This window comes from Myodes glareolus, chromosome 6, assembly GCF_982192425.1.
Source record: "Myodes glareolus chromosome 6, mMyoGla1.1, whole genome shotgun sequence".
Classification (NCBI taxonomy): Eukaryota; Metazoa; Chordata; class Mammalia; order Rodentia; family Cricetidae; genus Myodes; species Myodes glareolus.
The window spans coordinates 109,559,250-109,684,283 of NC_142031.1; the positions used below are offsets into that span (position 1 = coordinate 109,559,250).

Consider the following 125,034-nt stretch of genomic DNA (forward strand, 5'->3'; position numbering starts at 1 on the left):
TCCATGCCTGCCTGTCTGCTGCATGCTTCCCACCAAACCGTGAACACCAATAAAGGTTCTCTCGAATAAGTTGCCTTAGTCATGGTGTTTGGTCAGGGCAATAGAAAAGTCATCAAGACAGAGGGATATTCCTTTTCATTCCTTATCTTTTTGAATCATTCAAATGTAATAGAGTATATTAAAAACATATACACAGACACAAACACTGAAGCTATGTTAGCTTAGAGACCTGAAAAACTCCACCTCCTTCCTCTTCAGGTCCCTGCTGAGCTGGGAATAAAATGGCATAAAAAATAATAACAGGGGCTGGAGAGATGGCTCAGCAGTTAGGAGCACAGGTTGCTTTTCCTGAGAACCTGGGTTCAATTCCCAGCACCCAGATGGCAGCTCACACCTGTCTGTAATTCCAGTTTTAGGGGACCTGACACTAATAGCAAAACCCCAATGCACATAAAAATAAAATATCATTTTAAAAAATATTAACAGCCGGGCCATGGTGGTGTACACCTTTAATCCCAGCACTCAGGAGGCAGAGGCAGGTGGATCTACTGTTACCTTTATCTGTTTACACACGTGACCACAGATAGACGGGTGAAGGTCAGAGATAGCTTTTTTTCACCCTGTTGGTTCCAGGGATTGAACTCAGGTCGTTAAACTTGCCAGAAAGCAGCTTTACCTGATAAGACATCCTGCCTAACCACACAAATGTAGGTCAAGCATGGTGGCCCACACCTGTATGCCCTTGGAGCATGATGGCCCGTTATGCCCAGATTGCAGGATGCCCCAAAAACCACCATGGAGTCCACACTCCTATGCTAAAGAGATGGAGCTCTGTGAGCCTAGTTGGGGTGGTTTTTATGTTTTGTTTTGTTTTTTTTTTTTATTTTGTTTTTGTTTTTGTTTTTTTGTCATAGCAGAGGTTGGGGTGAGGGATTTTTAAGGTTCAGGCTCCCTGACTGGCTGACATTTGTCTAGGGGTGTCCTGGTGAAGAGGGATGGGTGTGTGCTGGACTAAGGGAAATCAGGTGATCTTATCTACCATGTTAGGAATGTTAGGTATTTCCCCTTGGCTGGTCTGCTGCTGAGTGGTTCCTGAGTGGTCTCTATTGAGCCTGTCATGGCTGGGCCCTACAGCATATACCTACCTGTACTTCAGGATTCAGAAACTGGGAGCAGGAAGATCGAGTTCTAAGTCACCCTTGGCTACTAGCAAGTTTAAGTCCTTGCTAAGTTAAGTCCTTGGCTAGTGAGGTCCTGTATCAAAAACAAACAAGAAACAAGTTTGTAACTGCGCCAGAGTCCTTATACACTGAAGATCCAGAGACAGCTGGGATCAATTACTTATTTATTAAGTATAGTAAATTGCAAAAAAAGGTACTGACATATGTAGGAGTCCTAAAAGATAAGATTCTAGAAAGATCTGTACAGAATGTTCTTGATTTCAACTTCTGTTATATCTTGGTTTGGTTTTTTGAGACAAGAGTTTCTCTGTGTGATAGTCCTGGCCTTCCTAAAACTCACTCTCTATGTACTAGAATGGCCTCAAACTCAGAGATCCCCCTGCCTCTGCCTGCCAAGTGCTGGGATTAAAGATGTGTGCCACCACCACCCAACAGACTTCTGTTTTAAGATTTATTTATTTATTTATTTATTTTCAGATGGACAGCCAAATCTTCTTTATTGAGGGAATGGGTCTCTGGGGGAGGGGAGGGACTGGGACCCTCACTGCACAGCTCGTTCATTGGCACTGCCTCCAGAATCCTGTGGCCTCACCACATCTGGAAGCTCTGGAGGGCTGGAGAAGGGCTCAATGCGCCGTGCTTCAAAGGCATTATCTGCTCCAAAGGCCAAGCCCACTGTGGTTGGGGCCTGTGGCCGTGCTGTCTGGCTAGTGAAGCCACACTCGCCCACTCGCCCAGAGTTTTTCCGTCATCAAAGAGCTGGTCATCCTTGTACAGCCGCTGCTCATCCAGCGGTCACTTGAGGATGCCCTCAATGATGCGTTTCAGCTCGAACATGGTACTCAACTCCTTGGCGTCCGTGAAGATGGTGTTCTTGTGGCACTGAATCATGAGAAACACATCCATCCCGGGGGCTGCTTCCGGCTCGATGCACCGGTGCGTGCTCCGCCCCTTAAGATTTACTTTTATTTACATGTATTGTCTGTTTTGAGACAGGGTTGCCTATAGTCTGTGCTGGTTTTAATCCACTAAGTAGTCAAAAGCTGGCCTGGAACTTGAACTCCTGGTCCCCCTGTCTTAGCAAATGAAACAATGGGAGTTAATCACCCCTTTACCACTCCATCAAGCTTCAACTTCTCACCTTTGCTGATAATAGTCCCGTGACTGGTTGTGGGAGGCAGAGGCAGGCAGATCTCTGGGAGTTCAAGGCTAGCCTGATCCACAAAGAGAGTTCCGTTCCAGTACAGCCAGGACTGATACCCAGAGGACCAGAGGAATCCCGTCTTTAAAAAAAAAAAAAAAGGAAGTAAAAACAGTTAATAAATATTAAAAGCCTGGTATGGTGGTACATGCCTGCTGTCCTAATTAACGTCTCCTTTTGACTGGAACCTCCATCTCACTCTTGCTTGATCCAGAAAACCTCATTCCTCTCTCTCCAAGCTATGCCCTCACAGAGAATCTCCAACGAAGAAAGGCACCCAAAAGCCCACCTTGGCATTCTTGGTGGTTGCAGGAACTCCTCTTCTGTAGTTGCCAGAAGATCCTGCAGTCTAAGACCCTGCCTAAAGCATTCAGCTTTTGACCATTCTTGGGCAAAAACCCAGCTTGTGGAGGATGCATCATCACCCCTGGCCTACAGGGTATATAATAAGCTCCCTGCTGTAGTTCAGCTCTGTGACTTCACTGGCCCCATCTCTGGGGCTGGAGGCTCACCCGGGAGTTGCCTTGCTAAAATAAACCCGCTCTTTCACTTTTTCAATTTGGTTTGATCTGACTTACTGCATCCGCGGAAAAACTTATTATTGAGTTACAGAAAACCTATGACTCTCCGAGTCATCTGAGAGAAAAGCATCGACTGAGGAGGAATTGCCTTGATCAGAGGGTCCGTGGCTTGTCTGTGGGGAACTGTCTTGATTATTGACACAGAAGAGCCCCTTCCATTGTGGGCAGCGCCTAGGCAGGTACTTCTGAGCTGTATAAAAAGGACAGAAAGAGGGGCTAGATTGATACCTCAGTGGTTAAGAGCACTGACTGGGCTGGGCTATGGTGATGCACACCTTTAATCCTTCAATCACAGCACTCAGGCGGCAAAGGCAGGTGGATCTCTCTGCATCTGTGAGGTTGAGGCCAGCCTGGTCTACAGAACGAGTTCCAGGACAGCCAAGGCTGTTACACAGAGAAACCCTGTCTTGAAAAACAAAACAAAAAAACCAAAAAAACAAAAAAAAAGAGCACTGATTATTTTTCAAGAGGTCTCAGGTTTGGTTCCCGGTACACGTGTCTGTGTCTGTGTGTCTCTGTGTGTTGCACACATTGTTATGATTTTAGCCAAACCAACATTGCTGGCACTTCCAGGTTCCAGGGCCATGCATGTGCAGACAAGCCCTCAGGCAAAAATACCTAGTCACCCCGAGGATCTTAAAAGGCCCTGTGTGACCCACGTGCAGCGTGGCTGCGTCACCTATGCATAACACAGCTACATGAGCCCTTACGTGCATGCGTGAGCTCCATCATCACATCGTCCCCCTGTGCGCTTGTGCTAGGCAGCCTTTAAAAGCTGGACACGCCATCTTCAGCCTTCTCTTTCTGCACACCAACTTCACCAGGTCTGTACACGTCTCTTCTAATAAACTCCTACGCGTGTTTGCTGTGTGCTTCATGCTTCCTTCTCAGTCGTGCCAGGTGATTTCCCACATAAGTCCCTTTAGAGGCCAGAAGTTTTGGAGTCCCTAGAGCTGGAGTGTCCAGGCAGATGTTAGCCGTCTGACATGGATGCTAGGAACTGAACTCCAGCACTATGTGCTCTCAACCAAATACACATATGTTATCTCATTATTACACGTATAAATGCATACACATCATCTTATTACCATGGTGGTTTGCTTTTGTTGCTGTGATAAAACAATGACTAAGACCAACGAGGGGAGGAAAGGGTTCACTTGGTTTACACTTCCAAATCACAGTCTACCAGTAAGGAAAGTCAGGGCAGGAACTCAAGACCGGAACCAGGACACAGAGATTGAAACAGAGACCACAGAAAGGATGCTCCTTACTGGCTTGCTCCTTGGGCCCACAATCTAAAACCTTTGTTATCATGTAGGTCCAAGGGATCAAACCCAGGTGGTCGAGCTTAGTGACAAGTGCCTTTATCTGCTGAGCCTTCTCAAAATCCCCAGATACCTGGTTCCTACTGGTCTTGCAGTTGCCATTTTCCTTCTAAATGTTATCTCCATTTACCTGCTGAAGATGGAGCTCTGCCCATAGTTCTGTTCTATTTAAAACTTGCCAATGAAGGCTGGAGAGGCAGCTCAACAGGTAAGAGCACTTGCTCTTGCAGAGAACTTCAGTTCTCTTCCCAGGACCTATGTGGGAGACAGCAACCATCTGCAATTCCAGTTCCAGAAGATCTGGTGCCCTCTTCTGGCCCCCATGGGCCCTAGATTATCATGGTGCACAGACATACATGCAGGCAAAACACCCATACGCATAAAAAAATAGAATAAGACAAATCTTTAAAAAAATAAAATAAGCCAGGTAGTGGTAACACAAACCTTTAATCCCAGCACTCAGGAGGCAGAGACAGGAGGATCTCTGTGAGTTCGAGACCAGCCAGGTCTGCAGAGCAAGTTCCAGGACAGCCAGGGTTACAAAGAAACCCAATCCCCAAAAATCATAAATAAATAATATAAAATTTTCCATTGGTTCATGATAAACATGCATGACAGACGCCACACATATATACTACACAGCACATGTACACATATACCACATACGTACAATATATATGCCACACCACGCACCACGCAAACATTCAAATACAGGGTTTCTTTTTCTTTTCTTTTTTTTTTTAAACAGGGTTTCTGTGTAGCTTTGGAGTCTGTCCTGGAACTTGCTCTGTAGACCAGGCTGGCCTCAAACTCACAGAGATTCTCTGCCTCCCAAGTGCTGGGATTAAAGGCGTGAGCCACCACTGCCTGGATATTGTTATAGTAAGTGTTGTAGTAATATTGTATAGTAATAATAATAATGTTTCAAAATGAGCATCTGGCATACCCTTGCTAGAGGAGGTCTATTTTTTTTTTCTTTCTTATCAAGCACAACAAATGTCTGGCGACTGTACACCTCCCTTTTTGTTTTGTTTTTTCTGAAACAGGACCTTTCTAGATAACTGACCTGGAATTCACCAAGATTCATTTGTCTCTGCCTCCCAATAGCTATCAGGAGCACAAGTGTCTCTCTGGAATAGTTTGGGTCCTTATAACCTGACTGCCCTCAGAATGATTTCAGCGTGGGTGGAACAACGCCCTCTTCTGGAAGGATGTCCTGAGAAATCCCCATCAGCTCATAACTACAAAGAGTGAAAAGTTCAAATTAAGGAATAAAGAGAGTTCTGGAATTTGAAAAAAAACAAAAACAAAAACAAGCAAACAAACGAAAAACATAAAGTCCTAGGCCACATCCTATATGGACGGAACCCAGGAGCAGGCTCCCTTAAAGCTAAGTGTCTTAGGATTACTACTGTTGAAGCACCATGACCGAAGTAGCTCGAGGAGGAAAGGGTTGATTTGGTTTACACTTTTCATCATCGAAGGAAGTCAGGGCAGGAACCTGAAGGTGAGGGCTGATGCAGAAGCCACGTATGGGTGCTGCTTACTGGCTTGCCCCCCATGGCCTTGCTCAGCCTGCTTTCATACAGAGCCAAGACCAACAGCCCAGAGATAGCACCACCCACAATGGACTGACCCTTCCCCTCATCAATCACTAAGAAAATGCCCTGCAGACCTGCCTGATCTTATAGAAGTATTTTCTCCACTGAGGCTCTCTCCTCCCCCAATGAATTTGCTTGTGTCAAGTTGACATAAAACTAGCAGCACACAAAGGTTCTTTACTCCCAGGTTATCAGGAAACAAGTTCTTCAGGGGTGAGCTAGCCTGGAGCAAGCCAGAGGTGGCACTGTCCCCAGGGGAAAGGGCCTAAGACTGCTGGTAATTCACTTCACAGCCGCCTGCACACCGCCAGCCTTGCTTCATCGTTAGAAACCACATCGCCACTCCAGGCAATGTAGAAAGATTTTCTCCCCAGTTCTGACCAAAATTCTAAATAAAAACCAACATTCCTTGCCAAATCCTATTTCGTTTTTCAGCAAAGCAGCCAAGACTCCAATCTGGCTAGATCCAGAAAACAATGTCTCCAGGTAGTGCTGATTTCAGACTCCTGGGCTCCTCTCATCAATGCAGAACATAGCTCTCTCCAAAGGAAACAAGAATTTATGCTGGAACCAAATATGAGTGACCCTGGCCTGGGAACGGTCAGGTGACCAAAAATGTCCCATTCCAACATGGTGGCGGTTTTGCAGTTTTTTACAGTTACAGGAAGAAACAAAGTCATCAATTAGTGTGGTTAAAATTAGTGGGGACATCAGGCAAGCAGGTGATAAATACTAAAAGGAAAGTCTCTACCATGGCATTGAGTATAGCAAAGGGAGGATCTCTACTGTAGCTTAGAGATGTTATCTGTCGCTATTCTTGGCTTTGGGGTTGGTAGGTCTAAGTTAATCCATCTCCAAACATTTCAAGAGGTCACAGGTCACACACAGAAGTGGGCAATAAATAGCTATGAAGGGGATCAAAGATTGCTCAAGATAACTTGTCTCTGAATCTGCAGCCTTCCAACCGTCTACAATCATTAAGTTCTAATTGGTCAGCTCTGTAGAATCATTGACATTAACATAGGTGTGAATTTTTCCCCCTTTTCTTTTTCCTTTCTGAGAAACTCGGCTCATTCTTACCTGGGAGCCAGAGAAAGTGAAGCTAGATTCAATTTAACTGCGGGGGCTGGCCTCCACACTTAGCGCTAACCACGGTGAACCACTGAGGCAGGATAACATTTAAGGATATTTGCCTGGAAATGTAGCTCGGTTGGTAGAGGGCTTGACTCACATGCAGAATGCCCAGAATTTTGCCCCCAGCACTGGTGGCGTGCACGCCTCTAATCCCAGCAAAAGGCATAGTTTGAGGCCTGGTGTACATAGTGAGTTCTAAGCCAGCCAGGGCTGCATAGTGAGACTTGGTTTCAAAGAGAAAGAATAATTAAGATATTGATTGTCTCACTGCATCACCTAAAGAGGTCTATGAGTCTCCACTGCTCTGGATTAAACTGCAGTGGGGTAGGAGACTCCACTGTTTTATCTTCCTTCTGGGTAATTGAAGTAGACAGCCAGCATGAAAACCATCAATTTAGCTGGCTGCGGGGCTCTTGTCTATAATCCTGAGGAAGGATAGAAAGACTGGGGAAGTTAGGGGAACTCAGGAGGGGGAGGATGGAGTCTGGTTGAAGGCTCTCAGCGACCAAGAACCCAACACAGCTGTCAGCACTGGCTGCTGAGGCTGCCCGCATTAGATGTAGTACTTCTTCCAGTCTGGAAAGATTTTCAAATAACAACACTAGATTAACCATGAACCATGCTAGAAACTGTGTCAACTTGAAGAAAACCAAACTGCTTTCCAAGGCATTTTCTGGAAATCTCAAAAACAAGACTTTTTTTTACAGGGAAAAAAAAATCTGAATTTAACCCTTGTCATCAGAGCTTTGCCTTCTCCGATGAAATCCCACCCCTGCAAATCAGAAAATGGCAACTGTTTCCTACTGGGTTCTGCAGAAGCTCTTCCCTGTGGTGAAGAATCCCAGCTTCATCTCAGTAGAATGCCCTCAGGAAGAGGGGTGTACAAGGGGCTCTTGAGGCTGCTGTAGGAGACAGTGTGGAGCTGTAGTTCAGCCCTGCACCCCACAGGGAGCCTAACACTGGGGAGCCTGAGGCAGGATGCAGCTCACAGGAGGTGAGGCAAGAGAATTATTTCAACTTTGAGGCTAGCCTAGGCTAGAGAGAGATCCTGTCTCAAACAAACAAATAGGTCTGTGCTTTCCATGTAAGCATGAGGACCCGAGTTTGAACTCTAATACCCAAGTAAAAAACAAAACAAAAATTATTTTATTTTATTGGTATTTATTGAGCACTACATTTTCTCTGCTCCCCTCCTTGACTCTCCCCTTCCTCTTCAACCCTCCCCCAACGTCCCCATACTCCCAATTTACTCAGGAGATCTTGTCTTTTTATACTTTCTACTTCCCATGTAGATCAGATCTATGTAAGTCTCTCTTAGTGTCCTCATTGTTGTCTAAGTTCTCTGGGATTGTGGTTTCTAGACTGGTTTTCTTTGCTTTATGTTTAAAAACCACCTATGAGTGAGGACATGTGATAATTGTCTTTCTGTGTCTGGGTAACCTCACTCAAAATAATGTTTTCTAGCTCCATCCATTTTCCTGCAAAATTCGCTGGACAGTGGTGGCGCACGCTTTTAATCTCAGCACTCGGGAGGCAGAGGCAGGAGAATCACTGGTGAGTTCAAGGCCAGCCTGGTGTACAAGAGCTAGTTCCAGGACAGCTAGGACTGTTACACAGGGAAACTCTATCTCGAAAAACCAAACCAAACCAAACCAAACCAAAAAACTCAGTCTGACTGACCCTAGCAGATGGAACTGTGGTTTTAGAGTACACCGACAGGGTCAGCCTCTCTCCTGCCAGGAAGCTGAGGGGTGGTCTACCAAGGGAAAAGATGGCTTTGGTCTTTTACAGGGGTAAAAGCTTAGGAATGAGGAAATTGTTGCAGTCTTTCTTTCCTGAAATTGTTTACCCAAGGCAAGGGGAGAGCCACTGTCCCAACAGGCAGTCTTTTCCTGGATGACTGAACAGAGCCAAAGGTCATCTTTCAGGAATCCTGCCTTACCTAACCTGACCTGGGGGGGCGCTCAAGAGCAGCCTCAGTTGGTGCCGTTAGCCACTGAGCCATCCATCCAGCCTCTCTGTTTTCCTCTTTCATGTCCTGTGGAGGACATTGCCCCTAACATGCCATCATGTGCCTCCTGGCCCCAAACAAGGACCCAAACCCCCAAAACTCTGAGCTTTCTCTTTTTTATAGTTTGAGCTATGGTTGAGCTGTCAGATATTTGTAACAGTAACCGAAAAGCTGACTAATATATTCTGCTACTCACGGCTTCCAATCAACAAATTACTGCACAGTGCAGGACACTTCCCTAGATGGGAGGGACTGTTCTGCAAAACCCTCTTTGGTAGGCACTGTCTCATGTGGTATTCACAGCAGTCCTAGGAAGTAACCACTATTTTTGTTGCTGTTTATTTTTTATTTTTTATTTTTTTGTACCTGGAGGGACAGCCGTGGGTGCTGGGAACCGAACTCTTATATTTTTGGTTGTGAGCCTAGCCTTTAACGACTGAGCCATCCCTCCAGGCCTGTTTTTGTTTTTTTAAAGATTTATTTACTTATGTATTTGCGTGCTTTATTTGCCTGTGTGCCTGCATAACAGAAGAGGGCAGGCATCAGATCCCACTAGAGACGGTTGTGAGTCCCTATGTAGTGTCTGGGAGTTGAACTCAGGACTTCTGGAAGAGCAGCCAGTGCTCTTAACAGCTGAGTCATCTCTCCAATCCTGTTGGTTTTTTTTTTTTTTTTCAATACAGGGTCTCACTAGGTAGCTCTGACTGTCCTGGAACTCATTCCATAGATCAGGCTGGCCTCTGCCTGTCTCTGTCCCCAAAGTGCTGGTATTAAAGGTGTGCACCACTATGCCTGCTAATTGCTATTTTTTTTTCTTTCTTTCTATTTTATTGGTTTTTCAAGATTATGGTTTCCCTGTGTAACAGTCCTAGCTATCCTGGAACTAGCTCTTGTAGACCAGGCTGGTCTCAAACTCAGGATTCACCTGCCTCTGCCTCCCGAGTGCTGGGATTAAAGGCATGTGCCACAGTCTGACCATAACTGCTATTTTAATATCCGTCTTACAGATAAGGAAACTAAAATCAGTAATTTTCCAGTGGTCATACACCTGCTAAATGGCAGAGCGAAAGGCAATCTGACTTGAGAGTTTGTTTCTTTCTTTATTTATTCATTCATTTATTCTCTTATTTTTGTGATTAACGTCCTCAAATTCATGTAGAAGAGGAACCAACTTGGCAACTTGGATTTTTTTTCAATGATTTTTTTAAATATTTATTTATTTATTTATTTATTATGTATACAATATTCTGTCATTGTGTATGCCTGCAGACCAGAAGAGGGCACCAGACCCCATTACAGATGGTTGTGAGCCACCATGTGGTTGCTGGGAATTGAACTCAGGACCTTTGGAAGAGCAGGCAATGCTCTTAACCTCTGAGCCATCTCTCCAGCCCCCTCAATGATTTTTTTAAAAGTTTATTTATTGAGGTTAGAGTGAGTCTCGATAGTTAAGAGCATTTGCTGCTCTTATAGAGGACCTAAATTCAATTTTCAACACACATATGGCAACTCACAAATGTTGTGAGGTATTCATCAGAGAAGACTGTGTGGACATGGATTTAAGCCAATAGAAAATCTTTATTATTTCAGGATCCCACGATAGCCGTGAGCCTTTCTCAGGATGAACTTTTAAGCACCAAAACATTGTTCTGGGTTGACAGTACTTCAGTTAACATGAACAGTTAGCTGGAAATACAACTACAGAAGCCAAAAAGGACGGTTAGTACATGTAGAGACTTTCCTAGAACTATGGGCTTTCATGGGTTAGACCTTGGTTTAGTTTTGGCAGGTGGCGCTGTCTGTGCGCTGAGCTTGGCCTGAATGGTACTTCCACTATGAAGTCAGTTATGCTAAGGTCTGGAGCCTTGTTACAACAATCAGCCATTTTATTTATTCGTGTGGATGTGTGTTTGCCTACTCGCGTGTGTCTGTATCATGTGCTGTGTGTGTCTGGTATCCAGGGAGGCTATCAGAGTCATAGACGATCCTGCTAGTAACTGCTGAGCCATCTCTCCAGTCCTAGCCTTAGATTGCTAATCCTCCTCCCCACTTCCCAAGGGCTGAGATGATTGCAAGACATGGCCATGCTCTGTTGATGCAGCGTTGGAGACTGAGCTGAAGACAAGCACTCCCTGCCACCTTAGCTGTATGCCCAGACACAGAGCTTCCTCTCTTAAACTGTAGTTTTCAGGTAATAATATCTTTCCTAGGGTCAAGACTTTCTCTGCATCCATTTGGGTTTCCTTTAATCCCTTGCATATCTTTTTATTTTTCAGTTTACTCCTAGGTTTTCTACTCTGCTGTTATCAATGATATTTTAAGTGCCCAGACTGGTTTGAAAGAATATATTTTAAAGAGACATGCGCTATCAGACCATTGAAAGAAAGGACCCTTGGGAATTCGGCTTTCCCTAGTTTCCTTCCGCTAGGAAAAGAAAGGTTGAAGCCCCAGACACAGCCAGAGGCAGAGCTCGTCTCTGACAGAAATAGTTTACTATTTATCAGATGACCTTGCGGAAGGGAGAGGTACAGTAGTAGGCAAGGCCCCCACTCCTTGCTGGACAATCTAGCTATGCATATTTTTTACTTGCTATTTAAACCCTACCCTCACAACAAGACCATGCCCTGCCTCCACACTCCCCCATGTCCTCCCACACCCACACCCCACCACGTGCAGGTCTTGTGAAAGTAATTATAGCTCTCAGAAGTTGGTGAAGGCAGCAGCCATGTCATGGCCAGAGGACAGCATTGCCGAACACTCCACCCCTCCCTCAAGTCTGTGTTATTATTATTTTTAATTACGGATGGGGGGGTGTTTTTGAATGCAGGTGCCCTGAAACTAGAGTTGCAGGTGATTGTAAGCCACCTGATGTGGGTGCCGGAATGAACCCGGGTCCTTCTGAAGAGCAGCGAATGATTTTAACCGCTGAGTCAGCTGTTTTGCCCTCCTTCCTCAGCATTTCCGTTCTTTCCTAAGAGCCAGGCTGTAGTGGCGCACACCTTTAATCCCAGCACTCAGGAGGCAGAAGCAGGCTCAGTGATCTCTGTAAATTCAAGGCCAGCCTGTTTACAAGAGCTAGTTCCAGGACAGCTAGGGCAGTTACTCTTAGAAACCCTGTCTCGAAGCAAAACAAACAAACAAACAAACAAAATTATTTCCTAAGTCTCTGTGGCGGTTTGAATAAGGATGACCCCCATAGGCTAATATATTTGAATGCTTAGTCATTGGGAGGGGGCACCATTTGTGAAGGATTAGGAGGTGTGGTCTTGTTGGAGGAAGTGTGCCACTGGGCGGTTGACTCGGAGGTTTCAAAAGCCCAAGCCAGCCCCAGTTCTCTTTCTTTCCCTCTGCCTATGGATTAGGATATTTCTCAGCTACTGCTCCAGTGACTGCCTGCACACCACCATGCTCCCTGCCATGACGCGATGAGCAAACCTCTGAAACAGTAAGCAAGCCCCTAGTTAAATGCTTCCTTTTATGAGAGTTTGTGGGAATCCCTGTAGGCGGGCATCATAGCTTACCAGGAAAGGTAAGAAGGAAACTCGGTTTACCATAACTTAGTTAGCTGGTGTTGGCTCTAACTTCTGGAGTCTAGTACCAGTCTAGTTTATTTTAGACATATTTAAGTTCAGTACAATCTTGGGAAAAGGTTTCTCGTAACAATTATTCCAATACCATGTGCACGATAAGGCTTAAGGTGTGGCTACGTCAAAGTTCTTTTGCAAAGTACAAGGGATTTGTACTATGAAGATGGGCTCCACAGTTTAAGGGTCCTAGGATCTGGTGGGGTCTCTGAGATAGCATAGAGGTCTCCAGGCTATAAAGTGCAGGTGACATCTCCCCTAAGAATGGGTTCTATTGATTGAGAAATAGAGATAAAGATCTAGGGCTGGAGAGCCTGCGATAAACATTTTGGGGGATTTGGGTGTGGCCCAGCCCTACAGATAGCCAAGGTCCCCCGATCATTAACAGCGTCCCCTTCCAGCCTTCTGGGTGGAAACCAGGTATACATTTCCTCCATTTGCCAGACAACCCTGTGTGAGAACCATTCCTGGTTTCTCCAGTGCTTATATGTGAGCACTCTGCTCTCTTCCAGAGTTGCCTCCCTTGGTCATGGTGTCTCTTAACAGCAATAGGACATTGAATAAAGGCATCTATACAGCAAGTTATAGGATAGCTAGGGCTACAAAGAAACCTTTGAAAAACCAAAAAAAAAAACACCAAAAAACAAAACAAAACAAAACAAACAAACAAACAAACAAACAAAAAAACTTAGTGGTTTTGTGAGTTTGAGGCCAGCCTGGTCTACAATAGAACTAGTTCCACCCGGGTGGTGGTGGCGGCTCATGCCTTTAATCCCAGCACTTAGGAGGCAGAGGCTGGCGAATCTCTGTGAGTTTGAGGCCTGCCTGGTCTACAAGAGCTAGTTCCAGGACAGGCTCCAAAGCTACAGAGACACCATCTTGAAAAACAAAAAACCTAAATAAATAAATAAATAACCAAACCAAAACAAACAGAACTAGTTCCAGGACAGGCTTCAAAGCTACAGAGAAATCCTGTCTCAAAAAACAAAACAAGAACATTGAATAAAAACTTTCTTTGGTGATTGTGATAGACAGCTTTAATTGTCAATGCGGCACAACCCAGAATCACCTGGGAAAGGAGTCCACACTGAACTGATCTTTGGGAGTGTCTGGGAATCCACACTGGGAGTGTCTGGGAAAAAGGTTGTCTTTACTAATTGCTATGGGAATACCTACCCTAAATGTGGTAGCGTCCGGGTAAAAACACCTGGAAGAAGTGCTTTATCATATTTTCTCTCTCTCGGCCTTCACGCTTGCTGGTGAGTGCTCTGTTGCTGTCCCTGCCACTGATCCCCTGACTGATACAGACAACTTCTGGCTTCCAACTTGGACCAAAGACTGGTGACTCTCCAGGAATTCTCTAGGCCTTTGGTGTCAAACTGGGACTGTGGTGGCTTATAACTTGTTGCAGAGTGAGCGACTACTAGATTCTTGGTTTCTCCAGTCTGAAAGTGCTGAGAGGCCCTGCTGGTCAGAGTTTGCAGCCTACCTTGGCCTGGCAGCTCTCTCTGAGCTGGACAACATGGATGCTCTACCCCCTACCCTCACCCCTCCCCGCGGAAAGTGCCCTATTCTCGACTTGACCTTATTTGGAGACCATCTCTAGGCTTAGATGCCTGACTTATCTCCAGTGTGAGCCTAGACACAATCCCTGCTGAAGTTTTTCCCTTGCTGCCCACTTGGTAATTAGACATTGTTCTAGGAACGTTATGATAGCACCTTGCTTCTACAGATGACAGCTAAGATTTGTACTAGGAATTTCATGATAGGAGTGTGTTGTTTAATTCAGATTAGGTAACTCCCCAGCTACCATTCCCAATCTTATATATTCCCTGCACTCTGGAATAAAGCTGCAACTAACTCTGGTGGATAAATTTAGGGCTTATTAATAACTCTAGTCTGGATTAAAGGCTTGCATGCCTTTAACCCCAGCACTTGGGAAGCAGAGGCAGGAGGATCTCTGTGAATTCAAGGCCAGCCTGGTCTACAGAGCAAGTTCCAGGACAGTCAGAACTACACAGAGAAACCCTGTCTTGAAAAAAATAAAACAAAAAGAATAGCCCTCATAGGCTCATAGATTTGAGTGCTTGGTCATTAGGAAGTGGCAATACTTGACAGGGAGCTTTTGGGAGTGTGGTCTTGTTGGAGGAAGTGTGTCACTGGGGGTGGGCTTTGGGGTTTCAAATGTTCAAGCCAGGCACTCTGCTTGCTGCCTGTCAGTTTTTTGTTTTTCGAGACAGGGTTTCTCTGTAGCTTTGGAGCCTGTACTGGAACTAGCTCTTGTAGACCAGGCTGGCCTCGAACTCACAGAGATCCGCCTACCTCTGCCTCCTGAGTGCTGGGATTAAAGGTATGCGCCACCACTGCCCGTCTTAGCCTTAGCCAGCTTTTCTTAATTTAAATTAGACCATCTGTCTACCTTTTGCCTCCAAGCTTTTTGCTTTTTTTATTTCTGTGTATCTTACTTCCACTCTTACTCCATGACTGGCTGTGTGGCTGGGTGGTTGGTCCCTAGCGTGCCCCTTTCCTTGTTCTCTTGTCCTGCTTGTTCTCCCAGATTTCTCCTATTTATTCTCTCTGCCTGCCAGCCCTGCCTATTCTTTCTCATGCCTCACTATTAGCCATTCAGCTTTTAATTAGACCCTCAGGTGGCTTTTTGTTTGTTTGTTTGGTTGGTTTGGTTTTTTGAGACAAGGTTTCTCTGTAGCTTTGAAGCCTGTTCTGGAACTAGCTCTTGTAGACTAGGCTGGCCTCGAACTCACAGAGATCCGCCTGCTTCTGCCTCCTGAGTGCTGGGACTAAACGTGTGTGCCACCACCGCCTGTAGACCCTTGGGTGTTTTAGACAGGCAAAGAATCACAGCTTCACAGAGTTAAAAAGATGCAACATAAAGGAATACAACACATCTTTGCATCTTTAGACAAATATTCCATGGCATAAACAAATGTAACACATCTTAAAATAATATTACATATCAGTCGGTATATAAAATAAATGAAAAAAAATCTAATGAACAAAGGAGAAAATAGTATCCATGGATTCATAGGGAGTAGCATTATTGGAGGTGTGGCCTTGTTGGAGGAAGTGTGCAGAAGCTTAAACCAAGCCCAGGGTCACTTTATCTTCTTGCTTTCTTAGGATCCAGCTGTAGAACTCCCTGCTACTTCTCCATTCCTGTGTCTGCTGTATGCCGCCATAGTGACAGTGACTAAGTCTCTGAACTGAAAGTCCCCTAAAATGTTTTCTTTTATGAGTTGCCATGGCCTGTGTCTCTTCACAGCAATAGAAGCCCTAACTATGGTGGTTTATTCAAACGGAAGATAATCTAGAACACAGTCTGAGAGGTAACTGAGAGTGGCTGTCTCCTCCCCACCACACTTTGCAGTCTCTAATTTGACAGTTTGTGTGTGGTCTAACAGCCAAGTTCTTTCCCTGGGATTAAAGGCATGCACCACCACTTCCCGGCTAATCATTGGTGTTTTGCCTACATGTATGTCTGTGTGAGACTGTAGACCCTGGGAACTGGAGTTACAGACAGTTGTGAGGTGCCATGTAGGTGCTGGGAATTAAACCCCAGTCCTCTGGGAGAGCAGCCAGTGCTCTGAACCGCTGAGCCATCTCTCCAGGCCTAGTCAGAGTTACTATCGCTGTGATGAAACTACGTGAACAAAAACAGCTCGGGGAGGAAAGGGTTAATTTGGCTCACATATCCTGAATGACAGTCCACTGAGAGAAGCCAAGGCAGGAACTCAAACCAGGCAGAAACCTGGAGGCAACTGCTGAGGCAGAGGCCGTGGAGAGAGCTGCTTACTGCTTGTTACTCTCGGCTTGCTCAGACTGATCTCTTATAGCACCCATGATCACCAGGCCCAAAGTAGTGGCATCACCCACGATGGGCTAGACCCTCCCATATCCACCACTAAGTAGGGAAATGCTCCGCAGGCTTGCTGATTGCCACATCTTGTTGGGACCATTTGGAGTCCTGGCCTCCAGCTGCTCTTCCCCACTAGTGACCCCCTTTTTTTTTTTTTGCCCTTCTGATTTGAGCTTCTAAAAGCTGTGTCAAAGTTGTTTACCAACCCTGCTTCCTGAGGGTTGGTAAACAAGCCCTGGCCTTGATTGAGGATCAAGCGATGAGGTTTTCACCTTTTGGCCCGCCTGACTGTGTTAGGTATAAAAACCTCCGTGGTGCTGTTCAAAAAGGGGCTTCTTCTACCAGCAACTAGAGAGGTGTATGCATGTTTAATCCTGACATCCTTCGCTCGGTTTTGGTTCGGTTCCAGGCCGTGCAGGCGCGGCAACATCTGAGAGGAGTTCCCTCCTCTTAGATGATTCTAGTTTGTATGTAATCAGCTTTGCAACTGATAAACCATAACTTCATTACTTTAGTCTTAACCTGTACAGTCTTCCATGCCCCTCCCAGAATAATGCATGTGTGTATATCTATTGAGGTCATCCCCTGTTGAAAGCAGCTAAGAGGTTGAAAGTAACATTAAGATAAAAATTCACCATAAATATGGGGATCAGCCTGTGTATAGAGTTTGATAACATCTGTTTCCAGCTCTGGGTTAGTTAGGACAGTAGAGCAACTCCTTCCCTCGTAAAACTGTTAAAGATTTTTGTAGAATGTACTCCTCATTCCTTTCCCACAGCTTGTTTTCTGTGACCTTCAATGAACAGAGAGCAAAACCCTTTATTAGAGGCAGACAGATATGAGACACACACGGACCACAAACCACAGACAGATAGAAGTAACAGGATAGTAGCCAGGTAGTGGTGGCACACACCTTTAATCCCAGCACTCGGGAGGCAGAGACAGGTGGATCTCTGTGAGTTTGAGGCCAGCCTGGTCTACAAAGTGAGTTTCAGGACAGGCTCCAAAGCTACAGAGAAACCCTGTCTTGAAAAAAGAAAAAAAAAGTATCATTTATCAAGAGAGAAGTGAAAAACTCAAATTTGGGATCACGTATGTCGAGAGGAAAATGTTTTGTTTCCTTCCTTCCTTCTTTCCTTCCTTCCCTTTTTCCCTCTCTCTTATTTCTCTTTTCTTCTCCAAGACAGGCTTTCTCTGTGTAGCTCTGGGTGTCCTGGAACTCACACTCTAGATGAGGCTGGCCTTGAACTCAAAAATCCACCTTTCTGGGGGAGGAGTGTTAAGACAGAGTTTCTCTGTGTAGCTTTGGAGCCGTCCTGGAGTTCACTGAACTAGGCTGGCCTCAAACTCATAGAGATCCGCCCACCTCTGCCTCCTGAGTGGTGGGATCACAGGCTTCTGCCCCATCGTCCAGCTGCAAGAACCAACTCTTTGACATCCCCATCCATGCTGTGTTTCATGTATCTCTCCCCTAAGTAAATAACAAACAAACAATAAATGTAGCAAAAAGGTAAAAGTATTTTAAAAATTTGTTTAGAAAATTTGTATGTGTGTATTTGTGTGTGTTTGTGTGTGTGTGTGTGTGGAGGGCCGCAACCACATTCTCCATTACTTTAAGGGGCAGAGGTAGTTGACCTCTGTGACTTCAGGGTGTGGTAGTACACACCTTTAATCCCAACACAAGGGAGGCAGAGGTAGATTAACCTCTGACTTCAAGGGGCAGAGGCAGATTGACCTCTGTGACCTCAAGGTGTGGTAGTACATGCCTTTAATCCCTATGCCTGGGAGGCAGAGACAGATCTCTGTGAGTTCAAGGTGTTGTAGCACACGCCTTTAATAACTTTCCACTGCTGCTGTCCCTGCCTACTCCCGAGGTGTCATCTGGGTTGATGGGCAGCGGACCAATCCAAGAGTGACACGTCCGAAGCGAGGACTGTTTTCTATATAAGGGATGGGTTCCCCTCATTCTGGGTCTCCGCTTTGGAAGCTTATGCTCTCTCTCTCAAGACGCATTAAAGCTTTTCTGCAGAAGGATTCTAAGTGTGCCGCATCGTTCTTGCTGGCGAGACGGTAGCGCAGGACATGTGTGTGTGTGTGTGTGTGTGTGTGTGTGAGAGAGAGAGAGAGAGAGAGAGAGAGAGAGAGAGCACGCATGAGCATATGCACAAGAGTTCAGGTGACCGCAAAGTTCACTAAAGGGTACAGGATCCTCAGGTGCCAGAGTTAGAGTCAGATATGAGCTGCCAGGCATGGGAGCTGGAATATAACTTGGATCCTCTATAAGATCAGTATGTGCTCTTAAGCACTGAGTCATCTCTGCAGTGACAGAGTGTAGGCCCATATTTCTATATGGCATGGCAGCCAAGCCATCAAGCCATAGGCCACACCTGAGATGGGTCATGTATCCTGCCAGGCAGACTGTCTCTAACCTAACAAAAGGTCAGGATGTTTTGCTCCTTCCTTGGTAATTTGGAGGATGCTTTATTGAAATGCTAATTCAAACCTATGTGACAGCCAGCATACACAGCACACAGGTAGTTGTGGATGTGACTGAAAGCCACTCACCTGGTTACCTAGGAGATAGAATGCTAATGTAGTTCCCCTAAGTTAAGTTTTGGTATAAAGACTGTTTAGAGAATAAATGGAGAAATTCTTCAGGATGTGATGGGATCTCTGAAAATCTCCCTCCTGAGAAGACCATGTGAGCTGTGTCATTTATTCCCGCACCTCCACGCCGGTCCAGAGAGGGAGAGAGAGTTTATTTTGGGGTCTGATAGAGAAATAATTGAGAGTCCGGGCTAGAACCAGACCCCAACAACAAAGTGCCTTGGTTGTGAGTCAGAATTCCTGTGAGCTCACAGATGACCATACTCAGTTCTCAGTCATCCCAGAGAGAAATACCTGACAGCCTGTCTCACCCTGGACAAACACTTTCAGAAAGGAGAGACTGTAGTCCCCCACAGCTGCAACACCAACAATTTTCTCACTCCCAAGCCCCTCGCGTTGGCTCTATAAAGGCTCCCAGCCAGCTTCCCCACCCTCTCCTGGCTGACCCCAGCAACTTCCCAAGGGAGAGAGGCTGCCCCTTTACCGTGTGCACTAATAAACACAGTTCCATCTATTGAGGTTAGACTCTGGTTTCTTTCTGCTGCTTCAAAAATCTAACACTTAGCTCTCTTGCTTAAAAAAAAAAAGAACATCTATTTTAATTTTATGTGCATGAGTGTTTCACCTCATGTATGTGTGTACACTAATGTGTGCCTGGTGTCCCAAGAGGCCAGAAGAGCTTTCAGATCCTCTGGAACTGGAGCTATGGACAATTGGGAGGTGCTGTTTGGGTATTGAAAGCAAGTCTGGGTTCTCTGCAAGAACGGCAAGTTCTCTTAACCACTGAATTAACTCTCTAGTACCCTCCAAAAAAGAAGGTTTTTATAGACTAAAAACTGCTGGAAGGTAGCTGTGTCTGCAGAGACTGGCTGGCTGATTAGAATCTGCACAGACTGGAACAGTCAGTCCGGGGACTAAGGGCCTTATCTTGGGCTAAGTTCTGGCTCACAGAAACAGCTATAACTTGCCCTTTTCTGTGTCAGAACCAAAGTCTTGTGACAAGATAAAGCCTTTTTGGAATCTATTAATTTAGTAGACCACAGACTTCTGCCAAACCCCAAACTAAATGTTATCAGAGAGCATCTTAAGCCTACATATAGGATAGCTTCTCTCAGCTCATTGTGCCCATCTCTCTCATACCCCCCCAATGTGTTCTGAACTTGCTTTATTACTTTCCTTAAACTATAAAAACCATAAAAACTTTATTTAACTGCTTATATGTTGTCACATGGAATTTGGGGTAACCCAAACCTGTGCTCTAGGTCATAGTCACTGAATATGACTCCAGAATAAACTATCTCTTATTCCTTTAAAGATAATAGCTGTGGTTTTTGTGTTGACGATATGCAAGATTACACTTTTTTTATATTTATTCATTTATTATGCATACAATATCTGCCTACATGTGTGCCTGCAGGCCAGAGAGGGCACCAGACCTCATTACAGATGGTTGTGAGCTACCATATGGTTGCTGGGAATTGAACTCAAGACCTTTGGAAGAGCAGGCAATGCTCTTAACCACTGAGCCATCTCTCCAGCCTGCAAGATTACACTTTGATCTGATGTTTGTGCTATATAGTTGTGACTGTGACTGGGTGTCTGCTCCACATAGGAGATGGAGATGATACATAATCTTACAGGGACTAATTCCATCTGTGGTCTGATAGAATTGGCAAGGAGCTAGGCTTGCTTTTGGTTTTTCAAGATCGGGTTTTTCAGTAGCCATGGAGCTGGTCCTGGAACTTGCTCTGTAGACCAGGCTGGCCTTGAACTCACAGAGATCCCTCTGGCTTTTCCTCCTAGTACTGTGATTAAAGATATGTGCCACCACTGCCCCGGCAGGAGCTAGGCTTGTAACAGTGATATCACCTGGGTTGGGGGGGAGCATGAGAGGTTTTAAGTGTTATTAAATTTACTTTTTAATCTTTGATTACCATGAACATCAATACTGCCTGTGGGAATCTGAGGACTGCAAGTATTAGTGATTTACCACTAGTGTGGATACAGAATCAGTCAATCCAAAGAGTAATTGTAAGCACCTCACAGGCTCAGTTGCTGTCCTGATTCCTGCTGCTGGTGTTGGTGAATTTGAAGTTGGTATTTCCAAGAATGGGTGGACCCAAAAGCAAGCCTTCTGGTTTACACACTGGTTATAACAAAACTAATCGATGGTCCTCACACAGTAATTCTACTGATTGTCACTATAGTTGAAAAAGAGGAAATTGGGCCTGGCGATGGTGATGCACATCTTTAAGCCCAGCACTCCTCCGGTGGCAGAGGCTGCGGATCTCAGTGAGTTCGAGGTCAGCCTGGTCTACAAAGCAATTTCCAGGACAGACAGAACTGTTATACAGAGAAACCCAGTCTCAAAAAAACCAAAAAAGAAAAAGAAAAGGAGGAAATTGTTAAGGAAGTCAACACCTATAGTTAGAAAATTGGCTACTGTTCCAACCCAGAGTATTTCTGCCAGTTTCTAGTTGGATCAGTGATAATAGGTTGGAGCCAAGTGCTAGCGTGCTTTGTTTGCTTCAAGGGATGAAAAACTGCACATAGATTGTATGCTAGTGCAACATACTGCCCCACCATGCCAACCGCATTGCTTTGATTTATTTATTTGTTTGTTTGTTTGTTTGTTTTTGATAAAGAGTACCACTATCTAGCCTGAGCTGACCTCCAACTCACAGTAATCCCCTCGTTGTAGCTACCCAAATACTAGGATTGCAGGCATGTACCTGTTAGGAATTTTTCCTAACGCGAGCGAGCTCTCTGCCGACGCAAAAATCCCAATCAAGCCAAATCACAACAAATTAAAAATATTCAGGTTGTCAGTACTCAAATTATGACAGAAAAAAAAAAATCCAGGTTGAATGGGATTCCTGCGTTCTCGGAAGCCGCGAACCCTAACGGGGTGGGGGGGCGGGGGGGGCGACACCACGTGATCCATTTTTGGGCGTTCACTTAAATACCCTGTGGGAGTGGTCCTGACCCCTCTGAACCTGGCATGCTGGGATTTGGAGTCCAGACCAATACAACTCTCAGGCCTGGGGCCTGGGAGCTATGCTTCCAGCTTAACAGTATCCACTATGCCTAGCGGATGAACAAAATACTAAAACGTTCTCCTTTTGGAAGAAATGTTGAGAAAAAAGAGTTCTTGTGCTGTAGGAAGTATAAGCCATCATTCCAGTGGATAATCTAGGCACATGCAATAAACTTTTTTTGTGTTTGTCCTTCGTCTCAATATTTTCACCTTTAGGAATTGAAGAAAAAATAATTCTATATGCATAGATGGGTGTACAAATATTAAACAGTTCAAGTGATAATAGATGTCAGATGACTTATGTTAACTTATGATTATATATTATCTTAGTTAGGGTTTCTACTCCTGTGATGAAACATCATGTTGGGAAGGAAAGGATTAATTAAGTTTACACTCTCATATCGTTAATCATTGAAGGAAGCCAGGACAGAAATTCAAATAAAAGGAAAAAGAGGCCATGGAGGGGTGCTGCTTACCATGGCTTTGCTCAGCCTTGTTTTCTTTCTTTCTTTTTTTCTTTTCTTTCTGTTTTTTGATTTTTCCAGACAGGGTTTCTCTGTAGCTTTGGAGTCTGTCCTGAAACTAGCTCTTTTAGACCAGGCTGGCCTCGAACTCACAAGTTCGCAAGTGCTGGGATCAAAGGCGTGTGCCACCACCGCCTGACCTCAGCCTGCTTTCTTATAACTCAGGACCATCTGCCCAGGGATGGAACTACCACCATGGGTTGGGCCCACCCTCATCAATAACTATTTAAGAAAATGCCTTACAGGCCTGCCTACGACCTGATTTTATGGAGGCATTTTAATTGAGGTTCCCTTCTCTCAGATGACTTTAGATTATGTCAAGTTGACATAACACTATCCAGCATATATATTCATTGAAAATAATTGTGAGGGGCTGGAGAGATGGCTCAGAGGTTAAGAGCACTGACTATTCTTCCAAGGGACCTGGGTTCAATCCCAGCACCCGCATGGCAGCTCACAACTGTCTAATTCCAGCTCCAGAGGACCTGAGGACACCTTCACATAGACACACAATCAGGCAATACACCAATGTATATAAAAATAAGTAAACCTTTAAAAACAATGCTTTGCCAATTATTTAAAAAAGAAAAAGAAAATAATTGTGAGTTGGGCGTGGAGGTACGTGTCTTTAATCCTAGCACTCCAGAGACAGAGGCAGGTGGAAATATTTGTATTTTGGCCTGGAACTTACTATGTAGACCAGCCTAACTCTGAACTCCACCTGCCTCTGCCTCCTGAGTGATGGGACTAAAGGCATGCATTACCACATCTGGCTTTCTTTGTTTTCTTGATGGTAGCCAGTCTAACTGGGATGAGATGGAATCTCCATAATATTTTTAATTTGCATTTTACTAATAGTTAGGAATGTTTAACATTTTAAGAACTATATTGCCTGACTGATGTGGAATTTCTCTCTGTATACTATGAATATATTGTATTACCATTGGTTAATAAAGAAGCTGCTTTGGCCTATGGCAGGGACGGATATAGGTAGGCAGGAAAACTAAACTGAATGCTGGGAGAAAGAAGGCAGAGTCAAGCGGATGCCATGTAGCTGCTGAAGGAGAAAGACGCCACAACCTTACCAGTAAGCAACAGCCTTGTGGCGATACACAAATTAATTTAAGATGTAAGAGCTAGCTAGAAATATGCTCGAACTGTTGGCCAAACAGTATTGCTATTAATAATATAGTTTCTGTGATTATTTGGGTCTGGGAAGCCTGGAAATGAAAGTGCAGTCTCCGTTTTCACCTGACCATGGTGACATATACTTTTAACACTTTTAATTCCAGCACTCCAGAGGCAGAGGCGGGTGCATCTCTGTAAGCTAAAAGTCAAGTCAGCCTGGTCTACACAGTGATCCAGGACAGCCCAGGCTACATAGTGAGACCTTGTCTCAAAAAAAAAAAGAAAGAAAGAAAAAAGAAAAAAAAAAAAGAAAAAAAAAAACCAAACCAAACCAAAAACCCAACCAAACAACCCCAAAATATATTTCCTTTCTTTTTCCCTTTCTTTCATTTTCTTTCTTTCTTTTTCCCTCCCTCCCTCCCTCCCTCCCTCCCTCCCTCCCTCCCTCCCTTCCTCCCTCCCTCCCTTCCTCCCTCCCTCCCTCCCTCCTTCCTTCCTTTCTGTTTTGGTTTTTCAAGACAAGGTTTCTCTGTGTAGCCCTGGCTGACCTGGAACTTGGTATGTAGACCAGGCTGGCTTCAGAGATTTGTCTGCCTCTGCTTCCCATGTTCTGGTATTAAAGATGTGTGCCACCACCCCTGGCTGTATTTCTTCTTTTACAAACTGTTCATTTTTTTTATCCTTTTTTTTTTTTAAATTGGATTACTTGCTTACGGTTTGGTTTTCATATTCTAGACATTGACCCTCTGTCACATATAACTGGCAGACTTCCACTCTGAACTTTCTTTGAGAGGTTAATCGTCTCTTTTGCTAGGGAGCATTTTAATTCCTCTAGGTTCACCTCCTTTCCTCCAGTCCCTGCACCTTGAAGCATCTCTACTTCTAGGAGTTTCACAGGGTGCAGGGTTTTGTGCAGTACCAGATAAAGATACCATGTCATTCTTCTGCTGTACTTTGCATAAGCTCGAATGACCTAGAAGGAATTGCAATTGACTACTGCCTGGACCAGGTTGGCCTGCGGCCATGTCTGCAGGACTCTGGCATGATTGTGAGTAGTCCTATCACTAGGCAGGTGGTCTCAGCCTGTAGAAGAGCTCAAGGTAGCTTAAGCAGGAGCCAGTAAACAACATTCCCCCAGGGTTTCTGCTTCAGTTCCTGCTTGAATTCCTGTCCTGACTTTCCTATGTGGGTTATGACCTGCAAGCTAGGAAGAAATCCTTTCCTCCTCTAAGTGGCTTTGGGTCATAGTGTTTGTCACAGCAACAAAAACCAAACCAGAATGGCAACTGGTGTCCAGTGTTTCCAGAATCCTCTGTTAAAGAGGCTGTCTTTCCCCTGTTAGGTGTTTAAAAACTAGGGTTCTAGAGAAACATGAAGTTGGATTGTTCTTCAGGGAAATTTCAGATATAGTTGTGCATTCAGAAGCAAAAAGCTTCATCTTACCTAGGACAGAACCTGTTCTTTTAAGGTCCTTTGAGAGAAAGGGGGAGGGCAGGTATTGAGCCACAGAAAATGGGGCCAAGGTTGGGTGACATCATCTAATTAGGCTAAGACATTTTGTTTTCTGTATTTCTGGCTGAGGCAAGTGTATGAAGGTCTCAAGTACATTTCAGGATAAGGGACATCAGGAAGAACGACAGGCCTAGTTAGTGTGTGATGTGACAATTCACTTGTCCTGCCTGTAGCTCTTGTTTATGATTTTGCTATCTGAAAGGGGTCATTCCCAGGAATGGGGGTGGGGCAGTGAAGTACTTGGATATTTGTCGGGGCTGGGAGGGTAGACTGCATCTGGGCGTGGCCTTGTCTACAGTTTACAGCAGCTGAGGGGAGAGACTGCACCTGGAGTGTCTGGATTTTAACATTATCCAGGATTTTGGCATGTTTGTCAAACACCAGGGGGTTACATGGTGGATACAGCTACATGGACTGTATCTTGATCTTCTGTTCTGTTCTATTTACCCACATTTCTGGTTCTTACCATGCTGCATTTGTTATCATGCCTCTGTAATAGAACTTAAAATCATGTATGGTCATACTTGGAACTAAATTATTTTTCTTTTAAAAGTACATCATTGGGCTGGAGAGATGGCTCAGAGGTTAAGAGCAATGCCTGCTCTTCCAAAGGTCCTGAGTTCAATTCCCAGCAACCACATGGGGGCTCACAACCATCTGTAATGGGGTCTGGTGCCCTCTTCTGGCCTGCAGGCAGACACACAGACAGAACATTGTATACATAATAAATAAATAAATATTTAAAAAAAAAAAGTACATCATTTACTCAGACATGGTGATGCATGCAGTTAGGTCCAAAGAAAGCTTCTAATTCCCCCGACTCCAAAAAGCAGACCAAATAAATGTCCAGAAATGTGTTCAATCTGGACTATGGAGGATTCTTGGCAGTTAGATAAAAGCCAACATTCCTCAAGAACTTGTGAAGTCAGTTCCTTTCTACCAAACGGAGTCATTGCCCTTACCTTTGGCAGAAGGGACAAATGGCAACCTGTGGTGTCTACGGGCATATCGAAGTGCATGCTGGCCTCCATGCTCCTTAGGTATCTCAAGTACCTGTTACACATTTCAAAGTCCACTAGCATCCTAGTCCTCCCCCCCCCACCCCCCCCCCACCCCGGCTCACGGCTTCCCTCCCCGAGCTGCTATTCTCCTCTCTCATTGTTCCTGGCCAGGTCCAGTCTACTTCTCTTTCTTCTCTGGGTTCTTCCAGATGCCTCTGGATATTCTATCTTCCTCTTAACCATGGAGGAGTCATGTTTATACATACATTAATTCCAGGAAGCTAAAAACTATCTAAAAACCTAACATGTATACACAAATGGTATATAAGCATACAGCTACCCCCAATAATGCCTGTTTTTACTTTGATGACACAGAATAATTAAGTAAAATGCCTTCGCAAACTTTTTGGCTAGGGAACTGAGTGGTATATTTGGGACAAGTAAAACAAAACTGAGGTGTTGTCAGAAAGGGAAGAAAAATGACCATCAAAACCTACTGCCGGGGGCTAGAGAAATGGCTCAGTGGTTAAGAGCACTGACTGCTCTTCCAGATGACCCGGGTTCAATTCTCAGCAACCACATGGCAGCTCACAACTGTCTGAAAATCCAGTTCCAGGGGATCTGACACCTTCAAACCAATGCACATAAAATAAAGATAAATAAATCATAAAAAAGTTTAAAAAAAAAAACAAAAAACCTACTGCCCTGACAGTTCAAACAAGCTCAGCCTAGTTAAGACCCTGAAAAGAGGTGGATAGATATTTGTAAAAAGGGGTAAAAAGTCTTTAACCGATGGTAAAGACTCACCTTAGACTGGGCAGCCTTTGAATAGTGACCCAGACATAAAGTAGTCCAAGGCTGGCTGGAGAGATGGATTGGCAGTGAGCAACTTTCCTGTTCCTCCAGAGAACCTGACTTCAGTTGGCCAGCATCTACTCTAGGCAGCTCCCAACTGCCTTTAACTCCAGGGCATACAAGGTACTAGCACTCACCGTTCCCAGTTCCCATATTAAAAATATAATCTCAAAGACATCCAAGAAAAAAGCAGTATTGCTTCAGGCTGTTGGGCTATCCTTGTAGCTACCATCACACTCATGCTTCTTGGGCCTTAGAACATGTTTATACTAAAGTTAATCCCTTCAGCACATGGCTGGGATAGCTGAGCTGAGGCTTCTAGCTTCATGAAGCTAAAGAACTGTTAATCTTGGGCTGGTGAGATGGCTCAGAGGTTAAGAGCATTGCCTGCTCTTCCAAAGGTCCTCAGTTCAATTCCCAGCAACCACATGGTGGCTCACAACCATCTGTAATGGGGGTCTGGTGCCCTCTTCTGGCCTGCAGGCATATACACAGACAGAATATTGTATACATAATAAATAAACAAATATTTAAAAAAAAAAAAGAACTGTTAATCTCTCCATTATGCAGTCAATGTTGGGGCTACCCAGCTCATACTGACTGTAAAATCAATGTATATAAATGTGTGGTGATATATGTATTTGTGATCCCGGTACTCATGAAGTAGGAACAAGATATCAGAAGTTTAAGGCTAATCTGGGATATGTGAGGCTATTTCAAAATAACAAACCAGAATGTGCCTGGGAGGCTGACTGAGAATGACTATTCAAGGAGAGCTTGAATTACAAAGAAGCCCTGTCTCAAAACTAAAAAAGGATGAACTCTATGATTAGATGTTTCCACCCTCATTACAGAGCAAATCAGACAATGACAAAGAAGACATCACATAAAGGAATATAAAACTATTTATTGACCACTGTTCACCATTATTTACAATAAAGTAAATATACAGTTGGATGACATTCTGATACTACAAAGTTACTTTTCTGGCTCATTGAACCAGAACCCAAATACTGAAAAGATTGCTCCTACCAGTAAGGAATGAGACAGGGTAAAGAAAAAGCATGCAAGTCATTAGTTTATATTACCAAATTTTGTTCATTTATGTCAGTAGATCTGAAATTGCCAACATCATCTCTAACCATGATTCTATTTCCACAGCAAACAGATATTCCAAACTTCATAACCTTTTAGTAGATTTCAACTTTCTACAAAGGAATGGTTCACTAGAGGAACCCTACATGCTTAGTTGTCTTTTTGCTTAATTTTTAGAGACAGGGATTCTCTGCACAGCCCTGGCTGACCTGAAACTCAATAAACCTGGCTGATCTAGTCTAAATCAGAGACCCACCTGCCTCCAAAGTGCTGGGATTAAAGGCACATGCCACCTCACCCAGCATAAGTCTTGTTATTATTAAGTCATACTGCTACTTTGTCTAATTCCATTTTCTGAAGGGGTAGTTTGTAAGGACAAAATTTTGTAAACAAACTACTGTATGTGATAATAGATAAATTCTGATGTGGATGCTTTAAAACTATCCAGTGAATTACAGAACTGTCTACTTGATCTGAAAGGTTATGGTTTCAGGAAAATGTTCACAAGGGAGGAATCTCAACACATGTTTTCATCTACAGTTTTTGAGTATTAAAAACAAGACAAAATGAAAAACAGTTACATAAGGGTCTTATGCACACACAAGCTTACAAACAAAAAACCCAGAATGGTCCTTCTGTGTCCCAGTTAAAAATAAGTTCTGATTGAGTAATGACTGTAAAATCTCCCCAGCATTTAAGAAAAGCTGTTCTTCAAAGCTGAGGAAATACAACATGGTATTAAACATTCTACTGTTAAAAGAAGCAACTACAGAAAGCTTTTATTTGCTCAAAGGAATCAGTGCCTTTTGATGCAGAACAAAAACCAAAAATATCCCAACTACTGTCAATACTTTCAAAACCAGCATATCAAACTCGATTTTCATTAGAATGCTATCTTTTCCACACTAGTAATTCAAAACTCAAGATCCAGATTTTATATATATATAAATATATATAAAAATGCAAACAATTATTGCGCCTCGTCTTCTGGACAAGAATGCCAAGTCAGCCTTTCCTCATAAAAGGCGATGACAATCTGAGGACACTTCATATTTGCCTCCTTTGCCAGCACCAAGTCCGCCTCATCTGAGTCCTTCCTGTTGTGAGGGGGAAAGAAGGTTAACATTTAAACTGCATGTCATTTGAGCTCTATTCAATAAATACTAATTGAATAAAAATGAATGTAAATGCTACTAGATGGATGCATGGTAGTGTGGTTACATATCAATAAACTTCATTTCTCAAAAGAGGCTATACATTTCTCTTTAATCCCCCGCCAAGGGTTTTTCTGTGTAATGGTCCCGGCTGACCTTGAACTCACTGAGATCTGCCTGCCTCTGCCTCCCTAGTGCTGGGGGATTCTTATGAGTTTGAGGTCAGTCTGGACTACAGAGTAAATTTTAGGATAGCCAAGGCTGTTACACAGAGAAACCCTGTCTTGAAAAACCAAAAAAGGAAACCTTGTGTACAACTTCCAAACAATTAACACTCAAGCCAGGTGGTGGTGCACACCTTCAATACCAGCACTCAGAGAGGCAGTGGGGGGGGGGGGGAGAATCTCTTGAGTTCAAGGCCAGCCTGGTCTACAGAGTGAGTTCTAGGACGGCCAGAGATACACAGAGAAATCCTGTCTTGAAAAACCAACTCTAACTTCCCCCTCAAAAAAAAAAAACCCCAAAACCAAAAAACCTTCTCCCTTTCAGGCCTAATTGGCAGAACTCTGAGTTGAGGTCAGCTTGGTCTACAAGAGAATTGTACATCAGCCAGGGCTACATAGTGAGACCCTGCTCAACCACCTCCCTCTCAAAAAACCCAACTGATAGACTTTCCATCCTTTTATCTTTAAACTGTATGTAATGAGGGCCAGCAAGATGACTTAGCAGGTAAAGGTGCTTGGCACACATCCTGGCAATCTAAGTTTGAACTCACGAATCTACATCTAGGTGCAGAGAATGGACTTAAAGCTGTCCTCTAACATGTATTGTGATACACATACTGCTCTCACCATTATGCATGCACACACAGAGGGAGGAAACAACCCCTCCCCCCCAAAATCACCCTAAAACCATTGCCCCACACACTTACCATTTCATAAGAAACATTAATTCTCCACTGCTATCTGTGGCACCGATTATTCGTTCAGGATCAAGACCTCTGGCAAAACCCCTTGGTTTGTCAGCCTGTTTAGAGGGTGAGGTAATAGCCTGCATAAATATGTCTACACAACAAATAAAATTAAGAACTCTATGAAATACAACTTTTATCAGAACTTCAAGCAGTGAGACAGCAACAACTAGAAAAAAAAAACCCCCAATTTACAGGGCTATGAAGAGAAACCCTGTCAGAAAAAAACAAAAACATAACCCAAGTTAGATAGAGAAACATGTGTGGGGTTAGGAATGTAGCTGTAGTTCTATTGGCAGCGTATTTGCCTAGTATGCAAGAAATTCTGGGTTTAGTCTAACACTTGGTAGCTGGAGGCAGGAGAATGAGTTAAGGTAAGCCTGGGCTAGAAAAGACCTTTTCTTAAAAAGCTAGATACAATTTAAAAGTCTTATTATGTAGCAGAGATTAGCCCTAAACTTTCAATCCCCAGCTTCAATTTCTTGACCATTAGAACTACAAGTATGCAACAACATACTGAGAAGTTATACACTCTTGACATTAAATTTCAAGTGCCTGTACACCTAGAACTTTAAAGGCAGAGGTATAAGTTCAAGGCTGGGCCTGGGTAAAGTGAAACTTTACCAAGAACCATCCCCCCCAATGAAAAACAAAAACAAGTAAATATGCAGCCACTTACAGTAGCACAAGCCTATAATCTCAGTATTCAGGAAGTTTTCAGTGTACCCTGGGCTACATAATAAGACTGTGGCTTAAAATATATACATCTAAGAAAACCCCAGGCTGCTGGAGAGATGGCTCAGTGGTTAAGAGCACTTGATCTTGTAGAGAACCTGGGCTCAGTCCCCAACACCCACTTGATGGCTCACAGCTATCTGTAACTTCAGATCCAGGGAATACAACTCCTAACTTCTGCGGTGGCTGCACACATGTGGTGCACATATATATATACACTTGGATTTCCTACCAATAGTAGCATTTCTAATGTAACATTAGTTATTACTCCTGGGCATCGTGATGCAAGTCTTTAATCCCAGCACTTAGGAGGCAGAAGTAGGTGATCTCTGAGGTTGATGCCAGCCTGGTCTACAGAGTAAGTTCTAGGACAGCCAGGGATATGTAGAGACCATGCCTCAAAAAAATAAACCAAAACAAATGATTAGTGACAAGAAGCCCTGGGATTGATTCAGCACTTCAATGGAAGCGGGACGATCAGGGTTTAAAGGCCAGCCTGGGCTATGAAACTATCTTAAAAACACAACCACCTTTCTCTGAAGCCTGAATTAGCTTCAAAGTCTTGAAACAATTCTCCTTAGTCCCTCAGGCGGTAGGATTTTAGGGATGAACCATTGGGCTTAGCCCTATCTTCCTTAGACACTGAAGACGCCTTTTCTCCACAGCATGTTTAACACCTAATTAGGTTTTATTTATATGCATGCTTGTATGTAAATTTTTTTTTAAAAAAATTAAAGCTAGGGTCTTAAAGCAGGCAAGGTCTGTTCTGTACCTGATGACCTCGAATTTACCCCTCAAGTGTTGGAATTATAGGTGAATGCCACCCTGACCAGTTTCCAATCAGTTCTGGCCTTAACATTTATTCTTCTTTAGCTTTTTTTTGGTCTTGTTATTTTTAAAATTTATGTGTATTTTCCTGTGTATCCATAAGTATGGGTGCTCTTAAGAGGCCAGAAAGGGTGTTGGAGCCCATGGAGCTGGAGTCACAGGCAATTCAGAGTGCCCACATGTGTTAGGAGCTGAGCTGGGGTCTCTACTGGAGCAGTCTGTGCTCTCCAATTACTGGTACTCTAAAACTGTTATCCTAAAGAAACAAAACCAAACCCAAACAAACAAAAAAGAAAAACAGATTTATGCATTGAGTGTATTTTCTGCACATACCATGTGTGTGCCTGGTGCCATGGATGTCAGAAGTGGATGGTTAGCGCCACTGAATTGGAGTTATAGATTGTTATAAGCCACCAATTGGGTGCTGGAAACCCAATGTGTCCTTTGGAAGACCAGCAAGTGCTCTTAACTATTGAGCTTAGTTCTCCGACCTAAAATTGTCTGTCCCTGACCCCTCCTTTGTGTCTCACTATGCAGACCAGGTTAGGTTGGTCTGGGAACTCAAGAGAAATCTGCCTGCCTCTGCTTCACCAGTACTGGGAAACTGAAGTCATATCGCCACCTGGCTGTTTTTCAATTTCTAAAACAAACAGTTGGTAATTATAGCACATACAATTTGAGTATATCTGAGAACTAAAGATATCAGTAAGTTAAAATTACTTGAAGTTTCATATTAATGTAACTAGGCTCTGGATTCAGACTGGGTTAGATTGACAACTCTACCTCTTTAAAGGTCTGTGGGTTTGGGGAAGTTAATTATCCAAAGTTCCTATGTCATAGGTTTTTGAAGTGTGTGAATTAAGCTGTTTAGAACACTGCTGGCTCAATATAGCTTAGGCATTCCTACCAAAGTTCTGTTTCCCTTATGTATATGCTTTACTTTCAGCTCTCCATCTGTAATAATCATGTTTTCTCATCTATTCAATTGGGTCATTATCTAGCATTAACAGTGTTGGTATTAAGATTAATGATCTATATGCAAAATTCTTGATATTAGTTCAAATGATCATATTTGAAGCTCACAGTCCTTTACTAGTTTAAAGGCAAGGGTAGAGATTATCTTATTTGTGTCACCATGAGTGGCTCTATAAAGTTTCTTTCTTTTTTTCTCAATTGGAATTTAAAAAAGTATTCTAGGGCTGGAACAATTAGAAACATCTGCTACCCTATCAAAGATTTTTTAGTTCAATTGCTAGCAGCTACATGGTAGCTCACAACCGCCTGTAATTTCAGTCTCAAGGGGTTTGATACCCTCTTCAGGCTTCTGGGAACACCAAGATGCACGTGGTACACAGACACGCAAACACATATATATGCAGGCAAAATACCATACATGTGAAAAAAAAAGTATTCTAGTTTTAGCTGGGCATGGTGGTGCATGCCTTTAATTACAGCACACAGGAGGCAAAGGCAGGCAGATTTCTATGACTCTGAAGCCAGGCAGGGCTACATGGTGAAACCCTCTCTCTAAAACAACTAATCTATTCTAGTTTTAAGCAGGCACTGTGGTGAACACCTGTAATTCCAGTGTCAGGATGTCAGAGGTAACAGGATGAGTGATTCAAGGCCATTCTCCAATACATGAGACCTTGCCTCAAACACAACCCTCAACAGGAAATTAACTATAAAGGAGAAGGGAGAGGGAGGTGAATTAGAACAAAGTATAATGATAATTATGCATGAAAATATCACAACAAAACCCATCACTTTGGAAGAACAAAATATGAACTAAATAAAAAGTATTCTAGAAGGGGGGAAAAAGGTTCAAAGTAATAAAAATTCAAGCCATTAATTGTTGATAAGACCCAGTCTAATAGGCAGTACTTATACTTACAGCATCTCTTTTCTTCTTCGATTTGCTATCATCAGATTCACTGTCAGATAAAGATTTCCTTTTTGTACCATCTTTTTCTTTACCAGCTTTTTGAGAATTAAGAAATGCTTCAATTAATTCTGGACAATCTAAATTTTCTTCTGGTTCCCAAGTATTATCAGCACTGTGTTCAGTTAAAGAAAACAAAAAGTTGATTCAATTAAACATTGCCATTACCTGGACCTGTTTACAACTACCTGAAAAAAAAAAGTTCCCATAAAATAACACTGATACTGGTAGAATAATAACAAAGAAAGAAATGCCTTTTTATTCCCTGTATTATTTAAAAATGCTTAATCTCCTTTCATACCTCTAACTGAGCAATCAGGTATTTTAACCCCAAAGGCAGCTGACCTGACTCTGTACTGAACCAATACTAGTATTTTTCTGCAACTCACTTCACGGAACCCTAGCTGGCCTCCAATTTTATGTAATCCAGTCTTCATTCTCCTGTCCCCACCTCCCAAGTACTGGAATAAAAGGAATTTTCTATCACACTCTGTCTGGTGCTGGGATGAAATCCATGGCTTTGTGCATGCCAGTCAAAGCATGCTACCAACTGAGCTACATCCCAATCCCTTGAGTTTAAAAAAAATTTTTTTTTAAAAGGTGGGGGATAGGGACATATGTACCACAAGCTGGTTGTGAAAAATTCTCAATGCTGGGATTAAAGAAGAATTCTAAAAAACAGCGATTCCTAATTCCTTATATATTATGTCCAGGTTTGGGATCTCCAATGATGTTTGGAAATAAAGATTCTGACATATTCTTATACATGAGATGTTTTCAATTTGGAAAATGATATAAAGCAGGGGCCGAGGAAGAAAAAAACAATAAATCTAGCCAGTTGTATGCGCCCCCCTGCAAAGACACTCTATCACTATGTAGCCTAGGTTGTTCTCAAACTCCTAACCTTGCCTCAGCTGTCACAGTGCTGGGATTACAGTATTGTGCCACCATGCACAGTGCCAATTTTTTCCCTCAAATTTTTTTTAAGGTTGGGAGGAAATGAAAGGAATCAATTTCAGGCAGGGTCCATAAGCTGTCATTGAACAGGCATGCTCATTTTAAGGCATTAGCTACTGCTGCTTTTATGCTGCCCATGCAGAAAAATCAATGGCCCACAAAGCCTAAACAGTCACATATAGATGCTTTGGGGGAAGAGACTGCCAACTCCTGCCTTAGCACAAGGCTGAAGTAATCATTCCCATGTGTCTTTCAAAAGAGCGGTGAGGAAAATGAGAATCACCTCACAAATATAGAAGTATGGTCACCTTTTACCAAGGGACAGACTCTTTGTGCTCGGGCCACAAATATCTTTAGAGAATGAGATGGAATGAGTGATTTCAGTGACATCTAGCGCTATTAACATCTGGTACTTTTAATACTTGGTCTGTTAGTATCTTCAGACTGTAACATCGGCAAAGTTTAATTTTGGGAGGAGGGTTGATGTGTTATTTTCAGTTTTGTCTTCTATATTATAAACATACTACACAGTAAATGTTAGGCTCTTGACCATAGATATTCAAATAGGCATGTTTAATATGACATTAAATGCTTTAATGAAAGAACACATTAGGACATGAAAGATGCAGAGTAGGAGGTGGAGAGAATAAGAATCCATTACAAACGCTTTGTTTAAAAATGCTGTGACATTTATTCCTTTGCAGGCTAGTTTAAAAATTATGCTGCAGGGAACTTTAATTTTCTAAGTTTGACTCTATAGCCATAAACTAAGCTCTAATATGCTAGGTTTCAACTGTTGCTAAAGGTTTGATTTTTTTTTAAGTTAAACTTTTTTGTTTGTATGACTCTTTTTTTCCCTGCACATATGTATGCATGTGGATCATGTGTGTGCTTGGTACTTGAAAATATCAGAAGGTGGCACTGGAGACACTGAACTTGAGTTATGGATGATTACGAGCTACCATGTGGATGCTAGGAATTGAACCCTGGTCCTCTGTAAGAACAAGTGCTCTTAACCAGAGCCATCTCTTCAGACCCCAGAAGCCTTAAATAAACCAGAACAAGATAGTTCTGGAATTAAAATTGCCTTCTAACAGCTCTTTCGGCAAATTGGTAAAATATTTAAGCTAAAAGTAACATTTAAGCCTATTCAAGTACAATTATAATTACTAAAGTAAGGGTTAGGGATGCAGTTGACAGAATGCTGGCTGAGCATGCATAGCCCTGGATTCAATCTTTAGGTTCACATAAACTAGGTGTGGTGGTGCATCCTGTGCACCAGGGAGGTGGAACTGGAACAAATAAGAGTTTAAAGTTATTCTTAGCCATACAGCAAGTTCAAGAGCAGTTTGGGGTTCGGGAGGCCCTGTCTTAACAGAACAAAACAAATAAGCAAATACAAAAATGAGGCACGGGGAACACCTATAATCCCAGCACCAGGAACAGGAGTCCAAGGCTAGTCTGCACTACATGAGACACCCTCACTTAAAACAAAATCATAAGAAGTTTCTTACTCTGTGAACCCCTTCCACTTGAGGAAATACTCCACCTTCCCATTCACTACACGCCGGTCCAGTACTTTTTCTACCACAAATTCTTCAGGCTCTGCCTCTTCAACTTTTTTACTCTTTCCATTCTGTTTCTTTCCCATTTTTTGCTAAAACAAAAGAGAAATTAAGAAAATTAAAAAAAAAAAAACTTGAGTACATTTTAAGGCCAAATTGACACAATTTACTTTTTGACAAAAAACAAACAAAACACCACCCCCTTTTAAACTTCTGTGACCCAGGGTAGGCACATCCTAGAAAGTCAACAGATAATAAAATAAAAGCTCCGCTCCACTGATTTACACTTAAAACCCAATACCCTTCATCAGTATGACAGAACTAAAAACAACAACAAAAAATCTGAGAAATAACCTTATCCTTTCCTAGTTTTATTTCCAGGACTCTACAAGACTAGAATCACCACTCATTTTAATCACAGCATAGTGACAAATAACTAGAAAACACGAGAAAATGACAGAGAATGGAGTAAATATTAGTAGTTGGTGGTTTGAATGAGAATGTCTCTATATGGTTGGTTCCCAGGTGATGCAACTGTTTGCGAATTGTGCATCCTTGCTGGGGGTGGGGCGTGGGGGTGGCAGCTTGGCAGTGCACACTTGGAGGTTTCAAAAGCCAATGCCATTCCCATTTAGAGCGCTCTCTTTGCCTTGTGCTTGAAGATCAAATGCAACCTCTCAGCTACTACTTCGGTGCCATGCCTGTTGCCATCCTACCAGGATGGTCATGGACTCATCCTCTTAAATTATAAACCTCAACAAACTTTTCTTTAAGTGCCCTTGGCCATGTTTTATCACAGTAAAATAGAACTAAGAATGAAGTGTGATAGTAAAAAAGAAAACAAACCAACAAAATACTCAAGCCAGGGTCACATATAGCCCAGGTAGTCTTCAATTCACTATGTAGGCAAGGAAGACCCTAAAAGTCTCAATCCTTTAGCTTCTACATCCCAAAGTACTAGGTTTATAGATGTGCACCACCACACCTCACTAAATGATAGAACTAAGTGTAGCAGAGTAGACCTATTAAAACTGAAGCTCTAAGATATGGCTTTCCCAATGACAGTAACAATTTAAAATTGTTTTAAGGATAAAAATTAGCTCCAACCATGGAGACCATGAGTAAACTAAATGGACAATATTGTTTTCCCATAATTATTACATGAAGATAATTTTCCTGACTAACAAACCTTATACTATCACTTTAAATGTCCAAAATGGTGGATTTTTCTTTAAGTGGTAGAAAAATTCCTTCCCTACTGGGTTTTTTTTTAACTTAGAATCTTAACTGGTAGCAGGCTATATTTACTCTGAAGAGAGGCATGAGGTAGAAGTGATGAGCTTTTTAGCAGCATCCAGGAAGTCAAAATAGGTTGATTACCATGGGTTCAGGGTCAACCTGAGATATGGAGGAAAACGGTGTTCCTAAAATCAAGTTCTTTCTTTCTGGTGAAGGTGGGTGGGTATAACATCACCCATTAGTGTTTTCTCAGCACATAAGCAGGATTGTTAAAGGAGTAGAAACTAGGTGCATAAAATCTTGAGATGGTTAATTTTAAGCCCCTATGGGACACCACAACAACACAATGCAGTATGCTCAAACATTTCATCTCCACAACAGCAGCCAATTCTAACCTTTAAATGCCTGTGATTCCCCTGACTCAGTCTCCCCCAGTGTTAGCATTATAGGTATGCACAGGTGCTACTTAAGTGCATCAAAACAAGCCAAATCAAATCAAAACAAAACCAACCAAACAAAAACCCTCAAAAGCCTAGTCACTAAAACCATCTCCTAAACGAAGGATCCAAACAGGAAAAACCAACAGCAGCACCCAAGGCAGTTAAACCTACTAGCTTCTAGGAGTATACCTAGACAAACCGTCCTATGGAATTTACCAGGTGAGTCATGTTTTTGTTATTTTTCAAGACAGGGTTACTCTGTGAAACAGCCCTGGAACTCACTTTGTAGACCAGACTGGCCTCAAAATCACAGGAGACCCATCTGTTTCTGCCTCCCGATTAAAGGCGTGTATCACCACACCTGACCTAATGACTTGTGCTTATTATCACTAAGGCTTTAACCTATATTTGGTCATTTATCAACAGTGATCAGACAGGTTCAGATCACAGATCCTAGTCAGCTCTGCAGAGTACTTACAAGTCATGCACAATATAATGATGGCACAAATTAAAAATCACCATCTTGTCCTTTCCAGTGGCAAACTCTGGAAGACACTACACAGACCAAAACTAAGTTTTGTTTTACTTATGTGTTAATACCTGCCTTTATATGCTGGTAATCAATGTATTAGTATTAAAATAGAAACCCTAACAGCAAAATTCATCTTTTAATATAGTCCAGGCTAGCATTAAACTCACAGCAATCTGCTTGTCTCCGCTTCTCAATATGCTGGGATTACAAACATACACTATTAGACCCAGTGTTCCCCCCAATTCCACAGGGTTTCTTGCGTAACAGTCCTCACTGTCCTGAAACTTGCTCTATAGACCAGGCGGGCTTTGAATTCAGAGATCCAGCCTCTGAATTTTTGGAATTAAACCTCTGGACCTTTGGGATTAAAAGCATGTGCTGCCACTGTCCAGCTGACCCAGTTTTAATCTAATTTTTTTATTTTTACTATAACTTGACAAAAAAGAGTATGTCTTTATAAATTTGTCTAACTTACTAGAAACCCAAGAATACAAACATTGGGTTTAGTAATCCTCAGGAAATTGCTCAAAAGATACAGAATTGATCTACTGTTCTTTCATTCCTAGACACAGTTCTTGCTCATGGCAACAATACTTTGTTATATTTCATTCACTTTGTGCACAAAATACCGTTTTAAACTTCTGCATTAATGAATACTGTGTACCTACAATTCAGCAGATTTAAGGATCTTATCAGTCAACTAAAACTTTATAGATTTCCCAACATTTTTCTCACAATTAAGCTCATTAAGAACATTATCATGTGGTAGCAGGAAACACTTTGATGGAGATCAGGAACAATCTTGTAGGTTCTGTCCTCTCCCCTTCCACCTTTCCTTGGGTGAAGATTGAGCCATCTTGCCAACCCTATATATGAATCTTTACCTCAAAATAAGAACATCCAGCTAAAGATGTACTATGTGGTCTTCCTAAGATTAGGTTTTAAAAGACGCCAATTAAGAATGTTTCAAGATTAACAACTCAAGGTTTTCTTCAGAGTGCTGGCTGGGAAATACACAAATATGTAAATAGCCTGGCTTCAAACCCACAGCCATTCATCTGCTTCTGCTGGGCTTAAAGGCAGACACAACCATGTTCTGCCTTTAATTTTTTTCTCCCTGGACCCAGGGTTTCTCTGTGTAGCCCTGGCTGTCCTGGAATTAACTCTTTCTGCAGACCAGGCTGGCCTCCAACCCAGAGATTTGCCTGTCTCTGCCTTCAGTGTGCTGAGATTAATGGCGAGTGCCACACCTTAAAGGTTTCTTAGTTGTAATTTTTAAAGAACAAAAAAATTCTTCCGTTAAGATTCTTACATGTTTTAGGGTTTCACAAACTTACCAATGTAGTTTTATTGGAGGCCATTTTTTTTTAAAAAAATCGAAGACTTGAAGAGCTATTGCGAGAAAAAAATGCATGACAGTTAAATTTTCATGACACACAAAAGGCAACTCTAAGTTTTGTGTGGATTTCAACCTGCACATTTCAGATAAAAATGCAGGGAAAACAGTTCTGAGATCCTATGTTATTAGAGATACATAGTTAAGTATGTTAGTGCTTTAATCAAGTTAGTAAAGTTAAAACCTTACCAAGGACACTGGTACCTCAGACTTTACTTGGTTATAATACATAATTACTTTTCCAATGTAAATCTTATTTGTAACAAATACAATGTTTATTTTCTACGAAAGGCAATCTTCTGTTTGAATATCAAGCATCATCAATTAATCTTTATCAATTACCATGATTTTTTTTCCCCGCTAAATATCTGAATAGTCCAAGAAACTCGTGTATAATTTTATTTTTATTTTTTCAGAAGCCGTCCCTCTTCAATCACGGAGTAAGATAAAAACACTGTGTCTCAGTCCTATTTCCTGGCCTTTTGAGGGGGAGGGGGGAACACTCTATTTCTGGGCTTCCACTCTAGGCAATACTCCTGCCTCAAGCTTCCCAAGCCCCGTCCTGCTAAAGCTGAAAGGAATTGCCCTCCTCCACGCCCGCTCCTCTTCGAAGAGGACCCCTTCCTTGCTCGATTCCCTCGTCTACCAGGCCACGGCCAGGAGCCCGCCCCCCACTCGGGAGCGCGGGCCTCGTGGTCAGCGCCTCCGCGGGGAGAAACAAAGGCGGCGGCGGGGGCTCAAGGGCACTGCGCCACCAGCCCGCGCCTCCTCCTCCGGCGGCGGCCACGTAGCGGGGAGCTCGGGACCTCGGGCCTCGCGGCTGCAAAGCCAGCTCCGCTCTCCCCGCGGGCCCGCGGCGCGGCTGGGGGGAGGGGAGCCCCGCGCTTTGTCTGGAGTCTCCGCGGCTGTCATCGGGCTCCCACCCTCCGTACCACTGTCTAATCTCCCCCGTGAGGTGGCGCGGCGCCTCAGCCAGGCCCCGCCAGCCTCCCCCGCAGCTCGGGGCCCACGGCGGAGCGCGGGGCCCGCAGCCTTTCCCCGCAAGCCCGGGCGCACAGAGCATCCTAGCCCCTGCCACGCACGCACAAGATAAGAAATCAAGCCACCGACTTCACCGCTCGGATGCTCCGGGCCGCGGATCCTGCAGAGTCTCCCGGCGGCGCGCCTTAGCTCAGCCACATCCGAGGGGAGGGGGCGCGGGCAGCTCGGCCTGGGGGGGAGGGGAGGCACCGCCCACGCCCGGGCCGCGCGGGGCCCGCCGGGAACGCGGCCTGCGGGGGGCGGCGTGCGCGCCACTCACCGTCCGCGGCGTGGCGCCTCGGGGGTCTCCTTAGGGGGAGGCGGACAGGGCCGCGGGGGCCTCTCTGCGTCGCGCAGCGCGCCAAAGCCGGGCTCCGCCCACCTCCTCGCCCGCGGCCCCAGGGTTGGGGCGCTGAGCCGCGGGTGTTCTTTAAGCACCACCTTCTCACGGGGCGCGGGCTCCCAAGGCCTTGGGCCTGGGGTGCTGGAATCGGACTGGGAGGGAGCGGTACCCCCGGGACAAGGACAAAGATTAGCGTGGCCCGGGACACCCCGGGCTAGGATTGGCGCAGGCGGAGCTGCAGGGACTGCGCCAGGGTGGAGAGGGCCGCACGCAGGAGCCGCCGCTTAAGCCCCGCCCGGCAGCGTTAATTTTAAACTGCGCGACCGTTTTCTCGGCTCCTTGCGCCGAGGTGGGGGGCCGGACCTAATTCCAGACGTAGTAACACGCCGGCCGCGAGCCTTCCGCAATTCACCGAAGCCCGCTGCGCAAGTGACGTAACGCGGCCTCCCTAATCAGACACGGGGGAGGCGCACGGATTCGGCGTAAGGGGCGTGGAGGCCCTTCCCGCCATTGGCGGCGGTTAGGACGTTTACGTAACGGCCTGACGTCAGCGAAGACGCGTTAGTGGGGGGAAGGTTCTAGAAAAGCGGCGGCCCCGGCTCCAGCGGCAGAAGCAGCGGCGCCGGCTCCGGTGTGCAGGTGTTTCCAGCAGCGCGGTTTTGCGAGCGGCGGCTGCTCTCTCTCCCTCCCCAACCCCCAGCGTCAGGACGAGTCCGGTGCGTGCGCGTCCGCGGAGATCTTTCTCGTCTCGCTCGGCTGCGGGGAATCGGGCTGAAGCGACTGAGTCCGCGATGGAGGTAACGGGTTTGAAATCAATGAGTTCTTGGAAAGGGCATGGCGAGGCCGAAGGCGCCGCAGCGGAAGCAGACCATCCGCCTCCGCGGGCGGGCGAGCGGAGGGAAAGCGGCCGCTCGAGTGGCGGTTGGCTTTGGGGACTCGGGGGATGGGTCGTTGGCGGAGGCCCGATTGTCCGGACGCCTTCCCCGCCCTTAGCCGCTCGGCGCCATTTCCCTGAGCCGGGGTGGGGGATGGGAGCCCGCCACGGCGAGGCGGCCGGGTCGCGGAAACGGCGCGGGGTCGGGCCGCCGTCGGTTCTTCTCGAAGGGCGCGGGCCCAGGGAGCGGGCTGTGTGGGCGGCGGAGCGTTTTCGGCAGCCCCCGGGTCCCCGGAACGGGTCTGCGGAGCCTCCCCTCCCCCCTCCCTCCCGGGAACCGGATTTGGCGTCCGCCATTTTCCCGTCTCCTTCCTCACTGCGATTTTTGCGTTCCACACTTTTAAGGCCTCCCAGTTTGCTCCCTTTTACCGCCGCCCAGGACAGGCTCGCTGTTTTTCTTTGTTTTCGGCGCGGTTTCATCTCGTTTCGAGGTGGATTTCGGGGATTTTGAGCTTGGATCCTAGAGTCCTGCGCACAACGTTAAGGGCTCCCTGCCTTCCCCTCGACGAAATGGCGCCATTGCGTTGAGCAGGCACACGGCGGAGCGGGTGGGGGTGGAGGCTCTCCACAAGGCTTGCTGGCGCAGGCCTGGACAACAGCGCGAGCGCGGCCCGAGCCTGTTGCTGAATTGCTCCAAAGCAACCATTTTATCTTTCCTAGCCGCTGAATTCGATTAATGAAAGGCTTTATGAGCCCGCAGTGGTAAAGCACATGAACGGCAGGAAGTTGAGACTGCTCGGTTCTGGTAGTTCGATTCTGTAAGCTCGGGCGGAGGGGTATTATTTTCCATTTTAATTGCAGCGTAAGTTTATTATCCCAAAGGATCCTTTGGTTTGAAATAATGAGGATTCTGAGCTTGGGGTTTGTTGCTTAAACTGCAACAGGATTCTTACACGTGTAATAGCCACGTTAGACAAGTGAATAACGTACTTATTTTTTTACCTTTTGCTTAAAGCGCCCTGCTCAGTCAACATTAATCCATGAACTAGCTATATAAAAAGTTTCAGATCTGAACCACAGTGTATTTGAACTTTGTCATTTGCTTTTTTGATTTGTGTTTGTGATCATGGTTGATCATTACATTGATAAGATAAGGTTTCAAGTTGAGGGGGTCTGCTTCGCTATTTTCTTTGACCCTCAGCATGTTTATAACATAACCTTGTTTATAATCGATAGTGGACGTCGGGTAAGTTTGGAAAAACCTATGAGGTAAGTAATGAGCTTTTGCTTTTTACAATTTAAGTTAAAGAGGTATATTTATTGGTATTTAAATACAACTACCTAGACACTTCATTTCCAGTCATTTTAAGTAATTAAAACGAATGTTTAAAACGTCGTATTTGAATCTTTAACCTATTGATATTTCTATTTTTCTTCAAATAACAGAACCTGAGAAGAGCAGTAAACAATTTCTTTTTGAGAGTATTTTGAGAGAACCTTAAAGATTTGGATTGAGTGATAAGAGTTGTGGAATTTTTTTTGTAATTACAGTTTTGTCTTCAGTTATGTCATCAAGATAGGTCTTGAATAGTATGACCTAGATTATGAACATCTTGACTTTTTTTAAAGCTTAGTTCTTTATAAGCCAGTACGTAATAAACAGCACTTCAATTAATAGTTATTTCAGGCTTTTTTTTGGAAATTTTTGAGAAAACCACTTTATTCCATGAATTGTCCGAAGGCTAGTAAATTGCTTTAATTAAAAACAGCCACAAAGTTTTTTTTTTAAGTGAATTTGGGGCAGTGGTAACTGTAGATAAATGTGCTTTTTAGTTTTTTTCTGTAGCCTAAATAACCAGAGCAGTGCTTCCTCAAACCACAGTGCTTAAACCTTTCGCACTTCAGATGGTGATGGCTACAGGCATAGATTTTTCTAAGTTAAAAGAAAACTATTTTAAGGTTTTTGTTTTTTAAACTTTTGTGGAGCTTGTTTCAGTGTTGCAGCCTTCTCCTCCCCCCACCCCATACTTAATTTAATACATACCCGAGGGGGCAGTTCAAGTCTGCCCCTATTTCAGAGGCTGATTCCTGAAGTAAGTGGTGGATTGTGGAAACAGTAGGGGGCTTTTTTGGTTTTTTTCCCCAGTTAAGTAATTTTAGTAAATTTTGTAGACTTTAATGAAGAATTTCATAAGACTTTTTTTGATGCCCCTTATAAATGACCTCAGAGTTGAGTATGGTTTTTCTCAAAGATTTTGAAGAAAGTCTGCTAAGTTTATGTGAATTAAAGTTAGATCAAATATTAGTGACATTAAAACTTGTATAGTTCAGCTGAGGGCATTTTTTTGGTGTAACACAACTAATATGCAGTTTAACATATGGTTTAAATTTGATGTAAGTTTTTTTTTTCCCCCCCAGAAAACTTTAGAAACTGTTCCTTTGGAGAGGAAAAAGGTACTCTGCCAGCAGGTCACCTCATATTTAAGAATTTAATTTCCAGCATACAAAGAGAAAATGTAAATAAAAATTGAAATGGTATTTTCCTTTGCAGAGAGAAAAGGAACAGTTCCGTAAACTCTTTATTGGTGGCTTAAGCTTTGAAACCACAGAAGAAAGTTTGAGAAACTACTACGAGCAATGGGGAAAGCTCACAGACTGTGTGGTAGGTTACTTCTGAAAGTTTTGCTGCGGGTTCTAGTCTTACTGAACTTATGCATACATTTTGGGTTGAGTCGTATAGAAAACAAGTATTAAAAATAAAGACTTTCTAATTGGTATTACTAGTTATAATACTAGTAAATTAAATGCTAACATGTTTTTGGTTTAAAGGTTATGAGAGATCCTGCAAGCAAAAGATCAAGAGGATTTGGTTTTGTAACTTTTTCTTCCATGGCTGAGGTTGATGCTGCCATGGCTGCAAGGCCTCATTCCATTGATGGCAGGGTAGTTGAACCAAAACGTGCTGTAGCAAGAGAGGTAAGTAAAATATGTTGTGGAATTTTTTCTTGGGGTTTTGGTTGTGTTAGATTTTTGCACCTGTCTTTTAAAGGCTAACGTTGTTGCTTTATATGAAGAAATTTGATGTTAAGATAGAAGTATAAGATGTAGTATCAAGGTGAATAATTTGTAGCTTTTCTCTCAGCATAACTCCTATAATTATCTGTTGTAGGAGTCTGGAAAACCAGGAGCCCATGTGACTGTGAAGAAGCTGTTTGTTGGTGGAATTAAGGAAGATACTGAGGAACACCACCTTAGAGATTACTTTGAAGAATATGGGAAAATTGATACTATTGAAATTATTACTGATAGGCAGTCTGGAAAGAAAAGAGGCTTTGGATTTGTTACTTTTGATGACCATGATCCTGTGGATAAAATTGTATGTAAGTGTCCAGGCACAGGAGGTGTGGTTTGTATATATAAACAGTTGGGTATATTAACAGCTTGTTAAAACATTCAGAATTGTTTACTATTAGAATGTATTGACAAATTTTTTTTTGTTTGTTTTAGTGCAAAAATACCACACCATCAATGGTCATAATGCAGAAGTTAGAAAGGCATTGTCTAGACAAGAAATGCAAGAAGTCCAAAGTTCTAGGAGTGGAAGAGGAGGTAGCAAGTTTTATATTTTTTAATAAATGTTACATATATTTATTTGGTGGGTGTTTGTCTGAATGCTTGCCACTAATTAAAACATATCTTACCTAGGAAACTTCGGATTTGGAGATTCTCGTGGAGGTGGTGGAAATTTTGGACCAGGACCAGGAAGCAACTTTAGGGGGGGATCTGGTAAGGTTGTGATAGGTTTAGTTTTTGAATAGAGTGGTTTTAATAGGATTTAATAGATCATGAGTTGGGTGTACGGTAACACGTGTTGAGCAAGTATGGTGCTAGTGTGTTGGATTTCTTGCACATCAAAAAATGATACTCATACACCTGGAATTTCAGTATTTGTGAACCAGCAGCAGAGGGGTTAGAAATTAGACGTCTTCATTAGTTGCCCTGCGCGCGCTCACACAAACACGATTCAAAACCTGCCTGGACTTAAAAAAAGTACCTGTCTCAAAAAATAAATTCTGTCAGAATTGATAAAGAATGCCTCAGGGTATTTTAGGTTTCAGCTTATAAATAAGTGCAGTAACTTGAGATTCTTAACATTTTGATGATATATACTTTCATTCCTTATTAAAGTTTGTGGGACTCTTTGGATCTAACTTCAATACTTTAAAAAACATGTGTTGTAATGGTAGTAAGATGGAATTAATATGCTTTAAAAATAAGCTGGTAAGAATACCAGCCATCATTCTGACATACAAATAATGTAGAGAAAAGTAAAATGTTACTTTTTTCTAAACAGATGGATATGGAAGTGGACGAGGATTTGGAGATGGCTATAATGGGTATGGAGGAGGACCTGGAGGTTAGTTTTGTTTAGATTGTGATTTATGTATCTTAATAACATTGTATCTGGGGCTTTGGTTACTTTTATTTACATTTTGATTTATGTATCTTAATATGTAACATATTTAATACCATTTTATTTGAGTCTTGGTTTTGCCTGTCAGAGTGCTTAAGTGATAATGGTTATTTAGCTTTTAAGAATGTACTTTGAGTTTTTTACTAAGCAGTGTATACCTATAGCTATTATGCAGTAAAAATCAGTTGAGGTTCCATTTCATGGAAAAATTGTTTGAACTTGATAGGGAAATGGATACTGTGTGTAGAACAGCTAGAAATGCTAGAATTTGAGGCCTGGGTGATTAAGGGAAAATAAATTAAGAGTAGTTAATACTGTTAGTTTTGCTGGTGGGATCCCTTAGGATAATATTTTACCTAAGGAACTCATCCAGAGTTTATAAATTTTGTTTTTTGAGATGGTCACTATGTAGTGCTGAGTTTCTATAGATCAGGTTGGCCTCAAACTCAGTGATCCATAGTAACAAGAGTTTATAAACCTTGCAGGTATGCTACCCCCCCCCCCCATATTTCTTCCTCAAACTACAGAGCATAAGAATTATAAATATTTTTGTTTCAAAGTAGAGTCGTGGTGTTAAATGTTATTTCAAGTTGCTTTATATAGTGGTTTATGATCCTGAAATACTTCCCCTAGATGAGGTATTTTTAATCTTTGAGTCTGTTGGACTACAAAACAAATAATTTATCTTAAAAAATGTCTTAAACCCAGAAATGCGTGTAATAAAGACAATTCAAATGGAATTGAAAAATTTAAGCAATTACTTAAAGGCTTATTTTATAATAGGTGGCAATTTTGGAGGTAGCCCTGGTTATGGAGGAGGAAGAGGAGGATATGGTGGTGGAGGACCTGGATATGGCAACCAGGGTGGGGGCTACGGAGGTGGTTATGACAACTATGGAGGAGGTAATAAATTCATCTACAACCTTTATGTTGGAATTTGGATTAGAACTAATGATACTTAATATTCATTGTCACTTAGATGCTTTAAATTGTAGGATTATAGAGAGGTACTATATGCTTTGATTTTTGTAGAGCATTTGTTCTGAAAATTAAACTTCAGTTTTGAATTAATGCTTCTATAATAACAACTAGTTTAGGTGTCTGTTGGCTGACTCTCTAATTCTTTCATAGGAAATTATGGAAGTGGAAATTACAATGATTTTGGAAATTATAATCAGCAACCTTCTAACTATGGCCCAATGAAGAGTGGAAACTTTGGTGGTAGCAGGAACATGGGAGGACCATATGGTGGAGGTAATTTACTAAAGACTTGGCAGTTTAACTAGGTGATTTGAGAGGTATAGAGGTAGAACAGTTTGCATTTCAGAAGGGCAAGAATCTAATAGATAAATGTAAAGAGATTTTTCGCTATTAATTTGACCTCATAAAAATTGTTAAAGTGCATCCCAAGTATAAAGTTAGGTTATCTGGGGATGTTTGCAGGGATGGTATTGAGACAGGGTTCCTATGTAGTTTAGGCTGTCTTGAAGGTCCATAGATCTACCTACCTGTACATTGTCTCTGCTGGGGTTAAAGGCCAGTGTTGTTACCATGCCCAGGTAAAAACTAGGAGTAACTGTTGAATTTTAAGTAATAGTTACTCAAGCAAGGTACTGCTCATAATATTGGCAAGGGGAAAATGGAAAATCAATTTTTCAGGGTCTCCATTGCCCTAAACATGAAACCAAATAGAGTATACTGCCATTTAGCTTGTACAAGATTTTTTTTTGAGACAACGTCCAATTTTTTAAAAGTTGTTTGTGCTTAAAAGTAATGAACTTAAAAGGTGTTGAGCATTATAGCTCACATGTTTCATGTACCTTTAATTCCAGCACTCAAAAGGAATAGAATTTCTTGAGTTCACAGCTAGCCTGGTCTTCATACTGAGTTCAGGACAGCCAAATCTATGTAGAGACTATCTGTCATAAAACCAAAAGATTTGAAATTTCAAAACTTTAAAGATGTCCACAAACCTACAGGTTTCTTATGTGCTAAATTTGCTTTCTCATTTCAATCATAGGAAACTATGGTCCTGGAGGAAGTGGAGGAAGTGGGGGCTATGGTGGGAGGAGCCGATACTGAGCTTCTTCTTACCATGGGTAAGTAGTTTTTGAGTTTTACAATTATTATTATCTTGGGAGAATTAGCGGCAGGAGTTAAAGCATTTTAGGATCATGTTATCTTTCCTTAAAATCTGGTTAGATGGATAATTTCATAACCTATTTTTTTTTTACTCTTTACTTCTGTTGAAACAGGCTTCACTGTATAAATAGGAGAGGATGAGAGCCCAGAGGTAACAGAACAGCTTCAGGTTATCGAAATAACAATGTTAAGGAAACTCTTATCTCAGTCATGCATAAATATGCAGTGATATGGCAGAAGACACCAGAGCAGATGCAGAGAGCCATTTTGTGAATGGATTGGATTATTTAATAACATTACCTTACTGTGGAGGAAGGATTGTAAAAAATGCCTTTGAGACAGTTTCTTAGCTTTTTAATTGTTGTTTCTTTCTAGTGGTCTTTGTAAGAGTGTAGAAGCATTCCTTCTTTGATAATGTTAAATTTGTAAGTTTCAGGTGACATGTGAAACCTTTTTTAAGATTTTTCTCAAAAGTTTTGAAAAGCTATTAGCCAGGATCATGGTGTAATAAGACATAACGTTTTTCCTTTTAAAAATTTAAGTGCGTGTGTAGAGTTAAGAAGCTGTTGTACATTTATGATTTAATAAAATAATTCTAAAGGAAATTGTGTAATTATAGACTTTTTATTTTAAATAAGTTAAGGAGTGGGTAGTATAATTAAGGTCCTTTGCAAAGCTGTTGTTGTATTTGTGTAAGATAAATGCTGGTCAGATTTAAGTGTGTTGTCTGCAATTCATCAGGATTAAAATATCTAGTTAACTTAAGGGATATCTCTGCAAGGAGAAACACCTTTTTAGATCTTTTAGATGCTGCTTCTTCAATGCAAGGAAAGGAAATAACCCCAGCGAGGTACTCTTCAGGGACACAGGTCTAGTACAAGAGAACTCTTGACGACTAAGCTCAGCCAGTCTTAAAAAACTGTGCTGTATCTACAAAGCTTAACCTACAGTAGTTGATAAGGATGCCAACGAAAGCTGAGGGTGTAGAGCAAAGTAGTTCTAAGCATCAGTTAAACTTCTTTAGGTAAGATCTTATTTACTTTTTCTTTCTTAATTTTCCTCCCTAAAAGATAAACTAATAAACTTCTTCAATGGTCTTTCAGTATAGTGGTTCTTATGTAGTTTAACATAGCTATAAATTGAGTTTAACAAATAATAAACTCAAGATAATTTTATAAACCCTGTTTTCCAATCTGTCATTTACTTAAAATATTTTGGTTGTTGTTTCCTTTTTTTCCTTCTTTCTCACCCCCTCCCTTTCCATGAAGATTCAGGTGCTTAACATATCATTTTTTTCCCTGCTGGAATTTTAGCATTGATATGAACCATGGACAAGTATATTCTGCTGCCACAAAGACTGTAAAGTGCTTCATTTCAACAGCTGAGGCAAGCCAAGTGATCATTAATAAAGCTTTTCTTGCTTCCTTCAGTGGTGTTGGTAGTAAAATGGTAGGTAAAAGTTAGGCTGCAAGTTCAATAAATGAGATTTACCTATCATTCCACCCTCGTGTATTTATTCACCTGTCCTGGATCAAGCAGTTTTGAGTCAACTAGGCATTTAAAGGCATTGTGTATTACTTTATGGTTCTAATTTTACATGCTTAATCAGGATGAAGCTGACAGGAGGTTAAGGATAGTGTCTTTACTACATTAGAAATTTCTGTGCAACAACAACAAAATTTTTTTGTGTACTCTTTGTACTAAATAATTGGGTTAAGATTAAAATTTTGCCCATTGTCCTACCCTAAACTGCTGTAGGTTGGCTATTGTAATTAGTTTCTTAAATCTATCCTGATTTCTAGGCTTTATTGCCTTAACCAGAAATGTGGTATTTAGGGCTTATACACATCAGTGAGTCTGCTTTAATCCTAAAACCACCACTGAAGTTATTTAGGTTCTTTGGACAAACATGATAAACTTCTTCAGATACTTTTTTTTTCCTTTGGCAGGAAGGTGTCTTGCTGCAGGTAACTAATGAAGAAGTGGTCAACCACAGAGTCTTCAAGAAATAAGAAATTCTGTACCATCTGAAAGTAGTTCTTGTTGGTGCCTTCATTTAAGAAGCACTTTTAAGATAAAAGGGAATGTTCTCTGATTAAAAACTTCATTTAGTACAGGTTCTTGATAAGATTCAAAATGCAATGAGTGCTGTTTGTATAGAGTAACATCAAATTAGCTAAGGATAATGTATTATGTTTTAAAATAGGATTTGTGAGTAGACAGATGAAAGGTCTATTTTGAGTACAAGTTTTATAAAATAAATACTTTTGTATCCAAATAATGCGGTGTAATGCTTACACACAAGTGTGAATCTTGTTCTATCGACACCAGTTGTCTACAAGATTGCCATCCCCTTAAATTTTATTAGTTTGTACAAAACTACATTTACAGTTCCCATTCAATATTAATAGAAAAATGAGAAAAGCAATAATGGACATTATTTGCTGTCCCTAATAGCCTTTATTATGAATTGTGCGTTGCTTCAGTTTCCCTATATTGAACATTGATGGTGGCATTTGAAACCATGGGTTATAACCAGATAGTGTTTGTTAATTAGTATGTGCAAAGGAACAAGAGAGTTCTGCCAAGTAGGAGATCTCATTAACATGTCTCCATGAATAGCAAATGGTGAAACTCAGTCTTGTGGTTAAAACTTAATGGGGTCTTAGTGAGTTATTAGCTATAGTAAGCACCATATATATATATATATATATATATATATATATATATATAATATAACATGGTTTTGATGAGACCGTATACAGGTAAGTCAGTGGCTAATTAGTGAGTTCGTTCTTAAACCTTGTGAACTAGTGTGTTTATGAACATTCTTTCCAAATACTTGGTTTCCAACTAGTAGGATGGATATCTCCAGAGAGGTTAAAGTTGGACTTGAAAGTAAAATTTGTATTACACAGTTTAAGAAAACTTATGAGCATCATAAAAGGAAAATTTTGATGGTGACTCATGGACAGTATGGGAATGAGTTTAGTTCATGAAACATCTGCGGCTTTTAAAAAAACTAGTAGGAAAAAGATGATTGTTTGTACAATCTGAGTGTTGTGCTTTTGGATACTCTGGAGCTGGATGAAGTACCTTGTCTTAGCTGTGCCACTGGGAACTGAATTTGAGTTCCTATGGAACAGCTCTTAAAACAATTATGATAAAGTTTTAAAAATTATTATGAAGTAAACAAGTCTTTTAAACAGTCTCCACTCTGACCACCAAAGATCCCCAGGCTCTGGCAAACGACCTTCATCCGCTGAATGCTTTTCACTTAATAAAAGTTTCATAAAACTTTACACAAATAGTAAACAATCTTGGGTGTGTTATCCTGGTGTTTGGTTTATGCACACGTGGCTGCCATAGATTGACCCAGAGTATTACAAGTTACCACTAAGTACGAAGGTGCAAACACTTGAATTACCCTCTAAGGCAGGAGTTCTAATTTGTATCCATAGGCTTCAGAAAAGTATGGAATTTGGGGAGTAGTGAAAGTCCTATGCCACCTTCACTTTTTTTGTATTGGGGACAGTTGGGTAAATTTGGAGGTCAAGGATGTCACTTTTTTTAAAGAGGGAAGATCCCCAAATGACCTTGTAAGCATAAGGATAACTTAGACGGTTTTTATCTGGTCATAGTAGGTTGTCTTTAGGAACACATCGTGGAAAATTTAATAAGATGTGTTCAAATAAGTTTAAATAGGTAATGAGCATTGAGTGTGTAACGTGTGCAGCCCTTGAGAGCAATGATCATCAAGAACTGCATGTGGAGAATCCAGCTAGGTCTTCAGAAGAGCAGCTAGTGAACACCTTTTGAAACCTCCATTTCTACTTTGACTGGTGCTGTTGCTATATTTTTACTTTGTACTTATGCTGGGAGAGGATCTTTATTCTAGCACTTTTCGTGTCCTTGATAAATTGTGCATCCACATCTCATTTAGTGATGGACTTACATCAAAGCCTCCTAATCTTTGGGAAAGGAGTTTGTTGACTCATTGCAGTGGATGACCACTGAGCAAATAAATCTATTCCTTAGAACTGGGATATGCCAGCCAGTACAATGTTAAGTCTTAACTAAATTTGGTGACAGGTAATACTTTTATGTTGTAATCTGAATGAAGGTCATTACTCTGGGCATCTGAATTTTGACATGGTTAAGCTTAATATCTGAAAGTTTAGAATACTTTAGGTTGTGAACTAAAGTATTAGTTCTACTAATACTAGATAATACAATAATTAGTTGTAGGCTAGTACTACTGACCTGTGTTTCTCAAGGGCTTTTTACATTTATATATCTAAGGGGCTATGGCTACATTCTCAAAAACTGGGATACTTTGCTTTGAAGCTTAAAGGAATTTGCCATATTGGCTGGATTTTCTTTGAAGGACAAATAAGACATTGACTTGTTAAAATAGTTTTTATAAATTCAAATATAAAATGTTTTCACATACTTTGACATGTTAAATAGTAAATACCTTCAGATAGCTAAAGGCTACTCACGTTATGTAAGCATCTTAAAGCTTTTTCAAGTGACCACCTTAATAAAAGGCTGTAAAAGATTATGTGAGCATAGGTATTAGTGCAGAACTGGTCCATGAAAATGTGGATTCTCCCAACTTCACAGAAGCATAACCTTGAATTTTCAGTATTTATCAATACAAACTTCAACTTGTACTCTTAACTGAATGATTCAAGTAACAGTGCTTTTAAGAATAGTTTGAACAGTTTGTGATGCTGTTCAGTTTTTCCTCTTTCCCTTTGGGGCTTCCTTTTTGTGTCCTGATGTGACTAGTTCTTTAGGTACAATCAAAACAGTTCCGTCATTGTTGTACTGAAGTGCATAGTGGTTTGGATTGACTGGCCTTCCTTGGTCATCTATTAACCTACTAAAAACATCATGGTAGAGGTCTTGCAGTTTCTGTTTCATTATGTCAATAGCTTTGTTACATTGATCTTGCTCATTCTTCAGGGCTTCTTTCTGTGTTTGCAAGTTACATATATCATCTTCTAGATTCAAAATGATGTCTAGTTTACGTTTACGACAGTTTTGAGCAGCAACTTTGTTTTTTCCTCTTCGTCTGATGTCACGAATGAGAGAAACTTGTAAGTCTGATAGGTAGTGCCTACTTAGCATACTGTTGAAAGAGTCAACAGGCATGCGGACAATTTCATCTACTGAAAAGGGAATATGCAGAGCTTTAGCACGCTGTTCATCACGACTCAAATTTCTATCTGAGTCAAGGCACCCACTGATTTTCCGAGACTTGGTCTGTGTTAAAGCTTCAGATGTGGGCTCTAGTACACCTGGTTGTAAGTGGTAAGTGTGATCATGAAATATTTGCTGACATTCAAGATCCTGGTAAAAGCCAGACATAGTCCTAATATCCATATGACAGTGTTTAAGGGGTTCTGCGCAGCAGCCTCCTACAGCACCTAAATCTTGACTAAGAGACTCAAGGTCAGTACTGTTACCTACAGCACCATCATACATACAGTGAGAATTAGACTTGGTGATAGTTGAATTTAAGGAGATTCCGGAATCAGAGTCTGGATCTTCAAAAAGTTGAGAAACTTCCAGTGGATTGAAACCTGTGGCCAATGACATTAGGTTTATTCCATCAAAGATACTTGAATCAGTGTCATACAGGAGATCTTGACTTGTTAGATTCCTCATTTGGTTGTCAACAGTTGGGAGAGACATTGCAGGAATGGCTTGCTCAGAATTGGTGTGAGAAGTTAGCTGAAGAAATGGTTCTTGTGCCTGTGAAATCCTTGCTGCTGGATCTCTTCTAAATGTGTTGGGGTACAGTAGCATGGCTTCATGAAGATTGACGTCATGGCTTATGGCATGGCTCAAATTTATATGATGCGCTGAGGAATTTGCACACTCATTGATACTGCTTAAAAAGGGTGGAATGTCTTCCAGTGAGATGCCCTGAAGAATAACAACAATAAAGGAGCTCCATTATCTAATATCACATTTCTTTTTACCAATTTTCTATGTCCTAATGGATATATTATTGACTATGAACAATTTAAAATGAGGTATAATGTAACATGTGGTCTCAAGTCAGAATATGGTGGTTTACCTGGGGGGCAAAAGGTCTAGATTATCATTAGGCCTTGTAATTTGCAGCTATCAATGCTTTTGTAGCCAAAATCTATATTGTGAAGGTTCAAGGATAAGTTTATGAGCAGTCTGGCAAGTAGAGACTCAAATGCTACCAGGAAAATAAAGTTAACTAGCATGAAAGGTCTAAATCTGGCAAAATGGCATATGTTTAAATTCTACTAACTGGTTTTTTCTATGAAAAGCCTTTAAACTTTATAATGTACTTGGGCAAATTGCTGTATCATCCAAGTAGGAGTGTTCTTTAATTCATACAGGTTTGTCAAGATTCCTTTTACCTCCAGGGACTGTTCAGGCTGTGATGAAAGCAGTTGAAATAAATCCTCCAGAAAGAAAGATGTATCCGACCAGTGTAGGTGATTCTGTATATAAACAAAATGTATACCATCAGAAAAAAGACATATTAGTTATACGCCGCCTTTTCTATTCCCTTCCTCCTTTTTGAGAGGAGCTCAAAAAGGCTGGTCTGGAACTCATGGCAACCCTCCTGCCACAGTCTTTTGGGGTACTGAAATTAGTGTCCCATAGTCCTGGCTGGCCTAGAACTTGCTATGTAGCCAGGCAGGCCTTGAACTGAGATCCATCTGTCTTTGCCTCCTGAGTGCTGGGATTAAAGAATTAAAGATAGTCTATGACACCCAAGTTATACAGTTTTTAGACATTAGGTTTCATAGGACTTGGCCATTTGTTCCTGTTACATAAAGCCAGGCATAGTAGTGCTTTCCTGTAATCTTACCGCTTGGGAGGAGAGGCAGAAGGATTGTAATTTTAAGGCCATTCACAGGTTACAAATAGCAATGTCCTGTCTCAGTTAAACTACAGAAATAGGAATTGTTGAGTGGCAATGTAGCTCAATCAGTTAAGTGCTTATTTAGCATACTGGAGTAGATTCCCTGCACCACATAAATGACATGGTAGTACAGGCCTGTAATCCCAGTATGTGGGGCGTATAATCAGGAGGATCAGAAAGTCAAGGTTGCTGGGCAGTGGTGGTTCATGCCTTTAATCCTGTCACTGAGGAGGCAGAGGTAGGACCTCTGAATTCTAGGATATCCAGGACTACACAGAGAAACACTGTCTTTAAAAAAGATGGTTATCTGGGCTGGAGAGATGGCTCAGAGGTTAAGAGCACTGACTGCTCTTCCAGAGGTCTTGAGTTCAAATCCCAGCAACCACATGGTGGCTCACAACCATCTGTAATGAGATCTGGTGCCCTCTTCTGGCCTGCAGGCATACATGGAGGCTGAACACAGTGTACATAATAAATAAATCTAAAAAAAAAATGGTTATCTTTGGCTACATAGCAAGTTTGAGGTTGAGCCTGAGCTACCTGAGGCCCTGTCTAGAGGTGAGGAAAAATTGCAAATTTCTTAGTTCCGAGGTGGTTTAGTGTCTGGGATATGTATATATTCTTTTTTTTTGTTTATTATATGAAATACGTAGTTTTTACATTTTCCCCACCCCCTTTAGTTAAAAATTTTAAATAGTTGAGCTATTTCTAGAAATACTAAAAGTATACTTGCTGATCATTTTATGTTGCTAGTAAATGTGAAGCGGGACCTTTTCCCCTCCCCCTTTGGGTTTATTTGTGTAATTCAGGCTGCTCTGGTACTCATTCTGTAGTCCAGCAGGCTGGCCTCAAATTTAGAGATCTGATTGCATCTGACTCCCAAGTGCTGGGATGATCAAAGGTGTGTGCTATCACCATGCCCTGACTGTGAAGCTAGCCTTTTAAAATTCCATTTTAAGATCTCATTTTAGATTGACAATTCAAAAAACGTTGGAGAGGAGACATTTAATGGAATTTTTTTTTTTGGTTTTTTGTTTTTGTTTTGTTTTTTTGTTTGTTTTTCGAGACAGTTTCTCTGTAGCTTCGGAGCCCGTCCTGGAACTAGCTCTTGTAGACCAGGCTGGCCTCAAACTCCGAGATCCTCCTGCCTCTGCCTCCTGAGTGCTGGGATTAAAGGCGTGTGCCACCACCGCCCGGCTTAATGGAGCTATTTTAACACATGAAGTATGTCAAGCTTTATTTTTCATGAGAATTGATGGTCTTTAGATCATTTAATGACACATACTACCTGCCTACACTCTGAGCCCAGGACACATTTTCCTAGTGCTACTTGGTGTTTTTCCAGGCTTTCTACTCAAGAATATGACTCACTGGTCTGATACTTCTTTTGTTTCCTGCTATGAAATACATCAAAACTGCAGACATTACTGGAGAAATGGCTTAGCTGCAAGCAGTACTGGATGCTATTGCAAAGGACTCAGGTTCAATTCCCAGCCCGTATATGGTGACCTGTAAACTCCAGTTCCAGGGCATCTTGGTGTCCTTTTATGGCCTCCATAGGCACCGAACATGTACATGGTACAGAAACATACAGGCAGGCAAAACATCCAAACACACTTTTTTTTTTGTAAAGTATGAGCTATTCTGAGAAATACTGGTACTGTGGAGGCTAAGGAGGATCACAAGCTCACAAGTTTGAGACTAGCTTAGGCAACACAGTATCTCAAAGTAGAACAAAGGTGTAATTCTAGTACACAGTGACTCAGGTCAGGGACATGAGCCTGGTAAGGAATGGCAGGACATGATAGCACATGCATACAATCCCAACATCTGGGAGGTGGGGTAGGGTCAGAGATTTAAGGTGAATTTTGGCCAGTTTGGGCTACATCAGACCAAGAAAGTACCCTGCTTTGGGTGTTGAATGTGTCTGCAAAATTTGGTCCAAACTGCTGTTTGTCTTACATATATCTTCCTATTTTATCTCAGTATCTAATATGTCTTCCATGTCTAACAGTGATTTAGTTAATATAAGCAATTCAAAGAAAATTTTTCTGGGAAAACTAATAAAAGCTAAAAAAAAAATGCCAACATGTGAGGGGAAATAGTAACCAATAGCATGAGGCATGTTTAGTGAAAGAACAGAAACAGGTAAGTGAACTTAAGCATCTCTGTTTTGAGATGGGGTCTTGCCATTGCCCTGGCTGGCCTTGAGCTTTTAGCCATGCCTCAGCATCCCAAGTAACTGGAATTATAGGCCTGTATATACCATGGCTTCTCAAGCTTTAGAGTGAAACTTCAAACCAATGTGGTTGAACCTGGAGAGGTTAGTGAGCAAAGGTAGAGAGTGTTCTTCCCCTCAAAATGTGGGCAAAAGAGGTGCTAATGTTCCCTAGCAATGAGCAGGTGCCCGGAACCATCTGTTAGATGGCCATTATGTGGTTTAGAAGACCACCTAGAAAGGGAAGGACAGTCTACTGAACATTTAGAAATCTTAAGAAGGACCATCTGGGGGTAAAGGCTAAGTGCTCTAGCTTTGCGGGTATGGGTTCTCAAAGAACAAAAATGAAATGCCTAAAAATATGGAACCATTGCCTAAAATATCTAACAGTTTTCTCTGTATCCCACCAGTAAGTGAAAACACTACTTGATAGAACCAGGCAAATAATGCCTTTCTTAAGCTGTTATTACCCTTTGTCCAGGGAGAACAATCTGGTCCACTTGAGGGTGATTTGTTAACCTAAAATGCAGCGGATGAGAAGGAAGCAGGGGTATTTAATTTTATTAACTTCTACACTACCATGACCTCAGAGGGTTTGGTTTCTATTCCCGGCAGTGCTGCTAGAGAAATTCTACCACTGGCCTGTATTCTCTGCCCAACCAGAGGGATTTCTTAATCTGAATCTCTAGAAGCCATGGCCCTGGCCTAGGTTTGAGCCATGGTATAAGAACAATGAATTCCTATAACTAGAACAGGCTGGAAGAGAGGCAAGAGTAGTGGGAGGGGAAGAGAACAAACCTGATAACAAGAACTGCAAAGAGACCGATTGACTAGGGATGCAGCACCATGGAGATATTGCAATGTCGCAGGGTCATTACGTTATCCTGGGCTAGTTCCAGCCCTCTAGAACAGCCATTCTTAGCCCCCCCCCCCTTTTTTTTCTCGAGACAGGGTTTCTCTGTGGCTTTGGATCCTGTCCTGGAACTAGCTCTTGTAGACCAGGTTGGCCTCGAACTCACAGAGATCCTCCTGCCTCTGCCTCCCAAGTGCAGGGATTAAAGGCGGGCGCCACCATTGCCCAGCCCAGTACAGCCATTCTTGCCATGTGTCAGAACTAACATTTTGTGGCTAACAGATAAAACCTGTGATTATTTACTAGCAGCCTACTTGTTTCCACCAACCCAAAAGCTCTGAAGCATCAGAAGCATCTTGGTGGACCTTTAGAAAAGCTGCTCCCATTTCACTGCACTTGCCTCCCTGATGTACCAGTCAGTGTAGCTAGGTCTGTCTATATTTAAAAACTTCCATGAGACATATGGAATTTAGAGTAACTTAAGTCTGTGTTCTTGGCACTCTCCATCCTCTGAGGGTTTTCAAGACTGAGCGACAGATTCCACCTCCCAGAGAAGGCAGATGCTGAAGTTGCTCATAGTGAAGGCAACCACTAGGGCAAGGATGCTCTGCAGACCTCTAGGTCATCTCTGGAGCACCTATGTGCCAAACTGGTGGCTAAAACCATCCAGATCTAAGTCAAAACCAGAATATGGTACATGTGAAACTAGGGGAAGCTCTGCCTATAGAAAGAACCCATTCTTCAACCTGGTTCTTGGAGCTCACCCTGTTCAGCCAAGAGAAGTACAGAAAGATGCCCCCCAGGAGCCTGGACCTGGCCCCTTGGGTGAGGCCAGGGTACGAAAAGGGCTATTGGGTACCAGTGATTTGGCTGAATCCACTGGCAGACTGAAAGCTTGGGTTTGAGCTTTAGTGGAAATTCAAAGAAATGTTTGTAAGGTTGGTCCTTTGTTTGATCTTCCAGACCTGGCAATCTAGCCTGATGTGAGCTATTTTGTTTTGCTTTTCGAGACAAGGTTTCTCTGTGTAGCCTTGGCTGTCCTGGAACTCACTCTATAGACAAGACTGGCCTTGAACTATAAGAGATCTGCTTGCCTCTGCCTCTGAAGTGCTGGGATTAAAGGTGTGTGCCCACCACTGCCCGACTGTCAGCTGTCTTTCTTTCCTTGTCTTGGCAAACACAAAATAAAAAAAAAAATTGCTAGTCAGTTCTATCTTTAACCAGAGAAAATGAGTTTATAGGCTAATTACTTTGTAAGTACAACTAACACACATACACACACTTACTTTTAAATGTTATTTTTGTATGCCAGATTTGCTAAAGACAGTGCATACACAGAATTCATTACCAACAAAGTCTTCATGAAAGGCTAACGACAAGCCTGGAAGCTTCTGCCACACTTACCTCATTTCTGGACCCTGTGATTGTCCCTCCTTCCCAGACAGGTGCATCTGTTGTTCTGCTTTCATCTTTCCTACCCAGCTGTAGTGATTTTGCGTGGGCTGACACTCCTTCCTTATCTTCCTCATGCTGGGAACTGTGATCCACAGCTTCACTCTTTTCTTTTAGTATATCATTCTCCTGTAAAACAAACAAACAAAAAAAACCTAAATTCTACTAAGCAGAAAACCATTGCCAACAAATAGAAAAACTGTTCAAAAGTCACACTGTCAGCAGCTGAGGCTGGTACTTTGTATGTCCCTATCAGAGAAGCGTCTAATCCCGAGACGATGGTCAGTCTTATGCCCTGCCCTCCTTATGTACCCTTCAGACAGTCCAATCTACACAGCCTAAATTGTGTATATTTATAGAGCCGCTCAGTTGAAACCATTAACAGTGTGCTAAGTTTGGAAATCAATGTTCTCAGCAGGGAGTTTTTATTTAGTTCTCAGCTGAAAACAGATCAAAGGCATAAGTTGGAAGCAGATACTTATCAAATGTATATATATGTAGAAAAATCCGGGAACTTTTAAAATTAAGTACTGTCTTCTGTTTGAAAGGCAGATGGGGTGAGGACAGGTTAGGAAAGGGTACAATTCGCTTTATAGACCAAATGTGTACTTTTACAATCAGAAAAACTCTTATTATTGGCTTAGATATTTCAACTTCACTTACTTATCCAGAACACTCCTTCCCGCTTTGAATTTATTTCATTTCAGAAAGTTTTTAAATGGTGAGGGGACTCTTCAAAGCCAGTCAAATGTTACAGTGGCGCAGGCACTATTTACTGACACTTGCTCTGTATCACTCTGCTTTATTCCCTCACTGAACCTGGAACCAGGCTAGCAGTCATTAATCCCCAGAATTCCCTCTGCCTCTGTTCCCCTACAGCACTGGGGTTATAGGCGCCCAATGGCTGTGCTCAAATTCCTACATGGGAATTAGAATTCAGGTATTCATGTTTGCAGGACATGAATGTTTGCAGTACTCTCACTGAGTTGTCTCCCCGGCTCACCTTATTTTTTACTTATTTTATTTCCATCCATCCATCCATTCATTGGAGACAAGGGTCTCTTCTCTACATAGCCCTGACTATCCTGAAACTCACTAAGTACAAAATGCTGGCCTTGAACTCACAGGGATTCACCTGCTTCTACTTCCCTGGTGCTGGGATAAAGGTGTGAGTCACCAAGTCCAGCATAAAACAGCAGTTTCTTAGAGGCAGGGACTCAATCCATATGCCTTGTATCTACCCCAGAGTCTGTTACTTATTGCCCTTTAGCAAATATCCATGGGTGTCAAATCTTAGGCACAACATCCTTAGACTTCAGCAGGAATCCTTCTAGATTGTTCCTTCCTTCAATCAGAGTGCTGACTTCTCTAAATTGGGAAGGAAGGCGAGAGGACAGGGTTACTGATCATCATTTTCATTCCACTGCCCGTCTTTTGTCCAGACGAGGCTTCTTTCGCTAGCCCTAAATACTGAATTCTCAGCAAAGCGGATTTTGTTTATAAAACTGCTGTGGTTGAACAGAACTTCTAGAAGCTGCAGTGTATGAGGTAATTCAATACACAAGAACACCCACACATATGCAAATGAAGGCCATGCCTGTGATGTCATGCACAGCACATACAGGCTACATCAAACCCATAAACGAACTGATCAGATGAACAGAAGTCTGGGAAGACTGTGTGTGGGGGGAAGGGGGGTGTCAGAGTGTGACATCAGGACCGGTGACAAATGTGTGTAAGACGTTCTGGAAAACTCAGGGAAGAACTTAAGTTACAGAAATTCTGTATGATCAGAATATTACTGTAAGAGGCCACAGTTGGTTAAAAGTCGGGGCTAGAGAGATGGCTTCACAGTTAAAAGCACTGACTGTATACTCCCAGGGGACTGGGGTTCCACTTTAACATCCATGGCGGGGAGGGGGCTCACAATCATCTGTAACTCCCAGAGAACCCAACACCCTCTTCTGGGTGTAGGAGCCCTCTAGGGCTCTACACGAACCTGCATAACTATTCTACATACACCTTTAATCCCAGCACTTGGGAGACTTGGGCCAGCCTCCCATGAGTTCGAGACCAAATGTGGTCTACATAACAAGCTTCAGGCTAACCAAGGCTGCATAGTGATATCCTGTATAACCTCTAGCCCTACCCCCCCAAAAGTGGGAGGTGGGGACCCTATCATGTGAGGGTGGGTCCCAACTCGTTGAATAAGGAGCTAAACAAAAGGACACATTCACTAGAGTGTAAAATATAAAGTCAAATGGGAAAATCTAAAATCTGGATAAAGGACATTATTCAATATTATTGCTTAAGTTTTTTGAGATTTTTATTTCATGTGTATTTGTGTTTCATCTGCACATATGTCTGTGCATGTGTGTGTTCAATGCCCAGAAGAGGGCAATGGATACCATGGAATTGGTTGTGAGCCACCATGTGGGTGCAAAAAGCAGAAACTGAGCCCAGGTCCTCTGGGAGAGTAGCCTGTGCTCTTAACCGCCATGCCAGCTCTACCACCATCTCACCACCACTCCTTCTTCTGAGACAGGGTCTCACTATGCATATGTCTGCCTGGCCCAGAACTTGCTATGGCAATCAGGTTGGCCCTGGAACTCACAGAGATCCACATGACTTTGCCTCCTGAGTGCTGGGATTTAAAGGAACACACCATCACACCCAGCTCTTGCATTTTTTTAAAGTTTGAAATTATATTTCTTTTCATTACTTGCATTTATATTATATTTTGGGGTAAAGAATTACCCTAAGTTTAGCTGGGTGGTAGTGGTGCACATCTTTAATCCCAGCTCTTGGGAGGCAGAGGCAGAGGTGAATCTCTGAGTTCAATGCCAGCCTGGTCTATAAAATAAGTTCCAGGACAGCCAGGGCTACACAAAGAAACCCTGTCTCGAAAAAAAAGGGAAAAAAAAAAGGATTACCCTAAATTACCTTTGGCAAAGGACTGGCCCAGCAGAACTCCTCTTTCATGACAGTGCCCTGGAATCTGAGAGCGTTCCAGGAGGTGACAGGCCCTCTGCAGTGATGCTTCAAGGTGATTAGGGCTGAATGTGCCCACAGGAAGTACTAATGGGTTGGTGGCCTTCAATATTTTTTTAGGGTAGAAGCCAAATGGCATTTGTGAAGAGGAAATGGGGGTGACAACTCACACTTACACCAGTGGACAGGCTATCCTTCCGGGATTCGGTTATGGGGGTGACAACTCACACTTACACCAGTGGACAGGCTATCCTTCTGGGATTCAGTTATGGGGGTGACAACTCACACACCAGTGGACAGGCTATCCTTCCGGGATTCAGTTATGGAAGGAATGGAGACATGGATCAAGACAGTACCTTTTGTTCTGAAGACAGAGATGCTAGGACAGAGGCAGGAGAATTGCTGCAAATTCTTGGCCAGCCTGGAGTACACACCGAGACCCACTATCAAAACCATCACCAGCAAAATGCAGAAACAAAACAAACCCTGTAACAAAACAAAAGGGGCCGGAGAGGGTCCTCAGCTGTTAGGAGCACTTGCTGCTCTTACAGAGAACCCAGGTCTGATTTCCAGCACCCAACAGCAGCTCACAACCATCTGTAACTCCAGTTCTAGGGGATCTGATACCCTTTTTTTTGCCAGCCTTCAAGGGCACCAGGCACACACATGGTGCACATACATACATGTGTACATACAGGCAAAAACATATATGTAAATTAAAAAATAAAGCCAATCTTTCTAAAAGAGCTCAAGAAAAAAAAAACCCTAAACCACCTGCATAAATAAATAAAACTCACTGATCTTACTATGTAGTATAAGCGAGACTTGAACTCATGATCCTTTTGCCTTTAGGTTCCAAGTGCTGGGAAATAAGTGTGTGCCACAACACCCAGGAACTCTGTAAGATCTGGAAGCAGACAGAAACGTCTTGATTGCTGTCCACCAGGGCTAGGGGTGATGCTTCCTCTCACATCACGGTAGGAGTTGAAATAGGCATTCTCTCCCAGGATCCTGGTGTATTCGCTAGTGGCAGCCTGTTCGAAAGCTACCAGGAACAGGGATCCTAAGACCTGACAAAGAGAGGAGGGAACGCCCTAGGTCAGCGGGACACAAGGAAGGACCAGTGATGGCCGCTGGAGACCTGAGGCACCCCGCGGAGAGTTGGTTGTCTCTCCTTTCTTTATGGTCAGGCCATGCCTTCCCAGGCACTCTTCATCCTATGACTGAAGAGGTACAAATGGGAAGAGGCAAGGCCATGATGGCCCAGTGTGGAGCAGTTTGATGACCCTGCTCCTTGTGTCCCTTTCCCTCCTGTGCATTAAACTTGGTCTCAGGGTCTGCTTGCCAGACAACCCCACTCGGGGTAGCTAGCGATGCTGCCTCTGGGCCTGCGGGGAGGAGGCAGACGTGGGGAGAGGATTCACCATGACAGTGTCCATATTTACAGGGTTAAGAGAGCCTGCTGCTCCCGTGATATAATTTGTACGGCTTGCAAAGCCCAAAGTGGCCTAGTACTGGGCAGCTTGGCTACAAGCTAACCGAAAGGATCTAGCCGGTTCCAGCAGTTGTGTAAGCTTGGATAACGTGCTAAACACTCTGACCCTCAGTTTTCCTAACTCTAAAATGATGGGATATTATGGAACTAGAATTTTAAATAGTTGAGGAAGCGCCCCTTCATACACTTCAAGACACATGTATCACCCCCCACACACACAGCTTCTGAGCCGGAAGCCTTGCTTATCTTGTTGACAGCTGCCAACACCCCAACTGGTATTCCAAGAGAAAGTGATGCCAGCCCCTCAGATGACCTCTGACCTCCCTGGCTTCTTTCAACTTGCTAGCTTGCAACTGAGGCACAGGGATGTCTTCTGTATGTCAGAGTCTTCGGCCCATGCTCTTAAGGCACAGGCAAGTTAAATCTGTCCATAAGTCACTTTTATTTGTGTGTGTAGGTGAGATGTGCCCTAGTGGGCTGAAACCGCACTAAAACAATAAAAAAAAGAAAGGTCCTGAAAAGAAAGGTCCCATGTGTGTGCCAGGGGGAACACTTCCTGTGATTTTCAGAGCTGGTACTTGAGGGTTGCCCCACCATATCCCATTCTTCTTCTGGGCAAGGAACCCCCAGAACCTCAACTTGGACCTTCAGACCAGACTGTCCCCAAAAGGTCATGATTTTCTCTTAGGGCACCTAGCCCATGTTCTTAGGGCCTTTTCTTCCCTAGTAGGCGATACCCTCATGTGGCCTGCTTTCTTTGTCACCCAGGAAAGGAGCAGCCTGGGAGAAAAGATTTTCTGCGAGGGGAAGAAGCAAAGCTGGGCTTGTCTTTGGGAGGTTTTCCTTCTTTCTTTCCGTCCTCCCTTCATTTCTTTCTTACTTTTTCTCTTTCCTTTTGTTTTATAAACTCTCTGAAGACCCTGTCTGCTGGCAGCTTGGACTAATTCCACTGTACTGGATCCTGAGGAGAGGGGGGAGCTCTTGCTCCTGCCATGCCCTTCGTGAGTGGGTTGCGGCTGGCCTGACTGGCCCTTTCTTGTCCTCACCTGTGGGAGGAGTGAGGAGACCTGCTTTGACTTTTAGGGTTGAATGAACCTTCCAAGACAAAGAACAGAGCACTGTCTATGAGGGGAATGACATCAGAGGGAGCTGAGAGTCCCGAGGCCTGTCTCTAGGCTGCGGGCAACCTGGAGTCACCCAGCCCTGAGAGAACCAAGGAGCCAGATAAAGACAGCCTGTGTCCTGCTTGGCCTGGGTGGTTTTTAGTAGCAGTTTACAGTAATTACAGCTCATGTCCACTGAGCTCTCACTGTAGGCTATTACCTCATTTAAGCTGCTTAGCACCCTGGCAAGGTATGTACTGTTAACATTCCTTTCACGGGCAGGAAACTGAGGCACAGAAGTTAGACAGGTGACCTTCTGTCATAGTAGGGAGCGACAGGATTTACATTTGGCTGTGGGCACTTTCTTTTCTTTTCTTTTTTTTTAAAAGATTTTATTTATTATGTATATAGCGTTCTGTATGCCTACAGGCTAGAAGAGGACACCAGATCTCATTTTGGATGGTTGTGAGCCTCCATGTGGTTGCTGGGAATTGAATTTTGGAAGAGCAGCCAGTGCTCTTAACCTCCGAGCCATCTCTCCAGCCCTGTGGGCACTTTCATAACCAGCTAGACGCCTAGTACTGATTCTCTCTCACTCTCTCTCCTTTCTTTTCTCTTCTTTCCTTTCCTTTTCTTTCCCCTTTCACTCTTTCTTTTTCTTTCTCTCTCTGTCCTGGAACTAGCTCTGTACACCAGGTTGGCCTCAACTCACAGAGATCCTCCTGTCTCTGCTTCCTGAGTGCTGGGATTAAAGGTGTGCACCACCACCACCTGGCACTACTGATTCTTAATGACCCTCTACATCATATATGCGTCACCGAAGCTCACGCTTGCTAAGTTGGTGTAGGCGGGAGTTATAGATGAGTCAGGACCCTCTGTGAACCAAACATGCCGAGAGTGGATGGTGGGAAAGAGGTTTGTTTTCCCAGGATCCATTTTTTTTCACTTGTAACATATGTTAGAATATTTCAGTAGTAAAACTTGAGGCATGTAAATCCACTTCTGAAGGCCCTTGGAGGAAGCTATGTGCCAGCCAGACAACAGCAGACATCCTTTAGGTAGACGAAGCTAAGACACAGGAGCCCCTATTCAACGTGGCTAACTACCAGAAGTACAAAACAAAACAACAGGCCAGCTTTCAAATAGAAGCTTTAACACTCAAGACACAAGGATATGAGCCCCAACCCCCAGGGTCATTTTAAATGGAGCCATTGCTCTTGGATGTAGCCCCTTCTGCAGGCTTGAGTGTATTGGGGGTGTTTGGGGAGGTGAAAGTTGTGTGTGGGGGCGGGGGGGGGATTGTTCCTTTATCGTCTATTTATTTCATTTAAGTTTATCCCAGGAGACCAAATAGCCCAACTGGCCCTCCCAGTGTCAGATCTCATGTAGCCCAGACTGGCCTTAAACTCCCGATCCTCCTGTCTCTCTCCACTTCCTGGGTGCTGGGATGATAGGCGAACAGCACTACACCTCTGTGCTGGTGATGAATGAGCGGCTTCCTGCCTACTGGGCATGCTCTCTACTAACTGGAGCCATGCCCCCAACCAGCAACTATTCTTTCATCACAGTTTTTGGGACTAGAATTTACATAGATGTAGATGTAAACATCCAGCTATCACTCTGTCAAAAGGAAGCACATATGGAATTTGTACCCCAACCATGACATAAGGTGCTTCAGAAAGTTCTCTCCTGCTCCATATGCATTTAGTTGTGTGGGGGTGGGGGTGAGTGCATGTGGAGGCCCGGGGACAACTTGGAGGAGTCAGTGCTCTCCTGACACCATGGGGGTCCCAGCGATTGACCTCAGGTCTTCTTGTTTGGTGGCAGGAGCCTTTCTCTGCAAAGCCATCTTACTTCAGCAATCACCTCCCACCCGTCTGATCTCAGCATTGACAGCCCGGTTTACATGGAGAGAGTCCCCAGTAGGGAAGGAAGGAGTCCTTTCATGCTGAAGTAGACTCTGCATGGTCAGGTAGCCTTCAGCAATCTCCCGGAGAGGAAAAGGTTTGCTTGGGCTTTGACATGGAGCTCGTGGTATCTGTCAATACAGAGGAACCAAGCAGAGTCTTCGACATGCCGCTTACTGCTCACAAGAATGCTCCAAAAAAGGACATTAAAATATTCTTTTCTGACCAATTGGAAAGCCAGGTTTGCAGAGCTCCCAGGAGGAGGTGGAGCTGGAGTGTCAAGGCCTCCAGTGTCCATGGACTCAACTGAACAGGCTGTTTGCTCAGAAGCTGACTTTGGTTATACCAGCTGACTTTAAGTATCTTCAGTAACTGGGCAGCCACAGCCAGTCAGGTGAAGGACTTCAGGAGCAACACCGAGGCCTCTGGGAAGAGAAATCTAGCAAGAGTGTGCAGCATCCCAGCCTGTGGTGGGCTGCCAGGGTGTCCTGCTGTCCAATGGGCTGGATTTGCCAGTTCCTACAATGGTGTTGGCCAACTCCTTGATCTGTTCGAGTGTGTTTATTCATTCATATTCTGTTCATTCCATTTTCCCAGTGAAGCCTGGTAGATAAGATGGGAACTCAGTTCTAGCTCCTGGAGGCCTCCTAAGGCAGGGCCGCATTCCGCCAGCCACCACCTGCTACTCAGTCAAAACAACTGGGGCACACGGCTCTGCTGCCTCCAGCTGTTCAGAGTTCTCATTTCAGTTTATCCTTCACAGCTGTGTCTGAGGAGCCTGTCCTTCACAAGGCTGCCCTGAATGGGGGAAGATTGTTTTTCCCTTTGAAGTTTCCAAGTGGGTGGGAGGTGTGGCTTACTTGGCTCTTAGGAAGAGTAACCAGTTCTATTCCAGGCAAGGTCACCATCAACTTGCTCCATCAGTTCAGGCACTCCACATCTTGTCACCTGAGCCAATTATAGGGGCAACTTGAACGTCAACTCCTCAGCAACCCCATCCACTTGAGTGGCTGGCACGAAGTGGCCCAGATTTCAGAGCTGACCTACATTCAGTTTGGTGAGCTGGCCTTGAAGGACCCATAAGGCATTACGGTCATGACGTCCACGAAGTGCAAGCCCCTGTAGAGTGACGCTGTGGATGCTGCACCAACTTCTGCTCCTGGCCCCGGGCAGACTGAAGTTGAACCTCAGTCGCCACACTGCAGACATGGCAGAGGGTGCGGCGGGTGACAGAAGAAGGCTCCAGGGCGCAGTGTTGGCTCAGGGGAAGAGCTGGCTTGTGGATGGGTGACAGTTGAGCCAGGCTGAGAATTTAACAGTGAAGGGGAATGAAAGAGGCTGGTATTTTCTGGGCAAAGCTAAGCGGGGCAAAAGTGATTCTGAGGTTGTCTGGCGAAAGGAAGGGAAGGAGGTTTGGACTGGGAAGTAGGTCATGGGCAATTTATCAGCAGGCTAATAGTTCAGCCAGACTGGTGTCACAGTGGTCACACCTGGGCAGCCCTGAAGGACAAAATGTGGATCTGGAAGGTAATGCGGAGCTGGCGGAGGCTCTACAGTGGGAGCAACACCAGCAGCAGAATGATGTGCGGGGACTATGGAACCTGGCCAGGATGATTAACAGCAGCTAATCCTTCCGATAGGAAGGACTGCAGTGTGCCAGCTTCACGCTCCTTGACCAGCACCACCTTGTTGTCGACCTCAATATCTCCACTAGCATCCATTCTACTACACAGAAGAGAGCTCAAGCTTCAGAGAGGGTGAAGCGTGTGCAGCAGATCACACGGGCAGTGGAGACAACCTAGTTGGTCTGGCAGGCACAGGGCTACCACCTTGCCTCTAGACTGGCCTGCCCCCAAATCCTGGGCCCTGAATTCTGGATTCCTACTCTGTGAGCTAAGGAGCAGGAAGATGGAAAGTAGGGAATGACTGAACAGATAAGATTTTTCTGTAACCCACAAAAAATAAACAGACAAACAAAACAAAGCGTAATCATGACGGTGGTTTGAATTAAGGGTCTCAGGATTGTTGCCAGGTGGTGGCGGCACATACCTTTAATCCCAGCACTCAGGAGGCAGGTGGATCTCTGTGAGTTCGAGGCCAACCCGGTCTACAAGAGCTAGTTCCAGCATAGGCTCCAAAGCTACAGAGAAACCCTGTCTTGAAAAACAAAAAGCAAAACAAAAAAACAAACAAACAAAAAATCAGTATTGCCCATTAAGCCAGCAAACCCCACTTCCTCAGCAGGGCGTACCAAGTCCCACCACAAACAGCCCCAGACACAAACTGACTGACTTGGTTTCTTTTACTTCTTTTTTTCCCCCCCTTTTTGGTTTTTGAGACAGGGTTTCTCTGTGTAGCCCTGGTTGTTACGAAACTCACTCTGTAATCATGTTGGCTTCGAACTCACAGAGATCACCTGCCTCTGACTTCTAAGTGCTGGGATTAAAGGTGTGCGCCGCCTCCCAGCACTGACTCAGTTTCTAACAGCTGGAATATAAGCAAGCTGTAAGGCAGAAAGGAGATGGGACTTGTTCTGGTTAAAGTGTGCCCTCTAAAATCTATTAAGTCCTAGCGCCTAACAATGTGGCCATATTAGGAAATCCAGTAATTGTAAATATGATCAGGTAAAAAGAGAGCCAGACGGGCCTTGCTATGGAAAGGGGAGCGTGCAGGAAGGAGGCGTGTGAAGGGAAAGGCAGAGACTGGCAGCAGAAGCCACAGAATGCCAACTACTCCAGCAGACCACCAAAATGCAGCTCCTCCCATCAGTCCTCAGAGGGAACCAATCTGCCGATACCTCGCCTGGGACCTCTCGCCTCCAGGAAATTTCTCTTTAAGCACGCAGCCTGAGTACTGTGTCCTAGAACTCTAACACAATAGCCTGCGCTGTTCTTTCCCACTCAAGGAGCCAAAGTAGACCTTTACAACAGTCACTGATAGTAGGACGGAAACCCTCCTGTGAAGCCACACCGCTATGAATGAAGAGTTCGCCTGCACCAGGGCTTCGGGAAGTTTGTTTCCCACCTCTGACCAATTGGCCTGAGCGTTAGGAGATGCTATTGATTTTTGAAACGGATATAAAATTGACTTCAACAATCAGAAATGGTTTTTCTCTCCCCTTCATCCTTGGGCTATTTGTGATTCTATGACCTCATGTAAATTGGATGTTGGTAAGATTGCTCAGGCAGCAGAGGGGTTGCTGTGACCGGTGACACAGATGAGCACAAGCCAGCTCAGTTTCCAACGGCTCTTTGAAACGCGGACATATTCACTTTCGCAAAACCGTTGTTCTTTTTTAATTATTATTATATTCTTTTATGTGTATGGGTGTCTTGCCTGCATGTATGTCTGCAGACCCTGCGCCCACAGAGGTAAGAAGAGGATGTCAGATCCTGTGGAACCGGAGTTACCGATGACTGATAGCCAGCAAGTGAGTACTAGGACCCAAACTTGGGTCCTCTGCAAGGGAAGCAAATTCATGTGATGCCCTCTGGCACATGTGCCAGAGGCAAGAAGAGGGCCTCACTGGCAGCCGGAGTGACAGACACTTGTTAGCCACCATTTCAGTGCTGGGAACAGAACAGAACCAGGGCCATCTGGAAGGGCAGCAGGTACTCTTAAGCCCTGAGCCATCTCTCCAGCCCCCATAACTTTATTTCTTGAGAACCTCATACTTCCCCGAACAAGCACGAGCTTCATCAGTTGTAAGTGAATGACTATGGTTATAAAAGGAAGCTGTCGGATCTGGGGAATTCCAGAGTCTGTTTTCATAATTATTAGCCCAAGAAGTGAAATCAAAGCAGTACTTGTCTTTTGATACTTTGAAAAACCTCCTATTCTAAAATGTTTTTCTTTTTTGCACATGCCTAGAAGTTGTGAAAAATTATACTCTAAAACCAGAATCTTCTACAGCTCAAATGTAAGTCCCTGGAATTATCTATCAACTATCTAATTCTCCACCTACATTCCTACTGATTGTCCACATTCACACCCTAATAAGCAAGCTGGATCCAGAGACAGACAAATCCAAAGGAAAAAGTGGATGGGGACAGGGGCAGATTTCAAATGAAAGGGAAAAGATCAAGGAGATGCTGGCACTTCACACCAACCTTCCCCGTTAGTTGGCTCGACACCCCTCCGGAAAACCTCACTCTCCCATGGGGGCTCAGAGTGATTCACATCGCCCATGGGAGGAAGTACGAAGGCCTAGGGAATCGCAAAGCCTGGCTTTATTTCTCTAGCCCATATTCCCCAGAGTCGTGGTCTTCATCAACCTGCTTTTTATTTTACTATGATTTTGTTGTTGTTATTGTTTTTCGAGACAGGGTTTCTCAGTAGCTTTGGAGCCTGTCCTGGAACTAGCTCTGTAGACCAGGCTGGCCTCAAACTCACAGAGATCCGCCTGCCTCTGCCTCCCGAGTGCTGGGATTAAAAGCTTGCGCCACCACCACCCAGCTATGATTTCTTAAGAGAATTATTTATTTTTACCTACTGTGTTTGAGTGTGTTGCCTGGATGTGTCTCTGTGCACTGTGAACACGCAGGGTCTGCAGAGGTCAGAAGAGGGCATCGGATCCTCTGGAAGCGGAGTTACAGATGGTCGATAGCCACCGTGTAAGTGCTAGGGCCCAAACCCAGGTCCTCTGCAAGCTCAGCCAGTGCTCTTAACCACTGAACTCTCTCCCAGCCCAGAACCTGCTTTTATGAAACCAATCCAAGCCAGGCATGGTGGCGCACACCTGTAATCCCAGCACTTGAGAGGCTGGGACAGGAGGACTAAGAGTTCAAGGCCAGCCTGGTCAACAATACTCAATAAAGCTAGTTGTGGGCCACCACCACCATCAAAACCCAATCAAACAGACAACAAACAAACCAATCTAGCACCAGAAAGTAGTTTACTCTGAGCCTGGAGACAGAGTCAGGGCCTGACTTGCCCCATCCCAGATGCATTCTTATAGAGAGAACCTGAGTATAGCCCGAGACAGAAGACTTGGGTTCAGTCCACTTCTGGCATTTACTAATATATGAATTTAGCCAAGTTCAAAATCCCTGACCTGGGATTTTTTTTTCCCCCTTAAACACAAACTGGACATGTAAATGGCATTACCACACCAGTTCACTGGCTCCTACATCTAAAGTCTTCCGCAGCTGATCACTGTCTAATTAAACAGAACCAAGCCCCCACGGCTACCATTGTCCAGCAGGTGCACGCGCCAGCACTGCCAAGGGGAGTGTTGGGGTGGGGGGCTGGAGGAGGAGGGACTACCATGGCTTTATTACATCTAAGAAAGAGGGATATCGGGTCCCACACGGAGGACCATTGGCTGTCAGAAAGAGTAAGAGAAAGATCAGAGGGGCCTGACACCACGGTTCAGATGCCACCTCCATCACTAGCCAGTTTTGTTACCTTGCATGAGTTTCTTAATCTGTGCTTCAGTTCCCAGGCCATCAGAGCTGTCTCCCAAAATCAGCCCACGCGTCTGTACAGGCATCAGCCAGGTAATGGTAGCAAGGAAGTCTTCGGAGAGAAAAACCTTCCCTTCAAAGTTGTCTACACTTAGCAAGCTGGAGGACATTCGGTGGCGAGAAAGGTGCGGTACCGCTTTGTACAGAATCTACCTAGGATTTCAAACCCACACATTGCAGGACCAGGAAAGGTATGGGGGCAGCAGGTGCCTTGCCTCAGGGATGACACCCCTCCCGATCCCTCTTGGAGTTCAGATCTACAGAGTGGAATCGGGAGTGGCTTCCTGTTTGTTCTAAACCAACAGAAGCCTACCAAGACGAGCACCAACCCCCACCCCATTAGTTCCCAGCCCTGGGAGGAGGAGGAAGGGATCAGATCAACCTAACAGTGAATCACCAGCACCTCATGCAATGATCCCTCCAAGAAAGGGTGGAGGAGCCCGTCAGGCAACTGCCTACACAAACTGGGTGATTCTGAAGAGCCGCAAACAAACTAGCTTAGTCCAATCCCCTTTTGCATAAGGCTGCTCTTCACAGAAACAACGTCCTACGAACACATGTGGATCCACACCGATAACGTCAAGCTCTCGGCAGCTCCGGGGGAGGCAGGAGCTCTCTACAGGCAGAGGTCTTTCCAGTTTTAGTCCATAGATTTTGGGAAACTGTTTTGTTCAGCTAAAGGGGAGCACCGGCAACCAAAGAGAACTTGCGTGTTCCAGGAAAGACTACGTGTTTTGTGTATGTTAATAAGGGATTTACTAAGCGAGGATTCTTAAGCGAGGGGGTGGGTGGATGATTAGATCAGAGGGACCAACTGCACTGAACATCGTGACTTCTTACCCCAGGTGCACAACCACAAACGGGCTACAGTAAGGTTAAATTCAGGGCGAGGGCCCTGCCTTGGCTTGGGTGCTTGGTTCTTCAGAGAGATGCGCATCTTCTCAGAGGAAGAGGCCTCCCCCAGAGTCTCTAGTGCCGCACACGTTCCCCATCAAGGCGTCTTAATGTACTCGGGGTACTGATTAAAGGCCGTGAACCAGACAGCACCGTCCCCTCTCGCTTCCTCATTACCAAACTACCCTCCACAGCCATAAAACACAAGAAGGGTGTTCTCCGCACGAAAATCGATTTCATCCACTTTTCCCAAAATCAAATCCTAGCACTCACCATCTTCATTCAAAAAGAGGCAGGGCAGATTAGTCCCGCAACCAGCAACTAACTACCTAGGGTAAGGAAAGGGCGGGTGTGGCCATGCCTAGCGACCTTAGAGCTCCGGGCCAGTCGTTTCAGCCCTGGGTAGACGTGCCGTTCGCTCTAGCCCCTTTAGGTTACCTGGCTCTCGCGTCCGCCTGTGTCCCGCACCTGTGCCGTCGGTTCCGCCGCCTTTTCTTCCTCCTCGGCAGCCAGAGGGCTGCTGTGAGTCTCTCGGGGGTCTTCGCCGCCCGCGGGTGCCACCTGGCCGCCGTCTCCCACGGCAGATGAGGCGGCAGTGTCGAGCAGCCCGTGGGCCCCGTCTGCGTCCCCGGTCGCCACGCTGTACACTAGCCACGCGTCTACGCGGGTGCGGGGAACGAAGGGGACGCCGAGCGCGCGCACTTCGCGCAGCAGCCGGCCCTTGGCAAGCTGCTGGGGGGAGTGTCCCCAGCCTTCCGATGCCGAGAAGGGGCTAGAAGCCGAGGCGGAGCGGACGGGACAGAGTGGGAGCAGCTCCTCGCAAAGTGCGGCGGCCGGCGGCGGCAGGCAGAGATCCAGGTCCACGCGGAGCCTAGCTAAGCTCAGCAGCACAGTGAGGTTCAGGACGCCGCCGCCCGCCCACCACGGCTTCGGGACCTTCATCTCCCACAGCGCGTCTGGGATGCGGGCGCCCACCCGGCCCGGCACTGCAGCCGCCGCGGTGGCACGTGTGGGACCCTGTCGCCAGCACCAGCCAGGAAGACAATGGACCAGAGCGTACAAGGGGCCGTCTCAGCCTGACCCCAGCCAGGCACAATGGCTCTCCCTCGGCTGCCCGCACAGTGCCTGGCGCGGCCAGGGATCCGGAGAGGCGGAGGAGGAGGCACCTGCAACACCCAGCCCTCTGGACCCGCCCCATTGCCTGACCACGCCCCTAAATTAAATCCCGCCCCCAGTCAAGCTTCGCCCCGCCCAAAACCTTAGGCATTGTCCCCGTAGGACATGCCCACTCTGTCCTGGGCTCCAAGCCTTTTTATAGGAGGGGCCTCAAGGCATTTTGGAATGGAAGCGATTTGGGGATCCCAGAGGTTCCTGGCAGCCCCGTGGTAGTGAGCTGGACCACTCCAGCTGAAAAGCTAGGGGTAAAAGTGGAGGAAAGTTTGGGGAGTTGAGTGGGAGGAGACAGGATGTGTCAACCAGGGGGAAAGTAGCTGGAAGCTTCGAGGCACCAAGCACATGTGGGGACCACTGACCAGATCAGAGAAGAAGAGAAGACCTAGCTGGGTGGTGGTGGCTCACGCCTTTAATCCCAGCATTCGGTAGGCAGAGGCAGGTGAATCTCTGTGAGTTCGAGGCCAGCCTGGTCTACAAAGTTAGTTCCAGGACAGCTAGGGTGGTTACCCAGAGAAACACTGTCTCGAAAAACAAAAAAGGAGTAGACTCTAAATTCATATTGCAACTTCATCACCAGCCAGTTTTACAACTTTGCATGGATTTCTTAATAATCTGTATTTGTGTTCCCTTGTCAGTAAAATGAGGATAATCGCGCCTCAAACAGAGATTCAGGGAGGTCAGGTGAAATATACAAAAGCCAGGAACTGATACAGACTTCAAGCCTTTTCAGTAAAAGAACATTGTGCAGACGCACGCATTATAAATCTCCACCTTTAGAGTCTGCACTATTCCCCAGACGTACTCTGCAAATTGCTAGTCTTCCCTCATGGCAACCTTTGCTCTTTACCCGAGAGCTGAGAACACCAGCTCTACAGGATCTGTGTGGGTTCAAATCCACCCGTCCCAACACTGTTTCCTAGGCAAACCATCAAGCACCACTGTTCAGGCAAGGAGTACTGTGCTGTCTGTCCCCCATCTTCTAATGGGTGGCCCCCAGAGCTACATCCTCTGAATATTCAGCATGAGGGATTAATCTCTCCTCCATCTGTTCTCCCACAGTGCCTTCTCCAGCTGCCAACATTGCAACACTTGGCCCATTCTACTTTGTGTTTTACCAAGGCTGAGGTTTAGTCTGATTTGACTATTGTAAATTCTTGAGGGCCTGGAACCTGATTGGTTCACCTTTGTACCTTCACAGTGCCCAACATGGGCTTTGCAAATGGAGGTTTTTCCAACCCTTGCTCCTTCCCTTCAGGGACTCTGGTAGAAAGAGTCCCCACTGAGGGTTTATCAATTACTTAAGAAATTTTGCAAGGCTCTTTCCACCCCTTCCTTCTTGGGAGCAATTTAGTGTAACAGATCTTATTCAGGAAACGTCAGAGGAGCAGAAGCCAGAGTTGTTATTTTAGGGGTTGTTAGGGATAGAATGTTTTGAGCTACATATCCAGTCCTTGGTTTTCTGAGACAAGGTCTCCGTATATATTCCTGGCTGGCCTCAAATGCTCCAACTTCATGCCTCTGCCTCCCTAGTACTGGGATTCCATGATGTGCATTGCCATGCCCGGCAGAAGGTGTTTCTGCTTTAAGCCTTGAGTGATCGAGGGTGAGGACGCATGATGAGAAAGGAGAGAATGTTTGTCACTTAGCAAGACTTGGGACAGAGCCCCATCATGGCTCTCAGTCCTTGAACAGAGGATTCGGGATGATCTTGGCTCGGTAAATGTCTGCCACATTCAGCTTTTTATAGAGCGATTCCTTCCCCGTGTGCTGTTGGAGCGCGTGAAGGCTATGAAATGGGATACTTCAGTTCAGTAGCTTGGAGCTTGTTAGCGAGAGTGTATATAAATCTGTGAAATTCTTAGAAACAAAGATGGCACTTGAATTCTAAAATATTTTGATGTAAGAAACTTAAGGACTTCTCGAGGACGTGCTGTGAACCAAATGGGAGTGCAGATGATCCCTTAGTCATGATAACACCTCCCAGAATCTTGCACACAATTGGTGCCCCCCAACATGGTTCTTTCCCCCATGGGTTGGGACATAGCTCAGTTGAGAGAGTGCCTGCCTAGCACGCATAAACCCTGGTTTGTTACTTTTTAAAAATTTATTGTAGATATAAGTGTACATATGTGTGAGGGGGATATTCACACACATGCATACATGTGGAATTCAGAAGAGAGTTTGTTAGCACTGATTTTCTCCTTCCATAACATAGGTTCCAGAGATTGAACTCAGATAATTAAGATTTGGTGGCAAGTGTCTTTCCCTGATGAGTCATGCCCACAACCCAAGTCCTGGATTTTGTTCCTAGCAACACATAAACCAGGTGTGTGTGGTGATGCTCCCCTACAATCCCAGCACCCGGGGGTGAATACACAGGAAGATCAGACAATTAAGATTGTCCTCAGGTCCATAGGGAGTTCAAAACCAAACTGGGCTACACTTGCCTAAAAAAAGAGAAAAACAAGATTAAAAAAGTAAATGTCTTTTCTTCATTTGAACTGAAGAGATTACACTTAGGATAGAGGCTAAGGGGAGCTGAAGAGGGTAGCAACAGGAAATGTGAGGGAGGAGCAGGAGGGGAAGCAAAGTAGTTGAGCTCACTGTATAGACCAGGCTCAGAGAGAATTCAGAGATATCCAGATCTATCTGCCTCTGCCTGTTGAGACCTGGGATTAAAGTGTGTGCCACTCCATCTGGCAGGAAGGGCATTTTAAAAAGCCACCTATAAGCCAGGCGGTGGTGGTGTGTGCCTTTAATCCTAGCAATCGGGAGGCAGAGGCAGGTGGAACTCTGTGAGTTCGAGGTCAGCCTGGTCTACAAGAGCTAGTTCCAGGTCAAGCTCCATAGCTATAGAGAAACCCTGTCTCAAAACAAACAGACAAACAAATAAACAAAAAAGAAAATGTCACCTATAATTTATAAAAATCCTTAAGTCAGTGTTACTCTAAGAGTCAGAAACTTGTACCAGTCTGAAAATATTCTGATCCAGAGGAATAAAGTGTCTCCTTTGGTTACTGTAAGGGATCAATTCCAAGATCTCCTTTGGGGTACCAAAGACATGTGTGCATTATAATTCCTAATGCAATGCAAATTCACGTAAACAGCTGTCTAGCTTTATTGTCCGTAGACTAAGGATGAGAAAAAAGTGCAGTGCTGTCATTCTTCTCAAATACTTTTGCGCCTTGGTTGACTGAAGCTACCTCGATATGGTGGGAAGGCTGGTGACGGTGGAATTGAGGGTGCTCTCTCTTCCGAGAGCGCGGTTCAGTTCTTCAGTTTGTTCATTTATTGACTTGGTGTGTGTGCACACATGCACATGCACGCGCTTTCTCTCTCTCTTGTTCCACAGTGCTTGTGAGGAGGCTAGACGACAGCCTGTGGGAGCCGGGTCTTTCCTTTGTCCATGTGACGCCCAGGGATTGGACTCGGGTCCTTAGACTTGGTGGCAAGTGCCTCTACCTGCTGAGCCATCCCACTGCCTCCACGGCTTTTAATGTTCTCTTTTTTAGTTCTTTATAACACTTTTATCAGGTATAAAACTGGCAAAGATTTTCTCCTATTCTAGATGCCCCTTCTGCACTCAACTAACTGTACAAACACCTTTTAAGGCCCCATTTGTCCATATTTGGCCTCATTTCCTGAGTAACTGGAGCCCTATTCCAAGACTCCTCGCTCACGTCTGTCTTGTGAGGTGTTTTCTCTGACTGATTCCTCTAACATTGTCTAAGTTTCGGGTGTTTCGTTAAGGTCTTTGCTCCATTTGGAGTGGGTTTTTGTGTAAAGTGAGCAATAAGGATAGAATTTTTTCCTTCTACGTGTGCTAGTTTTCCTTTCTCCAATGAGTATTTTTGACATCCTTGTTATAAAAACAAAAACACATCGGGAGACAGAGGCAGGTGGATCTCTGTGAGTTCGAGGTCAGCCTGGTCTACAAGAGCTAGTTCCAGGGCAGACTCCAAAGCTACAGAAAAACCCTGTCTCAAAAAAACAAAAAACAAAACCCAAAAAACAAACAAAAAACAAAAACAACAGCAAAAAAAATCAAAACTCAGGTTGCTGTAGCAGTGTGGGTTTGTGTATTACCTTTCTCCTCTGTTCCGTTGATTTGCGTGTTCACGCGTGTGCCAGTGCTATGCTGTTTGCAGTTTCTGTGACTTCATGGTTTGGGATACTGCCAGCATTTGCTCTTTTTGTTCAGGGTTGCTTTGGCTAAAGAGGTTTTTAAGGCTTTCCATATATCTGTGAACAATAATGATGCTGATGTTCTAAAGAAGATTGCATTGAATCTGTGTATTGATTTTGGTAAGATGGTCATTTTCATAATATTGATTCTCTAATCCAAGAGCATGGGAGATATCGTGACATTCTAGTGTCCTCTTAATTTCTCTTTTGATTGTTTTAAAGTTTCTATTATAGAGGTCACTCACTACCTTAGATGGTTTTATTCTGAGATATCTTATTTTTTTTTCGTGGAATTTTGAATGGGGTTGTTTCCCTGATTTCTTCCTCAGTATGTTTGTCATTATATATATATATAGGAAGGCTTCTCATTTTTTCTTTTTCTTTTTTTGAGACAGGGTTTCTCTGTGTGACAGTCCTAGATGTCCTGGAACTAGCTCTTGTAGTCAGGCTGGCCTTGAACTCAGAGAGGGCGTCCTGCTTCTGCCTCCCAAGGGCTGGGCCTAAAGGCGTTTGCCACCCAGCAAGGCTTCTCATTTTTGTGTGTTAATTTTACATCCCTCCACTTAGCTAAAAGTGTCAGTTCTAAGAGTTTCGTAGTTAAACCTTTAGGGTATTTTTTTTTAACTACCAGTTTTTTAATAGTATATTTTGATCATATTTTCCCCTCTCCTTAATCCTCTCAAATCCGTCCCTATCCTCCCAAATTTAAGTTCTTTCTCTTGTATCAAAACAAAAGCCAACTCCCCAAAACCTCAAATAGGTAAAAATATCAAATCATAACAACAGCACACCACATGCACACACACACACACACACAAGTTTGTGGGTCAACTACTCCTAAGCTGGACTATAGTTGATATACTCATTGTTACTCCATTGATAAAAAACTGATTTCCCCTCTTCTAAAAGGTATCAATTGCCAATGGCTTCTTGGTTAGGGTGGGGATCTGAGCGTTCTTCCCCTTCTCTATGCTGGAATTCTGTCTATCTTAAATCTGTGCAAGTCTTGTGTACACTGTCACAACCTCCGTGAGTTTATCTGTGCATCAGTGTCTGGAAAATGCTGTTTCCTTGGAGTCATCCACCACCTTTGGTTCTTATGATCTTTTTTATCTCCTCTTCTGCATAGATCTCTGAGCCTTGAGAGGGTTTGATAAATGCATTCCATTTGAGCCTGAGTGCTCCAAGATCTCTTAATGTCTGCACATTGCCAAGTTCTGGGTCTCTGGGTTAATTACCATCTACTGCAAGAAGAAGCTTCTTTGATGAGAGTTAAGCTATATACTGAACTTTGGGCATAGCAATATATGTCATTAGGAGTCATTTTATTGCTATGTTCATTTAGCAGAATAATAGTAGTAGATTTTTCCCTAGGGCCCATGACCTGCGTAGTTTCAGGTTCTTGACCTCATTAATAATTGTCAGGTATATGTTTTATCTCATGGAATAATTCTTAAGTTCAATCCAAAAGTGATTGAACTCCCATAATATTTGTGCACCAGTATTTCTTGCAGGTAGGTCTCTATTGCAGGTCTTAGAGTTCATGACTGGCTGAGATTGCTGATTACTTTTCTCCTCTGGTGGTAGTTTAAATAAGAATGCCCCCATAATCTATTATGTATTTGCTTAGTCACCAGGAGTGGCACTATTTGAAAGGATTAGAAGGATAGGAGGTGTGGACTTGTTGGAGGAAATGTGTCACTGAGAGCTTTGGGGTTTCAAAAGCTGATGCCAAACCTTCTCTCTCTCTCTCTCTCTCTCTCTCTCTCTCTCTCTCTGTTTGTGTGTGTGTGTCTATGGATCAGGATGTAGCTTGATGTGTGATGTTCTTCTGTATGTGTTGCTCTTATTGGTTAATGAATAAAGCTGCTTTGACCTATGGCAGAGCAGAATATAGCCAGGCTGGAAGAGATATATAGAGAGAGTAGGCGGAGTCAAGGAGTTAACATGTAGCTGCTGAAGGAGAAAGATGCCAGGCTGGAAACTTACTGGTAAGCCACAGCCTCATGACAACACATAGATTAAAGGAAATGGGTGAATTTAAGATGTAAGAGCTAACTAAGAATATGCATAAGCCATTGACCGAGCAGTGTTGTAACTAATATCGTTTCTGTGTGTGATAATTTGGGTCTGGGTGGCTAAGAAACAAATGAGCAGTCTCCACTTATATCAACTACTTCTCCAGTGCCTGGCTGCCTGCTGCCATGCTCCCTGACTTGATGATAATGGACTAAATCTCTGAACTTGTAAGCCTCTAACTAAATGCTTTCCCTTATAAGAGTTGCCTTGGTCATGGTGTCTAGTCATAGCAAGAGAACAGTGGGTAAGACATCCAGTAGCATGTACAGTACCTTTCACTACTGTGAGTAGTAACTGGTAGGGCTGAAACTTCTAATTGGCCACCAGTTCAATTTCTTCATGTTCAATGACATAGTAAGTGGTGCCTTCAGCAATAGGGCCTTGCCATCATGTGGTGTAGAGTAACCGATAGCATCAGCAATAGTCTATATTGTTATAATGTTTGTGGAGGGATTATGGATCACCTTTGACCAGCAACTCAATGGAATGACACCTGTTCTTGGAATTTGGTTTTACTTGGCAGCCTAGTTGGGGCACTGCCTCCCCCATTATATGATAACTCCATTTAAATTCCTTTTATATATTTTAGTAAGCTTCTAGAGTAGTAGGCTTCCATATGGTTTTTTCAAATGACCTTTATTGTTAGTTGTACGTTTTCATATTCCCTTCTTTACTCTATCCTCCCATCCACCTCCCCATTTAATCCTCCTATTCTACTATCCACTTTATCCCCTTTTAACACTGTATGCTATTTCCCCATCCTCTTCCCCATGGTCCTTTACGAGGTACCTAACCTGTAGCTATTTAAAATGAAACACACATATCTAAAGTTTAAATTCTGTCATCCACATATAACAGAAAACATGAAATGCTTATATTTTGTGGTCTGGGTTAACTCACATAGGATGATTGCTTCTAGCTTCATCCATTTACTTGAAAATTTATTTTTTCTTTAACAACTGAGTAATATTCCATTGTGTAAATGTATTATATTTTCATTTTCAGTTCATCAATTGATGGAAATCTAGGCCATTTCCAATTTCTGACAATATCAATAAAGTTGCAATGAATATGGATAAGCAAGTAAGATGTGGAGTCCTTTGGATGTATGCTGGCCTTAGTTACTTTTCTAGTGTTGTGCACAGATACTATGACTAGAGTAACTTATAGAAGAAAGCATTTAATTGGGGCTGGCTCACATTTTCAGAGGGTGAGTCTATGACCATCATGGTGGGGAACATGGTAGCAGGGAAGCAGGCATGACGGGTAGCAGTAGCTGAGAGTTATCCTGATCTACAAGTTGGAGGCAGAGAACAAGACCCGGGCTTTTATAACCTCAAAGTCCACCCCTAGTGCCATACTGTAACACCAGCGTCTGTAAGGAGATCAACTTGGGGAAATCCTTACACACCTAGCTGCTTCACAAGGATTTTCCCCCAGGCAGGTGGGAAATTGCCACACCCAAGATGGAGTAAACAATGCCCTACAGCTAATCACCAGGTGGGGCAGAGGGAGCACAGGAACAAACAGAATGTTTTAGCCGGCAGACCAGATATTGTCCTCAAGATGAACCCCAGGAGCAGGGGTAGACCCATGGGTCCTAACACCACACCTTCTTCAATAAGGCCATGCCTCCTAGTACTTCCTAAAACAGCTCCACCAACCATTCAAATCTATGAAGCTGTAGGGAGCATTCTTGTTCAAAACAGTACAATTCCCGAGAGTGGTATTTCTGGATTTTGAGGTAGATACATTTTCAGTTTTTTGAGGACATGCCACACTGACTTCCATCATGGCTGTACCAGTTTGCACTCTCAACAGCAATGAATAAGTGTCCGCCTGCCATCTCCCCCATCCTTACCAGCATCTGCTGTCATCTGTTTTATTAATCTTGTCCATTCTGGCTGTGGATAAAATGAGATCTCAAAGTAGTATTAATTTGCATTTCTTTGATGACTAAAAATGTTGAACTTTTAAAGGTGTTTCTCAGCCATCTGTGTTTCATCTTTCGAGAAGTCTCTGTTTAGTTCTTATCTTAGTTAGTGTTGCTATTGCAGTGATGAAATACCATGACCAAAGGGTTTATTTGGCTTATATTTCTACAACATTATTCATTACTGAAGGAAGTCAGGACAGGAACTCAAACAAAGTAGGATCTTGAAGGTAGGGGCTGATGGAGAAACCTTGGAGAGGTGTTGCTTATTGACTTGTTTCCATGACTACGCTCACCCTACAGAAACACAATCCCAGGAATGGCACCACCCACCATGGGCTGGACCCTCCTCTATCAATTACTAATTAAGACAACGTCTTACAGCTGGATTTTGTGGGGGGCATTTCCTCAATTGAGGTGCTCTTCTTTCAGATGACTCTAGCATGTGTCAAGCTAACAAAAAACTAGCCAGGAAAGTTGTATACCCCATTTTTGATTGTGTTATTTGTTTCTTTAGTTTTTTATATACTCTAAAGACTAACCCTGTGTCAGAGGTATAATTGGTATTGTTACCATTCTGTAGCTGCCATTTTTCTTGGCTGATGGTGTCCTTTGCTCTACAGAAGCTCTTTAACTATGTGAGGTCTCATTTATTAGTTATTGGCCCTAAAATCTGTGCTACTGAGGTTCTGTTCAAAAAGTCCTTTCCTGTGCCAGTGAATTAAAGTATATTCCATACTTTCTCTTCTATCTGGCTTTATGTGGAAGTCCTTGATCCATCTGCAGTTGAGTTTTATACAGTGTGGATAGATACCTATCTATTCCCATTCTTCTACATGTGGCTTGTCTAGTTTGATCAACACCATTTGTTGAGGGTGTTTCCATTTCTCCAGTGTGAATTTTGGCTTCTTCACTGTACTAACCCTGCAGTGTATACTTTTGTCTTTTTGTCAAAAAAATCAGGTGTCTTCAAGTCCATTGATCAATGTGTCTATATTTATGTTAATACCATAGTACCTGGAATCTTTTTTTTTTCAAGACAGGGTTTCTTTGTAACTTTGGAGCCCGTACTGGAACTAGCTCTTACAGATCAGGCTGGACTCGAACTCACAGAGATCCACCTGTCTCTGCCTCCCAAGGGTACTTGGAGTCTTATCTAGAGCAACATTACAGCTAGAAGTGATCAAGGGGATAAAGAAAAAAATTAATGTAAAGCATCCATATTTGCAGATAGTTTGATTCCATACACAAAGACCCTAATGCCTCTACAAGGAAACTTGTTTAGCAAAGTAGCAGGCTGCAAAACTCAAGACACAAAAGTCAGTAGCTTTTCTGTATACAAATGACAATCACACTGAGAAAGAGTCAGGAAACAGAGCCTTTCATAATACCTTCAAAAACTAAAATATCTTGGAATAATTCCAACCAAGCAACTAAAAGCCTTGCCTAAAAAAAACAAAAAACAAAAAAACAAAAAACAAAAAACAAAAAAGAAAACAAAAAACCTTTAAGACATTGGAAAAATAAATTGGTGACATCAGAAGAAGGAAAAATCCCCACGTCCTTTCAGAAGACTCTAGCTTGTGTCAAGTTGGCATAAAATTAGCCGAGACAGTTGTGTGCCTCAGTTTTGATTGGGTATTTGTTTTCTTGATGTTCAGTTTTATTTTTTGTTTGTTTTTTTTTAGTTCTTTATGTACTCTAGAGACTAGCCCTGCAGGCAGAGATGGGCTTCTGTGGGCAGGAAACAAGCTCAAATCCTCAGGCATAACGGGGGCGGGCTTTTTCCTTCCATTTCCCCACTTCTACAGGACATTGGGTAGGGGACAAGGACACAGCAGCACCCCTAATTGAGTATACTTTCAGGTTTTGGAGATCAATCTAGTTCCCCTTCCTGATTGGTTCCGCTTTACATCTCAATTTGCATGTGAAGACTCCCAGCCAATCAAAGTCCAGTGGTCTCTACACGTCGGGATATGCAAACTATGGACAGACTCAGATACCTACCGGAGGAGGAAGAAGAGGAAGTCTTCAGAGTCCAGCTCTCCCCAGAATCCAGCTTCCGGCCGGCCGACTCCTGGCTCAGGCAGGAACCTAATCCCCAGGTGCTCTTGGAAGAAGGGAGAAGGCTCCTGAGACTGGACAAAGGCAGCCATTCCAGAGACCCGCCACAGATGGGAGCTTTCTTATGTTCTGTTGCCTCTGCACTAAGAGATGTTACACCTGCTTCCCATGCAGGGAACTTGCTCCTGTCTTAGGGACCACTACTCCTATTTCAAGACCCACCATATCTGCCTCAGCCTTATAAACCTGCTGCTTCTGCTGCCGGCAGCCGGATCTGCCCCAGCCCTGCCACGCCTACTCCTGTGGGTGACCCGATCTCCGCGGTCTTGATCTGTAACAAACTGCTCTAGGTCAACCCCTCAGTGCCCTTTAAGCATTTAAGCCCACGACACTTGTTAAAAGTCACTCAGCTAGCACCAGGAAGCTGTTGCGGGGTGGAGCACGGCTGTAGGATTTTGCTTGGCCTCTCGTTGCTGTCAAGGCTCTGGGAGCTTCTATTCTCCCAGTCAAGATTTTACTTCCTCGTTTTGAATTTGAATTGTTAGAGCCGCATCCCTCCCCAGGGGAAATGAAGTTCCTCTTGTTTTCTTTTTACTGTCCGTCCACTCCAGTCTTGGAGGGTAAGATGAGAACCTCATATATATGTATGAGAGCTGATCATCTCGCTGTGCAATTTCTTGCAACCATCTAAATAAGAAAACTTTTTCCCCACCTGATATTTCAGACAACAAAGTATACGGGGTTTCCCCAAAAAACTAATCTCCAGCACCCTGGGGGCACCAACGGAGTAGTTTACTAGTCAATTCAGCTTTCACACCTCACAAGTTCAAAGCCAGTCCCACAAGATTGACCCTACTTCAGATGTCAATCTCCAACCCATACTCCCTAAATTTTAATGGATGGGTCGAAACTGGGGATTCCCCTTGAATCAGTTGGCAGGCACCCATTTCCTATCCTCAGACTCTTATCTTGCCCTACGTCAAGAATGGGCGGGCAGACACTAGAGAGGACAAGCTGGAGGCCCTTGATCAGTTTGGAAACAACCTTAAACAGGTGAAAACCTGTGGGTTTAGTGGAGCCTGGGCTTTAACTCAGTAGCTGCCGTGGGTTAGCTGGGAGCCAGTACAGCTCTGAGAAGGGCGACAGCTCAGAGGCTCTTGGTGACCTGTGAGATGCCAGCTGAGAGCAGTGCCCTACAGTCAAGCCTGCAGCTCACCCACAGAAGCAGCAGCCGCAGCAACAACTGAGCAGCAGTGGCAGCAGCAGCATCAGTAGGCTCGGAGGCTGGGGGCCTGGGTATCTAGGGTAGCAGTAGTCCCTGGAAGCTGGCAACATCTGCAGAGACAAACTCTCTTTGTTTTCAGCAGCTGGCCAAGTTCTGGAGGTCCAGGGCAGAAGCCTCAGGCACAGGGACTGTCTGGCTGGTCTGTCACTGGCCAGTTCTGCAGGCCGTCTTCCTTCTCTGATGAGCCAGGCAGCTGAGCGCAGGGCTCTGAAAACCTTTAGGTTTCTTTCCCCGAGGAAAGCAGAAACCTCTTCAGATCTGGCTCCTAACCCTCCTGTCCTCAGCCCTTGGTCCTCCCATCCTCAGCCCCTGGTCCTCCCATCCTCAGCCCCTGGTCCTCCCATCCTCAGCCCCTGGTTCCCCCTCTTCAGTCCCTGGTCCTCCCATCTTCAGCCCTTGATCATCCCATCCTCAGCCCTTGGCCCTCCCATCCTAAGGCCATGGTCCTCCCATCCTTGCCTGTCCTCAGCCCTTTCTCCCACCCTCAGCCCCTGGTCCTCTCATCCTCAGTCCTTGGTCCTCCCATCCTCAGCCCCTGGTCCTCCCATCCCCAGGCTGTGGTGCTCCCATCCTTGCCTGTCCTCGGTCTTTGGTCCTCCCATCCTCAGCTCCAGTTCTCAGTTGACTCCTGACGCCCCTCTAGCTCTGTAGTCTCTGCAGCCTGGGGAAGGGGAAGGTTTAGACCACCAGAAATTTCCAGAAGTCCACAAGCTCTGCAGAGGTAGAGAAATTAGAAAGGAAGTTTTTGTTTCCAAGATAGTCATTGCATACCCCTGATGCTTCCTTCAGCCGCGGGTTTTAGTTACCAGGGTTTTCTTTGTGATGTTTGTTTTTTATTCTAAGATTTATTTATGTATACCAGTTATGTACCTGGTGCCTGGAGAGGTCAGAAAGGTCATTGAGTGTCCTGGAACTGGAGTTATGGGTGGTTGTGAGCTGCCGTGTGGGTGCTGGGATCCTAACTCAGGTCCTCTGCAAGATCAGCAAGAAACTGCAGAACCTCTCTGCAGCCCTTTTTCTCTTTATCTTTGTACAGCTGTTGCTGCCTTATTAACCTACATCTGTAAAGTGAAATAATTCTTTCCTCTCCAAATTGTCTTTTGTTGTGGTATTTACCACAACACTAGATACCTAGCTAAGACAACAGGAGAGGAGGCAAGGCTTCTACACTCCTACCATGACCCTCTCCTACCATGTGGGTTCTGGGATCAAACTAAGGTCAGCAGGCTTGGCAGCCAGTGCATTTGCCTGGTGAGTCATTTTGCCAGCCACTGTGTAGCATTTGAAGGTGGAAAACCTGCTGAAGCCTTCTCAACAGAGTTTCAGGAACAGTAGAACCTTGAGATCTGAGTATGAAATGTCTCCCTCAGGCCCACGTGTGGTCTCCAGATGGTGAAACTATTTTGGAAGGTGCTGTAACTTTAAGAGGCGGGGCCTAGCCTCAAGCCTTTGTGAACTACACCTGGTTGGTCCCTGATGGCCTTTCTCTGCTTCCCTGATTGCTCTCTGGTTTCTACAGGCCAGAACTTGAGTAACTTCTGCCGCATGCTGGTCCTGCCAGGATGTTCTGTCTCAGCACAGACTCTGAATCAGTAGAGACAAGGACCGTGGATTGGAATGCCTGAGCCCGGGACCTAAGACACTCTCTCATCTCTCATCCCCTGACATTGTTTGTGTCAGGTATTTGAGCCAGTGACAAAAAGTTTGACCAACAAGTGAAATCTTGGTTTTCCCTCTCTATGTCATATATCACACCCCTTTTCCTTGATTTTCTTTCTTTTTCTTTTTTCTTTTTCCTTTTTTTTTTTAAAAAACAAAATCCTGTGTTGAGCATACCCCTCCTTGTTGTTGTTGTTTCTTTGGTGAGTAGTTCTGACCCCTATTGATCAATGCAGTTTCCTTTGCCACCAGTGAGACAAATAAAGTGTCCTGGTTTTTGTTTGTTTGTCAACTTGACAAAGCTAGAGTCATTTGGGAAGAGGGATCCTCAGCTGAGAAAATGTTTCCATTAGATTGGCCTGTAAGCAAGTTAGAGGGCCATTTCTTGATTAATGATTGAAAAAATAAGAAGTTACCATCACCTAGAAGTCGACCACCCCAGGCTGCTTTCTCCTATGCCATAGTTACATGTTTATATATTGTTTAGTTTCTGAGGCTAGCCTTCATAATAATTAGCCTAGGATGATCTAACTTAACAACTCTGCTTTTCTTTTTCATGTATTTGCTTATGTATTTATTTATTTGTATTTTATGTGTTTTGCTTGTGTGCATGTATGCATACTATATGTGTGCCTGGTGCCCATGGAGGCAGTAGGGCATTGGATCCCCTTGGACTACAGTTACAGACAGCTATGAGCTGCTATATGGTGGTTGGAACTGGAATCTGGGTCCTCTCAAAAAGCAACCAGTGCTCTTAACCATGGAGCCATTTCTTCACCTAACAATTCTGTTTTGCAAGTGCTGAAATTATAGGCATATGCACCATGGTCACTTTTGAGTTATATAATTTTTATAAAAACGTGGTAATTTGTTTTGTAGCATGCTGTGGGTCAATGGCCTCTTATCCTATCACTTGTATTATTTTTAATAAAATGCTGATTGGCCAGTAGCCAGGCAGGAAGTATAGGCGGGGTGACCAGGCAGGAAGTAGAGGCAGGGCAACGAGAATTCTGGGAAGTGGGATGTTTCATTCTACAGTCGTGACAGACTCAGAGGAAGCAAGAAAAAAGCACCAAGCCACGTAGTTAACTCAGACAAGAATTATGGGCTAATGTAAGATATAAGAATTAGTAAATAAGAAGCCTGAGCTAATGGGCCAATCAGTTTATAACTAATGTAGATCTCTGTCTGATTCTTTGGTACTTTATGGCTGCAGTATCAGGCGGGACAGAAAAACCTCAGTCAATGGTAACAGATGTTTTAATTATAGCTTATTTATTGTGTGTAGCGTTTGTGAGTCTGTGCGTGCATGGGTGCTGCAGCAACTGTGCAGAGGTTAGAGGACGACATGGGGAACTCAGTTCTCTCCTCCTACTGTGTGGGTTCTGAGGCTTGAACTCAGGCCATCAGCCTTGGTGACAAGCGCCTTTACCCTCTGAGCCATCTCAACAGCCAAGATTCTTTATGACGATGTCAGGAGCGCCCTTCTTCCTGTCATGACTTCAACCATGCTGCCTCCCAAGCTAACAAACTCGCTGGTCCCTCCCCCTAGGGATGGAAACACCCTTCTGTTGGGATCTGAAGTGGGGCTTCATGAAGGGAATCTGGAGAGGTCATCTTGGGCAGCAGTGACAATTACCAAGCTTCCTCACAGCTTCCGGAGACCAGGGTTTTATCTGAGGGATGTTTGCCACTTAGAATCTCCAATCCGTCTGTGTGTCATCTACTTATTTCTGAAAAGTAACAAATCTTGGGACCTCAAATCCTCTGTGGAGTCCGACTCTCCAGTCTGCTGAGACTCCAGGACTTTGCTCAGCCCTGCTTTCTTTCCCAGGTTCACATCACATGACTGCCCTTCAGCCCTTTCTTTAGCCTCTCTCTTCCCTAGAACAGGGCAGCCGTGCCGGTCCCAGCGAAAGCCCCAGGCCAGGTGCTCCAGCTGTCCTTCCATTAGGCTGGAGTCGGCTAGGAGAGCACAGCTGGTCTTCCAGCAAGGCATTCAGCTGCTCTGCATGTATTTTGCATGGTTTAAGCAGACGAAGTAAATCCAGAAGGACCTTGGCCACCGTGTAAACATATCAATCCTCCCCTGGAGGTACACAGAGAGCTTTATTTAATAGGTTTGGTTGGGGCTAAATTTAATTATTTCAGTAAATACTTGAGTGTCTACTGCACACTAAGCATTGTACGGAAAGCATTAGTCTGTGAATAAAGCAAAGCCTCAGGTCTGAGGAGCTTGCCATTCATTTGGCGGAGACAGACAATAAACAAATAATTTGTTTGGGGAATACTGCGTACTGGAAAGAAAAATTAAGCGGAGATGGCGGGTGAAGGAGAGGAGAGGGGTGGTGTGGGTATGGGCACACATGCAGGCAGGCAGACAAGCAGAGAAAGTCCGGTCTGGGGAAAGGAGATAAGTGGCCTGAGGGAAGAGATGACCTGGTACAAGCAAACATGCCGAACAAATCTATGGTGTCATTAAATTGTGGCCTTATAGGGCGAGCCGGTGAGATTCATGTGGCTCACTGGAGGGCAAAGGTCAGAACTTCAGTCAGACCCTCAGGGGCCGAATGTGAGCTGCATAAGCGTTGTGGAGAAGGTGGGGTGTTCCAGGCCGGACACAGCTCGCCAGGGACACACAGAGGCACAGCTGGATCACGTCCTCCCACAGACAGTGTCATTTGGGAACAGAGAGGTTTACGTCTACTCTTCTTGAATGCCAACTTGATACACCTGGCAAGGGGGAACTTCAGCTGAGACATTGTTTCCATCAGTCTGGCCGGGGGCATTTGGGGGGGCAGTATTTTCTTGATTGCTGACAGGTGTGGAAGGCTCTGGCCTGGGAGTCATAGGAGAGGTGGAAGAAAGTGAGCTTGGGAGCGAGCCAGGATACAATGTCTCTCTGTGTTCTCTGCTTCAAGTTCCCATCCTGAGTTTCTGCCTTGGCTTCCTCCCTCATCCACTGTAATCTCAGATGAAGTAAACCCATTTCTCCCCGAGGTACAACAGAAAAGCTAACTAGGACCCTCCCTTCCCAGGCTAATCTATTAGGCCCGGGTCGTGTTGGACACTGTCTTTCCCCCTCCTTCTCTAGTGGCTGCTGTGGGTGTGGTGTCCTGTTCTTTTAAAACCAGACACAACAGTTTTAACTTAGTATATTAATTTATAGCATTTTCTGAACACCCCCCCCCCCCATTCTTTCTTTTTATGCTCCGCATGAGGAAAGATCTAGTTCTTCCTGGAGGGAAAGGAAGCCCTCTCTGGGGTCACTGAGCACACTTTTCCTTTTCCTTTACAATACTGTGAAAGTGGGGGCTGATGAGTGTCCTGGAGTTGCCGAGTGAGTTGAACTAAAGACGTCCAGAAGTCCTAACGGTTTGAGATCTGTGTATTAGCTGAACCCTCTGCACCCTGATGGAGTCATCCCCTTTTCAGGGCTTCCCAAAGCAGTTCCCCCTCCCATGATTTGGGCTTTAGTTGGTTTTAGTATATAATCGCCTATTGTTAGGCCAAGAGACAGTACGAGTGTGTGTGTGTGTGTGTTTGTGTGTGTGTGTGTGTGCGTGCACAGGTTCATATGTAGGTGTGTGCATATTTGTGTGTAGGTGCCTGTATAAGTGAACTGAGACCAGAGGTCAGCTTCAGATGTTAATCCTCGGTAGCCATCAGTCTAGTTTTTTGAGACAGGGTCTTTTTGGGACCAGGGGCTCACAGGTTAGGGTTTTGGTCTGTGAGGTGCAAGGGTCTGCTCGTCTCCGTCTCTCAATCGCTAGGGTGACAAGCATAGCTCTGTACCTGGCTTTTTATGCCGGTGCTGGGATCAAACTCAGGTTTTCAAGCTTGTGTGTGCTATCTCCCTAGCCCCTAAGACTCCTAAGAGACAGCCTTTAACGGCTTTCACGCTCTCCTTTCAACCCATTCTCTCCGGGTTTTCATTTTTGAATAATTTAACATTCTTTTCTCTCTTTAAATTCTAGGAATATTCTTCCTAATTTTTTAAAAAAAAGTTTTTGGAGAATGTTACTAGATGTCATAGCATGTCTAAAACCAATCCTCAGGAGAATCATAAGTTCTAGGTCAGCCTAGGCTAGAGATTGGTTCGGGGCAATTTGGACTACAAGGTGAGATGACACCTAACACACCCTCACTGCCTCCAGGTTTGTTTGTGAAGACTTCGGTGCTGCCACCATCCTCCCCACCAATTGTCCCCCCCACCCGCACGCTCTACTTAGACCCCTCCCCCACGCCCACCTGCCCCTTTTTGTTCTCAGTCTTTCCTCAGCTGAAAGCATCGGGGACCCAGAGAATCTACTCTTTCCATGCCCCTCACCCCTGTGTCTTCTGTTAGCTTCCAATCCTCAGTTCAGACTTGTCTGCTGTGAAGTACAGGGCGGTGTGATGTATTTAAGGCCAGCTTCACGGGCACCTCGAAGTCTCGGCGGTTTCTAATGTATCACCTTGGTGGTCCCCAATCAGTGCCCCCACCCCTGTGTGAGTCTGAGAGCCAACCCCCAGTTCACAATCCCTGTCAAACGTGATAGCTGTAAGCCTCTTAGAGCTGGTGCCTGCGTGGCGCTGCCCACAGAGGCAGCACTAGAGGCTGAGGTTTTGTTGCTTGTTTCTAAGGGCTTTCCTGGTGACCCCCAGGCCATTTCCTCACCTAGTCTCCACAGATGTGAGTACAGAGCCAGCATGCTTGGGCCTCTGAAGAAGGAGAAACACTCTCAGGGGCTGCCAAGGTTACACACAGGAACAGCTGCTGCCTTGATGGACAGTCTTCACAGGTGGTCCCAGGACGGAGTCTAGCTATTCACCTTGTTATGTTGAAACAGTCCCTCCTGAAGGGAACAGAGACTCATTAGGACTCAGGAAGCACACTAAGGGAGCCTCAGAAAGCTCAAACTTACAAGTTTACAGGGCACCTTCCCAAGGTCACACACCAGCAAACAGTTGCTGGGGACAGAGGACTCTGGGTTGGCTAAGCTGCTTGTAACCTATGCAGGAAGCTCCAGGAATGAAGCTTCTCTCTCTCTCTCTCTCTCTCTCTCTCTCTCTCTCTCTCTCTCTGTGTGTGTGTGTGTGTGTGTCTATCTCTCTTTGTTTTTAAAAATAATTTATTTTTTATTTTTTATTTTTTGAGACAGAGTTTCTCTGTAGCTTTGGAGCCTGTCCTGAAACTAGCTCTTGTAGACCAGGCTGGCCTCAAATTCTAAGAAATCTGCCTGCCTCTGCCTCCCGAGTGCTGGGCCACCACCGCCCGGCTAAAAATTATTTATTTATTTATTTATTTTTCCACTGAGTCAGGGTTTCTCTGTAGTTTTGGAGCCTGTCCTAGAACTAGGTCTTGTAGACCAGGCTGGCCTCGAACTCACAGAGATCTGCCTGCTTCTGCCTCCCTAGTGCCGGGAGTGCCTAGTGCGTGCGCCACTACTGCCAAGCACTTCCCTTTGTTTTTTTGAGACAGAATTTCTCTGTGTATGTCCTAGAACTTGCTCTGTAGTAGACCAGGCTGTTTTCAAACTCACAGAGATTCATCTGCCTCTGTCTCCCGAATCCTGGGATCAAAGACTTGTGCCGCCTCACCCTCAAGAATGAAGTTTTGTGGGTTGTCATTGTAATGTTCTGTCTCTTTGAGAGACAAGCCACGCCTACTCCCTTCCTGCTTGCAGCCTTAGCCACTCTCTCTTCTTCCTGTCCCCTCTCTAGAAGCAGCTTCTGCCTCTCCCCACTTCTCCCCTTCCTCCCCTTCTCTGTCTCTCTCTCTCTCTCCCCCTCTTCTCCCCTTTTTCCTTTCCTTCCATAACCACTAAATAAATGTCCAACTCCACTTTGCATGGTGTGTCTATCCGTCTCTCTCGCCCGCCGCCATCACATAGAGACCTGGAGATCTACGGCATGGTCTCGAACGCAGTCCCTGCCTAGGACTGGCTGCTCCCACTGCCCACTTACGGGGACTCGTGACAAACCCATTACATTCATCCACACTGGGGTGGACTTTTTGGTGATGCAGGCTGCCTGCTTGTCATCCACACGCCCGTAAACACCTTGCTTCACAAGTAAGCTGGCCTTTGGTGGAATTTTGACGTTGGTCTGTTGTTGGAACGAGTAGACTTTGGTCCAAGCTGCCCAGGAAAAGTCCCACAACAGCCACAAATGTCCTCCACCTGAGTGGAGAAGGGAGTGTGCCCCAGAAAGAAGTCACCTCACAAGAACAAAAGGACACTGTCACACAAGCTAGCAGTGTCAAAATGCAGCGACCAACTTGGGGCGCTCTGGGCGGGTAGCCACTCAGTTGAAAAAGAAAACACAATTGTGGGTGACAAAGAGCAGAAGCGCTCCTCAACCAACCTGCTCCCAGCTGAGCTCTTCCAATGTGGGCTTCGGCAGCTCCCGCCTTCCTGTCCTTGGAATGTCTGCGTCGGTACAGATCTTCATTAGCCACTGTTGTGTGTTGTTCCCATGAGGTGACTTCCAGGTGCTTTATCTGGGGTGAGCAGGCATTTGTTCTTGTCTGCCCAGGAAAAGGGAAACATGGGAAAGACTGAATCTTTGCTCATGGTTGCAGAGGTTCCTGTTCCTTCCCTCAGCCATTGTGGGTCTGCAGCCGTGCAGAGCGTCCCGCGGCAGATTAAGTAGAGAGGCCGATCTCACGAGGACAGGAGGCAGAGAATGAAAGGGAGGGCTTGTGATACATCAAGACCGGTCTACAGAGATCTATTTCTTCCAACTAGGCCCCACCTCCTAACAGTCTATTCAGTGATGAGTTCATCTGTGGATCGATGTGGTCAGCATCCTCATGATCCATTCATCTCTCAATAGTGCTGCCAGCTGGGGGTGGGGCCTTCAACACATGAGCTTCTTGGGACGGGGGTTGGACAGGTTTGCTTCATATACAAACCACATAGATGTCATCCCGAGGACACCAAGGAAGGGAAAAGGGAGCCCTACCGGCCCTGTCTTCAGAACTTTCTGAAGCCTTCTCCCTCTTGCGCATACTTGAACTGACAGCTGACTTCCACAGGGTCGCTTGAGAAACACCTTGGCACACACCTAACATTCCCCATTTCCAGTTTAAACTGCTTCTTTGTACTTTAAGTTTCATAGATGCTGAGAAAAAGGTTTGGGTTAGTCACATGACTTTATACACTCTTCATTGATGTCATTTCTGCTTAGCAAAGAAGTTGCCAGATTTGGGCACCGAGGAACAGCCAGGGACATCAAGTATCACATTCATCATGGGGTTCAAGCGGACCATTCGGTTAGCTTAAAGTGGCTTGTGATTGGTGGACTCGTTTTGAGGTCCCTTTAAAAAGTTTTGTTATTTGTGTGTGGGGTGTGTGGTGGGGGGTTGGATGGGGAATGTGTGGAGGTTGGAGAATACCTTTTTGGAGCTGGTTTTCTCCATCCACTGTGGCTTCTGAGATTGAACTCAGGTCCTACCTACTGAGCCATCTCCCTAGTCTTTATGTCCTTTCTTGTTGGTGTTTTTGAATAGTGTCAAAAGAAATCTGCCGTGTGTGGCCCTTTATAGGGATCTTTAAGTCCAGGATTTTGTGGGCTTCTACTGTAAAATACAAAAGGACTTTCGTTTGTAGACTGAGTTCTTTCAAGTGCTTGTGGGAGAAAGTCTTGAGAAGATCGCAGAAGTGTTAATAGGCTAACGAGCAAATGAGGACTGTCTGGATAGGGAAAAGAAGCAAAGATGTGTGAATCTGCTCTCAGCGGCTTTTTATGAGTGGGGCATAAGGCTGACTTTAGAAGTGGTGAAACCTAAGCCTTGGCAACAATCTTAATACGTCAGGGGCTGCAACTTCTGTGGAAAGGGCGCCTCTGATTCATGGTAAGATCAAAGTGAGTTACAGAGCAATTAGAAAACGCAGTCCAACATAAATGTCGACGGAGGGATTCTGAGACAGCCGACAGTGGCAGGTGCACTATGTGCCTACTTGTCTGCTCACAGAGTGGGCAAGGACGCCTGTTGTTATCTCCTCTGGCTTCCCCAATCTCCAGTACTGGGATTAGATTCTTGAAAACCTGATGGTTGAACATGTCCAAGTCCTCAAATGCCCCTAGCCCACATGTGCTCTCCTGCTTCAGGTTTCTGAAATCCTCCCACACCCCTAAACCCTGGGCCTGCTCCCTGGGACTTCCCCAAGTGAATCCAATGTCTATAAGAAAGTTTTCCAATATCTGAAGTTAGGTCTCTTGCATCCCGTTTCCTTTTCCAAGCTAAGTCTGTGGATCTGAATCCTTCTGATGTCACTCATTTAATCAGGGATGGTGGCCTTCCTGGAGAGAACAGAGGGCTAGCTAGGCAAATGGTAGCAAGTATGTTTCTGAACTAGACTCTTCCAGAGACTCCTGTGTCCTATATTTAGATTGCTTAACTGCTCCTCCCTGGCAAAGTCTCTAGAGCGTTCTGGACGTTCTCCAGGCTCCTTGGCACTGATATAGTTCTTTTCTTACTGTAGTTCTCGAGAATCATTGTGCAGGAGTGGTCCATCTAGAGAAGAGGAGGCTGGTTGGCAGGCCTGGGCTCTGCTTGGTGTCCTCTAGAAACAGAAAGTCCCTAAATACTTTAACTCAGTGGTTCATGTTCCATGGGGATGTAGTGTAACATGAGGGCCGGCTTGTTGGGGTTTCTGTCCTGCCCGGTACCCCACAGCTGGCAATTCCCAAAGAAAATAACACAGAGTCTACATTAGGTTAAAAACTGATTGGCCCATTAGGTTAGGCTACTTATTAGCTCTTATAACTTATGTTACCCCATTATCCTTATCTATGTTAGCCACGTGGCTCAGTACCTTTTCCAGCTGGGCAGGTTACGTGCTGCCTCTTCGGTGGTCTGGGCAGGAATGGCAGAGGGAGCTTCCTCCTCCCTAGCCTTTTCCTATTCTCATTGCTCCACCTATACTTCCTGCCTGGCCAATCAGTGTTTTATTAAAATACATGGTTGACAGAATCAGACAATTCTCCCACACCAATGTAGTACACGGGGAGCATGTGTGAACATACTTCATGTGCCTCTGCCAGATTTCTTAAATCCTAGGGGACTGGTTAGCAATAAATTCTGATATCATATTGTCCCCTGCTGCCTGGCTGTAAGAAATCCATTTCATGTTGTTTCTGTGGGACTGTTCTGTCTCAACAGACTCCGATAGGTTGGTAAGTCATCCTATTTCAAACACCCTGGAGCTTCTCTGCTAGATGGGCATCCGTTAGCCGATGGCTCCCAACTAGATGCTCAACGAAACAGTGAAACAAGGCCCGTAAGCCTGCTAGAGACCCCTGCCTGGACAATGTCCTTCTAGATGCCTAACTGATGTGGTCCTTAGCAAGGCAGCAGCCCTTGGTCTATCCTAGAAGTAATCTTAACACACTCGCTAGTTCACCAATATAGACTTGGGAGAAATCCTTTTCTTTTATCCATCCTGGGTGCTCTTTCTGAGGTGACTAGGCACTTGTTCTTGTCTCTCCGGGAATGGCCACACATCAGCTCTACGACATTTCTTGTTGGTGTGTACCAGGAGACGGGGAAAAGAATGTTCACAGTGGTAGTGTCTGCAGCAGCAACAGAAACAAATAAAACTGGGACTGCCACAAATGGAGACTAGGTCAATGCACTTTATTTTAATTTCTTTTTGTTTGATATTTGGCAAAATGTGCACAATAGTAAAACCATTTTAAACTTGGTAAGTGGCACTGAGTACATGTCCCTCATTATGTGTCCTCCATTGTCCTTCACCTTCAGAATTTCCCCACCTTCCATACCTAAACTACCCACAAAGCAGTAACTCCTCACTGTAGATGGAGATTTCTGTCCCATCCAGTCCCGCAGTCATTCAGTCCCAAAGAAACGCACAGAGGCTTCTATTAGTAATAAATTGTCTGGTCTATTAGCTCAGGCTCATTATTAACTAGCTCTTACAACTTGAAATTGACCCATAATTTTTGTCTATGTTGTCCCATGTGGCTTGGTACCTTTTCTCAGTAAGGCATTCTCATCTTGCTTCCTCTGGGTAGTTGCTGACTCTCTGCCTTTCCTCTTCCCAGAATTCTCCTAATCTGGTTGTTCCACCTATATTTCCTGCCTCACTACTGACCAATCAGTGCTCTATTAAACTAATATGAGTAATAAATCTTTACAGTGTACAAGAGCATCATCTCACAGCACCTCACTCCCCTCCCTCCTGCCCCTGGTGGCCTCTGTTTTATTTTTTGAGTAATCAGAAGCCAACATTCTGCGTTGAGTGTGGTTCTGCCTGCTCAGGATGTGGCCAGTTGTACAATTCCCAAGGCACCTGGCAAGGGCCATTAGTGTGACACACTGCTGTGCAGGTGCTTGTACCGTGCTCCTTAGCCTTGGAATAAACACACAGCTTGCCAATTTTATCTGCCTGAGTTTTCTGTGTTTTCGGGTCTCTCAGGTTAAGGGCAGCTCTGGTCTGAAGCTTGATCTTTGTTCCCTTTGCCTTTTCCTATAGAGAAGCCTGGGCGTGCTCAGGGGCTCAGGAACAGCCTTCTAGAGGCCCGTGTAGCATCCCGGCTCAGTCCCGGAGTGACCCACCGTATCGGGACATCTACCATGGATGACAGTCAGAGCAAACAGTAAAAGTCTCTTCTAAAGTTACTGTTTTTTTTTTTCCTAGAAAAGTCTTGGCTTGGCCTCTAAAAACCAGCTTCTCTTGACAACTCCAGTTTTTCTTACGCCTGTCGGGCTGACCTGTCCTGCAACTTTGGAAAATTGAAAATGATGTATTTTGTACAGTATTGATTTGTCTTTTTGGCTGGTTTGGTTTTATCCTTTACAAAACATTTTACTTAATGTAGGATGAAAAACTAACTCAGGACAAATTTCTACACCTTGCCCACCCTATAGATATTTACCACAAACTAACTTGTCCTTAGCCGATCTTTTTGTTTGACCTTGTAAGTTAATGAACCAAATAACCTGATTTTCTTTTTTTTTTTTCTTTCCCTTACTTTGTAGTGAGGTTTGCAAGCTTTTCGCCTAGAGGATAAGGAGGACCAGGATCAGACATCCACAGATCTGGTTCTTTAGGGAAACTGGTATGTCTGCTGGTTACGACACTTTCAAAAGATAGTTGTAGTGGTTTGAATGTGAACCTTCATAGGCTCGTATATTTGAAAACTTAGTCACCAGGGAGTGGACCTTTTTGTTAAGATTAGAAGGATTAGGAGGTTTGGCTTTGTTGGAAGAAGTGTGTCATGGGGGTGGGTCTTGAGGTTCCAAAAGCCCAAGCCAGACCCAATCTCTACCTCTACCTATGTATCGCATGTAGCTCTCAGCTACTGCTCCAGATCCTGTCTGCATGCTACCATGCTCCCTGCCATGATAGTTATGGTTTAAACTTCTGAAAATCTAAATAAGCCCTCAATTAAAAGATTCCTCTTGTACAAGTTGCCTTGGTTATGGTGTCTCTTCTTTGCAATAAAACAATGACTAAGATAGAAGTTGGTACCAGAGTAGGGGGTTGTTGTAACAGGCAGGTCCATGTTGCCTGTTGGTGGAATGTGGACTTTGGAATTCCCTGTGCCAGCCTAGTAGGATCCTAGACAGTGGTGCTGAGAGCAATGTAGATTATGACAGCCCAGCTCAAGAAGTTTCAGAAGGAAAGAATATTAGTAAATAACCTAGAGATAGTTTTTATATGATAATTTGGCAAAGAATGTAGCTTTTTTTTAATCCTTGACCTTAAAATCTGCCTGAGGCTAAATTGAAGGGTTTTAGATTGATGGTGTTGGTGGAGGAGAGTTCACGATAGTCTAATATTGACTATGTCATACAGCTTTCAGTGGTCACTCTTAATACAGATCTATAATGGAAAAGCAGAGAAAGGAAAAATACCAAATGCACAGTTTGAGGGGGGAAAAGACACACCAGGAAGTGTGATGGAGTCCAGTGCTCAAGGAGATAAAAGATTAAAGAAAATGCTGATGCCAAATGGAGTAAAGAGAGTGATGACCTCAGGGCAAGACCCCACCGGGCTAAGCTTCCAATCTACAGAAATTAAAGGGAAATTTAACCAGTGAGGGAAACCATCAGCAATAGAAAGCTGATACAAGTGTGTTTGAATGAGGGGCCAAGTTCCAGCCATGTAGAACTGGCCTTAGATTCAGGAATACAAGAAAGGGGTTATGAAATCTCTCTCCTTGGCCAAGAAAAGCCACTGAGATCAGGCATGTGTCGGGAATACCTGCAAAGAGACCCAGAAAGGTCATTGCATGAAGCTGTGAAGGTGAAGCCTGAATTGTGTTGGAGATCCCAAGATGTTGAAGATGCCAGAGTTGTGGGATACCTGCCAAGGAGAGCTGCAGATTGGGTGTGGAACCAGCCCAAGAAAGAGACATGTGCTGCAGTCAACAAGGCTGAAAGGAGTTGGAGATCTGAAGAGCCCTTTGACAATAGACATGGGGATGCAGCATTTGGAATTACCTTGCAGGTTTTCAGTCCTGCTCTGGTCCCGTATCTCCTCACCCTGCTCCTTTTTCTCCCTTTGGGAGTGATAATGTATATTCTGTGCCATAGTGTGTTGGAAGTATGTGATCTGTTTTTTGATTTTGATTTTAGAGGGTTACAGTTAAGAGATTGCCATGGGTCTCAGAAGAGACTTTGAATTTTGGACTTTTAAACAAAGGAAAAGGTGACAGTATTACGGTAAAAATAAAACACCGCAGGTCCCCGAGTGGCAGCAGTGGGCAGTGGGCACGAGACTGCGGTGGGCCACAAAGGCAGCTGGGTCCCAGGCAGAGAGGCACACAGCAGGTGAGAGACAGAGACCTATTAGGCATGCCATGCAGAGAAAAGTGGGTATTTATTTAGTGGGTTATGGAGGGAACAGAAAAAGGGGGAAGGGGAGAAGGGAAAAGAGCAGAAAGAGACGCAGAGAGAGAGAAAGAGAAATGGGTGGGGGAGAGAAACAAGGAGAAGGAGAGAGGCAGAAGCTGCCTCTTCAGGAGAGAGACGGAAAAGAAAAAGACTTGCAGGCTGGAAGCAGAAAGAAGATCTAGTTGCCTCAGTAGACAGGGGAGCGGATGGGGCTCGTCTCTTAAAGGGACAGGACAGACCATTACATTCCCATCTCATTTTTATAATAAAAAGGCGGGAGGTTAGGCACATCAGGTTAAAGGAACTGGGGCAGCGATTATCAAGACTGCTACCTGCTTATTTGTGGGCATCATCTTGAGGGGTGGAGACCTGAGAAAACTGGGTGCTGGTCACATCCTGGGGTAGCTGGTCTCTTTGTTCCTGTCCGGTGTTTGTGGTATGGAAATGTCTGGTGTCTCTTACACCTGTTTAATGTATTGAAAGAACAGAGGACAATGTTAAGTTTAGGAAAAAAAATTTTTAGGACCAGGCGATTGAGAGGGGTATATCTGACCTGTTTAAGGTGAATACCTTAATCCAGTTCCCGGAACTCACAGGAATTTTTTGAGTTTGTGAAAACGTAAGTTTTAAACAGTAGCACATTTATATCAGAATGACTGTGACAGTTATTTTTTCATAATGAAAAGTATCTTTAAGACTATGAAAGGCAACGTGAAATTTGTTTGGTGAGGCTGTCCTTTTAAATGACAAAACCTCTCAGTGTCAACCTGCATCAGAGATCTTTAAGAAGGATAAAATTTTACTTGAGTTACTGATTAAAAAATGACAGAGCACTTACTTGGTTGGCACCTAGAGCTACTCCTCACGGTCCTCCATGGTGGCTGAGAGTCATATTTGCCTTTTGCTGTATAGTGCAGGGCCTGTCAGGCTCCAGAAGATTCCCATGGGCTAAGAAATCTGTAGGAAGACAAGCCTACCTTGACCTGAACAGCTAGGCTGTCGATTTCAGCAATTCTGTCCACTGTCAGGAGATCTTCAGTTTATATGAAAGGCAGTTTTTCCCAGTGGTCAGCGCTTGGCAGTTGAAACAAATTGCGGATGGATGTTGTTCTGTGCCCATTGTTTTCTGTCTTCTTTGGAAGAAGTAGAGTGCTGCTGCTAGGAGCCAACCTGTCTCTCTCGCTGTCTTTCTTTTTTTTTAATGAAAAGTTTTTTTTTTGTAATTAAGCATTTAAATGCCATATTCCCCAGATATCTGAGCCATTGAAGGCTGTTTACCAGGTATGGATGAGTTATAACTACAGTATAGAATCTGCCTGGAAAGCTGAGTTCAAGCTTGACTGTACTGGCTCTCAATTTAACAGGTAAGATAAGATTGGATTAAGAGACTTAAAAGTACATACCAATTTAAAACATAAGACTTATTGCTTTGTAGTCTGGAATGAGATACAATGACTAGGCAATTATAACATTTAGCAGTAAACATAGGTGTATTTAAGTTCTATGTATGCACACACACAGAGAGTGAACAGGAATTGGGCAAAGTGGATGCTTTGGTGGGCTCTTACCAAAGGCATGCCACTGCACAAAACACACATGCAACAGAGTCAGCACCGGGGAACCAGGCAGGGAATACTTCAGTAAAGATGGCGGGACTTGGTCACCTGACCTGGCTCTCAGTGAAGATGGCAGTGAGGTCACCTGACATCAGTCAAAATGGTGGCGGTCACATGTTATAAGAAAAAGTCATGTTTTCTTTGAGCCATGGGAGTTTTAAACATAATAACAAGAGAGACCTGGAGGTGTGATCTGCCCTGTCACTGAGTCATTGCGGCTTGCCCTGGGGAACAAAGGCTGGACCTGAAAACAGCTGCCTCGTGGGTCTGACTAATCTTGTTGGTTTCCACGGGACCAGCAGTAGCAGTCACAGGGGGGTGGCTAATAGTTTGAGGGTTTATATCATAGCTGAAAACATGAAAACCCGTGAAAACAGTGAACGAACACCACAGGGCCTATAGAAGGGCATTTCCTCTCTACAGGCGGGGCGTTAAAGCCTGACTGATCCGGTCTGGGCTACTCAGATGCCAGAGACGTTAGAGGCCGCTCCGAGCAGTCTCTCATGGCAGGGACCACTTACAAGTGGTCCAAAAGAAAAGAAAAAAAAGAGAGAGAGAGAGAAAGAAAAATCTGAGGGACCCTGGGCCGCAAATCAAATGCACCACACAGCATGTGCAGTGCTAGCACGGGAGGATCAACCCTTGGGTAGTCCAATCACGTTTTTAGCTATGGGAAGCAACCAGAGATGAATGTCAGCAAAGGGCTCAAAGGGGAAAACTCACCACCGAAGCTGCTGGTGTGTGTTGAGGTCAGCATTTAGGCAGATAGAATGCAGAGCTGTTGTAAAGAAACCTGGTTCCAGAGCCCAGGTTTCCACATTCCTCAGTCAGTCCACCAGCAGGCAGAGGGAACATGGAGAAAGCCTGGTCAATGTTATGGTAAAAATAAAACGGCGTTGTTCCCTGAGTGGCGGCAATGCACAGCAGGCCACTAAGGCAGCTGTCCCAGGCAGGAAGCCATGCCATGGGTGAGAGACAGAGACCTTTTAGGCATGCCATGCAGAGTGAGGTTGAATATTTATTTAGTGGGTTATGGAAGGGAAGGGGAAAGGGGAGAAGGGGGAAGAGCAGAGAGAGGCAGAGAGAGAGAGAAAAAAAAGAAACACAGAGAGAGGGGGAGGAAGGAAGGGAGAAGTGGGGAGAAGGAAGAGAGGGAGAGACAGAAAGGGAAGGACCCAGGCTGGAAGCGGAAGGAAAATCTGCTTGCCTCAGCAGAAGGGGGAGGGAGTGGGTGGGACATGTCTCTAAAAAGGGACAGAGCAGACCATTACAGGTAGACTATAGGCAAGGACTTTTGATGTTGAACTAAATGCATTCTGTATTATAATAAGCCTATTGGGGCCAGGGAATAGAATATGGAGCTTTGAATAAGAATGACCCCAATAGACTCATATATTTGAATGCTTAGGCATCAGGGAATGGAACTCTGATAAGATTAGAGGTGTGGCCTTGTTGGAGAAAGTATGTCACTGGGGGTGGGCTTTGAGGTTTCAAAAGCCTGTGCCAGACCCAGTCTCTCTCTGCCTCTGTCTACAGATCAGGTTGTAGCTCTCAGCTAGTACTCCTGCGCCTGCATGTCACCATGCTCCTTGCCACGATGAGAATGGCTAAACCTCTGAAACTGTAAGCAAGTCTCAAAATAAATGCTCTCCCTGGTAAGAGTGTCCTTGGTCATGGTGTCCCTTCACAGTAATAGAACGGTGACTAAGAAAATGGTCAACAACCCTGAACTTCAGAACAGAGGCCAAAGACGGGCTCAGGTATTTGAAGCGGTTCCTGCTGAGAAGGGAAAGTGTCCTAGTGCCTTCTAGTCATGAAGCTACTAATAGTGGATTGAAATTCACACTTAACGTTAGCCAACACCATAGGCTTCATAGCTTAAAGACCTTCATGCTGCCAGACAGAAGTGCATGCCCTTCCTCTAAAGCATAATGAAATAAAATTGATTGTCTATAAAATATTTATCAGTGCCAGGCGAGTGCTTGAATTATGACATTCCCTGCAGGCTCTCAAATGTCTCCTCTCTGCTTATTCCATTATTGATTAGAGAGATAGAGTTTTCACCTAATGCCATGAGTGTAACGTGTTTACCGAGGTTAATTTATTCACCTTTGAGGAGTAATTTAATTCTTTTATGATTTATTTTTTCTAGGATTTTTCTCCCCCAAAGGGTGACACCCAAATTTATTAGATTGTTATGATGGGTCCCAATAATTTGTATGTAGCTGAATAATTTATACCTGTGTTTGTCAAGCCTGGCTGCCCATCAGAATTACTTAGGGAATGTCTTAAAACATGAGTATTTTATTTAATTATTTAATCTCTTAAAATGCAGTCCTACCCCAGACTCAGTGAAGCAAGATGTCTAGGGAACAGATAAGGGGTTTCCCATTGAAGGATGTCCCCCAGGATTCAGGGGCAGCAGTCATGGTTCCGTTGGATGAGGCTTTGAAAACTGTACAATGGAGTCTACTTTTGAGGAATCTTACGGCAAAACGTTATTGTTATTAAATTAGAATTATAGAGATTTATTTTGCTAATACCACATATCCTTGCTTCTTTTCTTCATTCTCCCTCCCTAGAAAGTTCTAGATTTGATGGTCTGAATATAAATGACCCCCACAGGCTCATAGATATGAATGTCTGGTCACCAGGGAGTGACACTATCTGAAAGGATTGGGAGGTGTGGCTTTGTTGGAGGAAGTATGTCAATGGAGGTAGGCTTTGAGGTTTCAGAAGCCCAACCAGGCCCAGTGACTGGGCTTCTGCTGCCTGTGGATCTCAGCTACCACATCTACCTGCGTGCTGCCGTGCTCCCTGCCTTGATGAAAATGGGCTGAGCTGGGACTGAAGAGATGGCCCAATGGTTAAGAGCATTGACTGCTCTTCCAGAGGACCCAGGTTTAATTTCCGGCACCCACATGACAGCTCACAACTGTCTATAATTCCAGTTCCAGGGGACCTGACACCAATGGCAAAACACCAGTGCACATAAATAAAAATTTTTAAAAAAGAAAAGAAAACGGACTAAGCCTTTGCAACTAAAAAGCAAGCCCTAATGAAATGCTTTCTTAGAAGTGTTGCGGTGGTCATGGTGTCTCTTTACAGCAACAGACCACTGACCGAGACACCTTCTACATTAGGAGTGTTTCTCAATCTCTCCACAACATACTGGTCTCTCTATAACCTAGTCTCGCCTCGAACTCTCAATTCTCTCGCTTTGGTGTCCTGAGTTCTGGCCTGCAGATGTGTAGCTTCTAGAGCAATGTTGAACAGTAGGGTCGTCTTGTTTCTGACTCTCATGGGAAAAGCTTCCAGTATTTCCCTGTTAAGTGTGAAATGAAAAACTAGAACAAACAAACAAACAAACAAACAAACAAACAAACGAATGTGGGGCTGGAGAGACGGCTTAGTCGTTAAGAGCACTGGTTGCTCTTGTAGAGGACCCAGGTTTGATTCCCAGAGCCCATATGGTGGCTCACAACCATCTGTAACTCCAGTTCCAGGGGATTTGTTGTTCTCTTCTGGTCTCTGTAGGCACGGCATTAATGTGGCACACAGACATACATGTAGACACATAAAACATGAATGAATAAAGAAATATTAAAGACGCTCTCTAAATTTTTAAAAAATAATTTATTTTGCTTTATGTATATGGATGCCTTGTCTGCATGTATGTCTGTGTACCACTTGCTTATCTGGTGCCCTCAGAGGGCAGCAGAAGACATCAGATGCCCTGGAGCTGAAATTACAACTGTGAACACTCATAGGGCACTAAGAGTCCATTGTGGATTCTCTAGAAGAGTAGACAGAGTTCTTAACTGTTGACCATCTCTTTAGCTCCATAAATCTTTTTTAAAATCATAAGTGAAGCATTAAAACTTGCCATATGTCTTTTTTATTAATCCATATAAGTTAGTTTACTGAAAAATAATTTTTAATTAGATTAAAATTATTCAGGAAATCAGAATGTAGCAGTCATTCTTGGACCACCAGCACCCAAATCACGACATAGAGATTTATTATTAATTATGAATGCGTGGCCTTAGCTTAGGCTTGTTTCTAGCTAGCTTTTTCTTTTAAAACTTAAATTAGCCCATTTCTATTAATTTATGTGCTGCCGAGAGGCTCGTTTACCTCCTCCACCCACTGTCCATCTTGCTTTCCTGCTTCTTCAGTCCTGGTTGACTGACTGGCTCCCCTTTCTCTCTGACCGCCAGCCCCGCCTAGCCTTCCTCTACCTAGCTATTGACTGTTCAGCTTTTTATTAGATCAATCAGGTGCCTTAGGCAGGCAAGGTGAAATAGCAACACATCTTTACATAGCTAAACAAATACGGCGTAAACAAACGAAACAGATCTTTACATAGTTAAACAATTGTTCTATTGCACAGCATCCAAGTCTCCTGATCCCTGAGACTAAGTAAAGAATGATGCGTGGGACTGGAGCGACAACTCAACACTCACTGCTCGTTCAGAGGCTGGGAATTTGGTTCTGGGCTCATAGTCACCTGAACTCCAGTTCCAGTGGATCTGACACTCTCTTCTGGCTTCTCTGAGCACGTGGCATATTCTCCCCTCATAGATAATAATAATAATAATTTTAAAGAAAAATAATGCTTACAACTTCGTTTGTAAGGTGGGCACAAAAAGAAAAGCCAAGAAATTGTTTCTTGATAGAGAAATGGTTCAATACATTATAGCGCTTTGATGTAGTAGAAAACTGAGCAGCTCTTTAAAGAATCATGGTGTGCACTGTTTACACTGAGACAGATTGGTCTGAGGTCAAGTGACAATGACAAGTGTGCTGGGCAGTTGTGCTGAGCATTTGGAGGCAGAGGAAAGGTGGGTCTCTGAGTTCGAGGACAGCCTGGCCTACAGAGCGAGTTAGTTTCAGGGCAGCCAGGGCTACACAGAGAAATCCTGTCTTGAAAACAACAACAACAACAACAAAAGAAAATAATAAGAGAATACAGTGTTTGTTCTCATTTGCATAAACAATAAAACAGGTATGGATTCATATATGCACAAACAGGAAAATTTTAGAAGCAGTGAGAATACAGTAGTAGTATATGCTTCTTGGTTAGGGATAAAGATCTACTGCCAGAGGACCGGAGAATCACCTGATCCTTGGGAGAGGTGGCTTAGGGTTCATGGTGTCTCCTCAAGAACACCTTCCCAAAGACTGAGGGCGACACTGGGACCCAGGCTCAGCTTCCATAACATTAGCAGATCTAGCATGTTTTTGTTTTTTGTTCTTCCTCTTGCTTTTTAGCTTGAATAGTTTTGGCACAAAACTTTGTTTATAATATGAAAAAAATTATCGTGAGATAAATATTGGATTACATGTTTTTAGTATAACAGCGAAAACTTACAAAAATATAAGGTTATCTAAACTTTTTTTGTACTATTTATTTAATTTCATATGCATATATTTGTGTAGATACAACGATAAAATAGTGTTGTTTTGTGTTAAAAACTCAGGTCCCGGAGCCAGACCTTCTTGGTTCAAATCCAAACCCATGACTTGTTTGATACCAGGCTCAAGCCAGTTAAGCTCTGTGCCTCAGTTTACTCACTCAGACAGGAAGCTAATAGTAACTATCTCATATGGTTGTATGAGTTAAAAAGCTAATCTATGGTCTAGGCACGTAATTCTAGTCACTTGGGAAATTGAGACAGGAGGATTCCAAGTTTAGGAGTAATCTAGGCAACTTAGTGAGACCCTATTTCAAAATAATAAAAGAGGACCACACAGCTCAATAGCAGAGCATCCTGGAGGGGGCTAGTCTTAAAAAGTGTCTTCAAGGGTGACCAGTATGTAGCACACATCCCATAAGAATGTGTCTAGCAAAGTCTCTGTGTTAATGATGCCCAAGCAACTGCAAAGCCAATATAACACAAGTAAGTCACACCAGCTTATATGGTAGACAGCACTGTTGTCTCGAAGCTAGTGTCAGTTTGAGCAAGCTAGTAGGGAGACGTGGTGTCAGACCAGTTCTGTATTGTCCCTGGCCTGGGGGGCCAAGTGCTAATACAGAGGTTGTCTGTCACACAGGTGATTTTAGAACAGACAGACGTCATAGTTCAGTTTTTTCCCTCAAGCGCTCCTGAAGTGCTTTTTTAATGAGGCAGCCTGTTAAGCCTGGGACCATTTTGTTCATTGAGAAAAGCAGTTTCATGGTGTCCTGGAGATTTGTGCTCAGCTTCTAATTGCATAATTGCTCGACTGAGGGGTAGAGATCTTCTCTATTGCTCCTTGATTATCATGCCCACAATAGAACTTTGACAAGTTGGGAGCTTCAAACTGGGCTCATATGAAGAGTGTTCTGGATTCTGATTGCTACAAGGGTCCTTCCAGACAGTTTAGATACTAAACGCCTAAACATTCTAAAGGCTTAAATATATTGAACTACTTTGGGTTGTTCGTTGTTTCTCATAGTGTGATATCGTTCGACCTTTACTTAGGGAGTACATATTTAATCTCGAACTTCCTTTGAAAATGTCATCAGAAATTATCCTTAAAGTGAAAACAGGCAAGACGAAAACCAAACAAAACCAAAACAAAATCAACAACAACAACAAAACAACACAGAACTCTTTCTGATACGTGAAGTATCCTGGGAACTGAAGTCCATTCTCACCTTGGTAGCCTGATGCTCAACAGATACTTATTTCTCAATGAAGAAGAGAAACGAGTGCGGGAAATGAAGGCCAGCGGCCGTTCTTGGGGCTTAGGTCAGTGTGTGGAGGGCAGGGAAGAGCCTGACTCTAGGAGATATTTTGGAGTCCTCACCCAGAACTATGTGGGCACTTTTAGGAAACAGTAAGGACCAGGGGCAGCTGGTCTCTGGCTACAGGTCTGGAAAGGGTGGCCTAATTATAGCCATAGTGGGCGGAGGGTGGGGCTGAGGTCTGGACCTTGGGATTACATCAGAAACTGAGGCTGCAGCTGGGGCTGAGGAAGCCTGGCTGTTGTGGGCGTAGGGCGTGAGATAGCACTCACCCATGCACCGTGTCTTCCCAGGCGGTGGGATAAATCACACAGGAGGTTTTCATGTCAGAGAACATGGACCTGTTCAGGACAAACAGAATTCACTATTCTGAAATTGTCCCCAATAGCACAAGATGACCCGCATCCCACAGTTGTGTAGCATCCTGGATCCTAGCCAAGAGGTGAAGAATCCTTGTGTTTCTTGGGGAGCCCTAGGGTCTGCATTTTAAACAAGCTCTCGAGACGATTTTGATGTAGGGGCATGCAGCCCTGCCTTAGTGCCTGCCTGTCTAGTTTCTCCTCATATACATACTTCACAGACCTGGGCTGCCTAAATAAACACTGAATTAACAATTTAGATGGCCAGGCTATCTTCCTCAGCTGCCTACTGCATCAAGGCTTGGCTCTGAGACTAAGCGAGAAAGGTGATTATTCAGGTGGGTCTCTGTGCCCCACATCTGGTGACTGCGATCTTTTTCCTGTAATGACACCTTCCACGGCGTCCCAGTTTTATTCACTGGGTGTCCTTTTTTATTCACTTGTAGTGTCCTCCTGCTCCAGAATCCAAGCTGGTATTTGTCTCTTCCCTTCTCTGGAATTTGGATGCCAAGCTGCCCTCAGGATTTGTGTCCCCTGGGAGCCCTGCCTGTCTCTTGCCACGGAGATCTCCCGAAGCTTCGGGGTTTCTGGCCTCAATATTCTTGCCCTACTGGGTTCTCAGTTCTCCCAGCAGCAACAGACGGGACAAGGTTGCCCCGAAGTCATCCCCACCCTAGCCAGGTGAGAGGCTTGTGCAGCCAGGAGAGATGAACTGGGAGAGAATCTGGGATTTGGAGTTGAGCCAACAGGAGCGAAAGACTATGAGAAACATAGCTGCTGGCTTTGTGGCTTTGCGTGATTTGCCTGAAGGCTGTCAGGATTTACCGAGCTTCAAGAAACAGAAGGAAATACCGAGAGGAAGCGACTGGCCAGAGCCGAGCAGCTGCCGTTCCTCCTGTCCCCGTCCCGACACCTGGCTGCTCAGTTTGGTGTGGACAGCAAGCACGTGTGTCCTTTCCTTAAACCCTGTTTTTCCCAGGCGACAAGTCCTGACTAGCACAGCCACCTGTTTGTACACTCTAGCCCCACCTGCCGCGGAACTAACCAGAAGTCAGTCAACTCTATAGCAAGCTTTCCTTGGACCCAGGCACAAGCCCCTCACCTGTGTGGGATGTGGCCCAGGGGCTCAGGCACCTTCATCTGGAGGAGCTCACCCCTCTACCAGCTCCGCCCCTGAGGTAGCCCCACATTCAGGTTCCACTAGAAAATCTTAAACTTTGGTCTGTGTTTTATTCTTTTTTTATTACCAATTACATGTATTTGTGTGACTGAAAGGGTGTGTGTGTGTGTGTGTGTGTGTGTAGGTTGTCTACCCTCAGAGGCCAGAAGAGGGTATAGAATCTAGACTCACAGGTGTGTGCTGGGAACTACCTTGGGTCTTCTTTTTATATTTTTATGTCCTTTCCTAAGTTTTTAAACTCTGGGGACCAGCCATACCAGCCTTTTCCATTCCCATCCTTTCACCAAACTGAACTTGAAAGAAATGATGACTTGAAAGGGAGCCACCATCACTACCACCAACAAAACGACACTTTTTTTTTTCTTTCAGGACACTGATACTTTTATTCAAATCTTGACTGTGTAGAAATTCCTGGACAACTCTTTTTGCGTGTGCAGGGAAGCGGGGTAACAAAAGGGGTGTCTCACTGCGACTCTTGGAGTGAAACCCGCTAGCCCTCATTTATTCTAGATCTCGACACTTGTCCCTTTCCTCAGCAAGCTTCAGGCAGTGCCTGTCAAGTGTCATGCCCCGGTCAGTGACTGTAGCATATCTGAGATAATTCCATTCCACAGTTTTCTTGGCTTCTTCATTAGTACATCCATCTCTCCAGTCCTGAAGCAGATGGTTCCCTAGGCCAGTGCTTCACCTTCCTATCAACGTGTGCATCCATGTGGCACCCATGTCTGTGGCGTTTGCTGGGCTCTGGGCTCCCTTCAGCTGGAAGGCAGCCCTTGGGAAGTTGTTTTCTTGCTGCCTGGAACAGCCACACAGCCCTGGGTTCCTGATTTTGCTGGAGGTGGAAGATGTTTCCACAGACCATGCGGATGGGTGAGTTGAATTGAGTGTTTATTGATAGTGAACTGGGGTGCTATGGCTAGGCCAGTTGCAACCTTTCATTTAGGGTCTTTTATAGTAATTTTTATTATTTAAGAAAAAAAGTTGCAAAAATAATCGGAAGCCAGCATATAATAAACTGTCTCCAAGTAGACCCTTGGGAAGCCATGTTGCTCTGTGTGCTCACCAGTTACCATGCCGTGTGTAAAGGAGAAATGCACACGGCTTCTGTAGAAGTGTAAACTTCTGGAATCTGTGGCTCTCACACTCTTTCTACCTCCCCTTCCACAGAATTCCCTGAGCTTCAAGGGGAAGGTTCAGAGACATCCCATTTAGGGCTAAGTGTTCCAAGGTCTCTGACTCTCTGCACACTGGCTGGGTCTCTGTATTTGTTCCCATCTGCTGCAGGAGGAAGCTGCTCTGATGACGGTTGAAAGAGGCACTGGTCTATGTGCATACCAGGATGTCATTAGGAGTCATTGTGTGGCTATGTTCCTTTAGCAGAGCAACAACATTTACCCCAGGCCTCTGGGCCATCTAGTTTCAGGCTATTGGTATGGGTTCCGTGCCATGAAGAGGACCTTCAGTCAAGTCAGATATGGGTTGGTCATTCCCACAGGCTTTGTGCTACCATTGTCCTAGTGTATGGTGTAGGCAGGTCACCACTGCAGACTGCAGACACCAAGGAAACGGGGCGTCTAAACCAGCAGAACTGAGCACGTATGAACTCACAGAGACTGAGGCAGCACCCACAGGGCTGCACGGGGCTGCCCCAGATGGTCTAGAGCTGAAAGGAGACGTGGACACCGGCCCACACCCAACCCAGAAGTCGTCTCCAGTTGATAACCACTTGCAAGTGAAAATTTAGTTTTCTACAAGGGAGTCTCACTGGGGAAACAAAGTCCTTTTTTGTGGGGAGGTATTGAGACAGGGTTTCTCTGGTTGTCCTGGAACTCACTCTGTAGACCAGGCTGGCTTCAAACCTGGGGAGATCCGCCTGCCTCTGCCTTCTGAGTGCTGGGATTAAAGGTGTGCGCCACCACTGACCGGCAACAAACTACTCTTAAGGGTAGTCTGGACAGTCTGCTTGTCAGGTAGTAAATGGTTAGCAGCAAACTAACTCAACAAAACCTTTGGAGGTTTATGGTCTCATGATGTTATATCACGGCCTTTCCCCCCATCTTTAATTTTTTTTTAAATTTTCGGTGGTAGTGCACGCCCTTAATCCCAGCACTCAGGAGATAGAGGCAGGTGGATCTCTGCGAGTTCGAAGCCAACCTGGTTTACAAAGTGAGTTCAAGTACAGTCAGGGCCACACAGAGAAATCCTATCTCCAAAAACAAAAACAAAAAACCCAAAAAATGTAATTTATTTTTTTTAATTTTCTCTCTCTCTCTCTCTCTCTCCTATAGGCCCTTTGTGAATGTATTATATCTTATTATATAATCCCTTCTAATCCTATTTGTTTTCTAATGACAGACAGAAAAGGAGTGGATCCAGATGGGAGGGGAGGTGGAGAAGAACTGGAAGGAGCAGAGGGAGAGGAAGCCATAATCAGGATATAGTAAATGAGAAAAAAGCCCACTATTTTCAATAAAAGAAAAGATTTAGAACCTGCAGTGCAATTGGGGTATCCAACTTTTGACTTTAGAAGTTGGCTGCAGCCCACACTGAGCACACAGTTTGCACTGAGGGCCAACACAGCGGCATGAATCCACAACAGAAATACAGCTTAGAAACAAAACTTCCTTAGTATGATATGCCATGATCTCTAGTATCTGTTACTTATTTTGCTTCATTAATTAAAAATACCATTTGCAGTTCCAGAGAGACGGCTCCGCAGGTAAAGATGCTTGTCACCATGACTGATGACCCAAGTTCAATCCTTGGGTCCCACATAGTAAAAGGAGAGAACCAAATCCTACAAGTTGTTCTCCAACCTCCACATGTGTGTGGAAGGCACCTGTGTGTCCCCCATCATACATACATACACAATAAATAAATGTAATAGATTAGAATATTTTTGATTCTCAGTGTCTGTTTTGACAACTCCTGCGGTGGGATTTGTTTCTGTAAGACATCACCACCTGGATGACACGGCCCCTTCCTGTGTGTGCCGCTTTCCACCGTCCTACCAGTAAATACCGTGTAAATCCTGCCTCTTATCTCTGTTGTTCTCTAGCATTGGCTCAGGACAGTACAGCAGCCTCCAGACGGCACGTGGTTTCTTCCAGAGATTTTCTAATTCGATGACTATGTATAGGGAGAGAGGACTAACGGGTATGTGAGCAACACTGACCCTCTGCAGATAAACAAAGAATCTGGACCATGTTTTTCATGGTCTTCCCTCTGGAGTCTCCTCTATGAGAACGTCAGCTCGAGGATGACAGAAGGTTTGTGTTAGTCAACACTCCCGTCCTGGCTCCTAGGACCACGCTTGGCATTTAGGCAGTCTGTATGTTTAGCGAATGGCGAATCGATCTCATACCAGTTATGTTTTAAAGGGGTGTTTATTTTGGGGGGTAAAACTTACATATACCATAAACCGTCAGGAAGGGAGCCTAGTCGCTGGAGCAGGAGCCGGGAGCAGGCGCCGAACCAAGCGCCGGAACCAAGAGGCCGAGCCGAGCTTGCTGCTCTTCTTTTAAAGAGAAATATACCACGCCCCAGTGGGCTGGTATTTCAGCGGCTATTGGCTGACAGAGCGGAAGGCGCTCCTGCAGCACTGTGGACTCGTGCTAAAGCGACTATTGGCTGAGGCAGCGGAAGGTACTCCCGCAGCATTTAGCGACTAAATGAACGAATGGATGAAATGAGGGTCAGAGAACTCCATTCCTACTGTTGCCTATTTGGAGCTTGTCCTATGACCCTCTGTGACTGTGTGTGCCTCAAAGTTTCAATATGCAGTCCACACTTGCTTTCACCCCCTGACCCTCCTCCCTCAGTCTCCCCAATAGGCATGCACTGCCACACCCAGCCGCTACCCGTCCTTTTGTCATTGTTTTTACACGGGCAGGGGGCAATGTATGCCACCACACTTTTGTGGAGGTCAGAGGCCACCATGCAGGAGTCGGTTCTCTCCTTTCACCATGCAGGCTCCCAGAATCAAGCGCAGGTCATTAGACTTGGCGAAAAGCACCTTTCTCTGCCTTTCTTGTGATCTTCAGCCTCCCTGATTTCCTTCTTTTTGCTCTGGTGGTTTAGCTTTTCATGTGCTTCATGGGAGGCAGCTGCACCCAGTTATTACTGCTTAGTACAAAATCACTTCCCTGTCCCCTTTGTAGTCTTGATACCTTGACCTACAAGGAACATACTTTATCTTGAGGTCCTGTCCACTCTAGGAAACTTAAGTAACTACTAGATGCCGATGAAGAAAGGGGAAGGGTGGCTGGATGCTGGAGAACTGGTTCAATTGGTAACATCCTTGCCATGTAATTATGATGACCTGAGTTCAGACCTCTGGCACCCATGGACGAAGTAAGGCATAGCGTGTGGTGCGGCTCATGCCTGTAATCTTTCTGTACTCAGAAAGTAGAGGAGTCGGATCTCCAAATTCAAGGCCAGCCTGGTCTACAGGGTGAGTTTCAGGACAGCCAGAGCTACACAGAGAAACAAACAAAAGTCAAGCGTGACAGCAGAACTTATAGTCCTAGCACTGGGGCGGCAGAGACGGGGATTCCTGGGAATTGCTGGTCATCCAGACTCAGTAAACTGGGATGTCTAGAGTCAGTAAGGGACGTTGTCCCAGAAAAAGAAGATGGAAAGGGATAGAGGGAGGTGACTGATGTTGACATCTGGCTTCTATATGGACATGTGCACATACATACTCACCTGACTGCCTGAACACATAACCCTTCCATAGTTGAACATGCATGTGCACGTGTGCACGCGCGCGCGCACACACACACACACACACACACACACACAGAGCGAGAGAGACAGAGAGAGACAGAGAGAGAACTGCTGGCGTATTTTCAAGCAGATGTTTTAAAATGCAGAGCACTGTCAAAACATCTGTCTCAGGGTTCTATTTTGTAGACTCTCCTGTGCTGCATGAACCAGGATCTGCAGTCTGACCTCCGACAAGGTCAGATGAGGAAAGGTAGTTTCTTTTCTCATCACCGTGACGACGTACCTGAAAAAAATGGCTGAGGGGAGGAGGAAAGTTTCGTCCTGGCTCACAGTTTCCGGGGACAGAGAACCTGTCATGACAGGGAAGGAAAACTGGAGTAGTACCAACTTGGCAGCTCATCTCAGAGCCTGGCAGTGGGAGCACGTGGCTGCTGTTTCTCACATCTTGGATGGTCAGAAAGCAAAGAAAGAGACAGGAACTGGGACTGGGTATAACTTCAGAGGCCAGCCTCCAATGACACATCTTTCCAACCAGGTCAGATGTCCCAAAGGTTTCACCACTTCGCACAAGAGAGTGCAGCCATCTGGGGACCAACTGTTTGGGCACACATGCCTGTTGCAGGCATTTCTGACGCAAACCACAGCAGTACTCCTGGACCAAAGCAATCGTGGCTGCTGGGGCCTGACAGCCAGGTGTCAGGTGCTGTGACACAGGGTGCCCTTCTTCATTGTTTCCTCCTGCCTGTAGGAGTGGGAAGATTTGCTAAACCACCCCTAAGCAGGGTGTGGTGGAGTATGCCTGTAATCCTGGCACCTGGGAGGCGTGGGCAGGCAGAGCGGGAGCTCAAGGTCACCCTTAAGTACAGTACTCAAGGCCAGGTGGGCTACCTAAAACCCTACTCCAGAACCAAACAAACAAAACTTCTGAACCAAAGATGTAACAAGAGCCACTTCTGAAAGCACATCTATAAAATGTGCTTTAAATCCAGCTTCAAAGCTCTGCAAGGAGATAATTTCCATTATATCATGGCCACACCCCTTTGGGTTAATTACCCAGACTGCAGCCATACAAGGATTCCTAATGTCCTTTAGTTATTTTATTTTTGAGACAGGGTCTCCTCTACGTAGCCCTGGCTGTCCTGGAACTCACTATGTATGTAGACCAGGCTTGCTGAGATGAAGAACACATGCCACCATGTCCAGCTTCCTTCGGTTGTTTTCAATAATTACCTTTGCTCTCCAAGCATGAAGGTTTAACACTATGCCAGGTACTAAAATAATAGGTCTGGTTCACTATAAAATTCTTCAGGAGAGACACTTTAAAAGACTTTGAGCCATGACATGATGCTGGGATAAAGATGCGACCTTCCAAGACTGTGTTCATGATAACAGCAAGTTCCGATGTGTCTAGTTGCATAAAGCTTTTCTTTCTATAGATGAAAATCATATATAAATAATGTGAATTTCAGCCAAGTTTGCTGTTGTCTGAAGCACTGCCCTCAGCTTTGGGGAGACTGTGTGGCTCTTTATTCCTTTTTCTGTATTTATTTATTTTGTAGGCATGTAGATATGTGTGGACGCACATGCAGAGGTCAAGGGACAACCTGGTTCTCTCCTTTCACCGTGGGGGTCCTAGGGACTAAACTCCCTAGTTTGACGGTGCCCCCTTTTTCCTCCTTAGCCATCTCATCAGCCCAACCTCTTTACTCTTAAGAAATGAACATTTTTAATAACGTGGGACAATCATGTCTTCTATTTCATTATAATCATCATCCTTGGATTTGAAACTACTAGGGCAATCTGGTTCTTAAACCTGTTTCATAGATTTGAGCAAATAAAGTAATTTATTGGTCTCTCTAGCAAATATTTGCTGAGCCTTTATGATGTGTGTGGGAACAGAAACTTGAATGCCTACAGACCTGCTGACAGGGTATCCCCTTGTAACCAAAGCCTGGAGTAGAGGTCGGGGATTGCGAACACTGTTTAAAAGAGAACCACAAAGTCCCCTTAAGCCATCTGTTAGATGAAACCTTGCCACCCACAGGCGCTGGTTAGCTTTTTGTCCCCCTCCACACAAACTTGCTTACCCAAGGAAGAGAGAACCTTGACTGAGAAAAATGTCCCCATTAGATTGGTCTGCAGGCAAGAAACGAAGAACATTTTTGATTAATTATTGATAGAGGAGAGCCCAGCCCACTGTGGGTGGTGTTACCAGGCAGCTTGTCCTGGGTGGTACATGCAAACAGGCTGAACAAGCCATGGAGAGCAAGCCAGTGTCCCCCCAGCTTCAGTTCCTGCCTCTGTGTTCCTGCCCTGAGTTCCCACCCTCAGTGATCCACTGTGACCTGGAAGTTGTAAGATGAAGTAAGCGCTTTCCTCCCCTAGTTAGTGTTGGTCAGTGTTTTATCACAGAAACAAAACCAAACTAGAACACTGTTCATAATTCTAGATGACACAGGGTATATTTTTCTCCCTGGTCTCCATTAATCAAAGTATTAACTCATCTTGGACAAGCTTTACCTAGCTCCAGAGACTTTCATCCAGGACGCTAAGGCTCCCCATAAACAGCAATTATGTCCTTTAACACCCTTGTTTGCCCCATTTAATGGAGAGGAAAAGTGAGGAGGAAGATTCATTGCGTAAGGAGGAGCCACCAACAAGGGCTGAGACCAGCTCTCTCTGAAACTTGGAGAAAGGTGCCTGTAGCCTGTTGTGGGAAATCATTCTGCCTATAGTCTTGGAGCACCAGCCCTTGGGCATGATCTTGTCTGCTACGTGACAAGCTTGAGAGGGGAGGAGGGTCTCTCCCTCCCTCGTTCCTTCCCCCCACCCTTAGGGCAGAACAGTTGCGGTGGGGGTCTAACCTGTCCTGTATCAGTGAGTGTTCATTCCTATTCTACATCTACATCAGTTCTTTTGAACCTCTCCCAGACTCTCTTGGATTCTCGCTAAGGAATGAGGGATTCTAGCTCCAGGCGGAGGCTCAGCTAGTCGGCTTGCTCCACCTTCCTTGACTCCCTGAGCTCCTGGGTTTACAGAGAGGGAAGAGAGAATGGCTGAAGCCCCAGGAAATCCCTAAAGCGAACAAGTTCCTATTCTCTTTGTCTGTAAGGTACAGAAAAGTTGCTTTGCTCTCTTTGGAGATGGTAATCAAACAATATTGACCATTTGTTCTAGAACCCAAACTGGAATCTATGATATGAAATGAAAAAAAATGTGGGAAAATTACAGAAACAATGGAAGAGAAAAACTGAGGCTAGCATGGCGAACCCTGTACACATGGAACCCTAGGGACTCACATAGCCCAGGCTAGTCTTGAACTGCCCATCCTCCTGCCTCTACCTTCAAACTGCTGGGATCCCAGGAGTCTATCTAGTCCTGGATTACAGAGTATGTCTTTAAAGATAAAGATGATATAGACAGGCTTTTAGATGCACCAACAGGGCTGTACATGCCTGTAATTCCAGTTCTCGGGTCAGTCTGGGTTATACTGTGAGACTGTATGGAGGAGGGGAGAGAGGAAGAGGACACATACACAGTGGGAATAATTTTGCATCTCATTTCAGCTAAAGATGATGAGAGGAAAGGCCTGGAATAAAGAATGGTGACCCCTCAATGTGCAGGCAAAAGAGCAGACTGGATGCAAATTCATGCCAGTGCAGTAAGAAGAATGTTGTGATAATTCAGGCCATGCATGTGGTGGCTCCATGTGGGCCCTCCCTATTGCCACTGCAGGGCCTGTTCACCGATACCATGGTGACTCCTTCGCCACGTGTTCAGTTTTATTCTGCATCCCTTGGTTAGGCATAATGAGAACTTCTGGACAGGACCTAAGCTACAGGGTTGTGGAGGCAGCTGAGGAGCTGGCACCAGGCTGCCTGCTGCCCTCTATCAGATGCTGCTGTATATGGAAGCACTAGGGAGCTGAGACGCTTCTTCCGTGAAAGCACGAATGGGGAAGGAGGAGATTCCACCCTGCCTCTCGCCCCCTCCAGGTGTTCTCACCTAACTACCTCTTTCCTCTGGGACCTGAAAGGGAAGTTGGGATGCAGAACTGATACATCTTCCCTCCTTTTGTTTTGCTCCTTAATCCTTCTTAAAATGGGAGCTAAAGGAGATTAGAAAATGTTTCCTTTCAACTGAATCTCACGGTCCAGCAAAGTCCTAGAGCTGGGTCCCAGCGCAGGAGAAGAATATTTGCTTACCAAATGAAGGGCCCTGGGTTCCACCCCCCCCCCACCCCCCCAGGTACTGCAAACAAACTGTATTAGTTACTTTTCTGTTAAAACACCATGACCCAAAGCAGCTCGTAGAATAAAGAGTTTATTTGGGTTTGAGGATCCAGAGGAATAGCCCATAATGGCAGGGGGAGGCACGGCAACAGGAGTAGGAGGCTGAGAGATCACATGTCAGCTACATACAGGAAACAGAGAGAAGGAACTGGAAGTGGGGTGAGGTCCAACCCAATGATGCTTCTTCCAGCAAGGTTTCATTTCCTAAGGGTTCCATAATGACCCCAAACCACACCATCAACTGGGGACCAGCTATTCAAGTACCCTAGGCTATAGGGGACATTTCTCATTCAAATCACAACATAAATCAAACGATATATAAGAAAGAGAAGCTTTTCATTCAAAGTTGCTCACTCAGTGGTCTTAACTTCTAACACATCTTTTCAGACCTGTTATTAAAAAAATTGTAATACAACGAAATATTGTGTGACAATGAGCAGGAACAATCATGGGCATTTCTTAGAGAACTACGATGCTAGAAACTGGGTACACACAATATGAGTCCATTTAAACCTACTTCAAAATCAGGCATATGACTAAGTCTATGGTGTCAGCACAGGGTTTCTCTTGGTTTCCAATGGTTATGCTGTTGTTGCTTTTGTTTTTATTCTAGGTGTATGTCTTACTTACTGTTCTACTGCTGTGAACAGTGTGTGTGTGTGTGTGTGTGTGTGTGTGTGTGTGTGTGCACGTCCACCAATGGTATGTGTGCATGGAGGTCAGTAAACAACTTTCAGAGGTCTGTTCTCTCCTGCTCTGTGATTTCCAGGGATTGAACTCAGATTGTCAGACATGGTGACAAGTGCCCCAACCCATGGAGCCATTTTGTCAGCCCTCTTTTTTTTTCCCCAGATATATTTTCACTGGCCTGGAACTCACTTTAGACTAGGCTGAGAGGCCCGCGAGCCTTGTTTTTGCCTTCTTCCAGTACTGGGATTTTAGTGTGCTGTGCTTGGCCTGGCCTGCCTGCCTGCCTGCCTGCCTTCCTTCCTTCCTTCCTTCTTCCCTTTCTTCTTTCCTTCCTTTCTCTTGTTTCCTTTCTTTCTTTCTTTCTTTCTTTCATGTGGTTTCTGAGAATAGAACTCAGGTTGCTCATACTTACATGGCAAGCACTTTACCAATTGAGACTCCCTAGGTAGATTTTCTTAATCCCATTTTCCAAATGGAGAAACTGAGACTTCAGTATTTACTCAGTGTGTTGTAGGCCAACAGTGACAAACAAGCACTAGATCCTAGCAGGCTACTTGATCCTGGGAAGCAGGATCAGACTTCACTTTGGAAGCAGGGTCAGGCTTTACACCCTCTCTTAGCTCCACAGCTCTCCGTCAGGCTCTCTGAACCTCTTCTCCCTCTGACTGAGCAGGGTTTCCATGGAGAAACTTGTTCTTTCCCTAGGGTAGCCAGGTGGCTCTCCTCCATGCTGGAGGCTGGCCGGGAGACTGTTTGGTGTGAAGTCCTGTTTTCTTCTAACACTGCGGAGATCTGCCCCATGCACCATGGTACCCTCCATCCTAGCCCCTCTATTACCTGAAACTTTCCTACAAGCTCTAGAAAGGGGGCAGCAGTGGAGGAGAAGGAATGGTGTTCACCTGTCACACTAGAGCTAAAAATAAAAGGGAGGTTATGGTGAGAGGCCACCGACGGCACGACACCACTGATTGACACATTCTAGTCTACATATGCTTACATTACTAAATGGGGTAGGGTGGCTCATCAAGCAGTAGAATTACTTTCTGGATTTTTAAGTTTAGAGTTCCAGGGACGGACAGACTCTGTTTCACACTGTGGATTCTTTAATATAAACTCGCTCTGTCACAGGCATAAGTGCTTTCTGTGTATCTTGTGTATCATCCCTAGAGATGTTTGACATCCACTCAAGATGGCTTCCTTAGTTCTTTTTTTTTTTCTAAGACAGGGTTTCACAGAGATCCACCTGTCTCTGCTTCCCGAGTGCTGCGATTAAAGGTGTGTATCACCACCACCTGGCTTATTTTATTTTTTGCCTACCTGTAACTTTTTTACACTCTGATTCTTCCCTATATTTCGCAAATTATCCAGCTTCGCAAATCCCCAGGCACATTGCCCACTCCAGGTGGGGGACATGTGTGTGTTCTCTTGATTGTGGCTCCACACCTTCCTTTACTCAGTCACCATCGTCATCATCATCATTTTGCACTGAGGCAGGGTCCCACTCATAATCCAGCCTGGACCAGGCTTTCTTAGTTAAGAAAGGGGTCCTTCCATTCTGAGCACCCAGAGGGCAGACTTTCTTCTCTAGACTCACGTTGCCAACTCACGAGTGGGATTTACAACGGGGACTAGAGATGAGGCTAGTATATTCCTTAAAATTGGGTTTGATTTAGATTTTATCCAAAAGTTTTATTGTGATAAAATACGCACAGTGTGGGGTAGAGAAATGGTTCAGCTGTTAAAACTTATACTCACAGCCGACATGTCAAAATACAGATGGCATAAAACTTACCATTTTAACCATTTTTAGTGCAGTTTAGTGGTGCTAAATGCATTTCACAATCGCTACCCGTAACTATTTTCATCTTGGAAAGTGGAAATTCTACCCTTCTCAAATAATGATTTCTGCCGTCTTTCTTCTCCGCGCCCTGCACCTACCAGTGTGAGTTTGCTTTATTTGACTCCCTAGCAATTGAGATCCGAGACGTCAGTGCAGCTTTTTAGGGAGTATAGACATAATTGTATTATATTTCTCCACTTAAAAAATTAGGGAGGAAGGAATTCCTTTGTCTCGGACCAAAGACCAATATTAAAAGTCTCCCGGGACAAGCTGAGAGCGGGTTGGCTGTTTTAACTGCTTGCTAAGTGTAGTGGCCAAGAACAAAGAGCCTCCTTCTCTCAGGCAAAACAGCGACACCTGCTGGTGGATCGCAAAACTACTTTCAGTTACAAGTCTGCTAAAGGTTTTGTAAGGGATACAACTTCTCTCCTTGTGTGTTGGCTCCTATTCGGAAAAGCTGTCCAATTACGGAATATGAATGTTCTGGAAAAGGGCTTGTACAGATAGTTTCCAGAGACGCGTTGTTTTGGCTGCTGTCGCTGGCCAGAGTTCTTGGAGGAAAGGTAATCTTTCCCGACTGTGTTTCCCCATCCATGTTTTTAATCCACCGACTGTACGGAAAAGCCCTGCAGGGCAGATTGCAGAAAGAGGACTCCTTCTAGGCCCAAACAGCAGACACCCTGATGTTCATATGTCTGGGGGAAGAGAGGTCCTGCGGGAACCTCTCCCAGCTTCTCCTGGCCCGCGGTTAATTCTGAAGGTTGTGTTCAAAGGGACGTGTCAACACCATTCCTAGGACGACTATGGGGGTGGGGGGGAGGGGCGTGTTGACTGCACAGGTTGAGAGAGCAGCTAAAGGTTGACTGCTTCCCTTCCCCCCCCCCAGCTCATTTTCAGAGGACCCGGAGCTCAGAGATGCCCTGTTCTCCACCCACTCCTTTCTCCCTGCATAGACATGCCCTGCTGTTCACCCCAGACACAACAAACCTCAAACAGGACATATCCTCTCCAACCGTTTCCCAGCCCTCAAATGCCACTGACAGCTGAAGAAAGCCCTCTCAGCCACGTCAGTCCCAGCACAGGCTCCGAAGTCACGGCCTCAGCTTTCCTTTCTTGAAAATGGGGAGCATACTCATTCCCTGGTGTGCTTTCTAGGGGAGCCGACAGGCCCTCGTCACAAGCAGCCTAAGTTAGGTACATAGCATGTTTTTGTTTTGTTTATGAATACAGTCCTTCCCCTGTTTCCGTTGCCTCCTGACCTGAATTCATACAGCTGTGGAATACAGACCCCTGGACTCGATCCTGCCCCCTTCTCTCACTGTTCCTGCAGGTTGTTGCCGCCAAGCTTTCCATTTTTGTTTTCTCAAGACAGGGTCTTGCTGTATACAGCCCAGACCGGCTTTACACTGGCAGTGATCTCCTGCCTCAGCCTCCTGAGCGCAGGGTTGTAGCAGTGCAGCCTTGCTATAACCAGCTAAACTAACATCTTTTAAATTCAGTTCCTGCTGGGTCCCTTCCTAGTCGGAAGACTCGGTGGCCATCTTCAAGAATCAGCCTAGCTCTTTTGCCTACCTGTAACTTTTTTACAGTCTGACCCCTGCCGATAATATGCAAATTATCCAGTGTCACTCATCCTCCGGGCACACTGCTGATTTCAGGCAGGGGAACACGTGTGTGCTCCCTCGATTCTGGTATCCTACCTCTGCTTGTTCAGTCATTTGGTTCCCTCTGTCACCATCGTCATCATCATCAGTTTATTTTGAGGCAGGGTCCCACATCACAGTCCAGACTGACTCTATCTGGTCCTCCCCCCTCCATCCTCTGAGGACAGAGACCACAGACGTGCTTAGGGTCACGTGTACAAAGGCAGCGCCTAGCCACCAGTGTTAACAGTGTTAGCTGTTACTGTCCTGTGTGCATACAAAAGGGATCGAACAACTTCGCAGCCACCTGACTCAACATTATGAGACTTTTAAGCAGGACGTGGATTCATTTAACAAATATTTATTAAGATCTTCACTGCTTCCAGGTACTTACTGTGCTGTAGCTTTGAGTCTTAGTTTCGTTTATTTATTTACTTATTTTACATATGCGGCCAGCCAGCTATTCATCCGAAATAAAAAGGTAGAGCAAATACACTCATCGAATGGGCTTTGGGTTCAAGTTCTGTCTTAGCTCCGGGCAAACAGTCTGCCTCGGCTGGGTT

At 44.5% G+C, this 125,034-nt stretch overlaps 3 protein-coding genes and 1 pseudogene across 16 annotated transcripts; 1 reads left to right on the forward strand and 3 right to left on the reverse strand.

Annotated features, from left to right (window-relative positions):
• Nucleotides 1-1,722: 1,722 nt before the first annotated feature.
• Nucleotides 1,723-2,105, reverse strand: LOC125404320 (elongin-B pseudogene; annotated as a pseudogene).
• Nucleotides 2,106-28,038: 25,933 nt separating this feature from the next.
• On the reverse strand, nucleotides 28,039-42,981 carry Cbx3 (chromobox 3). 7 transcript variants are annotated; one of them, XM_087907483.1, is made up of 6 exons: nucleotides 41,310-41,825; nucleotides 39,951-40,005; nucleotides 36,352-36,494; nucleotides 33,833-33,995; nucleotides 30,337-30,455; nucleotides 28,039-29,348 (listed from the first exon to the last, which is right to left on the reverse strand). In XM_087907483.1, exons 2-6 carry the CDS (start codon nucleotides 39,972-39,974, stop codon nucleotides 29,222-29,224), a joined length of 576 nt encoding a protein of 191 aa, XP_087763609.1. In that variant the 5' UTR covers nucleotides 39,975-40,005; nucleotides 41,310-41,825; the 3' UTR covers nucleotides 28,039-29,221. The 7 variants fall into 7 exon arrangements, with proteins under 7 accessions (XP_087763609.1, XP_087763610.1, XP_087763608.1 ...); XM_087907484.1 differs by lacking the exon at nucleotides 41,310-41,825 and adding an exon at nucleotides 41,096-41,285; XM_087907482.1 differs by lacking the exon at nucleotides 41,310-41,825 and adding an exon at nucleotides 41,120-41,283.
• On the forward strand, nucleotides 42,034-51,143 carry Hnrnpa2b1 (heterogeneous nuclear ribonucleoprotein A2/B1). Of its 7 annotated transcripts, none has more exons than XR_007233276.3 (13): nucleotides 42,034-42,169; nucleotides 44,665-44,700; nucleotides 44,798-44,908; nucleotides 45,076-45,222; nucleotides 45,416-45,626; nucleotides 45,754-45,855; nucleotides 45,952-46,032; nucleotides 46,601-46,663; nucleotides 47,504-47,623; nucleotides 47,852-47,974; nucleotides 48,741-48,819; nucleotides 50,176-50,311; nucleotides 50,812-51,143. XR_007233276.3 is itself a non-coding variant. In XM_048440337.3 (12 exons), exons 1-11 carry the CDS (start codon nucleotides 42,164-42,166, stop codon nucleotides 48,800-48,802), a joined length of 1,062 nt encoding a protein of 353 aa, XP_048296294.1. In that variant the 5' UTR covers nucleotides 42,034-42,163; the 3' UTR covers nucleotides 48,803-48,819; nucleotides 50,812-51,143. The 7 variants fall into 7 exon arrangements, 5 of the variants coding, with proteins under 5 accessions (XP_048296294.1, XP_048296293.1, XP_048296300.1 ...); XR_007233277.3 differs by having other exon boundaries at nucleotides 50,176-50,248; XM_048440337.3 differs by lacking the exon at nucleotides 50,176-50,311.
• A 2,124-nt stretch (nucleotides 51,144-53,267) lies between these two features.
• Nfe2l3 (NFE2 like bZIP transcription factor 3) lies at nucleotides 53,268-75,310 on the reverse strand. Of its 2 annotated transcripts, none has more exons than XM_085691071.1 (4): nucleotides 74,631-75,310; nucleotides 60,260-60,436; nucleotides 55,273-55,356; nucleotides 53,268-54,799 (listed from the first exon to the last, which is right to left on the reverse strand). In XM_085691071.1, exons 1-4 carry the CDS (start codon nucleotides 75,102-75,104, stop codon nucleotides 53,603-53,605), a joined length of 1,932 nt encoding a protein of 643 aa, XP_085547197.1. In that variant the 5' UTR covers nucleotides 75,105-75,310; the 3' UTR covers nucleotides 53,268-53,602. The 2 variants fall into 2 exon arrangements, with proteins under 2 accessions (XP_085547197.1, XP_048296292.1); XM_048440335.2 differs by having other exon boundaries at nucleotides 74,601-75,309.
• Nucleotides 75,311-125,034: the final 49,724 nt, after the last annotated feature.

Bases quoted from the DNA above. Each gene is read 5' to 3' on its own strand.
- Nfe2l3 (XM_048440335.2), bottom strand. From the start codon at position 75,104: ATGAAGGTCCCGAAGCCGTGGTGGGCGGGCGGCGGCGTCCTGAACCTC. The intron at 55,357-60,259 runs GTAAGTGTGGCA...GTTTATATACAG, and splicing joins TCACAGGGTCCAGAAATGAG to AATCACCTACACTGGTCGGA. The intron at 54,800-55,272 runs GTAAAAGGAATC...GTTATTCTTCAG, and splicing joins AGCCTGAACAGTCCCTGGAG to GGCATCTCACTGGAAGACAT.
- Hnrnpa2b1 (XM_048440337.3), top strand. The intron at 45,856-45,951 runs GTAGCAAGTTTT...TATCTTACCTAG, and splicing joins TTCTAGGAGTGGAAGAGGAG to GAAACTTCGGATTTGGAGAT. The intron at 46,033-46,600 runs GTAAGGTTGTGA...TTTTCTAAACAG, and splicing joins CAACTTTAGGGGGGGATCTG to ATGGATATGGAAGTGGACGA.
- Cbx3 (XM_087907481.1), bottom strand. From the start codon at position 42,726: ATGAAACCGCGCCGAAAACAAAGAAAAACAGCGAGCCTGTCCTGGGCG.